The sequence below is a fragment of the Atractosteus spatula genome, chromosome 19 (assembly GCF_055471065.1).
Source record: "Atractosteus spatula isolate fAtrSpa1 chromosome 19, fAtrSpa1.hap1, whole genome shotgun sequence".
NCBI classification, from domain to species: Eukaryota; Metazoa; Chordata; class Actinopteri; order Semionotiformes; family Lepisosteidae; genus Atractosteus; species Atractosteus spatula.
Window position 1 is genome coordinate 4,519,046 of NC_142724.1, and position 121,245 is coordinate 4,640,290.

General features: G+C 38.1%; 2 protein-coding genes across 8 annotated transcripts; both read right to left on the reverse strand.

The window, feature by feature from the left end:
• Positions 1-2,293: 2,293 nt before the first annotated feature.
• Positions 2,294-80,863, reverse strand: xkr7b (XK, Kell blood group complex subunit-related family, member 7b). Of its 7 annotated transcripts, none has more exons than XM_088937500.1 (4): positions 80,548-80,863; positions 80,316-80,448; positions 13,180-13,379; positions 2,294-3,237 (listed from the first exon to the last, which is right to left on the reverse strand). In XM_088937500.1, the coding sequence occupies exons 1-4, from the start codon at positions 80,861-80,863 to the stop codon at positions 2,294-2,296; spliced, it is 1,593 nt and encodes a 530-aa protein (XP_088793626.1). The 7 variants fall into 7 exon arrangements, with proteins under 7 accessions (XP_088793626.1, XP_088793624.1, XP_088793629.1 ...); XM_088937498.1 differs by having other exon boundaries at positions 80,316-80,464; positions 80,519-80,863; XM_088937503.1 differs by having other exon boundaries at positions 80,316-80,386; positions 80,513-80,863.
• A 25,221-nt stretch (positions 80,864-106,084) lies between these two features.
• Positions 106,085-108,973, reverse strand: sox18 (SRY-box transcription factor 18). Its single transcript, XM_088937784.1, has 2 exons — positions 108,480-108,973; positions 106,085-108,075 (listed from the first exon to the last, which is right to left on the reverse strand). Exons 1-2 carry the CDS (start codon positions 108,820-108,822, stop codon positions 107,174-107,176), a joined length of 1,245 nt encoding a protein of 414 aa, XP_088793910.1. The 5' UTR covers positions 108,823-108,973; the 3' UTR covers positions 106,085-107,173.
• Positions 108,974-121,245: the final 12,272 nt, after the last annotated feature.

Genomic DNA, 121,245 nt, shown 5'->3' on the forward strand with positions numbered 1-121,245 from the left:
AAATGTGTGTGAAAGTCATTTCTTTTAAAATGTAGCTTGATTAATTAGTATACACCTGGTTTGGATGAAACCCAAGAGAATATAATGGTTCCCAGTTTGGTCTGTGAGCCTGTAGGGCACACAGCAGCTCTGCAGGCTTTGACGCAGTTGGGCATCTTTCTCTGCATCAGCACCAGGTTGTATTAGCACCCAGAAAGATTGACCACTTTGCCGTCTGACCTGGAATTTCTGTGCTGTCAGGTTGTGAGGCACATTTGCAAAGCATTCTGGGCAAATTGTAGAGAAGTATGCTCACCAACCCTGGATTTTAATCGTGGTTGGAACTTATGCTCTTCGAGTAATGGGTTCATGCTTTTCAAGGGAGTCTGATTATAATTACACTAAACCGTCTTAGAACCAATCCATAGTGGACCAACAATTATAGTCCATTTATTAGTTGTCCTGTATGTTAGTAGAGACTTTCACATGTTCAGCACCAGTGTAACATATATATATTTATGGAAACAGGTTTTCTTTTTTAAATAATCAAAACAGGGTTTTTCTCCTCCAGGTTGGTTAATGCTGCTCAGGCTTAATGAAACAATTGTGACTCCTATAATCAGATGTCTTTCATTCAGCAGCACACAGTGTTCAACAGAACAGTAATCAATCCAGATCCAACCAGGCCTGTAGTGAACCAACACTCAACTCACACTGTGGGATGCTGTCTCATACATGATCAGTTCTTTAAAAAATGTACCAGTTATCAGTATTATTCCATCATTATTAATAATATTAGAACTTTCATCATCAACACCATGATTATTATTTATGTCTTTGTTTCATTGTAATTATTTAGATTTACTGTACATATACTTTTTTGCAGTGAATAGCAACAGTCTGGCCATGACCAGCAATTGACAGAGTAAGGCTTGACTGTACTGTTGGCTTAAGTGGTGCTTTAACCAGACTCACAGTTAGCACCAATGTTAACTCATTGATACTGAGGACTCCCCTTCCCCCTCTCCCCTGTCTTGTTCCATAAAGCTACTGGCCTCTTCCTGCATGGGAGTTGGATTCACCATTGTGGATCTGCTGCAAAGTGACATTCCCCATTGCCTCACCAGCGACAAACACAGTATGACCCTTTCGCAATATGTTGAGAAGTCGGGGCAAATAATTGTAAGCTGGTTTCTCATATGGTAAAGACAGAGGAACCGAAATCTTGCGAGTCAAAAAAGAAAGCAAAATACGATGTCTTCCCCCTCTTTGTTTGAGCCTGATTTGGTCTCGGTTTGCTTCAGCTGATGCTACAGACAGGATTGATTGACAAGACTGTGTGTAAAAGATTCTACTTTTAAGTAGAGCAGCATCCCATTTTTATGCATTTCAAATTTGAAAGATTAAGTGATACAAAAACATTGCAGTCTTTCCACTCATTTCTAGCACCTACTGCTGTGAGACAAAAGTCTTCCCATGCTCTTATTGTCTTTTCATTAGTGTTGATAACCGGAGCTAAGGGAAGATTATATGTAGGGTCGACATTTATTATAGCAGGAAATGTCATAAAAGCGGTTCCAGACAATCTATCAATTCACTTTAAATAATCACAAATAAAAAAGATTTTCACAAGCTAGTCATTGTTTTTAAGGCTGTTATCCTCAGCCATTTTGCTACTGTATTTTAGCCATCTACACTTTGATCACAGCTTTTTGTTTTTGAATAAGGATATACCATTTATAATATGCTTTTTTCATTAACTGACATTACAATGGTTTGGCCAAAACTGTAAACTTTTAGTTAACAAACAATTGGATTGTATCAGTCACAAACTCTACAATAACCCGAAAGTAAGGCAGACATATAAACTTGGTTATAAAAAATAAGTTACAAGACATGGCCACTGAGAAAAAAAAAAAGACAAGTCTGCAAACCATTACCATATCGAAGCAAACCAACCTACAACCCTTTGCATATTAATAATGCAGTGCTACCAAGTCAACTCAATAAAGACGCGCGGGCTTCATGTCAAACGCTGCTGAACTGCAAAAGAATTCTTTTTCTGCTACAGCCAGTAAAGAAAAACATACAGTATACAAATCTGACTGGCACCCTCTTCTGCAGCAGTTTCTTCAGATTGCTTTTGCACACTCTCTGGCCTTATTGTTGTCTGCAAATGTGCCCAATGTGCCTGGATACGGTACGCTGGCGTTAAGCCTGTGAGGTCAACAGCCCCTGACCCTCGTCTGCGTATTAACTTCCTTGTAAAGGATGGGGTGCCTCTCATCAGGTCTTAGACCTCAGTGAAGACTGGTTACACTGTGGTCTCGTACTCCATCACTTCCTTGGGCGCACTGATACTTCTGTACTGCAATCGGGGCGTAACAGGAGAAGTGGATTCCAGTGCGAGGATAGTCTTGCGGAGCCTCCTGTCAATGAAATGGGCATCCCAGGCTGGGTACCGCTTTCTGGGCAAGTCTATCCTAATGACTGGCCCTTCTGTCCGGGGGGTGCGAGGAACTGGAGTAGGAGGCACACAAGGCCTCACTTGAAAAACGGGCAGACAGCTTTCTCTGTCTCCTGGTACCAGTTCCCTGTCCACACCCATAGTCCTCTGCAGGGGCCTGGGGGGGCTTGTGACAACATCAGGGGGTGCTGCACAAGGTTCTGGCCCTTCCTCTTCCACGCAGCCCCATTGCGACCCAAATATCGGTCCATTCGGGTGCAGGAGGCAGTAGTAGATGAACATAAAGAACATTCCAAGAGCGAAGCTGCAGACCACCACACAAACTATGATTAAGGCGCAGAAGTCTGTGGTCTGCGGACCCCGGTAGAGATACCAGAGCACCGTCAAGGCAGCGTTTTCAGAGAGGGTGATGAAGTAGTAGATGGACATACGGTAGCGGCTCCGCCCTTCCTTCACATTGAACCAGCAGAAGATGTAGATGATTCCCACCACCATGTTGTAGATGATCTCCTCCCATTTGGACATGCAGAAGTCTGTCTCACCCTGGATAATCCAGAAGGTCATGATGCACCAGTGGGTGACGATGAAGATGCCAAAGTAGAGCTGGAACACAGAGGCAAAGAGAGCGAAAGCGATGGTTCGGGCCCCGATGGTGAAAAGGTGCCACAGCATCTGAATGATGACGGCCTTATAGGACATGGCCATCTTGTCCTCACGGGAATCGCGGAGGACCTTCTGGTAGGAGGCAATCATCCATGCCAGCGAGACCAGAGAGGCCGAGGCTGACAGGCCTACATCAGGGAAGAAAAAAAAGTGTGAACTCCCCTGGGACTGCTGTTTCACATTCATACGACTATCATCTAGGTAGCTTAAATGCACTTCAGCTCGAAATGATACATTGGATAGAAAAATTGTTTTGTTTACTAGTTATTGTCAGCAAATACATGTGATTCCTGTGATTCCTTAGTCCTGGGTCAAAACATCAGTCTTTGTTTTAAGGTGTAAGCAGTACACACTACATTTTTAATACAAAAGGTTAATGTTAACAGCATATGCAATATTCCTGATTTAAAAAGACTTTTTGGCGCCGATACTGATATTATTCCCTTCAGCGGGACGAGCTTACTTGCAGTATTTAGCAGAATTAAAAACTGTTCATTACAAATGACTTTTCATTACAATTCTAAAAAGTATTTGTATTTCAGACACATCCTGCTGTGGATTTGGAGAAACATTTAATCATCATTTTATTTTTTCCTACAGAAAAAATACTGCAAAATAGTAAACATTTAATAGGAAAACTAGACTATTTCTCTTTTACATAATGTGATCTCTGTTGTTCTTCTTTGTTTGGAGGGACATTAATATCAAGAAAACTGTCCATTACAAATATATTTTATTGGACACAGTGATCAGGGCTAGGTTCACACTGTGCTTGAGACAACCCCATGGTGAGCTACAGTGACTGCTAGGCTCCATAATAGTTAAATATTCAAGAGGTTTTGAGGCTTAACATCTGTCCCTTTTACACAAAAATATTATCCTTTTAAAATCTACAGTGTTTTAAGTTGGTACTCTTTAGTGTCTTTATGCCTGAAGTAAATGCGATGGAAATACTGTATATTGTATTTTCCCAACTTCAGATGATGGCATGATGAACTTTAATCATTTTTGATTATTTCTGCTCAAATCTTGAATTATCTGAAACATTAAAAAATATCATTTATAATGCATGCATTTATATGTCAAAATACAGTATATTCTGCTACGTGCATGCAATATTTTATAATGTATATAGCGTGCAGGAATATTGTCTACACTAAGACAATGCACAATTAGCAAAACCCACACTGTAAGAGACCATTTATGGACATCTGAAGTTTTAAGCTCATGACTGTTCTTTCTGCACAGCAAACAGACAGATCTCACTAGTTTTACATTTGCGGCTAATGATGAGAGGGCTGGAGAGAGCTGAAAGCAGATGTCTTGAGGTCACATTTACAGCTGGTGCAGACATTGCAACAGAATGGCAGGTGGGGTTTTAGGTTTGGTTCCTCCATGGTTTCTAGATAACGGCCCAGTAGTAAAGAAGAAGCAGAGTAGACAATTGAGTCCACCTGAGTGCACAAGCATTTCAGTCCAGCAGAGGTCACCCAGGATTCTGTTTCCCATCTGCCTGATGTGATCATACCTGGCCCCCTTGTGATGGCTACCCAATACCCCTGCAGCATGGTGCAATATGTAAGTCAGCAGAACTTCATAAAAATGTTCAACATGAAAAAGCCAACATGCGGATCTGATAAAATAGCAACAGCACAGCGATACTGGAACTAGTGGCACTATTTCTCTGTTAAGGTTAAAGCGAGGAGCTCACTTAGTATACTAAGACCAATGGCACTATTTGTAAGAATAGGGGCGTTAACCCCCATGTCCTGGATAAATTCTGTTTTGGGCTTACACAACTTGTTGGTATAAATGATGCTGACACATCATTTACATCTTCTAGGCAAATTGAGGAAGCAATTAAATAGACAAAAAATGTTAGGATACATATTTGAAAGTGTAGAATGTAAATCAAGGGATGCTATGCAAAATTTTAGTAGGGGCAAGTGAGCTGTCATTTAGAATATTGTGTGCAATTTTGGACATTGTGTTATGGAAAAGATACTCCTGCTCAGCAAGCAGTCTAAGGAAGATCAACCAGACACATTCTGTGGTTTAAGATGTCCTACACTGACAGGCTGAAGGAAATGCATTTTTGAAATGAGCTCAAGAAATTTAATCTTGAAGAGAGAGGATTATGAGGGGTCCTAATACAAGTATTCAAAATCCTCAAAGGCACTGACAAAGTCAACTCAGCTGATTGTTTTCAAACACAAAGAAGAGGACATAAAAGGAAAGGGTGAGGGAATGCATTTAAGACAGAAAACAGGATTCCTTTCTTTGCACAAAGGTTTGTGGGAGTATGGAACAAGTCATCCAGCCATGTCATAGAATTTGGTACTTTGGCTTCTCTAAATAAATGGTTGGATGAAAGTTACAGTATGTAACCTAGCATCCCTAAAAGTTTCACCTTAATTTAATTGGAGAAGAAATTTCTCACCTCTCTACTTGATATACTGTGCAGTGGGGCTGCCAGCACACTGGTAGTGGATGAACCAGATTCAACATTTAAAGTATTTTTGGGATGAAAAGCACTACTGAAACACATTCAACCTATACTGTTACAACAATGATTATTTTTTTACTGCTAATACTCCTGTCTCCTTCTGTTATTAGCGTTAGTAATAATTTAAAATGAATAACACAAAGTTATTTAGTACCCTTCTACAAGGAAGTTTTAGTACATTTGATTTATTAAATTAAAAAAAATAATTAGGATCATTGATATATTAAGATGTATAATATGTTTCTTGTTGAGTTGAATGCATTTGTTACAGGACTATAAATATTACAAATTCAATAGAAAATATTTTCAGTGGGATCAAACATTAATCAAACTGCACTAACTGCACATAGACAAAAGCTAAATAAATTATTTGTGAATGCCACAGACTTAAACCAGACTGAAGTGCTAGATGTAAACTGTTGTCACTGCCTTGCTCCACTCTACAAGTCACATCAGAGATAGCTCTGCTTACAGGAGTGATGTACCTCACACAGGCAACACTGCATGGCAAGCTGTAGAGATCACTGTTGCATGACATGCTGAGGACATCATAGCTAATGACAGGGCTTAGGACATAACTTTCAAGTGAAGCCAATTCTTTTAACTAGTTGAGTGAATAGGGACTTAACATTGGTAAACAGTGACACTTTCAAGATTAATGCCGTGAAATCACACATTGTTACTAAGCATTTAGTGTTTGCCAACATTGTCTGTGAGAAGCCTTTTTTGTTTTCCAAAGCTGTTAAATTACTCTGCAGTAATTTCTGATCCAAACCTGATTGAGCTTGGTATCCCTAGCAAAAAAGAGCTAGGCAAAAAACTCTTCTTTCTAAAATTGACTGGTCAAACTGCTGAGTGTTTTACTGAATTTAAAGTCATCATAAATATTTTATCCAGTTCCTTTCTCCCATCCATTTGGAGGAAAGCCAGATTAAGGAACATCTTAATTAGCTGCCTGGCTGAAAGCATTAGTCAATACTTCAAACTCTTTGGCTACAGTTTCGACCGAAGTGTGTTCAAGCCACCGGGACAGTACGCATGACAATCTTAATTGAATCTAACATCAGAGGGAACAGATCACACTAGCATAAAAAAATACAGGAAATACAATCACCCACTAGGTTTAATCTGCAGCACAATTACTTTCTTACCTGCATTTAATGTTCAAACTCAGGATTTAACTGGTGGATAGAAGTGGGAGTTTGAAGAGGGAAGAGAAGGGTGATTTTTTAAAAATCTCTTACAGTAAAAGGAGAAATCTGGCATGCCATGCAGTCTGCTTACGTCTAGAAAAAAGTGGAGGTGTAACGTGCATGCATATTGACTTTTTCATGAATGAACCACTGGGAGGACGTACAAAAACAATCCAGCCAATTTTTTTTAATTTCAAAATGGATAATGTTCCTGGAATGGAGTGAAAAAAGTCTAGATGGATGAGACAAGAATTTAGTTGTCAGCACTTTCAGATGTGAATAGGAAACTGAAATAAAAAATAAAGAGAAACCGAAAAATACATCTTAAGGAGTCTCTGTTCTTTCAGCTACTCCTAAGGTCCTACACTGACCCATTAAGATCGAAGTAAGCTGTACACGAGTCTTCTAATGCATTGCAAAATATGAGTACAGAAATACAATTTTAAAAATCAGACATTCAGCCCTTACTAACCACAGAATTTAACTAGCATGTTGAAGTGGTACAGTTTATTCTAGAAGTGAATGTTCTGACCTCCAGTAACACTCACTTTTGCCCACTACTTTGTTCCATTTTTTGTATGTGGTTGCTTGGCGGTTCCTGTTTACTGGTGTGTGTTTAATAGTAATATCGATTTTATTTTTAACCCAATCTGAGCAATTTTCACCCCTTGTAGAAGACCATGACTTCAAAGAGAAGTCTATGAGCTCTATAGTTTGATAGCCTTGAGGGAAATTCAGCCTAAAAGCTGGAAAGTACTGAGTTAGCAATTGTCTAGGCTGCGGTCTTGTCACTTAAGGAAGATGCTTGTGGCAATGGTCAGTGTGTCAATCAAGACAAGCCCTGGGAATGGCAGTGTCTGCAGAAAATTACCGGCAAATCGAATCTGTGGATATGTGTAATTTGACAACCCGCAGATATTTGCAGGGGCCTAAATCAAAGAAAACTGCGAGAGAAACATTCCTCTCTGTGAGACGAGCTATTGAACAATGTCTCTGAAACAGGTCTTTAGGTACCTGAAAGCTGTACTATAAATGGGCTCTGGGTTTTATCTAACAGTTTTTTAGCTTTTTTACAAACTCGATCTAAATGTTTTTCTCCCAGAATTCATTGCACCCCTTCCTGCATCCCAAGATCACCCTTACAGCAGCTCCTTGACTCATTCCACCTCGTGAGTCTCTTGGTCCTGCAGCACAGAGGGGTTAAAGCTAAAATATGCTTCTCAAAGTATTCAGATGCTGAGACTCTTAATACTAGAGGTAGTTTGAAGCTGAATAATCCAAAATTTTCGGTTTGAAGTGCATTCTTTTAAGATGGTATCCCATAGCTTAGTGGTGATGTGGTTTGGGTTAGCAAGACAACTGCACAGCTACTGAAACAGAACTGACATCTTTTCCTTTCAGGAGAAATGGAGGTTAGATATGAGAATACAAACGGAGATGTGCACAAAGGCCATTCTAAACTCCCTGTCAGGTGTTCTTTATTGCATGTCTGTTCTGAAAGGGGAAAGGTTGGTTGAACCCAAGACTAGGGTTTCACGATACACAAACTGCAGAGCTCAAAGGGATAGGTAGAGGGAGCTGTCTGAACACTGGAGAGGGTAGAGAGAGTGGGCAGTGTGGCACTTCTTTTCATAAGTAAATGGGATCGACTTTGAAGCCATGACTTACCCCCTTCTGAACCTTATTTCCCTTTATTTAATATTCAGAACCTGTTACATGGTATCCCTGCCTGGGACCTGTTACATAATTAATACCCTAAGAATTAGTCTGTTGCTTTCAGAACAGAACATCCACCAACTCTTCAGACTATCTAAAAATGTGAATTACCAGAGCTTCTAAGTGTGGTGATTTCTTGTTGAGAGTTTCAATATTCTTTGCTTTTAAAGCCGAGGTTTGCCATCAATAAAGGTAGAATACATTTTGTACGCAGAGCCACAGCTTCCAAACCATGCATCTCTGCTTAGAAATGGGCAGCAGGGTTACAGGCATCAGTGTCTACCCTAATGAAGACTGACTGTGCATTTTTTTTTAGTTTAGGAGACCATTTCAGATTCTGAGCAGAGAAGGGGAGTAATATTTCATGAACTCATTATAGAGATGAAATGTGCTTTCATGGTATACAAAGGTTTCTGCCAGACCATCCTGATGGGTTCAGCTTTGTTTACAATTACAGCTGGGGTGAGCGGATTGCAGAAAGAAAGCGGATATACACCATTCAGCCTAAAAAAGGCGATAATTGCTAAACAAGACAAAAAATAAAATGACACAGAAAAGAACATCCTGTCAAAGCACTTGTCGATTCAATGCAGCTCCCTAAAATACTGTTAAGGTTAATGGGTTCTTAGCTGACATTTTAGATCATAACATAAAGCTTCCATGACTCTCAAGAAGCAGTAACATTGAAAGGATTTTTTCTTTCAATGGCACAGGCTTAAGACATGACAGGAAGCAATGTTCCACCTTAGCTGAACTGTCAGCTTGCATGTGGCTAGACTGATGTTACTTCTGTTGAAGTCAACAATGACTTAAATGCAGAAGATAATACATACAGTATATGCTATGATGGATGGCAGAACTGATTATAAGTGACATGCAATGAATTTAGACTTATAAAGTATCTAGGCACATAATTAAATTGTAAAGCGCCCAAAAAAAAAACAGGCAATAAAAACACATGGGCACAATCGTCGGCATTGCTGCCTCACAGTGATGCGGCCCTGGGTTCAGTTCTGGACCTGGAGTGTTATTTGCATGGAGTTTGTACTGTATGTAAGACATACTGGGAGATTAGCTGGCTTCCGGGAAAATATACATATACTGTACCATTACGTCTTTGCAATTCTTTTTATTCTTCACCCTCTTCTTGGCTTTTGGCAAGGAATCTCAGAGCAGAAAGCATTTGTCTCTGACTGTTTTTTTTTTGGTGTTAAAATGCCCATTACTAGTAAAACTCCTGTGTCCAGCTTACAGATGGTCAGTAGATCTTATCCTACTGCTGGAACACCAGCTGTGAGCCAAACTCCTCCACTCCAGGCCCATGTGTGCAGCAGCTCTACACACTGCAACAGGCTGCCTCTCCCATACTAGGGTTAAAAAGCAGTGCAGTGTGGAGTGTTCTTGGATAAAACAAGCTTTGTTAACACATTTGAGTATTGCAACTTGTTGTATAAAGTGCCATTGGCAACCACTAAACTGCAGTGTTTAGCCAGTTTTGAAAATCTCAAAAGGTATGTTTTGCAAACCATCCTCTCTGAAATGATACCATTCTCTGAAGATAAAGGAATTAAGTAAAGTAAACACTGTCGGGTGAACCTGTCTGAAAGCTCTATTTCTGCAATCCAGCTCTGTTTTTGGTTGATAGATGTATCCTTCCCAATTACTCATGCTGTATGCAAAATATGGAAATAGGGCATTTTATACAGTACGGTATACATTACCTGTCAGCATTGATTATTGTTGAATTGTCTGGATCTTAGAGACAATTGCCTTTGCATGAAATGGATAAGAGCACACACTGTTTACAGATGAGAGTATTAACTGGGTTGTAGGTGGTCAGATTGCTCCTGGACAGGGAGCAGTTTAAACATTTTGGTTTTTAAAATGGCCTTACTCCAGCTTTGTATCCACCAAACCAAGCCTGTCTTTCCTCTTCCACTATAGAGGAACATTTAACATCTTTTTAAACGGTGTCTAATTGCACAAATTCAGTGTGCTTATTAATTCTAATCAATATCTTTCATTTTCAGATTCAAGTTAAAACACGATTCTGAATGAAATTCAGCTTTTCCTATAGGATGATGCTGTATTGCAGAGTTGGTCTTTTCTTACCTTGCCCTAGCATTGCTTTTCTCTCAGTGATGAACAATGATAAATATCTTTGTGCAATCAGAGTACACATGGAGGAAAAAGGAACACAGCCATGTCAATACTTGATTTATTATTCTGCTTACACGGCACTGAATATTAAATAAAGGAGGGACATTTTTAGCCAAATTTCCTTTCTTTTGGTTTGCAAAGCAAATCTGCACCAAATCTTGTTGCATTTATTCAACAAAGCAAATGTTTGGTTTAACAACATTATTTTAGCTTCAAGTGTCTGATTTATGACTTCTTTTTATTTTGGAAGAAAAGTAGTTACTGCCCTTGTTCCATTTCTATTCATACTATAGAAGTGAGCAACATTGGTTAACAACTGGAAACACATTTGGCAGTGAATAACATGAATTAATCGATGACTCTTTTTTTAATCTGAAAACTGTAGCCAGAAGCTTAAATGCAGAGTCACACATTGCATGGAGAGGATGAAATGTATAAGAGAGAGGTTTCAGATGGAAGGACAAGACGGTTAAAAATGCTAAATTATGCTGTCTTACCATCCTAGTATTTTCCAATAATAGAGACCAATTACTTGCCTTCCCCATTATTTCCTTGTAGATATATCTATTGCAGCTCTATAATAATTAAAGTAACTTTGCATTGTAATTATAGAGCCGTTAATTTACTGTTAGCAGGAAAATTGCTATTTACTTGGCTCAATCTATCTAGCAAATAATGCTTCTGTTGTCAAATACTGGTCCATTAAGACCTTAGGAAAGTCCCTGCACTAATATTATCCTTAGAAATTAAAACTACCAGTACTGAACAACCTAATTTCAGCAATTTTAATCTTGGGCAGTTATTCTTTGAAGGTGTTCAAAAGATGCTTCAGTGCACTAATGCAAAATATAAACATAGTGCTGAATATTTTAGGGACTATATTTAGATTGTTAAAATTTATCATGTCTGGCCTCGCACCTTGTACCAGCAGTGACCCTCTAGGAATAAAGCAGTCACTAAAAAAAATAAGTGGAAGGATAATCTGAATGATTAAAAAACAAACCAACTGCATTGTAGCTATTGCCGACATACTAAGAAAACTCCCTCCACTCTATATAGAAAGTAGGATTAAGGATTGTGTATTAAGCAGCTGTTTTAGAAGAAATGTAAGGTACCTTTACTGAGCACTGAAAGAGGTTTCGGCATTAGATTGACATTGGTATTAGCAGGTCTCAAAACAAGCAAACCTCCAGTAGTTGTTACTTTGAAAAGTCCAGATTTAATGAGGGCTCTAAAGCAGTTGAACCAGTCAATTTTATTGTGTGGATCCCAAGGGATATTATGGGCCTGGTTAGATGGCTAAAACTGGGATTCCCCACAGAAGCATGAAAGCAGCACACAACTAGTCCTCTGCTTGAGGTGGCCAGGATGGACAATTGCTAACTCACAGTGCCAGTGTGACCGTCGCGGTTCCGCGCGGGCTCGTGCCGATTCGTCCCGCAACACCTGGACGCAAACCCAGGTCTCCAGCATAACGCAACAGGGAACCAGCCGAGTGAGCTAAAGGAGACCTCCCCCAGCCCAGGCGGCTGAGTAGGCCATGAAGTCACCAGGCCGAACTAGCTCCGGTACACCAGCAAGCTCGAGAACAGTCAATAGACAACACAGACCAGTGAAAACTTGCACAATCCACCTTATGGTGATTTAAGAAAGGGGCTTAAGAATGTAAGAACATAAGTTTACAAATGACAAGGAGGCCAGCTGGCCCACATAGCAGAGAGTCCAACTGAAAAAAAGTTTGTGACTCTGAACGGGTGGAGAATGGATTTTGAAACATTTATCAAACAAAACACAAACTCAAATGCAGAGCTAATTACAGTCAACCATAATCAAATGGATAGAAAAGCTAACCAACCTTATACCTGGTGCATAAGGTGTTGACAACAGTTACCCTGGTGCACAGCAATGCAGAACCATATGTTAAATACTATTATCTTGACATATTCTGGAGTATCTATTAGATTAGATTTTATTCCCACTGCTTTCTTTTAATAATATAAGTTCTTTCTTGTATACATTTTTAACTTCACGGCTTCTCGTTTCTTGCTTCAAGGATGGCTTGAGCTGAGCCTTTTGGAATTGTCGAGTGTTTTCATTATTAATCACCCATCCCCATGACTCTTCTGCTTTCTGGCAATGGCCCCTGTGCCAGCATGGGGAGCATAAGGACCTGCAGACACACCCACCTGTCAGAGGTTTCACATTTTGACATGCTGGAGGCTCCACCGTGCCTTACAGCAAAGTGAGTGCTCATCTTGATGAAGCTGCAAGTCTGCAATTTGTCAACAAGTCGGCTAACAGCCAGGAGGACCGGGCAGACTAATGCTCATCCCACCCTCGCAGTTCTCTGTGAATGGTGTATAGTGACACTGGTTCGAATCAATCATATCTCTGCCAGAGAGCTCTGCCTGCACTCAGAGTTTTCACTCTCTGAGATACCCCTCTCCTGAGAAGGGTGTTAAATGCACGGATGAAGAAACTCTCCCTGCTCTTACCCTGCAAGGGCTGGATCTCGTTGCCCTGAATCATGATGCTGAGCTGGAGAACCAGCTGGGGGGCGCTCTTCAGGAATGTCTCCAGCAGGCGCAGCATGTTGATGTCCGCGCTCTCGAACATCATCCGCCAGTAGAAGTGCTGCTGCTCATGCTGGCCACGCCAGCGGCTCAGGACTCCGAGGTACAGGGAGTGCAGATACCTAGAAAAGAAGGCATGCACTGTATTAGCCTTCCCCATAAACTCAACAGACATGAAAATGTAGATGCATTTCTCTTCCTTCATAAACTGTACAAAGTAGGTGTAACATAGCTCAGAACTGCAGATACCTCAATATACAATAAAGATAATTTTCAGCTATTTTTTTTCAGTTGCTACTTGACCATTAATCATTTCCTGAAGGAAGCCAGTGAACAATGTGGCTGGGCAGCTTGGTCCATATTCTCACATCCCTGAGAGTAAAGAAGTGCCCCTGTTCTCAATTCCGAATGCTCTTATTAGGCATGTACTGTCTGTGTAATTACACAATCAGTAATGGTCAGAGGGGAGAGAGGCATACACGCAAGTATTGAAGTAGGGAGCATATATTCCTTCCTCATGTGAGCCAGGGATGAGTGCATAGGGGACAGTTTAAATATAAGCTGTATGTCTTTGGGAAGTGTGATGAACCTGGAGCTGCTAACAAAAGCTCATGCAAACTAAGGCAGAACACACATATTCCACACAGACAGGTGCCTTTTGCTGGAATTGAGATCCTGGATCCATGAGGCAGCAATTCAAACTACCATGTCATCATGCCTCTAATTATACTTATCTTCCAAATCCTTTTAATGCCTGTGCCTTGATTGAATGCTTTCCCACAACGCAATTAAAGCCACCAGTAACTCCCTATCCTGCAGTCAGCAAGAATGACTTAACTCTGTCACGTTAACCAGCTTTAAAGTTTTCACGGATTTACATTAACTATAGCAACAGTATAATTCTTGGAAAATGAGGTCTTCATGAAAATTTCTACCAGCAGTGTTTGTCAAGCATGTCAAACAATGTTGCTATAGCAACAAAGAAGTTTGAGTCGCACGGGCAGCAGCAGAGTAATGACTGAGTAACAGATGAAGCCTTTGTTCTGTGCTTTGAATTGAATGATGCTGCTGTGTTGTGACCACACATTATCCAGGAGCACAATTAAAGAGCTGGTAAAGAGCAGGGAAGATTTTTCAGACATTCAGTGGAGCACCAGTGTCGGTTTTGCTTAAGCAAAAGGGTTTTGAGCCATTTCGGGTTACAGAATAATTCATACGAGGCACCTCACAACATAACTGTGAAAAACGAGAGCTGCATAGAGCCAATGCAAAACGGGAGGAAAAGATCCTGAAAAGAACTGTGCACAAAACTTCACCTATTCAACAGCTCTTGAGAGCTCCTGTAAGGAAACAAGTTTGTTCTTCACATGCTGCTTTGTGGGCAAACAATGATTCATTCTGCCTTAAAGAGCACACAGATTTTTTAACACTTTTCCAGCTTCAGGATGATTCTATTATTCGAAAGGCAGCAGTTGTTTTGCTAAGCATGAGGGGCACGTCGACACACTGGCAGCAGTGCAGACAGATCTCTAACAAAAACACATGCCAGGCGGTCTCTGTGACCACTGCAGAGCCCACTTCTAGGGACATTGCACACTCTAGACTCTAACTACTGTTTAACCATTCCCAGCTTATACTGTAAGTGCCACCTCAGCTCTCACACAGCTCATAAAGTCTAATGACTCCACTATCCACAGATGGCTATACTCACAACCACACGCTCTGGCTAATAAAATGCATGGACATTCTCTTGACTATGACTGAAGAAACATCAGCTGGAAATGGGACTGCATGCCCAGCTGAGGCTCCCTGTGAGAGCCCTGCTGTGTCATGATCCTTATGGTTTCACAAATTCACTGCCAGATTATTTATCCACCAAGGGATGGAAGTAGGAAAATAAAAGCTCACAGTCAGTCAATCAAACAGAGACTGAAAGCAAGCAAGGCTTAGAAGACTCACATTCTCAGACACAAATTTCAGAATTACAAAGAAGTGTGAAATGTCATGAAACACAGAACATGCTATAAGAGTATTTGCTCTCCTTCCTTGCTGGTGACGGACAGCACACTACATTTGTTTGGAGCTGCGTGCTTCTTGGTGGGTGGGAAAATGCAGAGGAAGTGCTGGCTGCTCTGCTGGGGCAAGACATCATCCTTTTCATGGGCCGAACACCTGTAGTCTCTGGCATCGGTCAACATGGGTCAATCGCTTTTGCTAGCTGAGCCGGTTTGGAGCCCCCCATCAGAAATTCAACGTGCAAGTCAACATCCTGTAGTTGTGACTTTCTTATTCGCAACATGCATGAATGTTGACTGAATGTGGTCAGGACATTAAATAATCATTCTGCACCACTATGGACGTGATAGAAACTTGAAGTATCTTTCATGCATATGTTAAGTGTCTCAGCAATTCCAAACCTTCTCTGTACTGAACCAATACTTAGCTTCCTTAAGAAAATCAGACGTTTTGTGAGTGGGAGCAGACCCTCTGATATATTGTGCCTGTCAGGTTGCTTGTACCTCACTGATCTGATGATCGCACCTCACTCTTTGTTGAAAGATTCCAAAGAATCAGCCTAATAACTGAACCTAGAAGTTAAATACAGATTTAAAACAGACAGGTGTTAAAAACAGAAAACATAAATGGGTTTCTACTTCCTTCAGGCACTCGGGGACCAGAGACAAGCTTGAGGGACTGAATCCAGGTTCAAGCATTCCTGTATATAGGTACATCTAATGACACATTCATCAGTGCAGGGGTGGACAATTAATAATTCATCTTTAACATTTAGTTCAACTGTAATAGTAACTTCCTGTTAGGGCCTACTGGGAGTATAAATCATTCCTGGCTGATGAATGCAGTCTGACTACTATATGCTTTCTGTCTTCTGATTAGTTTTATCACTGCCTTCAAGAGTGTCTTGCAATGACAGCCTACGGCACAAGTAATAACTGAGCCATTCACATACTTGTCATTTATTCTTTGGAGTAATTAGCACTTACTATCCCCAGAGGTGCCAGTTGTGAAGGACTGCGTCTGCTTCCTTCACTATCAAAGTGTTCCTTAGTTGCTCGTACTAAGAGATCCTCACATGACAGGGAGAATCAAAGCCCAGAGAGGCAAATCTATATCACCGTTTTTGAAAATCAATGTGCTCCTTGTCATAGCAAATGGCATAATTTATAGCTTACTGCCACCTGTGGGTAATATCATTCACCGAATAATCAAAAATAAGCTCTAAAACTGTCTCAACATTCGAGTGTACCAGCTGAGTGTAAGATGGTGATACAGTCCTGTGCTAAAATAATTAAAGCACAATTGGGTCAATTATTTTTTTCTCACTTTCAAAATAGTAAAATAATTAAATCAAATATCTCTTTCTGTTACGAATCTCTTACACCAGTCTGAGACCAGCCCACATGCACAAATATTCTCAGCTGAAGGTATTTGACCATCGTGCTGGAGAAACCTGTAAGTGCTACAAACCATTGGAATGAATTAGATTGGTTCTGACATGGTAGTGGACGCGATTATACTCCTCCTTGTCACAGCAGTTGGATGACCATGCTCTAGGTTTGACAATTTTATGGTTCAGACACCTTTTATTAGGTGAAAATCGTATTTCTATCTTCCTCTTCTTTTCGTACATGGAAGTTCTTAAGATCATATACCGTACCAGGAATGGATTAAACTCAGGATCACAGCGCTTGTTAAATTGCTAGTGATATGACTTGGCAAAGGTACTGAACATGTAGCTTGAACAATTATTCAGCAAGTCTGGTCTCACAGAATGTAACTTCGTTCTGAATTTCTTGTGAGCACAATTTCCAGTGACATACTGTGTAATCTTCTAAAGTCTAAGTGCTTTTGTAGCCTCAGCATAGTTTTCTTCACAACCTCCTCTGGTTTCTAAAAAAACACATCCAATGCAACATCCACCATCAAATATTATATTATAACAAGTACAGGTTGAAACTCCCTTCCAGAATCTTTTAACAGCTGTCAAAACAACCCTTTCAAACCAATCTTATTATATTTCATGTTGCCTTGAAATCTCATGAAAAACCATGGAGCCCCATCACTGTGAAGCACTATGCACTTAGAAATACTCTAAATGAATCCATCAGTTCTACAGTCTTTATTATTATCTTGATTTTAATTGTCAGAAAGTATACAATGTATCATCATGATTTGGGATCAGCAGATTGAGGATGAGAACTGAAGGTCACTCATAAGCTGAACACGTACTATTCAACACAAAATTCACAGTTTCATACAGTAGTTTGACTTATCTGCACAATAGCTGTTTTCTGAAAATAGGCTTTGTAGGGCTGAAGACCCCTTTACCCACTGAAGTAGTTGAATAATGTAGCTCCAGTAGATTTGATGTAGTGCATCAGAGTTGTGCAGTGGGTTGAGAAGTACCTCTTGTCATATAACTACAGGGATGGCTGAGGCACAGATTAAGGCATTTCATCCAAGAACGGTTTATTAGGACAAGCACACTTCAGTTTCTCAGGCTTATGTACAGGGATTCCAGCCTTCTGACTTCTGTTGCCAGACCCACAAAGCTAACCCCTGGAGGATCACCTTCTGCATAAGGTCAATCAGCTGTTGAAACCACAGAGACCATATTGGCAGGACTTTTATGGCAGCCCATGCTACCATATTTGTAAGATAAAAAACAATCTTGAAACACACCATGCCATATGTGCATAGTGTCTGCCTCTTTGCGGTCAGTGCTAATATGAATGCATGCCTGAACAATCAAAAATGACAAGATGAACAGCCACAAGCTCCCCCTCTGCGCAGCCCTGTCATATGACATCACACAACCTGCAATTACTTTCTCAACTACAGGCATGGTGTAAAAATAAATAGCAGGAACAATGCAGAAGTATTTTGCATTGAAGATTAGGTCAATCCTTATTAATAACATGTCATCAATGTTCTAGGGATTCGAATGTTCCAGAGCAAAAAGATTTGCATTTGGTTATCAGTGATGACAGCTGAAAACACAGCTGGTGTAGATCTATACAAGGACTGTGGCTGGATCACTTGTTCAGGCTGTTAAAAGACTGTTACATTCCTATATCTTTTTGGGTATTTATTTTGTAAAGTTGATACCCTGGGAATTCAGCCATTCAGTTTCATGGTTCACGTTTTACAACAGCTTGTAACAGCTTGTTTTTTTTCTAAAAGAAATATTAAAGTGCCTCTATTGGGATAATTTCTCACTAGAGAACTGAAAGATATTCCTGGCATTTCTTTAAGAAAGGTATCAGTCTGCAAGAAATCACAGCACAAAGACACACAGGTGCCAGGACCTTACCTCTGAGATCTGGGTACACAACTCACATTGCCCTTTGCCCTACAAACACTGCATTACTCAAGCCTTCTGACATATTATAGGTTATGTGCCTGAACTTTGTGAACTTTGGAAACTATCATACTCCTTACTTTAAAGGGTACAGCTATTGCACACTTTATGGATTAGCCTGGATCATCAGATGTCACCATTTTCCTGAGTCACAATCATCAATCTTTCCTGTTTGACTGGAACATCTTAACTGATGATGTCTACTTTGAAGAAAATACTTTCCAAACACAGAAAGGCAGAGTGAGGGGGTGGTGGTGGTTGACGTTTAGGGAGTAGGGAACATTAGTCAAGGGTTCTTTTGGAAACACAAGAGACATGACCACCCTGACTCAAATCTTGCTCAAGACTGAAATCAATTCAAAATATCAAATCAATTCAAATCAATTCCCTGTGTCCTTGAAGTCTGTATCCCAAATTGGTAAATGGGTGAGACAACTGTCAGTCTTAACAAGCACACTAAAAAATTAACAGGGGTGCACTAAGAAGTCCAGAAACAAGACATAATATATATGAAAAGGCTACAGTCTTATGGTCTGCTTGAGGAAACTGGTTACAGTGCATTCAGCGATGTTAAATGCAGAGCACTTTCAAGACAAAGTTAAATCCAGCTGCAATTTCTGCTCTGGCCTATGCAGATCAGTGAAAATGTGGTAGAATCCATTTTGCTCTGTGTTCTACTCCTTTTATCATGCCAATAAAGATATACTTTATAAGGATGTGAGAAACATAGTCAACACAAAGCGACTTATAAATAGTCAACATGCTGTTTTCATCACGGCTGATCAAAGGAAAATCTGTGCACTGCAGTTTCCCTGCATCCCACAACAGTGTGTTTTTGTGTATGAATACTGGGCCATAACTTTTAAATCAGATGAGTTTTAATTATGCATTGTAATTATATCTAAAACCATCAAAGAATTTGGGGGAGAGGAAAGTATCACTGTGTGAGGTGATGAAACTTTCTGTAAGATCAATGTTTGCCATGATCTGAAAGAAAGCATCTTTTACTGAAGTACCTTTTACTTACTTTTTAACTATCATTACTACTGTCAATGCATTTAGTTTACCCTATTATTTCAAAACATAATTTTCAAGAACTTTTTTCAAGCAGACCTTGAGATAATGCATTAATTAATTTCATTTAGGTTAATTGTGTACACTGTAACATTTTATACTGAACACTACATTATACATATGCAATGTACAGTATATACACATTCTTTATATACACTGTAACATAACAACGTAAGATTACAACATCATAATATTTTTATTATATTACATTATATCATAACAATAATACACAACTTTCAATGCAGATGGGAACTGATTGGGATCATTGGTCTCATGATCACCAGCTGTTCCAAAGGCTGTACCTGAGATGGACAGACAGGCCACAGACAATACGGACAGCAAAGCACAGTAATGGCTGAGCTAGAAAAGATATTTCTAACAAGAGGCAAGAAACAGAGCATAGCAAGGAACCAGAGACAGATGGAGAGAGAACAAAGCAGTTTCCTAAAAAAGAAAAAAAAAAGAAATCAGGAAAAAAGAACCCCCTCTTCGTTGTAATAATAAAGCAATACTTTCTTAAAAGAGAGATTCTGCTACCTGAGGGCTCTTCCTTCATGCTATTATTGAATAAGAGTATAAGTACTATATCACAGGAACTGACTGTTATGACAAGATAAAGCTACCATCTATTAAAGTGAAACGTAGCTTTAAAGAAGAATATTAGGGAAATATTTCAACACTGTGAAAAATGTAATGAAAGATTGGGGTTCACAAGATAAAAATATTTGGAAATAAAAAGCACGACTGTGGCGTCAGCTTTTTTGGAAAGTGAAATAGTACTGAGTCCTTCAACCCCACTGATCCCACTGGTAATGTATTTTTTGGAATGGCCTTCTGAGTGGTTGTAGCAATCACTCAGTGAATGCAGTTTTCCATAATTACAACTTGTCCTTATTTATGTCACTTGCTGAATTAGTGAAAAATGTCCTGTAACAAACTCTTGTATGGGATGATTTGAGGCCTGAATTATTGTAGTGCACTGAATTTGAATGAGAAAGGCTAAAGTAGATTCATTCCGAAGCTTTAGATTCTTACTGCAGTGAAGAGGGGATTTATACTATTCAATCACTGTTGCATAGTCTATAGGAAGGGCCAGAAAATACAACTAACTCCCATAACATCCCTTCATGAACATCAGGTTTAAAATTTTGATCCAGGCCATGGAACTACAGGAGGTACAGTAAGTAAAGAAAAGAGAAAAAAGTCGAGTTTGAGAAATCGATAACATTAATACAAAAGAGTGTGTGCAAAACAAGGAAGTTTTTTGTCTCTTTAAAAGTCATATTTAAAAAAAGAAAAAACATGCTGCCTTATGAAAATTCACAGCCCACCTACTGAGTTGAACTATATTAAGAGTTTTCCCTGAAGGGATTAATTTACATGGTAAAGCATTGCCTTACATCACTTTATAAGATTTAGGTTCTTTGGTGACATGTATAGTCCAATAGTCCAGAGAGCACTTTAATAGACTAAATCATTCCAACAGAGTCATCTGCTTCTAGTAAACCAACAAAGCTTTGTACTTCACATTACTTTGAAGCAATCAAGTAAGGAGGTTTATCATATAAAACATCAAAGACAATAAATTGGATATGTAATAACAAATAAAACTGGAATGTTTAAGTTAAACTATGTTAAACACGTACAAAACTTTGATTAAAAAGACTAGCAATTACTGGGAATTGGTCTATGACTTCAGCTGCAAAACCAATGAAGGAATATAGGAGAAGCTTGTACCACTTACAGAACATTTAATAAAAACATCCACAATTTACTAATGAGGAGATCAGAGGAAGGAAGGATCTAGCAGATGCAATGCAGGCTAAACACCATGCCGAGTTACGTCTAAGTACTGAAGCTTTAAACCCTGCCTACTGAAGCTTTAAAGGAAGACAAAAAATCCCTCAGGATTTGATGGAGGATGTGACAAGTGAATGCTTTTAAAAAATAAAGAACATGTTTAAGTGCGTGTTAAAACAACTCATGCTTCTCAGGACCATGTTGTGATGACTTTAGTTAATGTGGATTGTTTTCCTGTTTTTAAAGCATTAAAATGAGGGATATGTGGTTCCTGGTCTCATCACATAATGGCAATCTCTTGAATAGAATGAATTTCAGACTAGCCAGACTGAAGAGCACCACAATTATTAGACTAGGACAGGAATTAACAGTCTGTTTAATGCATACTGAGTAAGTGCACTGAAGAAAAAAACAAACCGAAAAATGATCAAGCCTCTGACATTTCTAATTAATATAAATAGCACTACTACTTTTAAACTGAAGGATGAAAATGTAAATCAATGTTTTCAGTCACTGGAACACCAAATTCAAACTGTGACTTCTATAGAGGAATTCTTTACTTGAAACACCATACTGTACCTCAACATGCAGCATTTTTGTTTTTTTTAAAGCAAAAACAACCTTCTTTCACTATTAATTCTAACAATCACCATGTGAGATTTTTTTATTTTAAAATCTGGCACATACTATATGATTAGAGCAATAGCAGTATTCCAAGCATGGCTTCTTTAAGCATTAGAGAAGATTTTTTCATGTCTAAGACGTCAAAACTGACACATGTGTCTGCTCTAGTCAAAATCACAGGTGTACTACAGCCAGAGTCAACTGACATACTTCAAAGCACCAAGATGACTGACGTGACCTTATTCTGGTATTATAAAATGATATTATTAGAAGAAAGCTATGAATTTTGATTACTATGAGTGATTTCATGAACCGGTGGCAGTAGATAAACAGCTTTACTTTCCCTTTTAGAGTAGTTTGCAAGACTTTTATTACAACTTCATGCAATCCCATATTCATATCTATATCTGTATACACTACTTGGGAGTTTAATGTCCTTAGAATGACTAGAAAGTTGGGTCTTAAAAAGACATCAAAATGGAACCATTGTGTTACTGAAGAGCTCTTTGGTAACAGTTTGAGGAACTTTTCTTCAAAGTAAATAAAAAAAAACATTTTGTTCAAATCCTGTTCACCCAAGTACATATGGGCAATAAAAAGGGCATAATTGATTATTTGTCTTTAATAATTAAGTGATTGAACATAATTTCACACTGCTAGGTTTTCATGAATTGACTAGCTTTGATGTAAGTCAGTAGTTAAGTTCTGTTAGACAGGCTGGAGAGAAATCATTGGTAACAAGGATCTACAGTATGCAGCATTCCTCTTACACAAAAGACTGATGGTGCACAGAACATGTGCACAGCAGACATTTTCATTCAGTTTATAGTAAAGAAACCATACTGGTACACACTCACCATAAAGCCTTTGAGTTCTAAAGAACTGAATATCAGAGAACCTACTTCTTTGTTCATGATGTGGCATGGTAAAATTACAGTATATATACATATCATTTTTGGGGTTTGAAAGACCAGTTTGATCTCCCAAACAAACTAGACTAAAAGGACAAATACCACAGTAAAATTCGCAGTGCCAGTATGTTCAGAGAAAATATTCCAAACAGTGCATATGAAAAAACAAACATACTTATAGGCCCAGGATGCCTCATAGCTAATTATCCAATTTAATTTCTGGTCCAAATAAAAGTTTACTAACACTGCCCTGATCAAAGAACATCTTTATGAAGATGAAGGACAGTGAGAGGAAGATGACACTTGTTCTGGAACTTCTGGAAGGAGTTTGTCCTTTATGGGTTTTTGTGTTTACTGGCTCTCATTGTTTCGGGTGATTGGAGGCCAATAGAGATTTCGTTTTAATTCACAGACTGTGATGAAACTCAAAGCTTTGCGAAAGTAAGGGGTTGGGCATGAGAGAATTAAGGGGAGTGGCCTTTTCGGTTTACTTAACAAGGAGGTTGCAGAAAAATACTGGAAATAATCCACTATTATATCTGTGCCATTGAATATCAAAAGCAGTGAAAAATTAGAGATCTTCAGAGATACACACTAAGTTTGAACATCTGAAATACAAGCTGTTTCAGCCATTATATCCCTGAAATCAATCCCTATACCACCTACTGTATAGTACATTGACTCACTGTGACAATATAGGTTTTATGCACCTAAAGGGCTTTTCTTTATGCTCAGTGCTAGTAGGTATTTAACACTACACTTCCAAGCACTTGTTTTGAATTAACTATGACCTAGGTTTTGGCAGGACCGGTAGCCTAAAGTAATACATCATATCACTGTTGCATCACTATTTCAGAACCTGGGGGGCTTTGACTGCATGCTGACTTCAGAGTCAGATTTCAGTGCATTTCCAGCTTTTTAATTTTACCAGAGCTAGTTTCCAAATGTTTGTTGCCCAGTATCTTTTCATGTGTGATAGATTTATTTGTGGTCCACAACTAATCAGTTTCAGTACTTACTGACAAAAAAAAAAATTCTTCGAGGAGTGCTGGGTTATTTATAACTAGGCTTATTTATGTAAATTGTAACAGCATGCATTCAATCACAAAAACTCTCAAAATTCCCAATGGGGACCGGTGCCTGCACTGAAGTTACTGAAATTCCAGGCAAAAAAGGACTGTTCTCACCCTCCCAAGTCCATTCACTCTTTCAAACACTCACCCAGGTTGTATTTGACAGCAGAGTCATGCAAACCTGATGAGTGCATGATAGATTTGTTGGAATCTAACCATCCTCCTTTGTGCTTTTTCATCTTTACCTTATATGACATGAATTTGCCTTGAGAACTGTTGCTAAGTGACTTCAAAAAGCCCTTGCAAATCTACACCAGTGCCAACTTTTGTCTGAAGTCCTGGAAATCAACACAAATATACAGAAGCTCTGTCCATTCATTTAAAAGGAGGAAAGTAAGGACCACAGGTCGAAAACTACTGATTCTGGGCAGACATGCAGGCCAGGGTGTATAATGGTTATACTATATACAAGAAGTCACTATAGATATGCTGCACACAGCTTGGTCACAAAATAGTCTGTCATTCTGCCTGATGTCTCTGCTTTTTCGAGTTTCATGTTTTTCTGTTTAATTTTTTTATTTTGTAGGAGTTCTTCGTAGCAAGCAGCTTTGCTGAGGGCTCATGCTGCTCATGTGTAATTACATATTGGAGCCCGCATGAGTGCCATCCTCCGGGCAGTCCTGCAGAATTTACAAACTGTTTTCTCATTCCTTGAATCCTAATCAAGGCCCTTAAGTGACAATCAGGAGCCCAGACACTTGATGATAGCGCGATAATCTCCACAGCCTGCATTGACAGGAGCAGATATTAAAGAAACGTTGATTAATGGAATGTCATTTACCCTCAATTATTTCATTATCTGAAGATAGCACGGGAAAAGCTTTTATTCAAATCACCCCCCCCCCCCCATCCCCCACTACGTGTTTAAGCTATTTAAAGTTTATAACTTTCAAGGTTGGCTGTGTGGCATTGTGCACAAGAACCCCCTCAGAAAATTGTTCCGTGCTCTTAAATTTTAAAGAGAAAGGCAAACTGTGCAGAATTTGAAGGAAACCTGCCACACTGCAACATCCCCTTGCCATCCAATTGCTATTTGTGCATTTTTCTGACAGTATTCAATGCCTCATTACACATGCATACCAGCCTATAGCAGGAACAAAGGAGACATCACCCCCTTGTCAAATATAAATGTCACTTGTTATTGTCTTCAGACTCTGCTGACACAAAAGACGTATCTTCACAGAAGTTATGCAGAGAGCCGTGTGCACACCCAGGTGGGGAAAAGAGAGCTCAAAATGTTTGTAGCCTACAATAATTACACCAATAAGGCACCATAACGGATGTCCTCTGTCACAAAGGATCAGGTTGGATTTTTGAAGTAAAAATGTCAGTATTAACTGGAGGCAGAATCGATACACATGTGGTCAGTTAAACAACGTCCATTCCTGTTTCTGCAACACTAACCCCTGGTTGCCTTTTTTTTCTCAGATCTTGCAATTGAACCAAATTGCTTCCTTAATACAACCCCCATCTTGCAGTAATTAGCACAGTGTATTGCACTTTGGAGTTCAATTACCAGAGCAGCAGGCAGGACTGAACCTGTGCTCCTTTTTTCACTGCTTCTCTCCTGTTTCCATGACTGCTCAACTGCTGCTCTCTGGTACACCCCTCTTGGTGGCCTTCAAAAGAGCAGTCTGCTTACTCATGTCCAAGGAATCCAGGCATTTGCTGGCATTCTTTAACCTTCGGTACACTAGCAAAAGAATATATCTACCAGGCTGCGAGCAAGCAAAGCTGTTCATCATTGTTTGTGTGTGACATTCACTTGGATACATGCTGGAATTTCATATGTCTCATTGTTTTGCAATGTACTGTAATTTCATTTAATGCCCTTGCTGCAGAGGTCACTTGAATAAGTCTCTCATTAGCTCGTTAGTTCTGGAATAGGCATGAACTGAGGCACATTCGGCAGATAGTGGCAAAGGGTAAGATTCTGTTTTCAAATGTCTATCTTCTTTTAAGAAGACGATCCATGTCTATTTTGTTGCCTTAACTAGACCACTGTAAATAAAATGTATTTAAGGGGAAGAGCATTTGTTAACAGGTAATACTGTACATAAATACTGAAAGATTGTTTCAGAAGGCCTTCTCTATTGGTTTCTCATAACTAAACTTGTATTATGTCAGTGTCGCAGTGCACATTCAGTGTGAGCTTGTTGTGGTGATGTAACCTTCCAGAGCTTGAAAGGTATTGTAAACCCATTGAAGGCATTGAAGTTTGATAAATGAATTGTTTTAATTATTTAAATGAACTGTGCTTCTTTTTCTCTTTACCTTTCATCACCATCACTGGAATCAATGTTGTTTTCAGCTACAAATGTTTAGAAGGAATCAGATGGATTCACAAATTGTGCAGCAGAGCTAAATCTAGAGCTTTAAAAGTCACTGCAGCAAACTGCGTAGAAAATCTTGTCAGATAATTGTGGGTTCTAGATTCTGCAATGAAAAAATACACTGGAGAAACATGTGAATTCCAGTAAATAAGGAAAATGCCTCCTTTTTGTGGAGTACTGATTTCATGAAAACCCTTAAGCTTATAATTTTTTTTGGAGAAATAAATGTTACTCAAAGACATGCTGTCTCACGTTATCCCCTACGCTGCATATTGGAAAATTTTTTAAGAATATGTATTTTAATATCTATTACCAGTGCTATTTTAAAACACATACAACTGTTTTTTTTTGCCTTTAAAGAAATGATTATAGCTGGTAATGTACTGTAATTAGAATATTATTCAGTCTGAATAATTTTTAGAATGAAAAATAAATGTATTTTCACATCTTCCTGAAGACATGAAATACTGATTGATAACTTACAGTATTTGTTTGGAGTTTATGAGTGTGAGAAGGGGGGGGGGTAAAATGGCCTGTTGGCGAAGCAGACAGACGGGATCCTGTTCGGACAGGCGGTCATCTTTCAGGCTGCCTCACTTTACCATAGCAACCGGAGAAGTAAATATACTGTATAGCAACCTGCAAACAGTTTTTCACAACTGGTGCGAGTCTGCTGTGGTCCATTACAGTGACAAACCAGGTGACAGTAACAGTAATGCAAATCAGAATATTCCCTTCCACCAACTAAAAACAGAAACTGGAATCCCATTAACAGAAGATATAAAGGTGTACGTGCTGACAAGTAACATTTATTCCTCCACTCGTGTATTCGCTTTGCAGGTTTTCATACGTTCCGTTTCTCATCCGATACGGTGACACAGACCGTTGGTTTAGAAATCGGTGCTGAAATGAAAGTGTCAGAAAGAGAAATAATCCCGCTTTGCGATTTGAAAAAAAAAATCGTGTTTTAAAATCAACTTCTAAGTGATTTAAAAAAAAAGGAACGTCTTTGTGTCCGTGTATCGTTATGCACGGGAAAAGATCAACGATGACAAAGTCAATTACAGACGAAAAATATTTGTCAAGAGTTTTTCAGGTACTGTATGTACAGAAGATACCGAACTGTATTATTCTTTAAATAAGTTTACACTTCGTAAGAGTTTTGGGTAAAAGAATTCTGAGACAAATACAAGTCAAGGTGTGGAGGCTGTGAACCGTGAAGGCTAAATATCTTCCTGAAATTCAGCCCTTATTTGCTCCGTTTGCATTATGTAATTTTCCAGTTAAACACTTGGAATATATTATGGACCCGAAGGAGCTCATTTAAAAGCACACATAAAACCCCAGGGACTCCAGAGCAATGTTCAGCATTGTTTCAAACAGTTTACTTTGCCCACTTTTAATAGTTTGTTCAATTGGGCTTGAATTTTAAGTAAATTAAGTTTATATTTTTGATTTCACAGCCAAGTGCAAACACTTTCAATTAGAAAGGTTGCCCATATGGAACAGCAAGATGTGCCTAAAATGTAAAAACGACTTTTCACTGTAGGTTTCCTTTCGAAATGCCTGTCACGAACAAGTGCCAGTACAGGCAAGTGACGAAGGCAGCTTTGGGCTCAATGCATAACCTATGGAGATAAAAATAAATCACTGTTATTGTGGGTTAATTTCCTTATATCTCCTTTAAATAATGCCAGCAAGCACACAAACACCAGTGTGAATTGGGATGCATGATGATGTGAGGTTCTTGGACAGGGATGTTTTCTCTCTTTGGACTGCAGCAAAGAATCCCAGTCCTATTTTAGGTCTACTGTAGCCAAGAGAAAACACTTTTTTGAAAGCCCTCTGTGTTAACATGACAGTTGGTGCAGCAACAATACAGTACCACCACCTCTTTAACTAGCATGCTGTCCTGGTACTCTCGCAGCTCAGAGCACTCTAAGCTGCAACAAGAAAGACCTGAATTGTCCCAGTGGTGAGAAAGTGGGCCGTTCCCCGATTCACAGAATGGAAAATTGTTCACTGGGGAAATTAGAAGCTCCAATATAAATCATAATAACTCCAAGTTTTAAAAAATATTGTGACCTAGTTTGGGCCGAAACTTGGCCTTTTACTTTGTCTTTTTGTAAAAAGGGCATAGAAACATAAGAACGTTAACTAAAATGAAGAAGCCATTTGTTTAATTTTTAGTAGCTTATCGAAATGGGCACCTAAAGGAATCAGTATGTTTTGTTCTAGACACCTTAAACCCAAATGACAAAACATGACTTGTTTTTGTACCTAGGAATACTCTCTCATAAAGTGACATTCAGTATTAGATTTTGCATTTGAATTCAGAGCCATAATTGTCCCTCATTACTAGAAGATATTTTATAATTAGCCAGTAGAGAGTGAGTTAATTTGTTTTATTACACCACTCTTATTTAAATGGTCTGATCCACATCTTAAGGTTAAGAATTAAAGATCAGTTTAGATGGCTAAGTCATGAACTTCTTAGTGCCCTTCTAGTAACATGAAAAGTAATGTAATCAGTTCACGTCTACTGAGTATGTGTAAAATGAGTCAAGAGTTATATAGAGTCCTAAGTGAAAAGAACTAGGGTACTCCATTAAAGAGTCATGTTATATTCAGCAGATACATAAAGAAAAGTACACATAATAGCAGTACTATTATGTTCTCAGGCCAGAACCAGTAGAACACTGAGATTTCGGGGTTGGTTGTATTGGTTGGGTTGTGACCTGTGGAAGACAACATGAGGGAAAGATGTCGATATAAGGAGTGCCTTTGATTGGACACTCACATAGGAGTAGGAGCATTTAAGCGTTGCCTCTGTCACTGTGCATATCTGCACAGGTGCTCTGTTTGCTACCCATCTTCTAACTCATAATGTCTCTATAAAATCGAGGGAGATAGCCTAAAATATCCTGAGAACATGCACAGCATTTATCTGTTTTCCTACAGTACTTCCTCTGTATACAATTTTAAATATTGTAGGTGGAAGACCAGCAACACCTCAATACAGTGTATGTGAGACTCTAGAAATAACACATTGGACCTTAATATAGCTGCATGAAACAACAACAAAGAAAATCAATTGAAGTAAATTATGAAAAAGCAGAAGTGATGAATTACAGAAAAATTGAATCATATTAACAAACACTCTTCCAAATCATTTCTCAACACTACATTGCCTAGAGCAATAAAACAAATACAGCAACATTTTCCTGCCAGCATGAGATTCAGCTTGAGACCCACACTGACAAACCTTGAATACAAGAAGTTTTTTTTTGCATCTTTTGAGTCATTTTTTCATCCTGATTTATTTTTCATTTGTTTGTATGTCTATGCTTTCCTATATCCATCCATGCATTTGTCTATTTATGTGTATGAAATCTGCTACTACTGCTTTTTGTATTTTTAATTTCATGTTTACTCATGCAGTTGGGAGGCAGTGTAATGGATGGTAATGGGAGGCAGTATCTTTGGATTACTGACAGGTTGTGGGTTCAAGTCTCTACTGCAGTCTCTACTGCAGATCCTGTTGTTGAGAGACAGATTTTACTCCAGCAGTGTATGTGGGGACCAGCATTGCTGGACTATAATCCCTTTGATGAACCAGTGTCACATCTAGGGGTAGTCATGTGCACTTAAGTCTGCCTAACACAACAGAAACTAGCATGGGCTCTGGCCTCATGAGCTCTGGCATCAATTTGTTCCCATTTTATATTCTCAGCTGGAATTTGGAATTTGCCAGTCATTTTTTCATGTATCGGCTCCTAGCAACAACTCCTGTACTACAGTGCCTTGCGAAAGTATTCGGCCCCCTTGAACTTTTCAACCTTTTGCCACATTTCAGGCTTCAAACATAAAGATATAATTTTTTTATTTTATGTGAAGAATCACCAACAAGTGGGACACAATTGTGAAGTGGAACGAAATCTATTGGATTTTTGAAACTTTTTTAACTAATAAAAAAATGAAAAGTGGGGCGTGCAAAATTATTCGGCCCCCTTGCGTTAATACTTTGTAGAGCCACCTTTTGCTGCGATTACAGCTGCAAGTCGCTTGGGGTATGTCTCTATCAGTTTTGCACATCGAGAGACTGAAATTCTTGCCCATTCTTCCTTGCAAAACAGCTCGAGCTCAGTGAGGTTGGATGGAGAGCGTTTGTGAACAGCAGTTTTCAGCTCTTTCCACAGATTCTCGATTGGATTCAGGTCTGGACTTTGACTTGGCCATTCAAACACCTGGATACATTTATTTGTGAACCATTCCTTTGTAGATTTTGCTGTATGTTTGGGATCATTGTCTTGTTGGAAGATAAATCTCCGTCCCAGTCTCAGGTCTTTTGCAGACTCCAACAGGTTTTCATCCAGAATGGTCCTGTATTTGGCTGCATCCATCTTCCCCTCAATTTTAACCATCTTCCCTGTCCCTGCTGAAGAAAAGCAGGCCCAAACCATGATGCTGCCACCACCATGTTGGACAGTGGGGATGGTGTGTTGAGGGTGATGAGCTGTGTTGCTTTTACGCCAAACATATCGTTTTGCATTGTGGCCAAAAAGTTCGATTTTGGTTTCATCTGACCAGAGCACCTTCTTCCACATGTTTGGGGTGTCTCCCAGGTGGCTTGTGGCAAACTTTAGACGAGACTTTTTATGGATATCTTTGAGAAATGGCTTTCTTCTTGCCACTCTTCCATAAAGGCCAGATTTGTGCAGTGTAAGACTGATTGTTGTCCTATGGACAGACTCTCCCACCTCAGCTGTAGTTCTCTGCAGTTCATCCAGAGTGATCATGGGCCTCTTGGCTGCATCTCTGATCAGTCTTCTCCTTGTCTGAGCTGAAAGTTTAGAGGGACGGCCAGGTCTTGGTAGATTTGCAGTGGTCTGATACTCCTTCCATTTCAAGATGATCGCTTGCACAGTGCTCCTTGGGATGTTTGAAGCTTGGGAAATCTTTTTGTATCCAAATCCGGCTTTAAACTTCTCCACAACAGTATTACGGACCTGCCTGGTGTGTTCCTTGGTCTTCATGATGCTCTCTGCGCTTTCAACAGAACCTTGAGACTATCACAGAGCAGGTGCATTTATACAGAGACTTGATTACACACAGGTGGATTCTATTTATCACCATCAGTCATTTAGGACAACATTGGATCATTCAGAGATCCTCGCTGAACTTCTGGAGTGAGTTTGCTGCACTGAAAGTAAAGGGGCCGAATAATTTTGCACGCCCCACTTTTCATTTTTTTATTCGTTAAAAAAGTTTCAAAAATCCAATAGATTTCGTTCCACTTCACAATTGTGTCACACTTGTTGGTGATTCTTCACATAAAATAAAAAATTTATATCTTTATGTTTGAAGCCTGAAATGTGGCAAAAGGTTGAAAAGTTCAAGGGGGCCGAATACTTTCGCAAGGCACTGTACATGGAGAGAATGAGGGAGGCACCATTTATCAGAGTCATTCATGTAAAGTAGGCTCTTGTCATCTGCGAATTTACTTATTTTTGATTCGGTCTGGCTGATGGTATCTTGGATGAAAGAAGAGCAGAGCAGACTGAAAATGAGCCAAAGATTGTTTAGCACAACTTTCAAATTAGTGGTGCAACAGACTGGGGATCATGAGATGGATTTTGCTAGTGAGTGAGCCTCTCCCTGCCACCTGCCCAAGTACCCTCAACCCAGCTTCTGCTTCTCAATGTGAGCTTGTTTTTATATGGTAACGAACGCTCCGGGTTCCGTGTCAGCAGCTTGGAGAATGACAAGCTAGAGACGACTTTACAGGTTCACTGATAGTTTTATTGCCCATTTCATTACAATGGCACATGTTAATCATGGAGGCAGAGAGAGTAAGTGCAGACATCCACTGAATGCAGAGGAGGGATTTTTATTGAATGTTATTTATGTTAACTGATTACTACTGTATATGTTTGTGATTACTGTTGTTTCTTTAAGAAGCTCTATGATATTTTAATTGACTAAAAGCCAAAGCACTAGTACCTTAATTATCACATAAAGGACGGTTTCTATTGTCTTTTAACCATACCCACTATAAACTGCAGTACATATGTGACGGTATGGGATGGACTTTGTTATATGTGAATTTGACTATTCACAACGGTTCTCTGCACTGAGCCCTCACAAATTTTAAGAATGTACAGAATCTCATTACCACTGATTGGAGGACTGACAAATTCCTTACTGTTGTTGCTGCAACCCCATAGGCACCAGGTATCCAGAGCTCTGACTAATTCCAAGCCTACTGCCCGCACTACTCCAACAACTGGGTCTTTCTTTTTTATGAAATGCTGGTTGTAGTGAACTAGTGAACTTTCCAATTTGCAACATCTGGGCCATAGCAGTCAACGTGTGCCCAGAGCAAGTGTCTTGACTGACTTGCTGAGCCATCTGGGAGACCCAGCTACTAGCCTTTTCTGCATGTTTTCTTCCAGTTAAAATGTGACACACAAGTGCAGAAGTCCTTGTATTTTCATATGCCAATTCTTTAATTGATGTTGTGGGACTTGTTTTCCCCTTATAAATAATGAGAAAATAAGCACGTGATTTCACTTAGACCACTTACTACAGAGGAGATTGTAACCTAAGCTCCATATCATCTCTGATTGGGTGAAACTACCCTGGTCATTCTGTGGAACTGATGTCCGACTGCCAGCTAAGTCAATATTTGACAGACGCTAAAACACATGCCATTTAATAGGCTCACCAAGGGCAGGCAGCCAAACCCTGTGCGGTACTGGATATCTGTCTTAAGCTCTATTGATATTTCCAGGATCTATGTACTTGGAGAGAAAACTCTGGAGAAACTATTTGATTTACAGCTGCCCAGTAAAGGATAGGCCCATATACGTGCAGCGGAAAAGAGGAAAATGTGATTCGTTGCCATAATTGATAAATTGCTCCATTTGGAGGCAGGTTTAATAAAGAAGAAACAAGCTCACACAACCATTATTTTCACCTGCCTCTGTCCTGTTGAGCACTGAAGGAGAAACATTATAGTATGACAGACCAAATGAAGGGAATGAAAGGCACTGTTGAATACTCTATGGGTTTTCTCTTTTCATGGTTTATTCAATCATCCTTTTTCTCTTTAATTTCTTTAATTGTGACTACCCCTAGCAAGCTGTATATTTTTAGCAGTTTTTAAAATCGTCCTCTGTGCTCCCTGTCCCTAGGCTGTGTAGAAGCATATTTGGCTCACCACGGACAGTAATAGTCTACTGCCTATCAGTGCTGCAAACCTGGTCTTTGGAGAACAGCACAATTGGAGTTAGAGCTGTGCGAGGACTAGGGTTCAGGCATCACTCTGAGACAGTGCACAGGTAACACAAAACGCCTTGGGGGAGCCTGTAGTTATCCTCTCCCTAAGTCTCCTAACATCATATTGGGTGGAGAGAGATCAACATAGATCACAAGAAGCATGAAAAATACACCTGTGAGTCACTAAAAGGACACGTCAAAATGACATGAAGGCACAAATAATTAATGCAGCAGTCGGCTGCAGTAAATACACATTCACAATGGGACAATCAGTACATTGGTAGGTTGTAAAAAACATACTGAAGGCACGCAGTCCAGTAAAAACTGCTCTACAAGACACATAAAAGACACATAATGTGTTACTGGTCTGAGAGGGCTGAGTATTTGCAGTCTTATAAAAATATTGCATAACATAAACCATTAAAACACTAAAACATGAGTTTAGATTACAGATATATAACTCAGATGAGCGGACGAATACAGTATGTGCTTTGTTAAATAAAGCTCTTTTACACAAAGGATGAAGAAAGAGGTACACTTGATTATGCTAGCTCTGTAGACTGTAATTCTCTGATTTATGATGCTGCATTGAGATGAAAAATGGCCTGTCTATAAGATGTCTTTATTCCTGTTGTCCCATTGCCATTGAGACAAAATCCAATAAAAAATGCTTTACAATTCTAAATTGTAAGGCTAAGCTTACTTCCACTTCTGTCACTACAGTAATCTGGTAGGCAACACCTGGTTAACAGTAGTTGGGTGATTTAAATGCAAAGTAAAATTATATTCCTCTCTCAAATAGTGATCATATGTTAACTTCACATTTAAAAATAACAGGAATAAGCAATTACATGTTCTTTGTAAACACACAGTCTAGAACCCCCAGCTGAGCATCAACTCCACTTACATGCAAAACAGGAAGGAAAATGGAGTTCATGCATTTCTTTATAGCATGTACCTTCGAGCCTCCCATCTTTTCCATGCTTTGAGACTGTGCCCCAGCACCTACAGTAGAGCCAGCACTGAACAGAAGATGGAGACTGCTCTCAATTACCATAGTGATTACCATAGATCTCATTTACCCAGCAAACCACAGGATATCCTTCCTTATTCAAGACTTATTCCCAACCTCAAAAAGGTCGTCTAATGACATAGCCCAAACTTGTAGCAGCAATGTGCTATATTGGGTAAATGTTTTACAGGTTCTGCCACTTGGGAGTCACCCTCCAACATGTTGACCTGATTTTCAGTTGTTTTACCCCTATGTTTATAAGTCTAAGTCAGAGCAAGGTTTGATTTTCTCAGCCAGTACATCTACGCAAAAGCCACAGCCATTCATTATGAATATGTGCTTATTTTCTGTCATGATCTGATCTTTTCCCACTTCAGCTTTCCCAAATTCCCAAATCTAAAGATGGCAGCTTGCTAACTTAATGCATTGTCCCATTGTTGGATTGCTCGGTTTAGAAAGTAGGAAGAGAAGAACAAAATCACCTTAGCAAAGAGAGAAAAGGAAGACTAATATGTCTCAGCTCAGCAGTTGGGGATAATTATCACAGTATGGTGGCTCTGTGTGAAGCCAGACAAAGTTACCTTCATGAATTAGCCATTACCACAGAGCTTGTTGTTTCCATGGAGACCTCTATCAAGTACAATGCTTTTTTAGTGCTGGGGTTTAACAATTTCACTCTTTCTTAAAAATCGCCAGGGCGCTATTCTGGACACAGTCGTTTTCGCTGTGATCCGATAAATCAGCTAACAGTTGATCACTTAATGGCATTGCATGTACTCTTTTCAGACATATTTGTAATACAGTATATCACTAAATGTAGAGTTGAGTAGTTTTAAACCAACTTCTTGCTGATCTTTACCTTCTGATTGACATCCAACCACTTTTTTCAAGTTAATTACTCTTGTGTCTGATACAAGCACCCTTAATCAAATGAAAAACATCCCATTGGCTGCATCATCAACTGGCCTGTTCATTTTTAATGTATAAAAACTGAAATGCACACAACTAGGCTTAACCATGAGTAATCAGTTATACTTTTATCTTGGAGGAGCATGAAGCCACAACAAGAAGGAAAATGAAATGAATGACAATGCTGTGTTTTAAATGATAACAACTAACAAAATGTTCACATACAGATTAAAATATTCTAAATGTGCAGATGTCCTAACTTCAGTAATTTTATGCAATCACAGGTCCATTTTCTGCAGCTCTGGTAACAAGCAGGGAGATAGACAGGTTTGCACCAGTCTCTTTATTACAAAATAAAAGTGCTATTGCAGTGATGGAGAAGAGCAGTAAAAAGCAGCAAGCAATTGCAAAGATGTATCAAGGTAGGTCGTACAAGGGCAAAGGATCAAAAACCTTGTGCTGCTTACACTTGACAGCTCCATACAGGATCATTACATGCCTTTCTACAGAACCACCGGGTCCGTGCACCATTCCCCAGCGATTCCACAAGATACACACTTTATTTACTGTACTGCTAGACTTAAAATGCTTAAAGCTAGACCTTCAACATTTCAAAATTCCCACTAGACAGGTCAAAGGGAGACAGGTAAAAGGGAAACAGATGTTATGTGGCTTTTATACCATTCTTTTAAATCAGCCTTTGATGTCTTGTGAATGTTTTGTTTCAAGGATAACATAAAGTAGTCTCTTTTTCCACGAAGCTGCCATTTTTTTGGGGGGAGGACATGACATGACATGAGTATTAACAGGTTATAAACTTGGGTTTTCTCGGCTCTTTAAAGTGTCTCAACCAGGAAGATTGTTCAGAGAGAAGTAGAGAATCCCCATGCTCAGGTGTTGCCAGTTCAAGTCATATCATTAAGAGTAACTGGGATTTTTCACAAAGCAGCGGGCAGCTGGCTGATTCTTGGCTCTGAAAGCTGGAATTGCTACCCCTACAAACCCCACCCGCAGAGCCATTTATCATCTGTCACAGTGTAAGATCCACAATACCTTGGAGTTAGGGCCAAGTGGAGAATAGACACATCTCTCACTGATAATCCCAGCCAAGACAGCTCTGACTAACCAATTCCTCTCTGACCATGGCAGGACTTGGCCACTTGTGTACCCATGCTTGTGGAATCCTAGTCATGGTCAATTAGTCACATGGCCTGAAAACACTAATAACTTTATCGATATTGTGCAGCCAAGGTATAACCAATCGAGACATACAGTACTGTAGCAACAGGGTCTAAAAAACAAAAACATCAGGTTTCATACATCAAAATAATAGAGTGCAATGCATCTATTCCAGAAATGACTCATGCGACACAAGGAGTTTTCATGTTCAGGGCATATGTACAAGGATATTTTTTCTATTTATATAGTGACCTTAGCCAGCACACAAGAACAGGCATAGGACATTTTCACTTGAATACATGAGTGTGGAAACTTACAAATAATCAGTACAGTCACTCAAGCTTGGATAACATCTTATTGTCAGAATGAGCCTAGATGTGATTTTATCCAAAATAACCTTTATAATTATCGTATATAATCAGAATAAATTAGTGCATTTGAAAACCAGTGATAGAAATCGTAGTCAAATTAAGTTTAAGATCTTATCTGAAGCTCCAGCAGGAGTGGCTCTCTGAACACATTCCATTTTCCCTTTTGGAAAGTGCTTGTCAGTGTTTTTCTAATTTTAGCTGTCATTGTAGTTAAAGGCTACAGAGCTCAGAAATACCCAGAGGTCGTCCACAGACTGCCTTTTAATCAATTGTAATTTGTGAAATTGTCCTGCAATAGTGCCAGACTCAGAACAGGCCAGGATTTGAGGTACTGTAGATAACAGAGTAGGCACAAAAGACCACGCTGCTGAGAAAATACGAAAAAGTTAAGAAAAAAGAAACCACACAAATCTGCTTTACCCTTGGAGAGTAGTTGAGAATTGACTTGATGTTCTGGAATCCTGACTGGCAGGTGACAATGGAGATACACATGTGTGCACTAATAGTCTCACAGGAAGTAACCATGGAGACAGACAAGTTCAGAGCATATGACAACTACAAAGGAGCTCTCACAGTGACAGTCATACCCTGAACCTTTAGCAAGCATTAAGCCGACACAATAACTGTTCTGCAGTTCATATGGCCACAGGTTTCCTCACAGCAGTTCTGTTCTTATAAACTCATTAGTGGCAGATAATTTGTCTACATTTGCCTTGCAAATTACATCCCAAAGCAATTAAAGGTCTAGTGTGCTGTGCTTTCATTTCATTTTACTTTTGTATGACTCACATCTTTCAAATGTCTACTGTTATACTTGTATGAAAATGTCATGGTTGTCTAAAGGATGAGCCATCTCTTTTGTTGGAGTTTGCATTGTTATTGATTTAGATGGTATTCATAAATTCCTTTTGTGGCAGAGTGACATGAGGGTTAGTTCTGCAGCCTCACAGCTCGATTCTCAGTTCTAGTCTATGGATCCTTCTGCCAGAAGTGTTCATGGTTGCCTGATGTTTGCTCTGCTTTCCCTCCCAGAGACATGCTGGCTAGGGTTGACTGGCCATTTTACAGTACATGGCCCTGTTTAGGGTGAGAGCAGTTTTTTGTTGACAGTGCCTCCTTGTGCCCTTGGCTTTGTGTTACTGCATTCCTCATCAGGACAAGGGGCTTTTTGGTAGTAAATGGATCGACTCAGCAGTTTTCTATTATACGATAAGTGTTCCGACAAAGGCCACTTAACCCATCGTGACACGGATCAAAGCTGGTGGCCCTGGATGTTTGAGAGCAGCATTTACTACACTGTTTAGAAAGATTTCTAAGTCACCCAACTCCCACACGATATGTGTAATGGGAAATTACTCCACACCCTCTAAAACTGGCTTGCAATTATTTCTGGCTAAACATTACTTACTTAAGTTTCAGCACTGATGAACTACCTTGTAGTCAACAAGATTTCCACCACCTTTTGATTATAATCCCAGCTGTGATTGTGTAGGCTGGAATGCTGTTGATTGTGTTTGAGACAACCACTGCATTTTAATCTTATCAATTTATACAACTTGGGCACTGTCCCTGACATTTTTGGTGGTTACAACCAATGCTGATACTGCAACTTCTGAATGGGTTTCTAATTTCAGATTTCTGAATCTTCCTGTTCCTGGGAAGCTTGAAATGATAAAACTCTTATATATAGAATTCATACATACTGTAAATCTTTAATGCCTTTTCAAACAGAAAAATATCATATCCAATTAATTTGCAATGGAGGGAACTGAGGACAAGACAGAGTGTCAGTCACAAGCCTTCTTTTACTTCATGCTCTGCAAGCTAGACTGAATGGTAATTAAAAGCTGAGAGACAGGTGTAAGCCTACAGTATGTGTTAAAATCAATCCACAAAATGTGAATGTTCACTATCCTAATCCTTACATTCCCTTTTACGACTAGGGTTCTCTGATTTATAGTTACGCATAATTCATTACATTTGCATTGTATGAATTGTCACTGTAAATTTCACTTGGACTTTTAAGTTTTATTAATATTTTTGTGCTGCTGGAGGTAGTATTTGGATTGTAAACAATAACTGTATCTTAGTTTAAACAATGTTGCAATGTTTATGAACCTGCAAAACATTTCTAAATCTTTTGAAAATATAAGCAAAAAAATGGCAACAGTAACCTTTGTACTGTTTCCAGTACATTTCACATAAGTTGCTTAAAAATGATTAACGATGGTGAACAACCATTCAATTTAATATTTGTTTTTGTCTAGCAAGCCTTACATGATTGTCTGCTGTGCGTTCAAAGAGTATCCACTGTCTGTTCGTTTCATCAGTCTTGTATAGAATGACCCTACTTGAAATAGTTGGCCTTTTTACTGAGTCTTTGGTTTAGAACTTATAACTTATAAAAAGCATGGTATTTATAAAAGAGACTTACAATGTGAGTCATGTGAGATGTGATAGGCAGCACATTGTCCAAAGGATTATAATGTCTTTTCTAAAAGACATAATTTAATATGATTGTTAAGTGCTTGGTATTTTAATGAGTTCTCTTTTAGCATTACAGAATACATGGTTCTACTCTTTTTCTAAAATAACAGTTTGGCATCCCCACCTGTTTTCTTTTTCTCTATTCTTTCTTTTTGGAATCACCTGTTGTTAATTAACTTGACTCAATGCTACCAACCCTGTAGCAGTATGGAAGGAATAAGGAGATTGCATGCTTTCCTCCTGAACACGCTTGGGTCAGAGCAATCTGTCATCTTGCAGACGGCATGGGCCAGACTCAAGCCAACAATGTGTAGATGATAGGGCTCAGCCTGCATTTTAAATGAGCGTCTGTGCCGGGTGAGTCATTTGGGAGCCCTCATAAAGTATAATTGTTGGCTTCTGAGCAAGAAACCAATCCTGAGTCTCCACAACTTCAGGTAAACCTTTCTGTAGCAAGGGTGTGCAACTCCAGTTCCTGAGGGCTAGAGCTATACAAGTTTTTGAACAAATCTTTGATTAGAAACTGATCAGCTCCTAAAAAAATATGCTATTACGTTCATTCAAATTTGGAAATAAAAGCCAGAGAATCCTCAGGACAGTGATGACTGAAATTGTTCATCCCTAATCTACAGTGTAACTAAGCAGGTTTTCTGAATTTTTTGCCTATACACCAACTGAATAAAATAACTGTTTATTTTAACTTCTTGGAACGGTTTCTTTCTTTACGTGTTTTTTGTGTTCAAATTATATTGAAATGTACTGCTAAATGTGTCTATCTGATGGTCATCTTTAAATTGTTTTTGATTTTGATATTTTTTTTAGCAGGCCAAAAAATGAAGACAGCATTTAGAGTGTTTACCTATTAGCTCAAGCAATGACTCTGGAGAAAAAAGGAGGTGTTGATAACAATAAAAAATGTTTTCCCCCAAAGAGTCAAACTGTTAAATGCGAAAAGTATACTGCTATTATAACAACATTAATTAACTAGCCTAATTAGAGGATATTGCATTTTGAATAATTCACACAGACTTGTTAAATACTCATTTACTACTGCTAATCTATCCTCTGGAAGTGCCTTACTTTGACATACTGTATAATTTTTACTTTCCAAACAAATACAACCTTCTTATGGGGCAAAGGTGAAGTAGACTCTGTAATGTACTGACTATTTCACTGCTATCAAACATTGTGTTCTTTTAGTCACTTTTCTTACTTGATTGAACTCCACTACAATATAATTACAGTTTCTGCCTTGAAACACCTGAAGTCGGTAGATTACCCTATATTGGGCTGAAGCATAATCAGAGGTCACACTGCAACTATATTGCAGTTACAGGTATAGACCAATGCAAAATATTCACTACCATTTTGAATGATGCTCACAGTTGCAGAGGAGGTACACCTGTATAACTAATATAATTAATCCATGTTCTGCAGTTCTTCTTTTTGAATTCAGACATTGAAATGTAATTTGCTATTCCCCCAAGCTCTGGAACTCTTTGCCCAAGGATATTAGAGAGTCATCTTCTCTAAACTCCTTCAAATCCAGACTCAAAACCTTCTTCTTCAGAAAAGCCTTTACTTAACTGGTTCCATTCTTCACCCCTCTGCTCTTCTTAATACCACCTTCCACAGTCTCCTCTATTGTTATTGTTGAATTGTTGTTATTATAATTGTGTCCTATCTTGTGAAATCTTCTTATTTATTGTTGTAGTCTTCTTATTTATTGTTATTGTCATCCTGTAAAGCGCTTTGAGAAGCCACCTTTAAAGGCGCTATATAAAATAAAGTTTATTATTATTATTATAATTTCTTCTGATGTGAAATGTGCAGTTATGACAAAAAACAGCAATGATCAGAACACAGTTGAGAATTATGCATGATACTGCATTTGTATGTTATTCCTATACTGTACAGTCAGAATTGATTGTAAATTTGTGCACATTACTGTATTTGAAAGTGTTATCAAATATTCTGTAGAATACATAAAATACATTTTCTGTTGAAACTCACAGATATGAAAATCCTTAGAAAGTCTGTGACTTTATTTCAGCATCACTGACCACTCCAAAAACATTAACATCCTGTAGCTGAAGTCAAACTACAGTGTTGACTAAATGCTACAGCATCTGAGTAGCCCAGACAAGTAAGAGGATAAACCTTTCAAAAGAGTTTTTATATCAGTGACAAATAACGTAATCCTTCTGAGTGGAATAGTCGTACTTCGCTGAACTACATCAGTAAGTACATCAAAGCGAAAGATCGAAGCCCACAAAACAATCTTCAGGGTCAACTGTGCTAGTTGATACACCATTTAAATGGAAGAACTCACTTCATGAAAAGTTTAGTCTGAATTTGCAACATTTCCAAGTGCTTTCAATTGCTAATGGATGTTTGAATCACCATAGATTATCAAAACACACACAGTTGTAAATACATAAATAGTTCTCATATTAATATAATAATCATTTTAGTTGTGCTTAAAAAGTATGTTGTTTTTCAACATGTAGATGTATCTGCAAGTAATAATGGATATCAGAGTTACATTACAGTGCATGAGATTAGTGCTTTCTCCTCCCCACTGAGAAATATTACTCCTTACGCCCTTTCCTACTGTTGATTCTGGTACAGCCACTCCCACCCAAGCTTCATCTGCCTTTGAGTAGCCTCTGGTCACAGCATTCAGGGGCGATATGTAAATACACTGCTTAATTAAAAAATCTGTGAGCGGAGCAGAGCAAATCACATTGATCAAATCTCAGCTTGAGAACATTTGCTTTGATGTCAAACAAAGTGAGTCTCTGAGAAAGTTGGTAGGGGTCTTGCTACAGAAACACCGATTTACTGGGGGAGCTGTAGAATGTTAATGCTGGGTTTTTTTTTGTCTTTTATTCGGGATCCTAGTTTTGAGGCATTTAGAACAATTGAGGTCCTGGTGTGTCATCATCCCTGCATGGCTGAGGGAGTGAAGCATGAGGCTATTGGAATGAGACAAGGAGCCGCTTGATAGAGTATCTGCTGAAGGGGTAGAGGGATGAAAAGCAATGAACGCAGTGAAAGGGGGGTTTGCTACTTTCATTTTTACATCACTGGCATACTGTTACTCTTTGTTTCCAAAGTTTTGTTATAAATTCCAGTTTTTAAAAGCACAGCGACAGAAGAGAAGAAAAGCTTTAAATATTTGACACAAGTGCAGCAAATTTATTGAGAATGGTAGCCTGTAGCAGATGATTATTTAAGCATTTCATATCATGGTTTGTGAAGTTTTAATACCAGGACAAAGAACAAACGGGATTATTTACTGTATTTACTACATGGCTTCTATGGGATTTTTTGTAATATTCCAAATATTACAGCTGTGACTATTGGCACATATTGTTTTTCTTAGCATTGCTCGGATTAAAGATTTATGCTTGTAATGCAATACAGGGTATTTAGAAAGTACAAACTGAGTATATACAGAAGCAATATATGATACACCCAGAACCTATTCAAAAAATGAAATATACTATATACCATGTATATTAAATAGTGTATACTCTATATACAGTTCATACTCAAATACAGTATGTACTGTATTCACTTTATAGTAATGTGGAACAGCAGAAGTGATTTTCTATAAATAGATTTCTGGAGCACCACTCATTATGAATCAGCTGTCTCTCCTTAAGCACTCCACATGCCCAGTGAACTGAGTACTAAGCACTGTTTCTCCACTCATACCCTAGAAACTGTCCCTGGGATTACTTAAAGCGCGGATGAATGGCTTGCTGGCTTCAGCTTGCCAGATGAGAATGATTTGATTAATTAAATGGCACAGTTCACCATCCATTTTTCCTTCCACAGGCTTTACTGAACACTGACTGAAAGGGAAGTAGAAGCCAAAGACCACAAAAAGTTAGCAAAATCTGTGGTATCTATGCTGTATATATGTATAACCTGCAATGTTGATTTTCCCTTATATTTGATCTCATCTGGTCTCACAGTTTAACATATAACAGTACAATGGTTCTTGTCATCATTTATCATAATCGTAATAATAGGATTAATCAGTTAATACTTTTGTAAACATAAAAATAATCCATGATGTGGAACTATTGCTTAAATAGCTTTGTGTGTATTTTACTAGTTTGATCTTCTACCATCAAGAAAGTAATACAAAACGGAAATCCATTTTTATGATATGGCACAGATTTCTGCCTATTCTGCAATCTTTCCAGATTGATTTTTATGTTGGTGCTGCTGTTCTCTGTCAGATCTCCCACTGGACATAAGATCTGTGAAGACAGAAAATACCACACTAACATTCAAATACTTCAGTATCTCAGCAGGGAACACTTCAGACAAAATGCCTATGTCATGCCAAAATTAACTCAAAGTTAAATCTGAAAGTATGAATGAAATATTCAAAACATGTAGACTCATACATTCTTACTTTGGATAAGCTTGCAGTGAAAACATTAAAAATGTTTCCTTCAGGTGTTACTGAGATTGAAATTACAATCAACACAAGCAATTATCTTCCAACATTCTGCACTTGGTCTGCAGTGTTTTGAAAAGCATATAGTAACAAGCACTAATCAAAATTCGCCTGTTAATATATTATGGAAACCTTACTAAATTCATATCAGTAAAATACTGCAAAAATGCATACTTATACAGAGGGAAAAACCTAACCAAATGGAGTATTTTCTGATTATCTCATATATAATGAACTGCACTTCAAATGTAGTTTTAATGTACATTATGAATCATAGCAACTTAAAAATAATATTGCTTTGATAATATTGTTTTCAGAACCGAATGCTTAACAAAGATACTTCATTTGCATGGATGGACTGGATTACATGGGTTGTATCTGAATGTGTGACAAGAAACATTTGCTCTTCTGAATGAAACTGCTCATGAACTAGATTGCTACATATTGTACAGCATACTGTATGATCCCAAAGCTATAAACACTGCTTTGACCCTTTATCTGTGTAATGCATTCAAGCATGTTGTTAGATCTGGTGGAGCTACATCAGTTTATGTCAAGAGCTGAAATGTCTTTGTTCCAGAGTGTTTTTTTTAGATTTGATTGTGTTTAGACGCTGCTTGCTGTGAAAGAACGAGGGGTAATGCAACTCTGAATAATTCATTCAGAGGCAATTACTCTCCCAGCTATGGCTGCCACAGAATTCACCGTGCCTGTGGGCCCAGTTCCTGTGTTTAATAGATAAGTAGCTAAACAGAACAGGGCAATGTCATTCAAGCAGCTGAGGTAAGAACTGTACTATCATCCCCAGTTATCTTGTCTTGCTCTCCGAACTACGTTCTCTTATCTTCCAAAAGTTGGTTATACAGTATATCCTGCCAAAATGATATGGAAACATTGCCATTGCTTCTCTGTGGTTCATGTGTTCATGTACTTGTTATTGTTTTAGCCAGAAGCCAATTGGCAACTGTTAAGAATCATCATAGAAAAATGTGTATCCAAAAAGCCGATGGATCTGGCTAAAGGATAGAGATCTGAATAGTTTACAGAATCAAAATGCTTGTTGACTCAGTAGTTTTCAGAAGTGTGAAAAAGTAATGCTGACACCCCATATTGTACTTCAAGCTTTCCACTCCAAAGCACTTTTTAAAGGGGAAAATGTTGCCATTATCATTTCTTTAGGCCTTTACAGCAAGTTTGAATAGGATATGTTAGAAATGTGCTCTAAACAAGATGACTACAAGGAATTATATTTTATTCACATTCAGTCTGTGCTTTGAACGATATTTCGCAGCATTGCAAGGAACATACAGAAGCAGTCAGCATAACTGTACAGATTAATGACAGCAAATGTCTGAAAGTTATTTTTACATCTTGCAGAAATGGAAGTGGAAATATGACATATGCATACATTGAACACCAAGGGACTCTGATAGCATTTTTCAAGGTCATTTAAATTCTTAACGTGCCTTTCCCATCAAAGATAGTCAAACGGAGATTCTATCAGACTGAAAAAAGCCAAAAAAAAAGAACACAGCCACCACAGTGAAGGGAAATGAATACAAAGGAAAAGGAACAGAATGCAAAGCAGATGCGCTTGCAAGTACAGTAGCACAGCAAAGTGGCTCTTTTCCTTTCATTAATTTCCGGGTGCTTCAGGGAGGTTTTGGTGTAGACAAGGAACACAGCTGCTTTAATATACAATGGGACAAAAACTGTTCCCTCTCGAGGATCTGCTCCTCTCCTGTCTCAATGAATAAATGAATGAGCCCCTGCTGGACCCACAGCTGTTTTGCCCCAGAAAATGGCAGAACCAGGGAAGGCACACGTACATTCTTTGCTGTGATGCCAAAGATTGGCTGTCCTCCAGAGTAAGCTTTCAAAGCTTTCAACTGGTGGTCAGTTTTTTGCTTTCTCTGAGGGCTGTCACCTTTATTGCTTTTCTGTTCTCCCAAAAGCCCTTGCAGCAATTTCACTTTCTGGGAAGGCTGGTAGCCTGTATGGGTGCTTGTTTTCTCATGTGTCAACTTATGCCAAATACTGTACTTCTTTCTTTCCATCCTTGGCAAAAGGTTGTATGAAATGAAATTGAATTCTGTTTCCCTTTTATTCCCCAAAAGTTTTTATAATCTTGCTATGTGGTGATTTCAAGAAAGGTTTTAACAGACGTGCGATGACCAAAGGGCATATTCAGACTTGGAGTAAAATGCTTGCATTGGACAAAAAGCACAGCAAGAAAGTGCACTGGCTGGTAATGACATTATCTATGGAAAATTAATTGATCAAGGCACATGCATGAAGCTGAAATCAGCAGTGACAGCACAACAGAGAAAAGAACTCTTAATCAAGAAATAAGGAGCACTTAAACAGGTGAGTGTCTTGTACAATGTCCACTTTGCGAAGCAACACAGAGGATCTCTGGCCATAGAAACTTCTTCAGTTGAAAAAATAATTGGACATTTTAGGTATACTAGAATAAGTAGTAAATTAGAGCATTAGAGAATTCTAATAAGAAATCTATAGCAAAGGTCAATGGGACACCAGTGTTATTTCCCAAACAGAAAAGATCCTATTCCCTCCAGATTTTTATATACCAAGAAAATCGCATAAGATGTTTCAAAATGCCAACAATCAAAGTGTACAAAGAAGGTGAATTAAAAGTATTGGCAAGTGTGATGAATGGAGCTGGAGCTCAAATGAAAACAATTGTGCATATTAATGCTAAATTCATCCATTATTCAGTGCCACAATAGGAGGGGGGACAAACTAAAATTTCACTGACCCCTCTGTTTTGAGTGCACTATTGATTTAGTCATTCTCCACTCCCTTAAGCTGATCTGGGCATAGTTACAGCTTTGTTTCTGGATGCGACAGTATCTGTGAAAACAGGAGTTACATTATTTCATCCTGATTGGATAGGTTGCATTTCTAATATGTGAGGAGATGTTTTGAATGAGTCTTGCACCGAATACACCTTATACAACAGAGCTCATTTGTCTAGATTCAGATGAAAATGTAGAATTAACGCTCTGGAATGGACTGGCATCTCATCCAGGATGTAGTCCCAGCTTGCACACTATAGTTTTGAAATAGTGTCCAGCCCACCAGGATCCTTAGCAGGAATGAGCAGCTTTCTGATAATGGGTACACTACACTACAATTAAGAGACAAATATACGAGCTGAGATTGTACTTCAGAAAGACAATTTACCACATCTGTACTCCCACAGCTACTTTGCTTTGAGCTGATGCCACCAGGGAAGGTGTGCATGGCATAATATTGTACTGCTACTAGCAGTCTTCTTTTTAAAGGCTGGTGACCTGTACCAGGTAAGTTATGAAAAATAAATAGTGTTATGCAACATTCAACATTCAACTTTTTATATAAGAAAACAACCATACAAATCTGAAAGTATGTGTGACTCAGAAACAGCAATAAATGAAAAGTATTTGAAGTTCTCCTGCCAAAATGATACTCATTTGAAGTAATATTACGCATTTATATAGAATGTTTACAACTGCAATAATTATTACTAGAGTTGATATTTATAATCAGTTGCTTATTATCTTAATAGCCCACTTTATATTGATGTTTGTATTTCAATTTTACTTGAAATACAGTGACAAGCTGACAATGGATCATTGGATCAGCAGATGAAGACATTAGAGAAACCATACAGTAGCTTGTCAGCTTCCGGGGATACTCAATTCAGCCATGGTACTGAACTGAATTTATGCAAGTAGCAGCTGTTGACTGTCAGTTTTATTTATCCATTACTGCTATGCAAAAATGCTGTTTTTCTACTCTTTTAATTAACCCTTAGTGGTACCCAGGTAAAACCCTGCTAAAATATGGATTTTATAAACCCAGCTCGTCTTCTTCAGTCCTTCCATTAATTTACCCCCATCCCATTTGAAAACAACAACTTTATTGTTAGGCATTGACAGCAATGACCTTCCAATACTAAACAATAATTATTTGAAATAACTACAATCATGTAGTTAATCTAATTGCTTGCCACTTCAGTGTGGAATTAACAACAAAAGATGTGAAAATGAACAAAACTGGTGGCATTTGCAAAACAGCTATCTAAAGTCATAATTACTAAAAGTAAACATGTAAACATAACAGACCTGATTTTTTCCCACTTGGTAGTATTTTTCCGTTCACAAGATACTAGCAATTTATTAGATTTTAGCTTAATTATAAAAATGGTTTAGTATTATATGACTATGCATTTCCCTTATGCCTTTTCTTCTAAGAAAGTTTTAAAAAAACCTTTCTCTGAGATACAACAAAAATCTGTTTCCTTGTACTCAAAGCTTCCATGGAGTTATTACTCCTTGTCAAATAAGATTAATAATTGACAAGCATTTTAATGTGCGAGCATACTGTGCAATGGTTCTGGAAAAAGCCCTTTGTGAAAAAAGCAATAGTCAGCGTTGCCTCATCGCTCATGTAGGTTGTGAAAGCTATCATGTCACGAATAGGGCATGAATGACTACCGCTCAACAGTAGTAGTGGACAGACCAGAAGTGGCTGTAGCACAATGATGTTAGCCTTGACACATCAATAAAAATATCAGATGGTGCCAGTTGCACACATTGCTGTCTCAGCACAAAGCATTCTGGGAGCACATCTGGAAGGATGTCCTTCAGGCTACTGATCCTACCATATGATCCAATACAATCATAACTGGATTCACATTAGACTTCAGTTTGTGCAGTTATACAAAATAAATTGCTTTTACACTCCACCTTGTTGTGCATCATCAAGTTCCACATATTGCTTCATTATAATTCTGGATTTTTAAGTATTACATGTTTTTGTAAAGGACTTCAAACACTCCCCAAACAGATCATTTTTTTATCAGTTAGAACATTGTTCAAAGAGTACAATGAAAAAACATCCAGCTTCCTACTCAACATGAATAAAGAGACATTATTCTCATTGCAAATTCATCACAAGTGAGTGAAGACTGAGATGTTTCAGAAACATCCAGAATGATGAATTCAGCCAGACAGCTGTTACCAGGTCATCGTGATAGAGGAAGCTTGAATTAATGGTTCACGAGTGGCAGCCTCATTCCTCCTTGTGACAGCATTTAAGTGCTTCTACGTATTTAAAGTAGAAAACAATTAGTAATCCATGTACATTGGTTAATGGAATTAGGTACTGTACGTTTTAAACAAAACAACTAGAGAAAAAGACAAACATTTGTCAAAAAGGATGCTGATCTAAAAACATTTTGTTTGGGAAGTTCAAAATATCAACGCAAGTATAATATGCTTCAACATAAGCAGCTGTATGTATGTAAAATAAAAAATTAAATAAAATGAGACCTCCATTTAGCTTTTGTCCTCTATCCATATTCTGTATCATGATATGAGCCACAAGTACAAGTTATTCAATTAGTGTATCAAACATCAATGTGTCACTAATTCAGCAAAGCAACTGTAACATGATAACTGATACTGACTAATAAATAAGGGAAGGGGCTATTTTGTTTCCTGTGTATACTGCCCTGGCCACACATTAGTGAGAAATTACTGAGAAGTCAAGATATTTCTAAAGCTAGCAAGCATTTTTTACTAGAAAAAAGTCATAACTGTGCTGATCTACAACACCTAAAGAAGTAAGCAAAGTGGATTATGTGCAAGAGAAAGAGTGCAGGCAGTAGTTCAAAGATGGAAGAGGCAAACAGCAGTGAAGGTCCTCAATAAATCCCTATCACTGAAGGAACGCGCTCCTGTTATGGCTTTAAATCAGCTCCTGAACAAGGCACATCAATAGATTCCATTAGCTGGCGAGGAACATTTGAGAAAGGTTTAAGCTTGCACTTTCAAGCCATTCATCAACGTAACAGAAGTCAGGAAGATTACAAGACTTCCTTATAGAGGAGAGCATGACTTAATCTCCACCACAGTACTCCCTTATATTAACGGATTTAAATCGCTCTTGATTTCTTTTAGTGTCTGCTGTAATTTCTCTTGTGCATGGTGGGACAATCATTTTGTCTGCTGAGTGTAGCCCTCCCCTTTTTTTCTGCCTGCACCATAAAATTTAAAGGCCACTTGGGAGAAACATTGTGCTGAATAATGCTTCCAACTACAACGGGGGTGACGTGCAGTTTTGATTTATTTGCCAGGTATGATCGAGTATGGCCTGAGCGGATTATACATTTCATCATTTTGCAAAATGGTCAATTACTACACAGTGGCAAATTGACACCAGAGAAAATGCTTACAGTTTAGTCTGACATTATAAGTAACCACAGTGGTCCTTCATTCCAGTCATGTGGTTGGCATCCATTGTCTAGGAGTGGGGCAAACATCCATCCATCATCAGAAAGTTGCATCTCCTAGTAAGGGTTGCAGTAACCTGGAGCTTATAGTGCAAACATAAGATTCAAGGAGGGACTGAGAGCACTGGACTAGACTTGCCCTGGACTAGACAGCAGTCCACAATTTTCTGTAACCAGCATGTGTTTTGAAGTATGAGGAAAATGGTGTACCCAAAGAAAACCCAAGCAAATACAATAGACCACGCAAACTGTCTACAGTGTTTGATAAAGGGTAGAAATCTTGCACATAGAGTATACAGTATATACATAATAGAACTTAAATTATTTTTTATTATCAAAATTAAGAAAAAAGTTTTGGCTGACCATTTTATTAAATAGAACACCATATACAGTAATCGTTTATCTATGGTTTAAGTCTACTGTTAAAATATGCATATACAAGCAGACATTCTGTAAGTATCTTATACATAACTAGGGAAATCTTGATTTCCTTTTATAGTTATTTAGTCTTAAGAAAATGCTATAGACACTGAAAGCAAACAAAAATATATGACGAAAGAACAACATTTGGGAATGCTTTTATGCAGACAGCTAACTGTTTTCTGTAAAAAAAAAACCCATCACAAGCAATCTGTGCGAGCATGAGATTTTGAATAATCAAGATCAGCAGCTGCTCTGTACTATTAAAGAATGTTGGTACTCGCAGGTTCCTTAATCTCGCTGTCTGTCTTCCTGCCTACACACAAAGCTGCTGGTCATCTCCAATGATTTTTTTAATCAGGGCTCAGCAGTAACCAAGGCACACGAGTCTGGGAAGTGCCTGTCATGCTGTTGTTGCAACAGTAGTAGCTGAGAAATGATTAAGCTAGTCACCATCTCTGAAATTCAAAGAGACATGATCTCCATTTACTCAGAAGAGTCTTTTCCTTCCACAAATGTATTCTGTTTATTTTTGGCCTTTTAAGTAATACAAATAGTAATAGTAGATAGTATATATTTTCGTGGCCATTTGTTGAAAATGACAGCAAAGATGGCTCTAGTTATAGTCGGACTTGTCACTAGCTGACTGTGACTAGGATTCCACAGGTAGTGGTGTGAAGAGCAAAGCTGTGGGTTAGGTCTGAGATCAGCTGGCCAGGGCTCTCTTCTTCCTGGAGAACAATTACTATGATTTACCAGGTACCTGCAGGGTTTCAGTGGTGCCACTCATCCATTTCACTCCAGTTTTCTTGTCAGGCACTGTGGAGCTTGCAGTGTTTCAAACAGTGAATGGTTGTGCAGATGGGCTTGTCAGAGGAGCACATTTATGTCATTTTCTCCTTAATGGGCAAGGAAGCGGCTGCCAGAGAGCCAGCTCTTTAAATGCTTGGCATTTTGAAATTGAATGGGGATTTAAAAGAATTCTAAGACTTCACAGGAAAGCCATACTATGGTCTACATTTATTTGCCTGATAAGCAGCAATACAAAAAAGAAATGTACAAAGATTTTTGAGAGTACTCATCAAGTAAATAACCAGTAAATAACAAAATAATTAAGTCACTGAAATATGACCATCTTACTGAGTGGGTAATGGGAGGGAGGATGCAAAAGTTGTGGAGCAGCTGTTGTCTTTTTATTTTAGTAAAATAATTTTTATGAAAGCATTTTACCAAGGCCATAGTTCACAAACAGTATATTGAAGCCCAACCATGCACAGATCTTAAAAATACTTTTTTTAGACCACAAGATACTTTAGCTTTGATCCATTATTCAATGTCTTTGACATACTGTCAGTCCTTCAAAGGAAGCTCCCAAGCACACAACTACAAAAAATAAAGGCTGCCCACAAAAGAAAAATGAAGGATCAGGTTGTGATCACAGGGCAACCCACTGACCCTAGGGCAAAGGTGTTAAAGTCCAATTTTGAAGCTCAAAGTTGGGGTTTTCAGCATAAAATAAAGACAGTGGGCAGTAATCGGGGATCATTAACACTCCTTGTGAAGTAATATTCATGATGGCACTAAGTGTGTTTGTGTCTTGTGTTAAAATTAAATCTCAGCAGATACCTCAGTGTACAGTAAATCCTGGTTAAAGGTATCCAAATAAGATGGCGTCCTCTCATTTGGAACCCTTACATTCTCAGCAGAAGAATGCCTTAGTTGAGAATTGAAAACTTGCTGGCCAGCAGTACTGTACATTCACAAAGCCAACAGTTTTTCCTCTTCCTTCAAGATAATCTGCAAATCTCGGTTAACTTATTTATAGTAGCAAGCTAAATCAAAGCAACACAGTGCAAGAATTACAATGGCATGGCTTCAGGAATATGATGTAGAGGATCTGTAGGACCAACACGTGCAACAAAAGCATCTTAAGCACATGGCTGGAGCTAGACAGGAATAGTGGTGGAACATGCCACAGCAACCTGTTCAAAGGGTGATCTGATGAGTGCAGAAATGCCAGCAAGAGGTAGATCACACCTGACCAGCCTACTCGCTGTATGAAGTTTTCACGTTGACAGTCTACCCTGTTTCATTCTGAAAAACTGTTCACGTTTTCTACGGTTTGTTTGAGACTTAATTTTTAAACATAATTTTGATTACATCCACTAAACCTTAGAGTTGCATTTCTTTTATGTATCAGTATTTATACAGGGATATAACTGGATTTAAGAAATACATATACAGTATATAAAATAAGAGTTAATTGATTTTAAAAGAAAAATGCATACATTGAAAGAACAGGGATATGAAATATATATAGTTTTTTTTCAACACAGTAAATAAGGAAATCACCCATGACTTAATGAAAGTTCACAATAGCACCAAACATAAATACTAAAGATAAGATCTCATTGCAAGCCATATTAAATCATAAAAGCATACGATGTATGTTGTCAGTACCACTGCTGGTAGTTTTTTAAAGGTTATGGAGCTTTACTGAATTATTTGGTTTGCTTTAACACATTCCATATTGATAATAATAAATGTGTACTGTAATTGTATGTTGTTTTATTTATGAGTCGACTTGTTTGTTTTCCCTAAACCTCTATCTTAGCTGCATTATTAATAAGATTTTATGTGTGTGGTTTTTAATCTTTTCCCCAGTTCCTCCTTTTGAGGTGCCTTTAAGACAGCCCAGTTTATTTCCTCATGTTTGTTGTTTTACAGGCATTTAATTGCCAAATAAGTTTACACAATGACTCTTCTTAAATGCTCTGCCATCAATAGCTGGTGATGAAATGCTGAGGATTAGCTGGCCAAGTTCATTGTCAACAGAATAAAACTGGGAAGAATCCCAAAGACCTAAACCAGGAAAGATGTTCACTTGGAATGCATGTTGATTTGAGTTTTATGGTTCAGATTTCACTGATTTGAGACAGGACAGGATTTTCAAATTGCTCTTGAATCAAAAAGACATTAACGTATAATTTCAACATTGTGCCTTTGCCGAGATAAAAAATGGTGCTTAATACCCTGTGAACATTAAATGTGTAACACTAATCAACCGTTCACTATTTCTTTCATTAATCAGACTATGTGAACAGCTGGTCAATGTTACAGATTTGCTGGTAAAAGGGATTTGGAATTAAATTTTATTTTAACAAAAGCTAAACAGTCACTTGAATAGGTTGTCTCACAACAGCATCCCATATGACTTCCAACACAACTTGCCTGTGAGAAGCCCATTGGTTCAGAGTAGACACTGTCGCAGACAGCTGTGATGCATGTGTGTTCTGATGGACAGTATGCAATACACTGTCTTCAAATGGAGTGGTGGCACTGTGGCTAAGGATCTGCGCCTGTGACTGGAAAGCTGCTGGTTCAAATCCCATGGCCGGCAGAGGAATCTACTCTGTTGGGCCCCTGAGCAAGGCCCTTAACCCAGCTGTTCCAGGGGTGCCGTATAAATGGCTGGCCCTGTGCTCTGACCCCAAGCTTCTCTCTCCCTGCCTGTGTGTCTCATGCAGAGCAAGCTGGGGTATGTGAAAAGACAAATTCCTAATGCAAGAAATTGTACATGGCTAATAAAGTGATCTTATCTCAAACTCTTGTAGATATAAAGAGCTCATCAATGACTGGTGATTCTAAATCAGAGATGATAAAATACAAAATAATCAGAGATTAGGACTTAAAAACAACACAAATGAGAACTTGAATTCTTTTACTGTGGCAGCTGCATGTTTAGTTTGAGCGGATCAGCAGCAACTACTTTTAACATTTGCATTTCTGCCACATGGTGCTAATCACTGAAATTCACTCAAATAAAACCGAGCTGCTAATGTATTCTAGTCCATACTAGCAAATGGATAATAAATGTTAAATAAATACATGGTGCAGGCCCTGTGGTGAATTCTCTGTATCTACAGTATGTAGAGTATTTAAAGAGTGTGATGAGAAGACTCCAATGAGCATTATCTACTCTAAGAGTTAGGAGGAAAACACATTCCTATTTAGATCCTTCCATTTTCTGTATGTGATTTTAAAAAATCAGCCTTCTTTTTACGTTACTGTGGTGATTAAAATACATTTTAATTTGCACTAAAATACCAATGAATAGAATTAAAAAGTATATAAATGATCAATATGTATATCATGAAGTCCTGTGCTAGATGGTTGATCCGACACAATTACATTAGTGAGTGTGTTGATTTTTTTCAGACTTGAACGACTATTTAAAACTGGTTGGATCGATGTAATTAAGGCAATCACTGGAATTTAGAGTGTATAGCGAGGCAGGGTGACTCATGATTATGGTTTGGGCAAGGCCAGTTGGTTTGATCTGTTCCACTGAGAAAGGGAACTAATCATTATAATGATTCGATTTCATTCCACGGACAAGAGGGTAGTGGCTCTGATTTCTCTCCGTAATGATAAAAGGAGGTTAAAACAAAAACTCTGGAGGAGGTCAAACCCTAATCTCAACCATTTCTGACAATCAATGTATTGTATAAATATTGCATTTCTTGCTTGTTTGCTTTTTGCACATCCCTCCATCCCATCTTGACCCTTGCAGCATGTACTGGCTCATCATTCTTTAAGGAGACTGAATACGACAGCCTTCTTAGTCAGATGAGTTACCCCAGTAAAGCTCACTATATAAATCTTGCCTCTTCTCCACCTTAGGAGAGTTAAGTTTTATTCAAACTACTGAAATATCGGTTATGGACTATAGGACTGAATATGAACGTGAACAGACTTCAGAGTTTGGCACAAGTAAGATACAGACAATAAAACAGAAGATCCAGTCTTTACACAGAAAAGAGTTAAATTCCAAAACTAGTCAGGCACAACTTCATAAGTGTTGTTCCTTCATGTGGATGATCGCTTGATAGAGATGACAGTTATACTGCATTCCATAAGATCATTTTTATTCCTCTCCCTTTTTCTGAATAGTATGTCAGATAAATGTCATTCACACTGTGAGCCAAGTGAGTTATAGGCGAAATGCTCAGCAGCATGTCTTATGCTAAATGTCCACTATCAATGATCCTATCTGGAAACTAACCAGACTGATAATCAATTCCACGTAAATCAACCAGGAGGCAACTTTAAAGCAAAAGCGACAAAAAATGCACTTATGTTAATTGCTTTTCTGTAATCCTAAATAGTTATGAAGCCTAAATTCAGAATAAAGCTTTGTTCTTTTTTTTTGCTTATCGTATATATATAAAAGAGACACACTCATTAAGAATGCGTAACTAAGCATTGATACTTAGAAATAAGGAACAATTCAGAAATAGTCTGTACTGGTTTATTGACTGTAGGCCAGCACCACATGATTTAAAAAATGTAAAGGTATTTGGTTCTTAAAAGTAGTAAAGAATTTTTCTAGTGCTTTATTTCTTGTTCTCCACTTTCAACATGGCTGAATACCCCCTGAAAAGTACGAGTGCTTTTCCTTTTGCTCTCTGCAAGGAAGATTATGTTAAAAATCAAACATTTGGATTTTAGAGGTCAAAGGAGCAAGGGACACAATGGGAAGAAGACATCCCAGAAGAAAAAAAATGGACATTGCATCTTTGTAGGATTCTAGAGACAAGTGCTTCACCACACTGTTGAAACAATCTCCATGACATAAAAGTTAAGAAGCAGCTGGATAAAATTCTATCATTAGAACTACAAGCATCCAAACCTGAAAGGATTGAACAACCTTCTATTGTTTGTAACCTTTTTCAGGTTCTTACACTAGCATTAAGAACTAGTTTACATTCCATTGCATACTAAATTAAATTGACCTGAAACAAAGTTACAAACTGATCTTTATGTAAAAGGACTAGTAAACTACGGTGTTAGAGTGCAGCTTAAGTAGTACAGCTTTCAATTTACAAGACCTTTACATAGGTTTACACAGCTGAGCTATTCAGCCAGATAAAAAGAAAACTAGTTGGAAACTCATTGGTGGATCTTCATAACACCAGTCTCACCTGTTCAGAGTAGTAAAGTACATAGGTCTAGCTCTTGAGCTGGTCTTTTTTAAAACCACATGTAATTAATTAAAGCAAGCAACCTGTCAGTTGTGTGTTAGTGAATTCGATTGTACTTTGTAGATTCACAATGAGAACCATCACAATGGAACTCTGGTAAAACATCCAGGACTGGGAGAGTTTCTCATTGCAACTATGGAAAAGTTTACAGAGACAGGGCTCAATGGTGAGCAAGACTTTCTAAGCCTGACAGATTAAGCCTTTAAGTATGAAGCTCAATACCCGACGAGAAGATCTATTCCAATAGAGTTGGAAAGATTTAGAATGTCTGTCTGTGTCATCCTGGTTTTGATAGTTTCACCACTAATTTAAACTTAGTGCTTTCGTTCATTCTCACAACGTTTTATATGAGAATGCTGTTCCTGGAAATTGTATAGAACATAATTAAACATTTCTAGCTTCTGTGTTTTTCACACACTTTCTCCACTGCTGAGTGCATGTTCCAGATAGAAGGAGTCTACAGTCTGGCCATCTGCAGAGGGAGGTAGACAATGAATTAAGCAATGTCTAACTTTATTACCATTAATACATTGCTTTACAAAAACTGGTGCATCAATTAATCAGCTTGATGAAAGGATAAAACAGCACTAATGTCTAAAACTGTGGAAAAAACACATGGATTGCTACGAAAAAATGTAGCCAATAACTAAAATCAATTAATTGATTAAATTACACTAGTTCACCTATGCAGTGTCACAAATAATAGATTTAACATCTATCACTTTATCAAGTGTAATGTGAGTTAATTGGGGTGGGGGTAGTTAGAGAATGGACTGATTACAAAATGAAGTGTTTGAGTTTGTAATAGCTTTAACTAGTAGTTGTGAACAAAACACTACTAATTTATCACTGTCTTAAGCAGCTAAGGAACTATTGTTTATGTCTTGTTTTTTATATTGGTTATTGAACAGGTCTTAAGGGCAGGCTTAATTAAGGTACGTGACTTTTTGTGGTTATCAAAGGAAATAATTCTAACAATAGTTTTTCAATAGAAATGAAAGTGAAGAGATCTTGGGCTGGAAGAGTTGGTTATCTTCTGTTATCTGATGAGATCAGGCTAAAACTGCTGTCATTAAGACCTTACTAAGAAAACGTCTTTAAAAAGGCTATAGAAAAAAAATAAAGGAGTTTTTCTGAAATGTCTGTTCTCTATATTTTTTTGTACATTTCCAATATGCTCCCAAAGCAGATCACATGCAAACATGTGAAGGCATTAGACCAAACTTTTCCAGTAATCCCACTGCAAAGAAAGACAGATTAAAAACCCTTGTTCACTTTCGTTGAATTTATACATATTTTCTACATGAAATCTCACCGTAAGAAATAAACAAATAGAATGCACAGCAAATACAAAAATTCTAGAACGTAGAATCGTAATCTGTAAATCTAAGATGTGAAAGGGAAGAATAAACACTTTAAGATGCCGTCTATTTCAAAGCTTGTTTTGACTTAATGATTTAATTAACATTTCTGAGCTTTGATATTTGATGAAAGCCGTTAAGCGCTGTCCGCCTGCATAGCACTTGTGCCATTGTGCTGTAGAAGTTTACACAAATAATCTCAACTAATATAATGGCTATGTGTTGATGTAGTGCAGTTGCTGTGGCTCTTCTTCAACTTGCTCAAGTGAGGACTGTCTGCTGTGGATTTTACAGTATCTCCTTTTGTCTCCCATGCCTTTGTTCTGCTGCACTGTCAGCTTACCTATGGCTCTTGGGCAGACTCTGACATTTCCCTCTTCAGAGCAGGATGGAGCTGTAGCCTGAGGGATTCAGCACCCTTTAAACCAACACTAATACCCGCAAGAAAGGCAAATATTTATTAGATGACTAATTCGCTTCACTCAGAGGACATCAGAGTGTTCTCACGTTTTCCTACCTTTGGTTTTTAAATTAATCCTCGAGCAGGATAAACCAAGTTAAGCTATATCTATTTCTCCAGGTAAGACTGTTATATATGGGCTGTTTTCGGTGTGCTCAACTTTCCAGAACACTATAGATTTCAAAGTGTACTAGATCTGTCTTTCAGGATACAGTCAGCTATGGCTTGGAACCCTTGAGAGACACAATAAACGTGTCCGGTATTTAAGATATTAGATGATTTGGTCCAGTTGATGGGTGAATAAAGTTAATGGAGGTAATATTTGATCTGCAGAATATGCTTCTAGAGTGACAACAGACCATGTTAAAGTTCCACAATTACACAATGTGCAGCTAAATGGACAAGGTTTGATTTATAAAAATGTCAAAGCTTTTTTAAGCAGAATCCTGTTATTGCATTGCTTTCTAAAGTGTCCCCTTTAGAGACGTCTGGAGTGCAGTTCTGGAGTGGCTGAACCATGTACCATGTAGTTATGCAATGAAAATTATAATACAGTCACATACAAATAAACTGATGCATTGTGCACACACTACCTTATTATTGTAGCTAAACTGCATCCCCAGGCAGTACACACCACATAACAGCTTTTTAAACATCTCCAGGAGGGCATGATTACAGAGCTTTTCAGACAAGCTGGAGCTCCTGTATGACAGATCTGCCAGGGGGAGTCAGGAGAGAAGTGATGTCATGAGCATTTTCTGTTGGACGCAAAAGCCTACAACAGCTGAAGTGACAAACTGGCCAGGCAACTCCTGTCGCGGCAGAGTCCCAGGAACAGTTCTCACAGCCGGCAGCAGTGAGGTGTGCATCTAGCTGTGGGTTTCTCAGTCCTAGCACGTCAGTCACTGCCAGGGCCTAAGTCATCACACAGGTCATTTTCCTACACCTTATGAAAGGTTTTCAAAAACCCTTCCTTTCTTGTCAGCTCTGTAATTTTCTGCACTTTTCTATGCACCATTCCCCCATGGCAAATGACTCCTGACTAAATAAGCACTAAAGCTGTCTCCAGCAAAACCGTCAGAATGGGCACCAGTGGAATTTTATTCAGCTCTACAGAGGAATACCAGAACAAGAGCACATTTCCTTTTCTAAGCAATAGGAATTCACCCTCTTTCTCTGAATAGAACACAAGCAAATGACACGTCTGATTTCCAGGCGAACTACACAACTGCATGTTACATTCTTGATGTTCTGACCACAGGCAACTGCCACACAGAGCACCCTAGACAAACATCCTCTTTGCACTGCTGAGAAAATACGAATGAAACACATTCCTATTCATGGAGTAAAAAAGCATTTTTACTCTGTGAGCAGGGCTGCAGTGGGATTTGGAGTATTATTCTTCAAAGATCACATATCTTTTTCTCTCACAGAACATTTTGCCCAAAAGAGTGAACATGATTCCCATTCTCCATGACAGTATTGCTTACTGAAAATCCTGGGATCAGAGATTTAATCAGAAAAACTGTGGCTTTTCTAAGACTATGAAATCAACCCCACATCCATGAATGTATACAGAACTATGAACAGTCCCAGATTTTCCTCTCCACAGAGAGGTACTCTACCACTAATTGGTGCAAAAAGTGCACATAAAATTAATCGAGTGATGGATTTCGCCATCAAAATCTATGCTTACACAACACCAGCAAAGATGATGTGATGCTTTTGAGTACTGAAGTGTAACAGATTAGAATAAATTTATCTCATGTATAAAAGTGCTTTTTTTCTTCCCCACTTAGTCTGTGCTGAGAAAGCTTGGGAGGTTAATCCTGACACATTCTGTTTTCATGCCTCATTCTTTCCAGTGCCAGTGTCACAGAGGAAAGAAAGTTATATGCACATCTGTGCACTTAATACTGTATATGTGCTGAAAACCTGAACCTACAAGTTAGATATTGCTTTTTCTGTATGTGCAAAATCATGATAGCCTGTCTGCTTACCTCTGCAAAGGCTAAGAACTATAAAACAAAAATAGTCATGAGAGCTGGCACAAAATATAAAAATCACAGTACCTCTGTAGGAGATTCAGTTGCGTTTGGCTCTGAGTTGTCCTTTCAAATACTAAATGTGAGTTCTTTATATAATTAGATTAGATCAAGTTAATTATCGGTGGCACGAAAAATACTTGGCTGAGTGATAACCTTCTTAATTAAAAGTCCACTTGGTACAAATTTAATGATTATTTCCCTAAGTACGAAGTTTAGAAGTGTTAATCTAATCCATAAAACTAAAGAAAGTAAAGAATATGCCTAGCTACAGTATGTATGCCATCCTATGAATAGTTAATCATAAACTGACACCTGCCGATGCTTTTTTTTTGCAACACATTACATAATCACAGGCCTGTTTCATTCTTTTTTTACAAAAGGGTGAAGGGACTGCATTTTCATTTTTACTCACAAGACTCGATTCTGAATGAAAAGGGAAGCTAGTGGCAGCTTCTATAGCTACGTAAGGTACAGCATGTGATTTACTAGGTTTGTCCAATTCAACAGTACCAGCTGGCAGCAACCATGAGCAATTGTAACATGCAGCACCACTTTAAGAGAGACATCTAACAACAGAACCAGGAGTCTGGATTCCATTAAGTGTACTTCATTGTTCTTGAAAACAAACTAGGCTTGACACTGTAATTGAATTCTCCCATGGTGCAGCAAAAAGAGAAGCAAACAAAAAACAACCTCAGAAACCACACACCAACCTGATTTCTTCTACCCTACCAAACACACATACAGCAGGTAAGTGTAGCTTGTCCAAGACAAGAACTTGAATGGTACTTCAGGCATGAGGAATTCCTGTTGTAGTTCACATTTTCAGTTTTTACTCTTTTGCCTCACTCATGGGACAGCTCCAAGTCCTGCTGATCTCCATTGCCTTGCTTTTACTAGGCTGTGATGTCACTATAGGACTTTGATGTTATCTGCACAAGAGGCATGAATGGTTCAAGCCAAATGAAGGAAAATGTAGTCCATTCTGGAAACACTCTCTTTCAGAAAGCATGTCGAGAGCTACAGTACTGTGTGTAACAGACATAGTCAATCTTAGCTTACACTATGTTATTATCCAGATCTGACTGGTGTTACCCAAGGGAAAACTCAAACAGAATGTCCTGTTCTTACACAAAAGAACAGACAGGTAGGACCTGTTTAAATTTCACTATTGCCGAGAAAAGATGTATCAGCCTTTTGTAACAGGTTTTCTTCTGGTGTAATAGAAATGCAGCAGTTGACATCCACTCACAGCCTGCCTGACCTCTGTCAGGATATCAGTCCATCTATTTTCCTGCTGTTCCTGCCCTCCACCTCTTCTGCACCCCTCCAACCTGGACTGATAGAACAAGATGCCAACTGAACAATGAGTGGTGGGTAAAAGTGGCTCAGTTAGGCTCAGCAGCATTGTGAGAATTGTGAGGGATTCCTGAGCAGAAGTCCAGTCAGGCATCACTGGGCCTCTGACAGTCGATGACGAATGTTAGTTCTGCTCCTGTGCACTTTGTCTCACGATCATGAAATTTTAGACAGCCTGCATTTCAGAATGATCCCATCATAACCCCTTATTGTTATGGAAAAATAAAAATATACTTAGTCAAAAACTAAAAGCTGCATGGACTTACAAAATCTTACTTGTGGTGAAATATTTGGATATTTTTCCTAGGCAAAGAAAGGTAGTACTTCCATTTTGTGGTGAAAAAAATCTTTTAACAAAAAACGCTAATGACAAACACCTGTCATACTAATTCTTTACTGAAAAATGTTATTGATTTGAGTAATTATCTTTGGGCAGCATAGAGATTAGAATCACTGCTTAATAGCTCTAGGGTCCTGGGTTTGGAGGATTTGTGTGGAGTATGCATGTTTGCAGAAATCTTCCTCTGGGAATTCAGGGTTCTCCCAAAGACATACTGGTAGGTTAATTGACTACACTAAATCGGCCATTCCACTCTGTCAGGGGTAATTCTGTGAAAATGCTGACTTAATAATAGCTGGGATAAAGTTCAACTGAAAAAGAGGCATTAGTTAATTATCTGTTAATTACCTTGGTGAACACATACAGAGGTGCTTTGTAATTTGCTATTACATGAATTCTTCCTACCTTTAGTTGGATGGGAGGGGAAGGTTTCAAAGCAACCTTTAAATTTAGCCAATGTTTATAGCAAATTCTCTGATGTACAATATAATGAAGGCGTCATCAGTTCATCAAGCTTCCATGTGTTTCATTATATCTTCTTCACATTGCTAGGTGTTTGAAATGGTGAATGTTATTGCAAACCAGTAGGACAACTGTTCTGCTATTCTGATTTTTATTACCATACTATAGTATTCTCACTCAAAGACAGGGAAAAAGAATTGCCTAAACCAAATCAGTGCTTCTTTTGTCCTGTAATACATTTCAGAGTAAGGATGTTCTGTTAGACCTAAAATGTATCAAAAGCCATAATAAAACTCCTGCAGAGTTCTTGCAGCTAGATCAAACTCAGAGGGCCTCAATAAATCAGAACACTTGTGGCTACTGATTTCTGACAAGGGAGCACATAAATTTAAGGAAGCTGAAGGTCTTAGCAAGGGGAGCTGTGTTTGTTCTCCATTAAATTATCAACATGTGTCAGAGCCAATGACAAAAGCTTTGTATTTTGTACTATATGCAAGTGCCAGAAACCAAGAGTAAATGACCTATTCCAGAGCTCATATTTCCATTCTACAGGTATATTAGTACCGTTAGGATGAATAGAGCAAGTACCATCAAGCAGATCAAAGAGGGTACTTTTAGACGTCTGGGACTAAAGGCATATTAAAGTTTTAAATTGAAAATTGCTTGAAGTTACAATTGTTTTCAGCTCAGGGCAACCAAAACAATTCAGGTTTAAGAAGAAACTGCATGAATTTGAGCCCTAACTCAAGAAAGCAGTATTTAATCTGATATTGAATACTGTTAAGGTAATATTTCACAAACATTTAATGTAACTGCATGACATTTACCAGGCTAATGTTTAAAATCCAATGGGTAATTACTATGGGTGGTTTTAAGAGGACACTAAAGTCACATTTCATAGCCATGAAATACACGCATTAACAAATAAAATTCATACAATCATAACACACATGTTCAAAAGCCTTGTAATGAATGGGTTATGTTGGGTTGACAGCAAAGAGATCAAAATGCTTTGCATGCCTTAAATCAATTAAGAGCATAAAAAGTTCAGATTAACTAATGGTTAGAGAATAGAAAAATGTAGGGAGATTTGGTAGGAATGTCTAAGGACAGATAATTAACAAATAGGAAGGCCTTGAAGTCTTCTCTTACACTGCACATAAAGATGCAATGGATTTCAGGAGTGCACAAAAATATTCCGATTTTGAAGTATAATCATGGCTGGTAGTTTTAATAAATAATGAAGGTGAAGATACATTTCTTATAAAACACATGTTAAAGCAACATTTTCTCTTCATTAGGCATTTACTTGTAGGAATGTGTGGTATAATTGATGATGCTTGAATTGTTCTTGGCTTGAAAGTCATTTGTTTGTTATACAGTAGGTGTCTAGGAGCTCACCATTAAGAGGCTGGGCCCAGCTTTTACTAGTGTCCTGTGCACAATGTTTTCTACTTCTGCCTACATATACCTATATGTTACATCTTGATTTGCTCTGTGCTCATCATTGATTCCCTAACAGCAGTGGAACTGGGAGTAGTTATTGCCTAAGTGGTGTAAATTAGTTGGTCCCACTATATTTTGTATTATGTAGCAAGTTAACCTCTCTGAAGATGCTACATATAATGATATAAAAATGATTTAGAGCAATGAGAATTATAAATATTAGTAAATAACTACTCATTAAAAATATTTTTTACTTATATACTCATTTTAACTTTAAACACTAGAATTGCTATATACGAAACAGTTAGATATTACATTTGTTTAATTTTTAAAACACTGTTACTGTCTGTAATTTTTACCACTTATATGTTAGCTGAAGTACTGCAGCTCTCGTGCCTTTGCTTCGAGATTCTACCTGTAAGGTTTTAAGTAAGAGATAGATGCTTTGTTTTCAGGTAGTGCAAACTAATACCTGCAGCCATTGTCTTTGGCTAATATCAACAGATTCAAACCATGTGTATCTCTCGAGAAAGACAGTCTATGTGAAGAACCACAAGACCATAAGAAAGCTTCAAATGAGTGGAGGCCATCCACACTTCCAGCCTGACCTCCTCATTTATGACTGTTCCCATGATCTTATAATCATATTTCCTCACTGAATGGAACAGCAAAGCATGAGATGGAGAGTTCTCTCCAGTAGTATGTTGACACCATACATGCCTGAAAATAGGCATTCCTGCCCCATCGTTGAAGACCCATCAAGAGTAATTAGCAAAAAACAAATTTGGGTGCTTTGAAAAAAAAAGCCTTGAGCTGATTCTCTCCCAAGGGAAACTGCATTATCAGTTTCATGTGCCATCTGTAATTTTCACTACCAACCTCTTCTTAAATGCATTTACTGATTAATTATGTATATCTCTGTTCGCCTGCCAGCCATCTGCTGACCTCCCTATAATAATCCCCCACTCTAGCAAAACAAAATATCAGCAAGGCTACACATCCGTAAAGTGCTTTTTTTTATTATTATTTTTGGATTGCTGAGCCATAAGGTTCAGGCTTTTTGACTGACTCTCACCAGGTCCCCCTTCCTGCGGTTAAGCTCTAGGCCCCGTTTGTTTTTTTCAGCCATGCCGCTGTTATCAAGGGCTAAAGGACTGCAGGCACCATGCAGCGAAAGTGAAAGAAAAGAGTGCATAGAAATAGATGTAACGCAGAGTCAGAAGTTTAAGCCACGAACTTGGAAAGGCTGCAAAGATCAGAGCAGTAAATCATCATAATAAAATAGACAGTACTCCAGCCCAGTATGGCCAGACAGTCTAATTTACCTGGCTCTAATTTTACTCTGCTAATGGAGCAGGCTCCTTTTTAACATGCATAGATTCTACCTTTCTCTTGATTTAGAGTAATACAAAATGTGTAGCATTGCTTACTGCCAAGGCTTTACACTGCTAAAACACTGGGGTCATTTAAGAAACAATTAGTTGAAGCCCCAAGGCCATTAATAGCAGTACATAGCCTTTCATTGGCTAGAGCGCATCATTTCATTCCTAATGTTTCATGTGTCCCTCTGAATGTCTCCCATCTCTTACTTAATTCAATCAGTGCTCTTCTGAGGACCGTCTGCCAGCTGTGGCACATGGATGATTTTTTTTTAGTTTGCACATAAGACACGCTCATGTTCACTCAGACACACAATCCCTCTCTCATACACAAGGGTATTCCGAGCCTGAATTCCATCCTCCCCTGGGAGTCTCCGCAGAAATCCAACCAGAATGATTTTATGTCACTTTGATCTTTCCTGAACTACGAAATCAGGAGGTGAAAGGCCAGTGCATTAGTGTTGTACATTAACCCACGGCAACTCCCTCCACCCATAATTATCCCCTTCTCTCGCCATGCTGGAGCAGGTGTCTCATCAGGCTACTCCTTAAATATTGTTCTGAAGAAAGCCACAGGATATCTATCTGTGCAGCAATTCATGTTTTCTGTGTTCATTTTTCACCCTGCACTGTGCTAAACTTTCTTAGTAAAAATTATTGAAGATCACTGGTATTCTGAACCAGATTTTGCTTTATTCATCTTTATTCATCATATTCAATTCATTTGATTGATACAAAGGTTTCATCTGTCAGTAATTTAAGCGACAGAGAATAGTGCTTGACATGTTGTAATATTTTCATAACAGCTTGGAATGTTTTTAAAGTAACCCATCATACTACTGTATGTCTGGTACTGCTTTTATTTCACAATAGTAGAAGAGACTTCTTGCTTTTTTATTTTGATTATGCAGCTTTTACACATGTGGGTCTTTTTTTCAAAGGTCTGCTCTGAATTTGCAAGGGACAGGATATAATTGAATGATACTCCTTTGATAATAAAGCCTTAACAAAGCGTATTCTGAATACGAATGCCATGTGCTTTTTGATGTTCTTGGAAGCAACATCATTTTTGTGTTCTGAAAGATAATTCTAAACGCTTATTATGCTGAGTAAGTTAAAGGGATATAAAAGAGCTTCACTCCATGATGAGACAAGACTATCTGCATATGATTCCTTTATCCTTTGATTCCACCTTAAAGTGAATCCTTAAGGGAACAGGCATACTAGGTTGTACATCTGAACATCCTCCTTAAAAAAGTCGGGAGAACAGGATCTATGTTTTTATTGCTGCATCGACAGTATGTTCAGTGCCCCATTAATGTCATGTCCTATAGCAAACATCCCCAAGTCTTCCTTTGTTATGCAATTTTATTACAGGCTGTCAAACATTTAGTTAATGCATCTCTGGCTTCTCCATTGAATTGAGTTGTACATGCTCTCCTTCATTGCATGTAATATCATAAAGTCTATTTTACAATGCATGAGCTAAAGTGAGATTTTGCATTAGAACACTGAAGCACATCTTGGTAAAATCAGGATTCAGAGTAGGAAGTGTGTATTTTGCAAAGGATGGTGGGTGTCTGGAGCAAGCTGTCTAGCCATGTTGTCAAAGCTGATTCCAGCAGATCTTTCCATAAATAATAAGGTGGATGAGATCCTCAGATCAATGAGCTACGGGTTCCAAGCAAGTAAGATAGGATTAACGGACTCCTCTTCTTTGCAACATTTTGTACTATGTGTATTTATAAGTCATAAAAGTTGGAAAACAAGATTGCTTGTTCTATAACACAATATTACAAACTCATTTACAAGTGGCACAACTGAAAACAAAGATTTAATAAATTGCAAACATTAAGTTGTTTTTTTTAAATGTTCATTTCTTAATTGTGTAAGTCACTTAAACAGACCCCTCCATGTTAAATTTATTATCTGGTTAAGATTGGGATTATAATCTATTTTACATATTTTATTGGAGATTTTTATTATCAGTTATTTAATGGAAATGTTATTCACATTAGTCTTCTAGGGTGTTTTATATTGACAGAATGCTCCATCTGCTGAAAAAGGAGTTTTATACTTATTTTCCACATTTTTGTGAAAATACTTCAAAATAATCTTCAAATTCACCTGAATATGTGCAGGCTAACAATTATTAGAAGGTCTTTGGATACTGAAATAACATGAATTGTTTATAAAGTAGCTTTTACGCAGCATGTAATTAATCTAACCAAGTCCTGCAAAGCACAATAAAATAAATTAGCAAGAATTCAGATAAGACACTGTACTTAACAGGCAGTCTGGGCACAGTGCAAGGGTTGCAAAACAAAAGAGTATTTCTGGGCATTTGAAAATGAATATATATTTTTAAAGGAATTCTATGAGTTAATGGACTGCATAGCTGGTTTCATTTGCCTAAAGCAATACTTTGCAGGCTTTGTTTCATATCAGAATATTTATGTTCAATCCATCTTTGCCAGATCTCTTTTTTTATTGCAAATAGAAAATGTATTTATTTCAAAGAGTACGGGACGTTGTGAATCAATAAACACGTTTTAAAAATAAGGCGATGTAGTTACGTATTTTGCAAATAAGAAAAGCATTCTAAAAATAGATTCTCATTCTCAGTAAACAAGCCGATCCACCTGGCGCTGCAAGCTTAAACAGCTCTCTGACCCGTGATTGGCTAAACCCCCCGAACAGTTCGGGCCGCGATTGGGTGAAGAGTGAGAATCGACACTCTGATTTGGTAAGTTCTGTGTGTACCGTGTGTGCTGTATGAGCACGCTGGATATACAGTAATTGGAAACATCCATTGGTTTCCAATTACTGATCAATCTAAGAGAAGTCGCACTGAGGTCAAAACTGGATAGCAGACAAAGAATGTCATGGCATCCACAGCGCGTTCATGACTCGATAGCATGTCACGATAGGATCATGATCACATCGCGACTGGCGCCATCACTCTCATGGCGACACTATCGCAACATTCCATATATCGCGATATGGCGTACCCCCGACAAAACGCCCACCCCGTGTCGTGACACGGAGTCCACATATCGAGATATGACAAACGCCCCTCCTTGCCACGCGCCCATGTCGCGACAGGAAGCCCGCATATCGTGATATGACATACCCCAGCAAAAGTGCCCCACCCCCATGTCGTGACATGGAAGCTCCTATATTGCCATATGACATGCCCAGACAAAACGCCCACCTCCCACGTCGCAACATGGAGTCCATATGTTACAATAGGACATACCCTGACAGGATATGCTGACCCCATGTTGCAACACAAAGTCCATATATCGTGACAGGTCCTGTCTGGGTATATCAGATCTCTTTTTTAATGTTTTTTTTGCTGGTCTTGATGTACTGCAAAATGTATATAATATAGCACAATCTCTCACAAATCAAGTATGATACAGAGTAAATAGTTTTATTAAGATCTTAAAAGAAAGAATAACAACCTTCCAGAGTTGATGAGGCACTGTACAACGGAAGTCAATGCCCGCACCGATCTCTATTATAATTAAATAAATTTTGTTCACATTTCACCACCAAAAAGCCTCAATCAGGACTTGAGTATAGATCTTTCACACCTACGCATTAATTGAGAATTTTATTTGTGCATTTCTTAGGACTGTGCATGAAAATATTAAATTTATTAATATTATTACATTAAAATTTCACAACAACTCTTTCCTGATATGTGTTGCAGTAGTCAAAACATAGCCCCACCACAAATAAAATGCTGTTTATTTAAGATGGCAGGCATGGATGCAATTACAAATGAAAGTCATCCCTGATGGACAACTTCAGCTTTAACAAGAGCCTGAAGGCTGGAAATTGAGGAAGTACAATTGGGTTTGAGAATGTGAGACACTTCATTACTCAAGCAGTAGAGGTTATCTGGGTCTTTCAAAAAGGATTCCCTGTCATCACTAAGCTACTAACTACTGAAAAAGGGAGATGTGCAGCCTCCTCTCTATCTCTGTTCGCAATGGTCTTGTCTTGTCACCTTTAAGAAATGCTGGTATAACAGGATAATTTTTAGAATAGAGAATATTAGAGGTTAGGGTCCTGGGCACTAGACTGAAAAGTTGTAGATTCACGTCCTTCTTGCAGGCACTGCTGTTGTACCTTTGTGTAGGTTACTTTATCACAACTGATTCAGTTCACCTGGGTGCTTTCAGTGGAACTGCTGATGATGTGGGGTCTATCTTTCAATGCAGGAGGGAGTTATGCATTTTCAGGCAACTAACCACAGCAGAAACTGGCAAAAACTCCAGTCTGATGGGTCTTACAAGGCTGGGATGCTAAATCTGTGCAAATGGACTTGAATCACAATTTTCACAGGAAATATTGTGTGATACTCTGATAACAGATAGCTTAACAACATTTATTCACTTAGCTACATACAGTAAGTTGGACATTTATTCACTTAGCTTCATAAGTCTGAACAGCACCTACAAAACGTACAAAATGCGTTGTTGAGCTTTACAGTTTTTGCTACTAAAAATGTGTCAATCGAGTATATGAGGTCAGAGATGCAAAACGCAGAAGCCCCTCTCTGTTGTTTAAAGAATGGGCCCACGTCTTACGAGCTTTCAGCTTGACACAGACACTGGTGGTCTTGATTGTGTTTCCAAGGCTGCCAGCGCCTGCCAACCAGTTCTAATGCCATCCCTGGAGAAAGGATGTTTCCCTTTTCGTCTTGTTTACCGAAATGCTATTGTGAATTGAGCAGAAAAGCTTGCAACTCCTGTGCTCCTTGCACACTACTAATGTAATCCGAGACTTCGAACACAAGACAGCATTTGTAACCCTACAGTTTGTGTTAATTCATAAAAACAGGATCCAAATCTGCTCCGGATCTAGTAGCCTTCAGCATCTATTTTTAGCAGGTTAATGGCTTTTTCCTTTTTATTCTAATCAGTACGGAGGCTTCCGCTCTCCTGTTCCCGGCTCGGGAGCAAGACTATGAATTGGAAAGCAGAAGGTTTTGGAGGAGACAATCGTTCAGCTTGTCCTCGTGCCAGAGCCGGGGGCAGCAGAGCGAGACTGACTTGACCATTCATCCCAGCGTGCAAACAAATGGCCACCGCAAAGGCAAGGGAGATCGAGAAAATAAACGCCATGGAATACTCAAAATCCCATTTTCTTTTTCTCTCCAGCACCCTGCCATCGCATGTGGTGGGCAGGAAAAATACCTTTCCACCTCTCTGACGTAAACTCGATCTAACATTGGCATGTGCCCATCAGTTTGCTCTTCCTTATTACCTCTCATAGGAATCAGCACAAATACTGCTGTGCAATTTCAAAACACACACACACACTCACACTCACACACACACACGCAGACTCACTGATGGAAGCCCAGCTTGCACGTATGCATCCGCATTAGAAACAACGATTTTTAATGCACAGTTTTAATTCTCCAAAGACACATTCAGCAAAATGACATGCGAGCTGAGAGCTCGTAGACATTTACAGTGCATCTCCAAGACCTAGTTGCTCTCCCTCATAAAAAAATCAGAACAAATTACATCAAAGTATCTTTTAAATGCATTTTCTACTCCAATGCCCACTATCAAACCTTTTTTAAAATGTATTCTCATTGTCATTTTTTTCATTGAAAAGAAGCAGATTGGCATTCAAACTGCGTCTCCTGTCTAAGCAGGCGGTGCTCACCTTAAATAACCAGGTGTTTTTCCTGTGGCATGTATTTTCCCTCAGATCTTCTGAGCTAGACGCAGATTCAGTGACCTCATCAGTGAAGACAAGTACACTAAGTGGTTCTGTTGTTCATAAGCATGTGTGGAGTAGTCATTTCATAAACTATGAAAAATGTATAAGACGTAATAAAACACCTGTGTAAAATCTGAATAGTGGTGATTTCACAGACAGCTTCTACTAGACAAATGTTACATATTTGTACAAATTGTAGAATGGTTAAATGTTGTGTTCAAAGATTTTCCACAGCAATACAATTATAGGAATACTCTGCAAATGGAACATAATCCTTTGCTTAGCCTCAGAGCAGGAAAATCTCAAGCATTAGCAAGTACATAAAACACACATATCACATACAGTATATGTGTGTAGAATAAATCTTCTACAGCTTTTTTCGTACTCACAATGAACAAAACCATGATGAACCATGATGAACAGTTTTAACAAAAGTTGAAATGCATAGTCTTACATGCGAGACTGGCGTCTTGTCCAGGTTGTATCCTGCCTTGTGCCTGTTGCTTGCCAGGATATGCTCTGGCTCCCCCTCAGCTCCAAATTGGTTTAGGAAGTTAGGATATAGGATATATACAGTATATCCTATACATATCCTATGTAAATAGGATATGGGATATAGAAGTTAGGATGGATAAAATGTTTATGATAAAGGGACATGATAAAAAATCTGTACACACGTTGATTGTGTCACCAAAACTCACATAATTCATAGGCTTTGTTAAGAGCTAAAGGTTTAACTTAGGTAGGACTACCCTTTCAACATGCTGTGGAACAGGCACTGAGACATAAAACTGAAGAAAACCCTCTTGTTGCACAGCAAAGCCACAGGGAAACTACATGATTCTAGTGATCGTATTGGCTGCAGCAGGTAGACACTTGCTAAAATGCTCTCAGCAGACTGCTCTTCCTGCATCGCACTAAATTCATGATGCTAAATTTCAAAGCACAGATGGAAAAGTAGTACTTTGTACTCCATAACCTCAGGAAAAAAACAACAGATAACATAATCATACTTATCTAATGTGCCAGTAAACAGCGTCGTTAGAAGCAGAAAGCACCCTTCCATTCTCATCAACACATAAAAAACATTTCCAAAATCACAGGTAATCTCTTAACTAGCTTTCACTGTTGTGCAGTTGAGCCTTATAGCATTGCTGTAATTCCAATCAGTCATTACCGGCATTTCCTTTGATGACTCCCAGTTAATAGAAAGTGGTTGCACAGTCATTCAAGGGGTCGTACTGTAGGTTTAACTTGCCAGTCAAAGGTCACTTTAACTTCTTTTGCATGGAAGCTTTTCACTGTCCACTGCGTGGGCTGTTTGAGTATCAGTGAGTGTCATTCTCTGTAAAGAAATGCTTTGACTGCAAATATTTGGATGAAAACAAAGCCATACAGTGTGCACATATACACACACTTAAGATCATATATAAAAATCTATTTTTAATAGTTTTTCTATTGACATTTAGAAATTGCAATAAAATGGCAACTCTTAAATACATAAATGTATTATAAAATATTATATCTATAAAAATGACTTCATGAATCTGCGTAATTGACTATTTTCTGTGCTACATTGCCTAAGTTTCTTTATAGAATTTCTTCAAAATCAAGAATCCTACAGTGTATAAAGAACTGAGAATGGTTAAAGTAGTTTATGTCTGCTATAAAACAATAAAGTGTCAGGCGCATCAGTTGTATCTCAGCTTGTTAACGAAGGAGTTATTATCTTGTCAAATTTCATCTCTAGGGCTCTTTTTTCAAAAAAGCCTTCCTTCTTTGATTTAGAAGTTACTTTACTAAGTGACTTTATGCATTAATTAAAGCTAGATTCTTGGACACTTGGGTACTAAGTAGGTGCAGATTGTGCCTAAAATCAATCAAGGCACTTCTTCTGCACTCAAACAATAGTGGGCGTTTCTAACAAGGCATCAGAGCATGATGTAACTGCATGCTGTTCAGTGATCCTTCAAGAGCCTGTAACATGAAATCTCTGGATCGATAGACTGCTAGGAATCAGGCTCACATCATTTGACTGAAGGGCTTCCTCTCATACTTTAGCTTTCTCGGATTCAAAGTTAAACCTATGGTATAGCTTTCACTATGCTATTTTTGTGAGAATGCAACATTAACATTTTATCCCATCCTTATACTTTACTCTCCTTTTCTTTGCTATAAAATATCACAAGATTCAAAGCCTATGAAACATTACAAATGGTTGCTTAATTGACTTAGGTTATGTAAAATTAAATACAAGAGGAGTACACAGGAAAACCAAAGATTTTGTGTATGGCTCATTAGTACTTCCCTAGTTTTACAAAAGGGAGGAATTTTTCACACAGCTCAGCTGCACATGGGCAAGCACGTGAGACAGCAGACACTTGCATTAAAGTACTCGAGCTGCTCCAGTTCCTTTGTGGCACAGTCATGTGCTACCTGCGCTAATCATCTAATTATGCCTTGAAAGAGTGATTTTGGCAATTCTTAATATAGCTCTCTCAAACCCACAGCTAATAAGGAAGAATAAATGTGATTTTAATAGATCATTTATAGATCATTTGCTTCACTTTTCAGCAAATGATGGAGCTGCAGCAGATGTAATGAGGTTTTCCTGTGAGCAACCAGAGACCCTCAGGACTCAGTGAGTATGTTTTCATGGACTTTCTTGTTTACTTCACAGGAAGAGGAGTACAAATAAATGAGTGTAAGACAGCTAAAGAAGAAGGATGACAGCCAGGCAGCATATGGTTGTTAAAAAGAGCAATAGATTTGATAGAGAAATTGTTCCTGAGAGTTCTGGATTAGGTCAGATGTCTTTCTGGTACTCCAACACTTTCATGCAACATCTCCCATCTGTCCTTTGTAGTTTTTTTTACTATTGGAGTCTGCACTGTTATTTGCCATTGCAATTACAACTTTTAGCCGGTATCACATCTTAAAAAGATTCACTTGGCCTGGCTGTAAGAAATCCATTGGGAAGCATTTCTGTGTTCTGTGCTTGAAGGTCTACCAACCAGGTTTATGGACATAAGCTTCCTCCACATCACCTTCTTAGAATAAAAATGTACATATTTTGTTACAAAGATGTGTCTGCTGGATTATTTCAGCAATATGTCAAATAATTGAACCAGAAGTAGCAAAAAGTCAATCACATGCAACACACAAACATTCCCCTTTTTTAATATGGCTATGCTCTTAAATTCTCCATACATTTATGTGAGTCACTTTGAAACCCCTGAACTGCTGTAAGAGCAGACAGACTACTTCAGCTAAACCACAGCTTTCCTTTGCATTCTGAACACAGACAGGAGATCGAACAACATCTGACTTCCTGATACCTAATATACCAATACCATCAGGCAGTTTTACCCTGTTGCCAAAAAAGTACAAGAAAAACAAAACATCAGTGCTTTCAAAATAAATTAAATTATCAACTTTATAGTTTAAATGTCTTGTGTGGGCTGTTCGTCAGCCAGAGATATCCTGTATATATCGTATACAATACATAATGTGTCTGATGGTTAGATAGACAGGCCTTGATGAATGTCAGTAAAAGTGTCCATGACAGATTCTTGCTGATCTAGTCTTTACAGTGTGGATTTTCATATTAATAAAAAACACAAATGACCAACAGCACGCTTGTGGAAAATTTCAGGAGGGTGTAGTTTACACGTAACAAAATTTTCTGCACAGCAACACACCCCAGGGCACATGTTTATGATAGTAACGTTAAAATTTTCCCAGAAAAAACAACAACCGAAAAGCACCTAAACAGACTAACATGAATACTAATATATATCTGATCAAATGAACGTGTTGAGTTTTTGGAAGAAACCACATCTAAATCTGTCATAGAAATCCCATTTTTAATGTGATACATTCAGCAATTCTGTAACTGAAACCGCACATTAATAATGGAAGGAACTATTACTTCAAAAGAGTCTGCCCCACTTCAGTGATTCAATAACAGAGGCAACAACTGTTGTGAACCATCCAGCATGTGCCTGTCCTACTTGACAACACCTTCCTTCTGCTTTTTTATTTCTCAGTAAAAACAGTAGTCAACAAAATAAACCTGTCTCACAGAAACAGCGCCAGCTTTTATTGCCTTGCGATAGCCTGAAGGAAAATGATTGGCAAAATGTCTTTGAGTAAGGAAGGCTCTAATCTCAAAGTAACCACAGTATTAACAAACACAACTTTAACTTAGCCTTATCCACAGCACGTCCTACCAAGCTGGCAAAATGGGTGAGGTGTTAAATGTCGGAAAGCAGTCAAAAAAATAACTAACTTTCAATGATTAAAAAGCCCAGGTCAATATTTGATTGGAAGCCCATTTTTGTGCTTCTACATCCAGTTAAACCTGAATCGGCATTTCTCATCCTCAAAAAGTATCATCTAACTGAGTCGGGAGACAGCAGTAGTTGTTTGCCCTACAGTGCTAAGAGCGACAGATGCCAGAGGTCAGTATAGGGTGCACCTTCCAATATGGTCCTGTGGAAATAAATCTGGAAAAGCCAAATAGGCAGTTTTAATCCCTTTGCACTCCATCTTGTATACAGTACATGAGTAATAGCGGCATTCCATTTAAATATAAAATAGCAGAAAGGAGAGCAAAGGGCCAGCATTAGCCACAACTTACACAATGTCCTAGTTGTTTGTGTTTGTGTGTCGCACGACATGTACAGTTAAATAAAAATGAGACATAACAATTAAAATCTACAGTTTCTAATATACAGTATCCTGATACACTATGATATTTAAACAAAACAATAGTTCTGCAAAAATTAACCAGAATTGAAAAATGTGTTTTACAAAAAACAAAGGAGCAAACTTCAGACAACAATCTAGCTCTCGTCTAGGTCAAAATGAATCTGAATTTGAAGTTATGGCATGATTTGTTTCGGAGTGTTAACATTTCTATGGATTTATTTTGTTGATACCTTATCAAGTGCAATCAAAGAGGTGATGCAGGTGGGAAAAAATGAGTCACAATTTCCTGCAGCATAAAAAATGGATCGGAAACATTCATATAAAACGTTGCAATTTTTTTCTTAAAGGAGCAAACAGAGCTCTTTTTTATTTTCTGTCCTCAATAATAAAAATGAGTCATTTATATTCAAGGACTATTTGACATTTCATAATGGGTTGGTTCTAGCTTTGTGACATTTAAAGGCGTTTTCCTGTTTTGAGTGAGGAAAAAAAATCTAGTTTTAGGTTTACTAGCTTGGTGAATTATGTAGACCTGCTTCATACAGTATTTCTCCAAACACACAGAATTCACTTACAAAGACTAAAATCCTGTTTTTCCCATACAACATTCTCAAGGCAAACATTCTGCAATGGATGTGTCATGTTTTCCTTTATCTCAGGCAACAGTTCTTAGCAGGTTAAAGACGCTTATGTTCATATCATTGTTTAACTTCCTCTAAAGCTTGTTTCTTCTTACAAAACATTCTGTTCAAAAATTTCTTTTGAGAAGAAAGACGGGTCTTTCAGAATCTGCCCTTATTTAAATATTCCAAACAAATTTACTGTTAATCAAAGAACAAATTGAATAGCCACTAGTATTTACAACAAAATGATGTCTGAATGTTTGATGCTGACAGATGTGATTTCTAAAATTCACTTGCATTACATCTCCTAAGCTTAGGGTTAAACATTATTAAAGACCCATGTACAGTATACATCTGCACAATAACATAGCTAATGCACTTTTTGGAATTCTTACAATAAAATAGTATATAATGTCAACAGAAAGTCACTTGGCTTTCTGAATTTCAGAAATCTAAAAACAACTGTGTGTAACACTGTGAAACAGGAAAATTTCTTTAGAAATGTTCTATGGTGATACAGACTGAGTAGTGTGAAACAGCCTCATTCATCTCATTTTAAGTTTTAAACGGGAAAAGAAAAACAGAAATCACATTACAGATATAGGGGAAGCAGTGTTGTAGTATTCTTCCCAGCTGGAAGGATGTGAATTCTGTACTTTCTACAGTTGCTCCAGTAAACAGGTAAACGCATTGCTGGAGGTAACCCTGTGATTGAACAGAATCTCAGCCAGGGGGGGTCACGTCCTCCCTGTGTTTGCTTAACACTACAGACCCTGGGAGAGGCTCTAGTTTGATGAGCCTCAGGGCTGAAATGTGGACTTTGCCTACTGCTCATTACAAGTATTCTGACATGTTGCCAGTCAGAAAGAAAGAGTATATTCACAGCTGAACAGAAATGTGTAACATAAAAACATGCATGAGTGTCCTGCCATCCTACTTCAGCTCTCGATCATACTTCTTACTTCAGTGCATTTCGTGACAAATCTCTGTGGTACTGATCAGTCAGATTGTATATTACACTACAAAGGGATGAAGCTAATTTTGATAATTCTAATAAATTAACTTGGGTACTACTTATGAAGGCACCATACTCCCCTCCCCTGACAAGAATGAACCTTTATGATGCGGGATTTTACAAGAAAGAAATATTTAAAACTGCTAAGCTTCAGTTGGCTTTATTTGTCCTCCATATTTTCAGTACATTTAAAAATGTAGTCTACAGATAGCCCTGTGCTGTAAAGGCTTTTAATCATACTTTAATCTGAGTTTTAAGGTTTTTATATCCTAAGATGCAACTGTAATCATTTAGAAGCTTCTTCATTTACATAGGGGTTCTTACCATTTTATAAAATACTCTGGCAAACTAGTGTATACCAAAGATGTCATAAAACATCTGTCTTCAGTTTGTAATTTGTCTGCATTTAGTATTTATTTTTCCGGCTTGCTTTGACCTCAGGAACAGATATTTGAAGCACTTAACATCTTTTAAAAATGTTAACATTTCAAAAAACTGTTTTGTTCCCTTATTTTCAGAACTTTCTTATAATAAACTTAGCAAACAAAATGTCTGTTTTGTTTTTCAAAATTCAGCTACTGAAATAATAAACCATGTGGTCTTGTTTGTATAGAAATAAGATCATATTAAAGAAATTATAAAAATACAGAAGACATGTGACCTCTTTCTGGGTCCATAAGGAACACAACCACAGTGAGAAAAAGTCACTTTGATGCAATTAATGACATTATGGCAGGAAATATCACACCCCCTCCTACTTAAGAGGAGGATGCCAGATTCTTAGAGGCTTTGTATAAATAATTAAAAAGGCAATAAGGACCAAAAATACTTAAATACATCCAATGTAACAATAGCTGTTTTTCAATACGTCTGAGGGATTTCCAGACTCACTTTGCCAACAAAATAAATAGGAATTTGATATCATTTCTCAATATGGATTATAGTCTGCCATTTCTTATCTGACATTCTTTCTTCCTGGGGGAGGGAAGGCTAAGCTAATAGAATTATAAGTAAACTGTGCAAAAATATAGACAATGACAAGTTCCTCAACATTAAAAATTCCATTACTAACATTTGTAGATGACAATGGATTATATGATTTATTAGAAAAAAATATATAATATATTTTGTATAAAGAAGATCCTGATCACTTCCATTGACATAAATCTTATAGATTTTTTTAAAAAAGCTCCTGAATTATTATAACTTAAACCAGGCATATTCATTTAACTGCTTAACATACTGTAGGAGCAGTGGCAAATAAGATTTTAAAACACAAATGCCATGTGAGTTTGACTGTGGGCCAAAGCATGCATCTCTATTTGCAGGCTGATTCACTTTTTTCACACTTCGCCATACAAAACACATACTTTCCAATCGCTGCCTACTCCCCATTTGAAAACTAGAGATGTACTGTATAGTTTTGGAAAATAAAGTTGTAGTTAACACCTTCAGCAGTCACTCAAAATATAATTTCATGCTCATTAAAAAGACAAAGTGGGTGAAAAACTAACAAAGAAGACAGAATTAATGAGTGGGTCAATTAATTTGAAGAAGTTTAAAAAAACATTGAAACCAAAAAAATGGCGATGTATTTACAGTAACTGTCCCACTGCCTCGTTTTCCCTGATGATATTTCTTTCACTTTATGTCAAACTAGAACCACAAATCTTTGTATAAATACAAGGCTGTCGGTTCTGAAGATGAGTTGACGATTCCTTGATTAGGACTACTGCCCAAAGATTCGTGTTCGAGTTCAGGATTCCTGTTCTCAGCAATGATGCACTGCCTTGGGAAGCTTAGGTTTTTATTCGCGTTTTTAATCTCGTACACTGTAACTCTGCATTAAACATTCATAGGCTGGCTGGCAGCGCAAGAACAACATCGCGTAAATCCCCTACAAGGTGCTTTATTGTTTTTTAAATGTATTAAACACGCGTTACGTCTGCGATTCCCAGACCGGTTAGAATTTTCCCAGACCATAAGAAAGCCGCCTCACGTCAAAAGTCCCCTTTTCGACATACAAATGTCTAACACACAGCTGTCGGCGCTCAGAAGAAATGTGAGGAACAGATGCAGGGGGAGGCACTTGTGGGCGATAACTTTAAGTATCTGTGCACTGACAACAGGGCGTAAAAGCCCGGCTACCACTTTTCTGAGCAAGTGGTTCTCCACGTCAACAAAATAAGCGACAACTGGTGAAATAAACGACAATACCGATCCCAAGAAGTGAAACCATCCCTCGGATGGAGTTGCATTCCCGTTTATGATATCTATACTGCACAGTACATCTACAATCACTCGCAAGTAATAGAAGATGTTGTTTGCTTCATTATGTATGTTTCAACAATGCTTCTCGTCCTACCTCCAGACTTGTCCCAGTTGCAGGATGTGGATGATGGACTGAAAGAGCCACATACAGATCCTGCAGCACCTCTGGGTACCGCTCCGGCTGCCGGATGAGGGAAGTGCCCTCGCTCCGGTAGCGCAGCCGGCGCCTCGCTGGTCGCTGCCCTTGGTGCTGAAATTAAAATCTCCGCCCGATGCCGATGCGGCGGCGGCGGCTGCGCTCACGGCAGCTGCTCCGCTGCTATTGCTGTTATCCGAGTAATCGTAGACGAACCACCTGAAACTTAACACCTGAACCACCACGGAAGGCACCACCACGAAAACGAGCGTCAGCCCGAACCACCAGTAGTCCCGCTTCAGGTAGTAGTCCACCGCCAGCCACAGGTCGGTGGCCCCGTCCGAGAAGAAGACCAAGAGGGCACAGAGAACCCAGCAGCAGTCCAGCAGGGAGTAGCTCTTCCCGGCATGGCGGTATAGGTGTGGACGGTGCTCCGGGCTCGCCAGAGTCCGAGATGGATTTTCATTCTGCACAGACACGGCTGCTCCATCAGATTTAGCGGCCATGTTTGTTGTAGAGAAAAAAAAAAGAGCGAGAGAGAGCAAGAGGGAGAGCGAGAGAGGGAGAGACTTCCGGATTAGACTGGGAGTTTTTTGAATAAAAATATTGTTTTATTCATTTATTTAATCTGCACATGTCGCGTGAATAACAAAAGGTGATATCTGTCCAGACTCGAGGCTTCCGGATTGATATGAACCGTGCTTCCTTTCTCAGCGCGAGTCGACTCGCTGCCGCTGCTGCTGGCTCGTGTAACCTGTGCTGGTTGTCATGGAAAGGGATGGTTTCGCTCATTAGCATAGAGACCAAACCTCTAGTAATATGATATTGATTAGGAAATTCATCCATTTATTCATGCTGCTTCGCTGGTACTTGTTTGGTCTGTGGCGATTGGAGCATTTGCTTTCGGCTCTGCAAAAAATTGACTTTTCTCCGTATACGGAGTGTTAACATCGCGTGTTTAAAACGTTTCATTTTTGCATTAAAGATCTATATGGCAATGCATTATGATAATATGCAATGATGCAAAGTCTTCATTTTGGTGGGTTTTTGTTTTTCTTGCACACCAGTTTAATCCCTGGATGTATTTCTTAAAATGTTTGGCACTAATACAGTATATGTTTTTGACAAATAAAACGATGTAATTTTGCGTTCATGTGCATTGCATATACACACCTATTGCTAAGGAGAGGTTGCACTATGCTTTTACTCTTTGCTAAGGCTTGAAATCTCCTCAACTTCTTTGCTACTAATGCCTTGTGTTGATTGTTAAATGGTTTCATAAAATAAGTGCAGATCCCAACTCCAGTAATATCATATTGATTAAAGGCAGCTGCATCTCATGTCGCCCATGATGTCCTTTACGCTTAATAATCTCTCTGAAACTCCTCTTCAAACGCATCATTGAGAAGTAATCCAATTGTCATGGTATGAGCTGTAAAGTGAACCATGTGGGCTAAGACCCACCCTTGATATTGTCATAAAAGAGGATTCATGGCAGTATTTAGAACCCTTTGTCTCCGTGATCAGGTTTTTGGGATAAGGACCAACATTTCTAGATCATAATATTACCATATGAGAATTTTTAAAAAAGTATACAAAAACAAGCTTATCAACTTATTTTTTAAATAGTAATATGAATTTAAAAAGGATTGCATTGTTGTTTTGATTGCCAGTTTCTTAATTGCTTAATATACAATTATCTTAAATGTTCAAAATCCCCAATTAGATTTTAATTGAATTTCTTTTTAATTTGGACAAAGAAAAGCCTTTTGTTAATTCTTCAAAGGTCAAATTCTAGCTTCTTAAAATTGGCATATGCATAAGCTACAGTATAAGCTCTTCAAATCTAGTTTAAATAAACCCTAATATATGTTGCTTTAGAAATTTGTCTAAGATGAATAGCTTTACTAAAATAGTAAATAGTACTTGTTAGTCGGAGATTTAGATGAATCACTTTATCATACCAAGGTTTACTACTATTAGAATTCTAATCATTATTGAAATCATTATTGACAACAAATGATGTGACTGAATTATTTTCCAGATAAGTTGGTCATGCACAACAATAAGTGTACCAAGAACATATAAAAAAAACCCCAATTAAAAAAACAATCTATCACAAAGGCAGGAACAGTTGTGGAGTTTAACTGGGTCACCCATGTCCTTAAACATAAAACAGTATTCAAATCTGTTAGAAATGAAAGTAAATGAAATCTGATAAAAGCCCTCTTACTGACTTTATTTTATATGTAACCTTACAGATGTGGAGTACTGCTGTACAGCACAGACTCAGCTAGTCTTTTTTTCCAAAAGAGCAGACATCACTCAATGTTACTCCACCGCAACTCAGCTGTTTTTTTATTTTCTAACACTGTAAAATCACAGATGAAGGGCTTTTTTCCCTTAGTCTCCCACTTCTGGGTTCTTGTTTTCTATGTTTCATGGTTGCTGCTGTTCTTTTGAGGCACCTATCAAGCAGTCATCACTTAGTGTCTCCTACAAAAAAAGTGTTCCTGTGTTTCATTTGTCTCACATTCCTTAGCTGGTTTCTTTTCTTACTGTTCTTCTTCTAGCTCCACCAAAAGACCCTCCTCCCCTACCGGAGTCTGCTTTTTTACATCACTTTGACAGTTGATCTCCTAAGAACATGAGGTAAGGGATGAATTTCCATGACTGTTTAAGTGATTCTCAGCAGTGTTCCTACAATGCATCGGGCTTGATTCAGCTTCTGGGGTTTCAGCTCCTTTTCTGAGCTCTGATTTCCTTATATTAATATCAAATTGTCATTATTTCAGAAGGTTCCACATCAGCCTGGACAACTGCAAAGCACTTTAAATTTTGTCTCCATGATTATCTTCTCCTCCAGCTGCTCCACTAAAATGTACAACAATGACATAACAAACAGTGAATAACAAACCACACTTGGAGGATATAATAGATCACTTAACTCTGAATTGAGATGCTTTGTTTTATGATGCATTTTCGATTCAAGTGTTAAAATGTCTTTGCTTTTTTGCTGCACGTTTGTCATGCAAGTCTTAAAATCTAATTTTGTTTAGATTTGAATAAAAGAACAAAACTGTTTGAAGCTATAGTCTAGTGTATATGTACAGTTTGTGTGTGTCTGTGGGTATACTGTATATTCATGTCTATGTGGGATGTGCTTTCAAACTAACAAAACAAGTAATGTATTCTTAAATATTCAGAACCTCAGAACTTACAAATGTCCCTTGTAACTAAAGAATAACGACTGTGGATTGAAATCCTTCCCTTCTTCTAGATGTGTTTCTCTTTGATCTGCTAGGATAAAATAGACAGGAGCATGTAACTGTTAATACCAAGGGCATTGTCAATGTGCATGTTAGCATAAGGAGTCTAGCACAATGCTGCAGATGGTATTACTTTTTGTTCATAATCTCAGCTATCACCTGGAATGCCTGACAATATTGCAATATCTACAGCATGAATGTTTCATATATACAGTATATACACAAGAAATCACATAATGAAAGGTGGAGGTTAGACCACCTTTTATTAAAAATAATAACACCCCTGCTTCAAATGATTTACTGCAGAGTTAAAATTTGCACTTTTAGAGGCTTGCTTAAAAGGTAGTAATGGTGAGTTTTAATTCAACTCTAGTTAAAACTGGTCAGCTAGCACCGTGTTGGCAGATCCTGCCAATGATTAAAATCTCCTTTTAATCTCAGATTGAATTGATGGATTTTTGATTTTTTGCCAGTCCTAGCAAACAAAGAATAAAACCATTATTCAGCTAGTATATCTCCTTTTGAGATATACTCAAAAAGATATAGTCTTAAGGGACTAATGAAGATATACAACTATAAAAATCACTTTCTGTTCAGAATAATGTACAAGTACAGTCAACATCAATAAATTTAGGGATATTTAAAAATATATAAAGGCTTCTGGCTATGATTGAATGTTTATCTATTAAAATTAAAAACACCCATTACCATAATATGAAACATAGAAAAAACTGGGATAGGGTTTCTCACAGTTCAGAAACAAGCGAAATAAACAGAAAACGGTTGTGTTGTGAGATCAGACTTGTATAACCTAAAAAGCAATTACTCTCTCTCACAGTATGCTTAAAGAGGCCATTCTACAGTGTCTGTAAATTTGCCTTAGTCATATTCCATTTTCTTGTGTCTCAGGCTCAGGAGCAATCCTCAAGTGAAAGCTTTTTTTCCAGAAGCATTCTGTTCACTGGGAATGTTACCGAACAGATTCACAATATTTCCCCGGGAATTTAAGATGAATAGTCAGAGTAACATTATACAGTATGTGCCACTTGTTTGAATTATTGAATTGTAAAACAAACTACACTAGACTATCAGGTAAAAAACTAAGACATAGCCCTCCCCTTTTCAAGAACCGAGTTCAGGCTTAAAAGCATTGCAATACCATCCAATTCATTGTAAGATTCCAGCATGGCAGCCTTGTACTGCATTGTCAGCAAAATAAAAGGCACTTATGCTTTATTGAACTGATCCTAAAACAAGGGCTTCTGCCCAATAAGCTAAGCTTTATTTCTAAGAATCTCTTAGAAACAGTGAATGCACTGATGTGATATAATGAACTTATTAAAAATATTACAGTGCATGGACTAGAATAGCAGACACCCCGGTCCTGTGAAGTAGACATAAAAGATGTTGACATCTCCCTAGGATATTCCGCGATGTAATGTTAGATAAAAAAGTTTGAGTTACTTTTTGTAATTGACTGAGTAATCGTATAATCTGTATAAAATATACACACATTTCTTAGCAGCCTATGTTTAGAACTTTGACAGAATGTGTGCATCAACAAATGTCTATAGTATACAAAAATGTCTCTTCAATATAAATTACATTACTTTTTAACATTGGGGGTCATCTTTAAAAATAAATTCTGCATAACCTGTGTTTGTCTTTAATGAAATTTAACAACCATACAAAGAGTTTCCATTTTTTTTTTAAGATGATCATGGCTCACTTTATTTACACGACATAGTTATAATAAAATCTAGAATAAGTCTGCTGAAGAATAAAACACTCCAAAAAGAGAAGTGATACAAGAAAGAAAATCCTGATGCTATTGCCTGACATTATGACAGTATGAAGAATGTACTCCATATTTTCTACCTCTCCGTAATACAATGCCAGTAAACTGAAACTGGCAAACAAATTTATGCAAATAATCTCTAGAATACACATGTAGGAGTAAAGTGGGATGAAATATTGACTTTATAGATTACAAGTGGGAACAAGTCATTGAAGCACTGTGTACTAAATCTTTGATAGGGGGTAGTGGTTAGGGCTTTGGACTTATATGTAGAGCTAAAAGGCTCTGTGTTCAAATCCCATATGGGGCACTGCTATTGTATGCACCTTTGAGCAAGGTACTTCACTCAAAGTGCTTCAGTAAAATGCCAGGCTATACAAATGGGCACAGCTGTAAGTGGCTTAGGATAAAGGCATCAGCCAAATTAATCATTTACAGTAACACCCCAGACCACTGGTATGTAAAATTCTTTGATGATGTTCTCCATTTTACATTTAGGCATAAAAGGAATTAAAGATATTTCATCTAATGTATGTGTAAATACCATACACTGTATTTAATTCAAAGGGCATTTAAAAACCATATGTTTTATAGAAACAAAGTATATGCAAAGTTACTGCACTTTTAAGGTAACAAAGCACATTTTCTTCCATTGGTCAAATGCAAGATGGCAGCTTGTAATAGCTAGATTAAATTAATGTTGGGCTGGATTTTTGTGTTCTCATTGATTTATTATTCTGAAAAATTGAAGATGTGCTGCCTGAGCCATGTCACTACCTATTTGTAATCGGACTGTTACAGTAAGGATTAGCCTAGCTAGTGCTCCTTTGGCTTTCTGCTAACTACTCATTTGTTTACCTGACATTTTTATCCAAAGCAACCCGTTATACCGTACCATATATTGTACTCATTTATACTGTACAGCTGGGGTTTTTATTGAATACATTTGAGTAAAGCATCTTGCTCAAAACAGACAACAGTCAGACCAGGAATGTGAGTTCAAGCCTCTCAGGTTCCCCCTTTTCCAGTCGGGAACCCTACCCACTGCCCCACAGTGTTGCCAGCTGAGGCGTGGCCCCTCACTTGCCACGGGCATGCAGGTATGCAAATGACGAACATCTCTGCAGGGGGGTACGCCAGGGGACCATGTCCAGATATCTCGGTCTCTCCAAAGTAGGGACAGGAGTTGTTTCTGGAGAACTGAGCCTTACAAAACTGGCCAATCCCCAATTCACTGGGAACATAATAAAGGAAATTGATGATTTCTCATTTTATAAAAGAAAAATATATTAAAAAAAAAACAAGCAGGCTGAAAAGAGTGTTGTTTTGATTAACATGGGCATAAGAATAACCCACGGAGAAGACAAGCACCTTGAATGTCAAGGTTGACCTTATAATAGAGTTAAAACTGTGCAAGTCACTCCTTTGTGGCATGACTAATGATTATTACTTTATTTTACACACCAGTTCAACCAGTCATGTGCAGTAAGGCAGGGATTTCTCATCTTAATTCAATTAAATCTTTATGTCACTAGCTGGCTTAATGTCTTCTTTGAACCCTGTTACAAAGTTAATAAATTAAATATCTCCCACAGACTAATAAAGTATTACGTTGAATATACAGTATGCTACATCGAAGGGAGAATGTTAGATTCATTAGAATTGCTAGAGGAGAGAGAATTGAATGTTGTATTTCTTTTTATGCACCTGCTAACTAACCATGCCTGCACATAACAATTTTTTTTAAGTTGTTTACAAAAGCACTCTCCTGCAATTTAGAATTCAATATAAAAATTCTCAAGGTTAAATTTTACCTTAATATCTCACAAACCTAAACTATATATAACTTAAATCTCCGTGATATTCCGTCAATATTAATGTTTTCTCTCTTTATCAAGATTGAATCCTCTAGACCCTTAATCTTCAGGATGTGATATCACTTTATAATTTAAGAATTTGTCTTAATATGTAATACAGCCTGCTTGGGCTACCTCCTCCTCATGAAAAATAAAATGAGTAAAGCAAAGTATTACCAAAGATCAGGTCATAGAAAATAGTTATAAATGAAGACGAAACTGAGAGACACGTTTTTGTATGATGAATAAAAAAGTGTGTTGGGGGATAGTCATTGTTTGAAGTGCAGAGCATTAGTTCTTCTGGATTTACTGGAACATTACAAAGTTACAGTCAGCACTTCACATTTAGGCAATATCTTAATTAACTTCGTCTTTGGAGTTTAAGTGCCAAATGCCCGCTATAAGATCTGACTATATATTTGATTGAACTGGTTTGGATCAATTCATTTAAGTTTTTTTTTCTGTTCATTTAATTATTTAATGCTGCAACTTGCTGGTTCATCGGAAGTGTCATCCATTCCACTTGATAATCTCAGCACTTTCAAATCCACACAGACGAGAAAACAAAATCAAGCAAACCTTTTCATGCAAGATGCCAAAGCACCATCAGGCACGGCTTTCACAAAAAATGTATAATAAAAAATACAGACAGACCTTTCTCTCACCAGGTGGCTCATGAGGCCTGAGCACATGGAGATTAATGGAAAGCCAAGATATTTGTGCTATGAGAATTTCACTAATGCTTTTTAAATAGGTACCAAAAATACATCAAACCAACACTAAACACCCCATTTACCACCATGAAGCTCTTTATATACCAGACTATTCTAAATTACACCTGATTGAGTATGTGGCTCTCTGCTCTTAACAAATAAACTAATTAATCAATTAATGCACCTCATGTGAACCTATTTACACACAATAGAACCCTAAATGACCTCTAGTGGCAACTCAGCTGAAACAACTACCATAATTACTGCTGGCCTGCCTCAGTTCTGTATGTATTCTTGCAGAATTCTCTTCATTCCACCATTCAAAATTACATTGCAAATGGAAGTTTAGAATCAAAGTGATATTTCAGTCAGATAACCTTTAATAATACAATACATTGCATGGAACACTGCAATGTTCAAAGCAAGGTTTTAAACCAGACTCCAATATTTTAGAGGTCTCAAATCACTGGCCAATCATTTGCTGTAAGCCTGGTGAAATAAAAAGAGCCCGTCTAGTTTCCTTGGCTTCCAAAAGGCCTTTCCTTCATGCCAGACTTCACTTTATTCTTTGGGTACGTTCAACACACCATGTCTGCCTGCCTCCTCTGTCTCTGCTGTTATCATTGCTGTATTTAAAATATGTTTAGGCATTCAATTAAAAAACACTCAATAAATAGTGCATAGAAGGAGAAGGTATTACTGGCACATAATATTATGTCTACTCTAAGCAGCAAGAAACTACAATAGGAGGGAAACTGTATTGTGTTATAATGTTAAAGGCACTTCAGTTTAAAATCACCCAGTGTCTATATGGGCAATGAGAAGACTTAATTTGCACCAGGGTCATCTAAGGCAATTCAGAAGAAACATCTTTCGCCTTAGTGGATTTCAAAGACAGTAAAAGTGTCTTGAGGCATGGAAATGGGAGCTGTCAATCCTGACCTGAGATGGGGGTCATGTTGTTATCCTAAGCCATGTATTACCAATGTAATACAATGTAAAACACACTAATATTTTATAAATACTCTGCAATTCAACAAGGCGGAATCCCAGAGTTTTGACCAAGATGGAGACTAAATAAAATGGTTATGATAGAAGAAGATCGCCTAATAGTATGCAAAATAAAAATGATTATAAGAGTACTCTTCAAGGCTTTGCAGTCTCAATAGGACAAAGTTTAAATATGCGTTAACTACACGTGCACCCACGGTAGCATGGTGGAACAGTGGTTAGAATTGCTGCCTCACAGTGCTCTGGCTCTGAGTTCAGTTCCTGGGCTTCTATCTGTGTGGAGTTTGTATGTCCTATATGTGTTAATGTGGGTTTCCTCCCGCAGTCCGAAGACATACTAGTAGGTTAATTGGCTTCTGGGAAAGTTTGTTTGTCTGTCTGCCCTGCAATGGATTGGCGTCCTGTCCAGGGTGTATCCAGCCTTGTGCCTATTGCTTGTCTGGATAGGCTCCAGCTCCCCTGTGACCCTGCACCGTACTCAATAAACGATCTATGGATGGATGGACTAATACAATATAGGGTAAATAACCTTTTACGAGATTCCAATGGCAGTAGTTATGAGTAGAAATTCAGAAGAACAGTGAAGAAGACAACTGCCATTTCAAATCAGCTTCATGAAAAAGAACTTGTGAACCTGTTGCTCTGAGTAGCTACAGAGGAATTTGATAACATAGGCTTGAAGAACTTGCTTGGGATGCAACTGTTTAATTGGGCTGTTTAATGAGAATTTGTCTGTTGCGTATTGCATCCTACATTTAGAGTTACTGACTGCATGAGAGAATCAGCAGGGTAAGAGTCGCTTAATACTGGTTTCTTTTCCGAATAGTCTGTCTGAATGTCCTGAAAGATAAAACTGCATGGAGTTTTTTTATTTTATTTTAGTTCTCCAGCTCCAAATCTATTGCCAAGGACAATGCTTCTCCCACCTGGCTCCTCTGCTTCTGGTGCTGTTGGCTGCTCATCTTATCACTTAACGATTTCTGGGCCATATTTGCCAATGGCTAATGTAATCTGCGGTTTGTAAATGCAGTCAGATTGCATCGCAGCTAGAACACCTGAGGTACTGCCTTTATGAGAGATTAAATTTTAGTGAAACAAATACAATTGCATTCATTTTTATAATCTTCCATGGACCGACATCTCTGAGACACATCCAAAATGATTTCTTGGCCAAGGAACATACCAATGTTTATGAGAAAATGTATAAAATAATGAAAAGGCATTTTCCCCTAAACATTTATTTTTATTATGCAGTATGCAATTTGATTGTGTACACTGACCCTTAGACTGTACATGCTATACTATTTTAACAGGCCCCATTGACCTAATTAATGTACTATATGTAGACTTAAAGGTAATTTCTGAGATAAATTTGCTTTGATAATTACAGTATATCACATTACTTCATTTCTCAGTGAACTTTCAGTTCAAGAGTCTTAATGCCCCAGAGAAACTCCGCAGAAGGCAAGTCTGCCAAGTCAAATATGCGTCTCCAAATTCCTTATTCATTTGGACAAAAATCATCTTATTTCCTCACTGTCACTGCCAGTTTACATTATTTTGCATTTTCACCTGTCACTGTCTGTTTCAAATAATTTGGGGAGTAATTTTTTTAGCTGTTGTTAATAACACACTATAACAAACAAGCATCCTTCATTGGCGAAGTGAATAAATAACATACTCGCACGTACCGAACACACATTAAAAATACATGCATCAGAAAAGAAAACAAAACACATTCCCTTAGGTGGCTCCTGAGCTGAGTTTCCGCATGCCTTCAGAATTCTAATGCGCTAACTGTAGCACTTCATTTATTGACAAACAGCCAAACATCTACGTCTTGTTGAAAACGTACACATTGTAGGACGTGACATGTACAGCACGGGTAGACGAAAATCTGTATTTTAAACTGAGAGGCCGTGAAAGATTTGTTGTCTGGCGTGACCTTTTAAATAGACAGAGAGAGCACTTTTGATTAATCATACTTCACCCCAGTCCTCATAGTGGTCCATCTGAAGCTAAGCAACTCATTATCGGATAGCGTAGGCTTGTCAAACAGAACGCAAGGTGATATACAGCAGCACGCAAAAATCCAGACACAGACCCCCTCAGAATAAGCAAGACGTTTTTTACCTGGTGTCGCAAGCCTGCCCTCTAGTGCTGTAAATTGAAAAAAGCACTTCAGCTGTGTTAGTGTGTCTGAGGGGAAGTCCTTTCCTATTGATGCGATTTCTTCTTTATTCACGTTTATTTTTTTTAACTTGTTTACTTTGTGTGTGCCTTGCCAAGTATTCGATTAGCCACCACAAATTAATTAGCCAACAAGAATCTGTAATATTTTAGCACTTTTTGTCATGTGTCACAAACGAATCCCGCTACCTTTGGAAAACAGATTATTCCTGGTCAGGGGTTGTAGCAACCTGAAGTCTGACAGGAAAGCAAGGGGCACCACACCCTCCTGGACACGATACCATTTAATCACACAAAAACACAGCAGACCGGCATATAGAGACAATTCAGAGGCATCAATTAATATTAATAATTATTTGCATCGATATAGTGCGTTTCATCCCAAAGGCTTTCAAAGTTCTTTACATATAAGTGGGCACCATTTCATCCGCCACTGAAGTTCAGCAACCACATGGGTGATACTCGGCACCTATTATGCACCAGCAGCAACAGTCCACAGTTGCTCACACAACACCTGTCAAACAACAGGACCGAAGAGGTGTGGAGCAGGAGCACCGGCCTCCATGCCAGCACTTGTACAAACCACACCTAATTTGCAGACAGTGGTAATAAAACAACTATGATTTTTTTTTTTGTCAGAATACACTTCAAGTAGATCAATGGGCATTCATGCAGAATCTGAAATGAAAATAAACAGCAGTTATTTAAACTCCTCTGTTTACAGTACATAATAACTGAGAGTTTAGCTCACAATGTCCAGTACAGAAGGAATACAACTAATTGATTAGGAATTATTAACATGAAAAAATATATTAAGTTATATATTAAGAAATATATTATCAATTATTAAGCAAGCTAACACCTTGGTTAGCCTGTGAGAGATCAGATGAAAAAAAAGCTGCATGTCTGTGAACTGCTCTTGCCTTTATCAGTGCATTTACTCTGGGAATTTGTCTAGTTTATCTATGACTGCTTGAGTTCACAAAACCATTAAATCTACAGGCAACAAAGATGACTTTCCTCTTCTTCCCAGGTGTCTTGTGGCTGTTGACATTTCTTTGTACTTGTCAGAGCCTTTGATCCTGCTTAAAACAAGGAGACCAAAAGAGAGACAGAAGCTGATTTAATCTATTTTTAAATCTGAAAATAAATAAAGAATGAAAAAAAAATCAAATTTCAAGTGAAGCTGATCTGTGTAGCTCCAGCAGGCAACGGATCTGAACCCCCGAAACACTGCATTGTCAAGGCAGCCCCTTTTAGGAAAGTAACTTCGGCTACTTTAAGGTGGGGTCTGCTCCCAGTGGTTCTCTACTGCTGAATTTAAGGTCCTGCTGTAGCCGGACAAACAGGGGTTAACCTCGCAGGCCACTTTTTCTTGTGTAATGGTGAAGGAAGTGCTATGATTAGCTTCTGACAGGAATGGTTCATCTGCCAAGGTCAACTCTAGCCAATCCATCTTATCAGCAGCAGAGCAGCTGGCGGGCTTGGTGCCGCAAGTAAACAGACGGAGGTACGGCCACCACTTCTGTCTCAGCTGATAAGACACAACAAAGCTTCAGAAAAGTCGCTCGCCGTAGCGAAGACAGAGCACTTACCCTTTACTGGTCTCAGAGCAGCACGTACTTTGCAGTACTCGAGAACAGGGCAGACCCCCTTTCTGCATTTATCCAGATCCTCGGCATCTCACTTTCAAGCGCTGGGCTAATGTTTTGAAAACAGTTGTATTTTTAAAGAGTTGTGATTGAGTTGTAACAGAATAATTAACCTTTTTTAAGGCATATTTAATTGGCCTGGATAGCACTAATTGCTATATTTTATTTTTACTTCTTTGTGCGGATAAACCTGTTGCTTACTTAGAGTCTTATGCAGAAATTTGTATTAAAAAATATAACACAAGACAAATACGCCTACACCGATTTTAGGAAACCACATATTTCCTGAACTAAAGGTGGAAAACTTAGACGTGTAACAGACTACAAGGCATTTTGTTCTCTTAGTTCTCAGATGTTCCAAAGTGCATTATTTTTTATGTTTAAAAAATAATTTACTTTTGTAAGACCTCACACAAAGAAAAAAATATTTTATATATAAAGAAAATTCCCCTTTTTAAACAGTTACAGTCTTTACAAAGTGCAAAATAGATTGAAGGAAAGACCTCCACTAAGGTGAAGTTCACTTTGTAATGCATTTCCTGAACATGTTTAAACATCTTGTACTTGATAAAGTGGGAGTGTAAAGGGTGACATACTATGAGCAAAGAAAACACATTTAAAGGGAGATGAAGAAACGCCTCCATTTGAATGGCCCAGAATAGGCTTTTTTCTGTACATTTATTTTCCTCTCTGCTGATCTTACATTTGATATTGTCATCTCTATGCCTAAACTTAAGAGCTCAGACTTTGTAAAATGCTTTCACCAGGTGCTAATCTACAGTGTACAATGCAGTAATAATTCAGAAAAAAATATATCCCTGTAAATGAAATCACAGGCTGTTGCTCATTGTTTTCTCTGTTTCTCAGACCATATTTATCCTGCATCCTGTCAATAAAATTCCCATCCGAGGCTCCAGGAAAAAGCTGGGGGTTGAAATGAGATGGAGGGATTGAGCCACCTGCTGGAGGAAGAGATTTTTCACACAAGCAGGAAACAACAGTTTAAATTAAACATTTTGTAAGCCAGCTGGTACATGAGAGGCCAAGTCCATATGTCTCCTAACACAAAGACGACATGACCCTTACATTATAGAAGAAAAGCAGTAGGTTTTGCGGAGGGCTGACCTTAGATGTCTGGTGACAAATGAATGAGTTAAAGTGCGGGGTCCTGTTGGAATACAAGGGCACCTGTTGACATTAATAACCGAGGTATAGCACTAATATACCCTGCTGTGCTTCAAGATATTTCATAAAAAAATTATAATAAGACACAGGCTAGCATGAAATGCTTGTTAAAAGGGTGTCAGCATGGATGCTGGATGAAAATATGCCAGCAGACCATTTTCATTTGAGATTTTTCCTCATCCTTGCTAACTGTACTGTTTCCAGTCTACCCAACCCCTATTGCTCAGACCAGACAGGCTTGATCAATCTGAAATCAGTCCAGTCTGACATACAGTAGGTATGATAGATTTGAAATAGTTTTATTCACATGTAAAAGAAAATGAAGTGAGGTGGGAGAAGAGTTTCAGACTCTTAAATCATTATTTCTCTAACATGACTGCAGTAACACACAGCATATACCCTCTGGCTCAGTTCTGCCCAAAGTTGGTACAACTGTTTTCAGTTTGCCACTGGCAATGAGTGGGACAATCTGCAGAGTAAGCATACACTTATTTCAGGATATTTAAATATTTTCTGTCTGACACCTATAATTTCCAACACTGGCAATTCCTGTGGTGCTATTTACATCATATTGATTGTTCTGTTCTTGCTTTCACAGCTTTAATGCTTCTACAGTGCAATAAACGTGTTGGTCATATCATCTTTATATCATTATAAAGAAGAGTTTCTTCTCAATTGACTTATCTGGTTCGAGAATTATTAATATTCTCAATATTAATAATTGATTATCAATATTATTAATGGTTATTATCATTATAATTATAATTGTTAATGATTATTAATAAATTACTACTACCATCACAAAGATGCAAAAAACAGACATTTCCAGTCCGGTAATTCAGATATTTAGTCAGTGTTTGCAGTGTTTACAAAACTAGCAATTGAAGTGGATTCCCTGGACCTGACTGCTTTTCCCCCTCCATTATACTATATTATTATAGTATTATATAGTATAGTATTATACTATAAAAATGTGGTGTTGAAAATGTTTTAAGTTTAGGCATTGGATATGTTTTTTCTGCTGCAATTCCTTTGTCTCAATAGTGAACACGGAGCAGGGTGAGAACAGCACTGATAATAGCTGTCAGAGCAAACAAAAACTTATCTATCGCCCACTGTAATCTGAACTTTACTCCTGTCTTAGATGACTGTTGGCCACACATGTTATTTATAAAGAATAATAATAATAACCTGGAATAGCTGGACTAGGACTCGTGTTTGATATTGAAGTCTGATGTCGCTCTCCAGGGGTGCTGACTGTGGCATCCTGCAGGTTTGCTTAGGTCATCTTGGAGTCGTGGCTGTCATTGCCCTTAAATAACACTATTGGCTACCAAGCAAGCTGTTTCTGTTTATGCTGGATCTGATTGCTGAACTTAGAGTTGATCTCCTTTGTGCTGTGTGGTGAACAAATACTGGCAAACCTTAATTAATACAGGTTGCTTGGAATTTGAAAGGTGAGGGGATTGTAGCTCAATGAACTTGGACTGCTTTAAGATGTTGTCTACTCAGCTCATTCCAAGGTAGACAGACTGTCATTGTCAGTGCTCTGATGTTCCAAAGGGGAAGCTTTTTTTGTGCAAACCTGAGTTGGTGATTGTACTGTATCTAATTTTTATTATCTATTTCTCATTATGACATGAACTCAATGGTGTCCTAATTACTCAATTAGAGAGGCGGGCTGTAGCCAGGATATGTAAAAGAATGTCCAAGCATCCTGATAGAAGGCCGCCACATTATAAATCAAAGTCAGATTTGATGCCATTTCGGTACATTTCTTCATACACTGCTATCTCTTCACAGCTGAGGCCATCTTCCATAACCGGGCAATTTCCAGCGTCTGTATCAACATAGATCCCTGCTTTTTTAAGAAAATGGTTTTCCTTTCGTCAGCTGGAGTGCTTTAAGGAATATTCTTAGGTGCTGTCTCTGTGAGATAAACACAGATTCGCAATCCCAGTTTCCAAATATCCTGTCAGCGTCCTTGTTCTTCCTCATTATGGCAGCTCACTCGCTTGTGTCTCTTCCGCAGTATCATGCTGCTCATAGCTTCCTGTTTTTCCTCCAGGCTCTCAGGAGTCTCAGAGTGCCGTGAGAGCTCTTGTTCAAAGAAGGTGAAAAAACCCCCCCAGCTTTTCAGGCTCTATTGACAACTGTATGGCAAACACCAAATAACAACAGCCAAATCGTAGGTGTGAAAACAGGCTGGGACTTACTCAGGCCTTTCCATTTTCCTGCTTTTCCTTGATATTAGCATGCACACCCCAACAAAAAGAGAATATTGTAAAGAAGTGACCACACTTCAAGGGAGAAAGATCCTCACACTCCTAGAAGACTGACTTCATTATGTTTCAGTGATCTGTCTGCTGGATAATCCTGAGGAATAACAACACCCAATAAGAAAACACATTTGAGATGTTAGACATACAAAGCTTCACTTGAACCTGTTAGACTGAGGGTCAACCACTTGGCTGTAGGAGTAGGAAGTTAGGACCCCCTCCAGAGCATGACGTTGACCAAGGTTAACTGTGAAGGTGAAGATGGGATAAAGGAGGCATGCAGAAAGACAAACGCAAGGCAGAGAGAAGGTCTTACAATGATATTTATAGTTTTTCAGGAAGTGAAGTCATGGAGGATTACGAGTTAGAGCAGCAAAGGTGAAGGAAAACTCGATTGCTGTCATTCCTCCCGAACGTTTGTTAAGCTCATTTAAACTGTGTCATCTGTCATGTGGTACACAATGATTGCATGGCACACCCAGAATGTTCCAAAATGTACTAGCAGAGACGGATGTTCCCTTGTTGCACTGGAAAGTGCTTTGGTAACATTTTACCATAAGCATCCATATTTTTAATTTAATTACACATGAAGCAATGACTTATTTCACTTGGAGTTAATACATGCTTTGAATGCTTTGGAGTTAAAATACAGTTTAAGTCATGACGTATTCATGAGCTTTTCATACGAAGTACTGTACCACAGCTCAATGTTTCTTAGTGCATAGTGTCACCATTGCTTTCTTTTTAGGCTGTAGCAATTCTTTTTTGTTTGACTTTCTTGCATAATGGTGCTCTATGCTGGAAAGGAGTGAATATTCATTCTGTTGAATTACTACAGATTAACTGTTAATCAAACGTTTGGTTTGTAAAATTAGCATATGAAACACAAGCAACTTGCAGGTCCCATCATGACCAATTCAGTTCAGATCTTGGTTTAAAGCTCATGAAACTGGTTTGAATTGCTCTGGAAAGAATATGACATTATGGTACCAACTGTACAGTATATTACTTACATTTACTATTTCATTTCAGTTAGGAATGTTTCATCCAGATTATAGGAAACATAAAACATACTGTAGGTCATGTATTTTGCAAATATTTATTTGTGTCCAGTCCTCCTCACCTTTTAAAGCATAAATGTTATTTAATGCGGGCATTAAAATATGAACCCTGCAAACCTTTATATTACTGGAAACAAAAAAGCAAGAAAAAGCATTATGCAAGCTTCTTTAATCAGTCCAGGAGCCAAAATTCCATGATAAATCTGTATGTATTTCTTCCAAGTTCTTTTTTTCTATGCGCGTTTTTTGACATGGAAGGGTCAATTCTTGCAGGGCAGGAAACTGAAAGGCAACTGAAATAACAGGAGAGAGGAAGCAGCACTGACATTCGTAAATTAAATAAATCAAGCACACCACAGGTGATCACTGCCAGTAGGACACAGCCAAGACCTAGGAGCTGAAAAAGATTTAGGGAAAATGCAAGGGAATAGAGGGGTTCATGCCAAAATCGCACATGGACGTGTCAGGGGGCCCCGCCACCAAAAAAAAAAATCTTTTATAGAGGCGTATTTTCAAGGAAAGTCTGCTTGATTTTGAAAAGTGAAACTACAGAACTGACAGAAAACTAGGATGCTTTCTGTTTGTTTTCTTCTCTCAAGGAAAGAACTGGCTGCTGACATTTGTTAGCAGGAAAGGGTTGTTAGCCAAAGACATCCCTCGGATTTCTTGGATAATAAGAGCAGTTCTATTTTCTTAATAGTAGTTCATAAAAAATGAATGGTACTGTACATATACTGTGTGTTATAACAACAGCTGTTGTGAAACGTGTCAATGCTTTTACTTAGTAAAACAATTTAATACAGACAGGTACTGGAAGTTACTTATGCCCTGTGGAACTTTTTATATATCATTCTAAGTTCACCCCCATTTTCTGAAATGCCCCCAATCACACAGATTCACAGTGTTTTACCATACTGTATATTGCAAAAGGTCAAATAGGATTTATTATACTCTCTATATAAAACATATTCATCAATGTCAAAGTCATGTCTGAAAAATGAGAGAGTAATTGTTCTGAGAGTGTTACAACCATGCTGAAAAAGGTTTAAAACAACACAATTATCCTGTCCAAGTTAAAACTCATGTTGTAAAATACACAAGATCAAATTTGTTCAAAAGGCTCAGATTATAATGGAAACTGCTGCTAAATGCAATATATACTGTAAATATATATTTCTACCCTATTTCTGCTGAGTGAATCAAGGAACATTTCCTTTCCTGATTCTTGAATGTATGTTAATTATACACACTGTGAATACGGGCATATTAAAAAAAAGAACAGCATATTAAAAAAAAGAACAGAATCCTTTATTGTAAGATGGAAATAAATAATCTACACTAGATATCTAACTACAACAATACATCAGATAGCATTTTTACTTTAAAAAGTACATAAGCAGCTCCCGATTTTGGAAGCCATTTTCTTAGTTGATTTTTTTAACAGAACAAATCAGAATTAAATGCTATGGAGAACCCCCCCCCCCCCCACTTCCTCTTCCATCCCAGAACCCCTAGGCGAGATATAGACAGCTACAATAGAGGCACTGTACAATAAGGATATGGCAGAGTCAGCTGGGGCACTCCAAGCCTACACCCTCCCTACCAGCCCCACGGCACTGTGGATCCGAGAGAGCTCCAAATAAATAACATAAAGAGACAGGATCCATTGGTATCACTGGAGGGAATGTGGACAGGATCCAGTGATGTCATGGGACAGAATGTGGACGGGATCCAGTGATGTCATAGGAGGGAATGCAGATAGGATCCAGTGATGTCATAAAAAGGGAATGTACTGTAGATGCTCCCAATTAAGCACCAGCATCTTTTTAGCTGCAGTGAGACTAGACAAACAGGTCTGTATCTGCTGTTGCAAGAGGCCAAAACAGCAATATTCATTTAGTAAAATTACTCTGGGAGAGCAAGGAATCTCCTTGTGTAGAAAAGTTAAAAATCTCTCGAGAAAATGAGCTGAAAAGTTACAGAATCAACAAAACAGCAGCCTTTGTTTATCCTGTCAGTACATTTGAATGCCATCTGAAAGTTTTCACCAATGTGGTGTACAGTAAGTACAGAGAAACACAGAGTATTAGTCAAACAATTTCACCTAATGAGGTCATAGTCAAGTTAATACTGTAAAGATCCTGTGTTTGAAACTCAGTAATTTACATAACATATCTCAAAATTCATTCCCATCCAAAAGCTCTTCTGATAAATTACAATGTATCTTCATTTAATTTAATTAAATTTGACCACTATTTCATTGAATACCATTTTGTCCTGTAATATACAGTACCGTATAACATTGCAGAGGTTATGTCTGGAAGAAACTAAGACAAGCAGCATTACGTTAGCTTTGTGAAGTGCTTGTGTAAAAGCATAATAAGATCAATGTCCTTGAAGACGATACAGCTAATAGAGCTAATGATCTTGTTTATTCTGTCAGTTAGATAATAACCACAGCACAACAATGAAACAAATCAGAAGGATCCAAACAATGCAAACTATTTTCTGTTCACTGACACATATTACAAAGCAAATTCTGACAACCAAGTGGAGCTGTGCAGCCATGTTGAGTGTCACATCATTCTTTTACAGTAATTGCTTTCCCTTGTGCGTCCTCTGAAACTCTGATCGCCCTGTGATGTTGTGCGCACACACTCCTTTAGCAGAAGACAATGCAAAGTGTTATTTTGCTGTGCAAGGTTGCTTTTAATTGAACCACTGCTGGCAGTTTACGAAGAAATATCCCCTTGTGTAGATCCAACAAATATTGCAGAAAAGCAGATTAAAGAAAAAATGTATAGGAATTTTTTGAAGTCATCAATAATAATAATGAACTAGGTTTACAGATGTTGCTGTTCATTACTGTCAGAAATGGCATTTCAATTGATTGTGTAGCATCTGAAATGCAAAACAACACATCCTTGATTATACTGCATCTGTCATTCAGATTTCAAAGTAGCAACCTACTGTATGTCTAGAGCTCCCTATCCATTTAATCATGAAAGCATGTTCAGCCAGAAGGGGCTGTTGCTTCATCGGGAGAGACCTAAGCTGTTTAGGATTGATTTCTCCAAGTGCTCCATCAACACATTTTGCAAACAGTGCGAGCATGGCAGAAAAATAAAGAGAAGCAAATCAGATCAAATTAGTCACAACATTTTTAACTACAGCATTGTTCTACTGCATGCATTTTATTACAAGATGCAAAATAAAGACGCACGATATTCTTATGTTATTAATCAAAGAAAGCTGCATAGAAAGAAAGGCTAGCTTTTAATCAGAAATAGTTTTTTTGATGGAGATGTTAGTGGATGGGAGTTTGTGTGGGTGGATGAGCCAGCAAAGACTCGGAAGTGACTTTGTTTTGTGAGGACTTTCCATTATTCTGCTTGAAAATGCTGTAAGTGGCTGCTACCACTCTGATGAACATATTACCAACCAGTCAGGAAAATCATAACCAGAGCTCTCTGGGTTTGTGTTAGGGATGTCATTACTCGGTCATTAACAAGAGAAAAAAAGTTAGGAAAAAGCTGTAAACTGTGGGAATCGGTAAAGATGAATGGTAGATTTAATAGAGGCCCTACCCACAATTCCTCTGAGAGTCAGCTTTTTAAAGTCCTGTAATATACTTTAATCCTTTCCTATGCTTCATCTGGCGTTGATCCACTCACCACTGTCCCGTGGTTTCTACTTTTCTTTCAGAGGAAAACCACTAAATGCAAACAAAAAAGATTTTGTTTTCAGTTTCAAAGTGGCATTAATCATAGCAAAGCAGGAACATTCAAATGCAACAAGGAACAAAAATGATCAATTACGTAAAACAGATGATTCAGTGTTCCTTCAGGTAAAAGTGTAAGGAAACAGAAAAAAACTATTTTGACCAACCATGATAAAATAAGTTTATGCAGTTCTGCAGCCTATTGTTAAATATTCTTTTTTATCCTTTTATCTGGTATGATGTGTGATAAGCAATGGAAAGGAAATTTAAACAATTTCACACATTGAATAGTCTTTCTACCTTGCTAGCCAGAAATGGTTCTTCACCTAAAAGTCATGATAAACCATTGTACATAATATTTTTGACAGCTGTACATGCAGAACTTAACCCTCCAGGGTTAGTTCTCTGTTTTCTGTGGCATTGTTTCTATGAATACTTAGAATAAGTTGCAAGATTCTTCTTGCCAGATTGTGTCAATACACTATCTGCTGTCTTTTTTCATACACAAGCAGAAAGTCCACTTCCTACACGTTATTTTTGATCAGCGCATCCAAAGAAATCCACCATCTTGTTTTCTTTGTAGTGCTGTACAACTGGAAATGCTTCACACTGCAGTTGAAGGTGAAACATCATTTAACTCAGAGGGACTGAAAAATGTCTTACCTCTCATGACATGAGTAATCATATTCTTTGTGTCACTTTCTGCTTGAGCATGATGGAGTCAGGGTGTCCTGCTTTGGAACAACCTGCATTTCAGATAGCCAACAAATTGATCTAAGTGCAAACTGGAAAGAAGCTATTCAGCTCCGTCACCACTACTGTAGGATCTTTCCCTGAAAAACATAAGTATTTATTCCAAACCTTCATTGGGTGAGTGCACTAAGATTTCATGTTCCACTAGCAGTCAATATACAGTACTCCTTTATGTCAAAACAGAATATGCAATCGTGTGCTTTAAACTGACACACAATGCCATATTGGTATACATACTTTCAGAATAGAGCAAAGAAACATAAGTTCAATGGCTTTGTTGTGGAGTGCAAAAAACCCCCAAACTGACAGTTGTTTGGAACTCTTCCTCTGGCAGCTGATTCCTTGAAGTCTGACCACATTGGCTTTGACAAAGGGCAAACAGGGTCAGGCAGTCCCACAAACCTGACCCATAATTTCAGAAACCTACTCTTTCGCATGAACAGGAGAGGAAATGCCATGAACAGAAATTTGCTGTGCCTGTTAACAGAGTGAAGTTACGGTCACCTTCTCTCTGGAGCTGGCTGGGTGTAAAGAACAATGAGGCAAACCTCAGTGTAACCCATAAGATAGGATTCATTCCCTTTAAACTGGGTCTGGGTCTCTTGAACAGAAAAGGTCGGGACTGTTGTCTGAAGTGCAGGTTGCGCCCTACAGGCTGGCTGGAGCTGGATCAGGTGTGGGCTATACTGGGGAGCAGAGAAGCACTGGAGCTGGGTGGGCCGGGCACTCAGCTTCAGTATGTGGAGTTCTGTCATGCACAGTGGGAATTGTGCAATGCCTGTGTTGACAGAGCTGCACAGCTCTTTCAATAAGAGCTGATTTTCTTGTACACACTGTGGAATTCACAGCCTGGAAGGAGGTGGATGACTCTGATGAGGCACTCCCCCTTCTATGCAGAGATATTGGTAGTGAAGAAGAGCAGATTGGCAGCTGATGCCTCCAAACCTGGGGAAGGAGGGTGTCTGCAAAAAGAGAAACTGTCATTAAGAAGGTGCACTGACCTCATCGGTTTGAAAATCCAAGAATTCTAATTTCTTTAGAAAATTAGGCCGATGTAATACTACATTGTTATCTTTCAATACTCATGTAACAAATTCAGTTTATCAAGACAGACTAAAAATCAAATATTCTGTATACAGGTATACGCATTTCTGTTTAGGACTCTTACTTCCTTTTATTTTCCCAGATGGGAAATGTGCTTTGCAGGCAGATAAGAAACACAACACAATACACCAGACATTTAACACAACATGAACCCATTAACAAATAAGAGAAACACATATAATAAGAAAAAAATAAATATATAAAAAAAGTAAAATTTACAATCAATTGCCCAAATTAAGCAGGTTAGTGTCTTTGGCAATAAAAGATAACTTAGATCTATTGCATGTGAATCCTGGCAGTCTCAGTTAATGCATATCAATAACACATAGAGCTATTGTGATTCCCAGTGAGGAGCTGGCATTCAGTGGTCAATAAACAGCTTGGCTGTAATGTACCTTGACATTCTAATTAAAGGCCACACTGGCAAGAAAAAAAGAACTATTATACCAGGGTCGGGAAAAGGGATGGAATTCTTTGGCTATTGATTGAGTGCACACAAATGCCCGGTATGATCTTTCATTTTATCTTATTACTCAGTTAGTGAGTTTGGCAACTCAGTTATAAGAGTTCATCAGCGAAGCACTACACCTGTTATTATTTACATAGCTGGCCACCCTTTACCCTCCTCCAAATGACCACAGCAAAAATATCATAACGTAATTTAAAACCTCTGAATTTCTTGAGAAGTAACTGAATGTAGATTCTAAGGGTTAGCCTGTGTTTATTCTAAAGAGGTTCACTGGGACATCTGTTCTCAGTAATGCTGCTGCTTCAACTAATAATATCTCAATCACCAGGCAGCTGCAAAAACCAGCTATATCAGAGATGGATTGTCACTTTACCTTGGATTTGTAATTATCAATAAAGAAAAAGATCTTTTCAGGATTGCATTGTGTTATTAGAATGTTCACCAGGACATGTATGATATAACAATTGTTAGTGCCATTCCATTTTACCCCAATCAGTCATTTTCTGTGACATTATTGTGATTCAACAGCGGCCATGCCTTAAAGTAATTCCATTCAATGTGAGACGCCTGCAAGCTTGCACAGGATACCCATTGCCATATACTGCTTTGTATGGGACAAAGATGAGGAAGGAGCCAGATATCCTGTATTGTTATGCACAATGACATCATCCAATCACCCTCACATTGTCTAAAATTAGCAGCAGAATCTTGTTAATTGTCATCTATAGAAATGTAATTTCAATCTGAAACATTAAGGTCTTGGGAGATATCAACAACCTCAGGCTGTTTCAGAAGACAGTCATTTATTCATCATGATCACTCTGGCAGTTGAGATTAGACTCTTTTATTCTGTTTCTCTGGCATTGCAGCATTTTCCTAAAAGCTGAGCTGTTGAATCAAATGTGTAGGCATGTATCAAACCTGCAGATGTGCAACACGCTGTGACATGAAAGTGTGATACAAGGCCAAATTATACATCCTACACACTGTGGAGACTAGCAGGCCGGTCCTTGTTTGTCTGACCTCTCAAGGTATTTCTGCTTTGGCAAAGGAACTATGATATGGCTTGCCTTGATTAAATCAGAGACCATATTTGAGTATTACAGCAAGAGGTTCTTTTCCTGTCATAAACTGACACATTACAGCTACTTATTTCTGCTTTCAATGGACTTTGTTGCTGATGTGTCCTTAAATCTAATACAGTAATTATAGCTATGTTTTAGTGTATGATACTGTGTTTGTTTCTTTTTCTCATCAAAACAAATCCCTGGGGATCTAAGCAATATAAAATTGGAATACTTTATCCACTTTTACATGGATTATGACCACTCACTACAGTATATCTGAATGCTGGATAAGGATACAGTATTAACATATTTCAACTTTAGCTAGAAAAGAATGTAACTGAGGAGGCAGATCATGTTGTGTTTACTATATCTTGGTGTGATTTGTAGCTATATTTTAAAGGTGCTTTTCATTAAACATGTGAAACCTCGTTTTCAAGTCAAGAAAAACTACAACGTAACCACAGTCTGCATGGTAATATACCGTAGTTGTAGGATAAAAATAGAGCAGAGAACTAATTAAGATTCGAGAAGAATTAATCACTCACCATTATCTTACCATCTTATCAAAGTGAGGATGTATCTTCAGTCGAAAATATTAGCATCCACAAGTCATGGAAAGGCTAATGAGCTCTCTACACATATTAACGTGTTGGATTTTTTCCACTTGAGAGAAGCCTCATCAGAAGACAGTGAGGTAAGGTATTTAGACAGAAAAAGGATATGTTGCCTCCAGCATCCTTCCTAGTCAGAAAGCAGCTCTCAACACCTTAGGGATTTAACAGGATTTTCCTCTGTTTTGACATTTCTGCTAATTTTATCATTAACTAATTGGCTGTCTGAAATTTAACGGCTCACGCCTGACCTTTACTTCCTTGTAGGACATTTGGCAAAGCCTAGATCAACAGGCCCTTCCAGCAATATCCTGTGGTGGATGTTCATTGCTGTTTGTACAGTCACAAGGCAAAAAGCACATGTGCCCTTCATAAATAAACATGACAAGGTATGTTCATTTAAAAAAACAACGAATGATTATTTCAGTTTAGTAATGTTTATTTCTGTTCATTTTAAGTGATTGTCTTCATTTCCTATTTGCAAAAGGTGTAAGAATGCTTTTAAATGTTTTGTATTAGGTTTTTGCGACTTCACTAAAGTATGAGAAAACAATGCTCTAGTCTATATAATTTGATCTGGCCTAAGACCAGGGCAAAAGAATGCTTTCTTAAAAAATACTTTCTTTGATCCTTGGACATATTTTTCTTAATTTAAAAGAAAGAAAAAGAACTACTTATTTCTTATTTTTTTCCCTGTTTATTTTTGTGTAAGTGGTTTAGGAAGAATTGCTTCATGAGCCAAACTCATTTTGTGGTCTATCAAAAATCCAGGAAAATGAAATCAGACAGCACTATAAACTAAGACTGAAACATTGTGGCTTTTAAAAAAAAGTTCTCAGACTCATCATGTTTGTCCTGTCTTAAACTGAAATAAATAAATAAATATAGGAACAAGTAAGACTTGGTCAATAATTACAAAACTTGCAAGTACAGTATATTGAAGACATGTCAGTGACACTGAATTGCAATACTTTCACCCAAAACATGATATCACCATTCAGATTTTATTTTGCACAACAATTTTAAGCAATTTTAAAATATATATATAAATTGACAATATTTACAGACAGAATAATACAAAAGTTACCATGAAATCAACAATTTTAATAGATATTGTGTTATGACCAGTGCTGTTATTTTCTTTTTTATAAATAAAACAAATTTAGCATTTTTGGAGCTTGCTGTCTGTGTCCAGGAAATTTAAAATGAGGGAACATGTGAGTGACTGCAGCAATTTTACTCTGATGATCAAAAACACTGAGGGAATATACCATTTTCCTTTGTTTTATCTGTGATAGTTAATCTTTTCTGAAAATCTTCTATCATGGAGGACACGTAATAATATCAAATATTAGAACCAATTCAATCAATTAGAAAATGGACAAGGAATAATTTCATACTGGTTTTAACATATTTATACCAACTATATTCAACAGTTATCAGCAGGGCCTGAATAGTGAATTTGGTCCATTTTGGATTTTTCTTTCTGTAAGCTTTTCGTGCAGTTTGTGGCTGAGATCCTGCTCAGATTAAACAAAATTCTTTGTCTACAATCAAAATGCTTAAAAAACAAAAAAAAAAAAACAACCACAGCTTACAGACTAGGTTTGAGGAGCGACAAAACAGTACATTCTTTGTAACTAGTTCATTATCGTTGCTTCTCAGATTCCATTTTCATAATAAATGTCCTCATTTTATTATACTGTTGCCATGCACCCTAGAACATTTTATCAAAGCAATTTCGTTAAGTGGGGAAATACCTATAGTTTTAGAAAGTATGCTCTTTAACATAGTTTAATATTATCATAGCTTTTGTGTATCAGGCTATTTTATACAAATAGAAAACAAATTCCCAAATGCATGCACTTTGGAACCAGTGCAGATTTTGCCCCACTTAATCACAAGTATACTGAAAATCAGTGGTAAAAATAAGGTGCACATAATGGAATGATTTTCCCATTATCATGCGTTAATGGTTGTGAGAAAAAACGACGCTTCAGTATGACTCGATGAGAACAATGGTGCAAAGTTTGCTCTGAAACAAAAGTGTCAATTTCCACACCAGCTCACTGACAGTCTACCCCGTGATGCAGGCACTGTAGTACACAGCACTGCTGGCATCTGACAAGGCTGATATCAAGGGGCTGTCCTCACAAGATATATGTCTGGGAGGCACCTTGGACATGGAGGCTGTGTAGTGCTGTCCCGGGCCCTCGAGACGAGTCCTGCTCATGTTCAGATACTGGTCAAACTCGTTGCGGTCAACTTCTGTCCAGAACTCGGAGTGATTAAGCTGCTCCACATTGTCCAGAGTGGGAGCTTCAGGCGGAGGTGAGAGCTGGCCCAGATGAGCTGTGAAGCCCCCCTGTGGGCCTGAGTAGACCTGGTTGTAATAAACACTGCTGGTGTGGGAGCCCTTCACCGCCTCAGCAACGCCCACGGGGTTCTGGGAGAAGGACATGTGTGTCCCCTCAGGCCCAGGGATGTGCCGCTTCTCCTGGTGGCTCTCTGGGGACTTCTGGGGGGGTGGGGGGTGGTGGTGGTGGTGGTGGTGCGGATTGTGGTGGTAGTTAATCCAGGGCACCAAGTTCACGTCGTCATGCATGTGGGGTGGGAAGAAGACCGGATCGCCTTCTTCCAGCACATCCAGAGGAGACATCTCAGGCGTTGGCAGCCCATAGCTCTCGAACTCCGAGCCCACGGAGTGCAGGTCTCTGAAGTGGTTTAGCGGAGGCAGCTGGTGGTGACCCGGCTGGCTCCCATTCTGGTGATTCATGCTGTAGTTTTCACCACCACAAGTCTGGGAAAGGCCGTGAAGAAGGAGGCTTGGCTCCATCCGCTTGATTTTCTTGGCTTGCTTCTTTCTCCTTGGGCGGTATTTGTAATTGGGGTGATCCTGGAGGTGCTGGAGCCTGAGTCTCTCAGCTTCTTCTACAAATGGACGCTTCTCGACCGTGCTCAGAGCTTTCCAGGACTGGCCTGCAAGAGGTTAATAAGCATTTCAATACCACAGCCGTGAAAATGGAGTCAATACAAATGATTGTGATTGCAGACTTCAAGAATTTATTATTAGGAACACTAGTACTTGGCCATGCTGTGTATTGTGATGTTGACCAAAAATTAAAAACACACTGAAAAATACCAACAAAACCAAAAAACACAAACAAAAATATCATATGAATGGTTGGAGGTAAAAAGGATATTTCTCTTTGCACAGTAATTATAGTATGATTATAAGTATAATATAATTACAGCATGAGAAACAGCTCTGTAGTTCATACAGTACATCTGCAGTGTATTTCAATCTGTTTAGAGAAAGATCACACATTAAAAACATGCACATTTTTTGAAAGATGCATTACATATTTTAAAAAGTGCCTTACCCAACATTTTGCTCAGGACTGCATTGTGCAGATCGGGGTTTTGCTGAGCCAGACGTTTTCTTTCATCTTTTGCCCACACCATGAAAGCGTTCATGGGCCGGCGAATCCTAGACTCTGCTCCAGATTTCCCTTCTGAGATTCCCGAGGCCGGACCCAATCCACACCCAGATTCGGGGCTGGCAGTCCGGCCCTCAGCTCCTACCACAGATCCTGGATCTCCTATTAGGGTCTGGTTGAACCCCAGCCCGCGATCAGAGCTGGGGCTGTGGGCTGCGACCCATGAACAATCGCCCCTTGGCTGAGAAGTCTCCTCTCTACAATAATTAGACTCAGATATATTCATTCCAGCAAGAAAACCTTGTTTTTGTGAAAAATGTATTGTTAATTTAAAAAAAAATGACAACTGCACACTAACTTTTACCTTTTCCTTTACCTCTCAAAGGCTTGCCAAACTTTCTCTAGACCTTTTTTCCCAGAGATTTGGAACTAGTGGTGTGTGTTGATAAGCTCACGGTGTAAATATATAAACTCTACACCAATCAGAGCACAGGGAAGGAGGAGGGACGTTCTGTGGGACAGCTAGAGGAGGAGTTCCTCTTCCCACCAACCCAATGGGATGGTGAAATTCGAGAGGGGTATTGTTCCCAAGACCAATAGAGGACACAGGACAAGAAAATTAAGTGAATTTAGGTTAACAGCTTGGGTCTATGCTGTATTCTGTTCCTCTGCTTGGTTGCAAGTTCTCTATCCACTCCAAAGGCACGACTGCGGTCACAGATGACCAAAATCAAAGTCAAAGTCATTAGCAGCCTATTTTCAGAAGAAATGCAAAGTGCTGAAAAACTATAGGAATCCTCAAAGCATTTTTTCCCCTTTTCTTTTTCCATCTAAAAAATCTCAATAAATTCACAAATGTGAAAACAGACATTAACATAACCCTGTAAACAGGCTGTTTTTTTAAAACAAAATTCTTATTGGCTCTTCTTGCACCTTTTTTTAACAGTAAAAATGACTCAAGTGTCTACCTAAAAAGGAACGTTTCAGGTTTTTAGTGTGTTTTAATGGCATTTATTTGCTTTGAATTAATTCCCATAATATTTCCCAAAAATAATTTGCATGTGATAATAAATGTAAAACCATGACTACTAACAGTATATTTATAAGTACGTATAAAAGTACTGAGTGATTAAGAAAATAGTAAAATAATAATTATAGGAGTTCCAATAATTTATGGGATACTGAAGTTGGTATGATATTGACCACTATAAATATCCTTGAAAATAATAAATCCTTAAATCAGGACAGAGAACAGTTCCACCATGATAGTAAGTACTTAAATTTGTCTTGAAACTCAGGAAAAGACCACATAAAGCCCTTGTGAGCAAGTTATTTTCATTATAAAGTGCTGCCTGTTGCTGCAGCGTGGCTATTTTTAAGAGCATTGCAGTACACTGTCCTTTTGTCCAGCAAAAGAGAACGTTGATGTTGGAGACTCAATAACCCTTTGTCCTTTATAACACAAAAGAACATACTAAAATATAATACAATAGGAACCAACTTCTGTATGTTGCTTCCTTCCAGGCAAATACTACAGGGCCTCATTAGTGACCTATTTAACTCCAGATTTTTGGAAAAGACATTTAAAAAATAATCCAAAAATGTAAAAAATAAATAAATCAAGGACCGAAAGAATCCCTTGTGTCTCAACCTGTGAAAGTCTGAACTTGGTGAAGAGAAGAGAATGCCTTCGGTTACTGCTTATTAAAATTAATTTTCAAATGAGAGAAGACTATTTAGTTCTTTTAGATCCTAATAGCTAATTGATCCAAGGATCTTGTCCAGCCATTTCACAAAAGAAACCATCACATCAGCTCTAACACTATGACTGTGCAGTATGTTCCAAACTCCCACATCCCTTTGTGTAAAGACGTGCCTCTTAAACATGCTTTGCTTCTGACTGATTTCCAGGCTTACCAGCTAGGGGAGCTGGGGTTGATGCACAACATCTATTGGTAGCGGTGTCTGTCCCTTTCAAAGCTGTGTCTGTGGTTACTGCACACAAAACATCCCATCCTTGTGCATTATCAGTGTTACAGTCATGAAAGAGGACAAAAGAGGCAGCAATTCTATAGTGTCATTTTTATGTTTGTTAGTGTTCCATTAAGTTTAGTCTTACACCAACTAAACTGGCTCATAATAAAAATTCTTCTACTACTACAGTTCAGCTCTGCGACATTAATGGAAAAGGATTATAATTTCTTTGTTTTTTAGCAGACTTTGCATTAGTTTTGCTAGCAGTTTCATATACCCCAGGAGCTCTATTAATGCAACTTGCAAAATAGTAACTAAATAATTAAGGCTTGTGTAGCATACCTCAAGTGATCTTTGAGTGGGTTAAGAGTGGTTGTGCCTTCTTTGTAGTAATGTGTGTGGGAAAATGTGGTTTGCATTATACTTTTGCACCACACGCCCCAGAATCAATACACAGGAAAGGTTGTAGCCGAGAATTTCATCTTGTTCTGAAACGGAGACAGCCACACCACTATCTATAGAGGATCTTGAGCGCTGGAGAAATTTCTCAGTCTTTGATTGTAGCTTGGTTAGAGCGTTATCATTTATGCTCTGTGTTTATTATTTTATGGCAAGAAAACAAATGCACCGCATTCTCCTAGTAAGTGCGGATAAATAAATACATATGAGCCCACTGGAACTTTACTGGAAGGGGGCGAGGGGTGGGAGAGGGACTGCAGCGAGCTTTGAATTCTCACAATTTGTGTTTCTGTCGCACCGATGGACAGGAAGCTGGGGATGTTCCTGCTGCCTGCGGTGGCTGCGTCTGATAAGATCAGCCGCAGAGAGCCAGCGAGGTGACCTCTCCCACCGCCCTCCTTGCCAGGCCTGGCGTCTGACGATCTGGCCTGCCGCCCAGCAACTGGCGCTCTCTGCTCTCTCTCCACACCCCTCCGCCAACCCCCCCCGCCCCTCTGTCTCCTATTGCCAGAGCTGGGGCACCACACCTACACCACAGAGGAAATTTGGCTGCAGCTCCAGACTCCGCGTCTTACTGCTTAGTTTAAACACACACTTTCTTAATACGCGGAGTAAGAGAGGTCATGTTCACACAGAGCTATTTTAAATTCCTGCAGGAGAGAAGCACATTGATGGATGAACAGGTTTCTTGGGAATCCCTCCCCTGTGTCTCCCGGCAATCATCCTCATTTCTCTGGCCTCAGCTCCACCTCTGCTGTTTCAAGCGGTGTGCTCACTGTGTTCTGCACTGATGTCGTTTGAAAAAAGAAGCACACACACACAGACATTCCTAACCATGACAAAGCTTTTCATTTATTCTTCCATGTCGAGTGGTTTAGCTGTTAGGCATTTACAATATATACAACTCTGCTTAAATCAAACTGCAGCCAAGGATGTTTTCTTTTAAAGTCTGCTCTGTAAAAGTTAGCTCAGCCATTGGAAATCACTGTTCCTTCAGGATCCATATGTTTCTATCACAGAAGCAGTTGTTAGTGGGAAAGAAGAAACGATACCAAGCTTTACATAATGATGGAGAGTCTTCATCTTTTTCTGAAGAGAATTGAGACCTGCTGACGTTTGAGAACTACTGCTCATGACAACCATTTGAAAATAAGAATTACAGTATCAACTAAACCTGGAGTCATATCTGTTGCAGGATTAAATTACTTCTAGAATTCTTCTACAGGTGAATGAATAAAATGTTAACATTTCTAATAGAAAATTGCAATTTTAATCAAATTGTTTTCTTATTGTGGTTTCATTCTAATAGAAAAGGAACAGCAGCAAAATGACAGCTTCAGGAAATCTATATATAAACCGAGTTCATAGTCTCTGCCTAGCTCCTCAGATATAAGTCTGTAAGACTGAGCAGTCACTGGGTGTGGTGTAGGTCATACTATTTAAATAACACTTTCTCAGGATATGACCCCTTTTTTATCTGCTGTCAAAGGTTATACATTTATTTTAATTTAAAGGTTCACTTTTTCATATACAGAAACAAAGGAAGCCAGTTGCATTTTTAGTGTGCTGTCATTCCTCAAAATCAGTTTCCAGAGGGTTACTGTACACTTCTTGCTGATTAAATGGTAATTCTATAAATAATTTTAAGAATACATTTGTCTGCTGTCAAATTACTGGTCTGTTACTACTTTGTGAAACTAGGACACTTTGCATTTAAAAGTGCTATTATTACTTACTCTTATATTACATTTTTCACAAATGTTGTTTTTCTACCTACCTCCCAGAGAAAGCTAACACTTATTTGTGTTATTTAGCTTGAAACAAAATTTTTTTTTCAGAAATCATAAGGCAAACAGTGCAAAAAAGCTGCAGTATCTTACTAGAAATTATAAAAAACAGCTATATCCAGTGTCCATGCAATGATAGTGTCAACTACTTGTAACATGATGATGTGAGTGTCTTCACTTTGATCAGAGAGGTCTGAGAGAAACATCTCCAAGTTTCCTTTTGTTGAAAATTACTCCATGTCCAAGGGTATAAACAATCCTTCAGCATTAGTATAGCTGAATGAATCAAACCACCTGCCATCCCATCCTTATGAGGGGTTAGAGTTAAAAAGCAATGACTACACTGCCATTGCAAGTCTAAAAGTACTTGCCAACATCTATCCATTTTCAAACTGCTTCTTCCAATTCAGGGTGGCAGGGGAGATGGAACCTATCCCACCAAGCAATGGGCGCAGGGTAGGGTACATCCTGGAGAGGACGTCAGTCCATCACAGATTATATGTAGTTACACAAAAAAAATTAAAAGTAGAAAATGTAGTTACATGATGGAATTGATCTAATTATATAATTAAAATGTAAGAACTCTATCACAGGGCAGACACAAACACAGACACACACACAGTCAGGGCCAATTTTCCCAGGAGTCAATTAACTTGCCAGTATGTCCCTGGTATACCTACCCACACAAAGCTGGGGAGAACACACAAACTTCACATAGAAAGCACCACAGGTCCAGAATTGAACCCTGGGTCCCTGTGCTTTGAGACAGCTCTGTGCCACTGGGCCACCCCAGTTTAATTATGGTGACAAATGTTTGCTTGCTGACTGTCGCTTGAAGTGATAATTGCTGCTTCACATTCTAATTTGTCTTTCCAAAAACAGTCTGCAATTTATTGATTCTTTAGGAGGATTGACTCCATTAATCTGAAGATTTTATTTGAAGTAGTCCTGATTTTCCGGCCGGCAGGTTCTCTGTTTAGTACTGTTTTCGCTAAAGCATCAGCATAGAAGAAAGCACTCCCTTTTCTTTGGAAGCGCCCACTTTTCTAAAGGCTTTCTTTGCCCTGTGTAAATTTCCGAAACAAATCTTGTTCACCACTGATTGCTAACAAAATAAACTAGGCTTTCAATAGGAAAGAGGAATTGTATAATTGGCGTTAACAGCTGAATGAAGGTATCCCATTCCTGTGTCACTTTCTGTGGAAATGCAGATCTGATTAGGTGATCTCAAGGCCAGCCAAAGTCAATGCTATCAGCACTGGACACACTTTGAGTTGGCACAAATTCATGGAGGGAAGATAATGAGACTTTTTTGTAACTCAATGAAAAGCTACAATGCAGGCTCTGACCTTTAGAGATGCAGTGCATTTCTTTCCCATCTTGATTATTATTGATTAGAAGGTGCATTTTATTAAGTCTTTTTTTATTCAGGTATGTCAGTGGAGAACAAACTCTCATTTACAATGGCAACTAATTCATACAGAAGAGTAAACAGTCTGAATGAGGGACTGTGCAGTACAACAGCAGCATCTCACCTGGGATTCAACGTCACAGCCCTCTGATCTGGCTGTTTTTAAAACTGTGCTTTCTAGGTATGTAGAAACTGAATAAAATGCATTTTAAAAAAAGTAGAACCCAGATCCTCAGCATGTTGTACTTTTTCCATTACATTTTTAATGTACTATATTTTGATTTTGTCTGAAACAAATTTGATATCAGGTCTTTGCATTCAAGATACAGTACTTCAAGATAAATCTAAACCAATGGACAGTATGTTTAAAATAACACAATTATTTTTAAAATATTTGCTGGCAGACAACACTCCTTTTTAAATATTGTAGTGTCAGCATAGTTGTGAGTCTCAAGGCATAGGGGAAAGGTTTTGTTTCATAGCAATCTTGGTAGCCATTTTGAAAGAGAGTTTTAAAGAATTCCATTCACCACAAAAAACAGGAAAACTATTTTGTGGTTTCCACAGCTATTTGGAAAATGTGAAATAGAAGAGGGGATTTTAAATACAATGTGTGCAAAAGGGCTGAGTGTTGTTAAGATGAGAAAACGGGTGTGTGTGTTGTCTGCAATAATGCTAACATTTATGTATAGCAACTTAGGCTACAAACAGAAGAAAGGCATGTAACCTACAGTATCTTTGTGAAGAAGTGCAGCCCATCCTCAGACCCAAATGTACTGTACTTCAATTTGTGTCCCGGGGACCTTGTTTCAGCTCTTGAGTAGATGAGCTGTTGGAATATCTTTGTCAGTATCTTTTAGGATTCTAAAAACTGAAAGGTCCCCAGGAAATCTCCTTCGTTCAAGCAAGAAGATTATTTTTTTTATAGTGTCTGTGCATGGAATGTTTTTTTGGACCTAACCTAACAGTCAGGGTCACACTTCTTTGAATATATTTCTGACTAGGGTGCACCTCACCATATCCATGTGCCTCAGAAGGTTTCACAACAGTGACACGAAGGTGCTACTCCAGCTCTTACTGTGAAGCCCCTTGAGAATTAGAACACAGATGCCATTTGCAACAGCTCTCCAGGCAAGAGAACATACGAATTGCTGGTGTGCCTGTCAGCAGGTAGCGTCGTGTCTATTCTTCAGTGTGCAGACACGGCGACTGGCATGGCTGTCCCTGGGGAGGGTGCAGTGTGAAGCCAAGAGTTTCTGGGAATTGTGCTGCTCTGAAGAGGACTGTATTGTTCAGACAAGAAGTGCTGCTTTTATCGATGAGATCAGATTGTACTGCAGCCGGTCCACACTAGTTCACCTCTCTGCACCCTGAATGTGGAGCGAGGCAAAAAATCCTCCCAAATCTGCACTTACATAAAATAAAGACTATGCACATTCTTGTCAGCTGTGTTTGTCTTTCTTCTAGGTTCTTCAAGGGTATGGTGTAATATGTTGATCATCTCAATAAAATGTGTATGAATTTGCCTTCAACACTCCAAATTCACTCTGATGAGTGAAAGATGGACCACATACAAAAATAATTTTGTTTTAACTTATGTTTAAGAAAACAAAACTGACTCAACACAGTCTTTTTTTTGTATCTGTCAACAGTCTGTGGTCGTAAAAGAAAACCAATTTGAAAACAAGTTATTATTTTCCACTTAAATAATAACAAAATGCACATGTATATATTTTGTAACTTAAAAATTGGATAGTATGCATACCCCTTTTTTGTGCTGCAGATTCACCAGTGAGTGTTAATACAGCTACTGAACCTTAGAATTAGGTGTATTGAACAATGTACAAGTCTGATGTGTTTTTTAGAAATATCTGTAAGATCAGTTGTATTTCAGAACAATATCCTGACATAAGCTTTAACATTTGGCATCTTAAAAAGCATAATTTACTATCTGCATTTTTTACTTAGCTAATTATGAGCTGAATCCGAAGTTTAAAACTAACATGAGAAATTATATCTTCAAAAGCTGACATCCCACATACAGTGCAACAGCTGTTTTTTCAAGTAACAAGCACTACAGCGTTCACTACAAAGAATTATCATCAGAGCCGCACTGCTTTTGTGACCGTGCAAAAAACGTTTGGGATGACCTAGTACTGTCGGCATGAATTGTCTGACAATGTGCAGTTTTTTCAAACAGGCTCCATCATGTCCACAGGTGAGGACTGGTGTAGCTACCCATACCACATGAGCTGAATCCATATGATTTCTACAAGATACCTGTAAGCTCGAGTAATTGTGCTGTACAGAGGATTTAAAGATAAAACTGGACCAAATATTCACATGACAGTTTTGAATGTATTGCAAAATTTAACTGTATGCTTGCAGCATGTAACTACTGTAAATACAGAGCAGCAGATATTGAAGATTGCGGAATACAGTATGAACTTATATACAAAATCGCGGGATAGTTTACTTGAGAATATGGAGCACAGAACTTAAATTTGAAAAATATCCATTTACATTCGTCAACCTTTTATGTCGACAGAACGTATTTAGTATTGGTTTATACAGTTTTGTGTATAAATGAAAAATCTTTGTAAAGTACAAGAAAATAAATGAAGGAAGAGTCTTTAACACTTACAGACATGTATGGTCTTGATAGCTTCTTGGAAATAACCAAAAATATTATAAAAACACAGATTGTTAATTTAATAGCAAAGAGCATAATGGAAAATTAATTCTGATCTTTTCAATATAACAAACTTAGTGGGGCTTCATGCACAAATGTATTTAATACTTTAAGGGCACATTCGGCTATTTGTGAGTCTGAAAACAATAAAAGTGCAAAGCAAACACTTGGATTCTTTGACACACTAGAAACACTTCATGGGGAAAACCCCTGGATGAAATAAGGTGAAATAACAGGTATTGTACATAAGAATTTGAAAGCCTTACTTAGCGATCCTCAACAGAGGAAACAAGTCCACCTTGCATTTCAGGCAGTTCTATTCTTATGAATCCCCACTGGACGCTACCTTTGCAAATCTATCTGGTTAGCGGGCGATGAAGGAAGTGTTAAATTGGAAAACACTGTGTGAGAGTTCAGGAGCTCAAACCTTCCCACAGCAGGATTTATCAGGCTGCAGTCTGCAATCCTGCTTTTACCAGCCAAGGGGAAATGTAATAATACCAGACTGAGGCAGGTCAAGGTTGCTGGGGAGAGGGGGTGCCGTGTTGAGGGGGATGGGGAAGACGCTCAGCAAACGAACTAGAACTTTATATTACAATACGCAGCATGACTGCATTTCCTCTTCTGCTCGAATAAACCCGGTGTGTCGAATCTCATTCAGATCAGAATGATGTAATCTTATCTCTGGCTTGATATGAAAAGACACATGGTCACCATACGTGAACGCCTTTTGCGGAGTTATGGAAAAGTTTTTCCGTTCTGGACAGGAAAAGTTAATGCTGACTCTTGCACTGGTAATAAGAATTACAATACATTAAGGAAAAATTGTTTGTTGCCAAATTACAACTATGGAGTGTTGGATATGCATCTGTAACTATGCCAGTGTTGGGTTTGATTGCATCATACAATTCTAATAAATATGAATAAATCATGATGATCCTGAAAATAATTATCCTAATCCATAAGTAGCACAAGAAGTGCCACTAGAAGAATGTGATGAACGTCTGTAGAAGCCCCATTACAGTACAGTACTGAACTATTTACTGGACCATACTGTATTCTCTATTCCAAACTCAAAAATAGTAGAAATAAATGATGGTCCAATAGCGCTGGAGCCTAAAACAAACTACTGCACATATAACTACAACAGGTTAATAACTGGACTGTGAGCTATTTGTGCTGAGAAGGAGAAAAGGCAAATCTGAGATAGTCTTTTGGACTCCAGTGATGTCTAAAAGAAAGTGTTTTATGTGCTTTTGTACATATGTTTAAAATTTAGACCATGTACTTTCGTCAGACAGAAAGACCCTTGACAGAAGAAGATAATGCTTCATTGTTTTGAAATAAACTTGGATGTTGTTCAGTCTTCTTTTATTCATTAGCCGAAATTCTATATATGTCAGACAGTTTCTCTGACCATGTTTCCATCATTTCTCCTGGAAAGGCTGTAAAAGACACAAGGCTGCGTTAATGACGGGAAATACTAATTTTCTTTTAGGGTTTTTTCCATAAAAATCACGGATATCATGACATGTACTTCCCTGTGGAAAGAATACTATAGCCCACGCTGTATCATTTTTTTAGATCAGAAAAGGCAAAAAAGACTTGGTTGTAGACTATTTTCTCATCACAACAATTCCTCTTTTAATTTCAACTTTTCCACTGTATAAATGTATACTGTAGCATTGTGTACGCAGATATTTATACCATGTACTCAAATCGCTTTGCTTCATTTTCCCTCTGTTGGCTCCAGGATTTGCCCCCCAAAAACCCTGAGATGTTATTAATGAAAAAAAAACAACAATTCTCCTTAAATTCATTCAGTCATTTTACTGAGTTCAAGAGCATGATTGCAATTATTATTATTCAATCTATACACTACATTTTTTATTTAGAAGTTTTAAAAATGAAAAATCCAATGAAAAAGGATTAAGATAAGCTATTTGCAATATAACTCCTGTTATAATTTTAGAATGACATAAAGCAACAGAATTCAGCTCACTCCCCTTAGTAACTGGTTTATCAGCTCTTCTTGACAAGTATGAAAGAACGGGAACATCAGATTGATAGAGGTGCAGCATGTTGTCACAAGATAAAAGGAAGCTGGGGGGATTTAAAATGCACTGCAGACCAAAGTGCATTCATCAGCAGCTCTTTAATAAATTTTATAGCAGTAAAGGTCACTGTAATTGTTGAAGAACATTATTTTATTCCATTCATATTTCATTGAAACATTCAAGTGAAGTGAACTAGCACAAGCTTTCCACTCAATCAAACTGAAACCAGAACTAAAAAATACTAAAGGTCATACTTGTTAGCCCACAATGTTATACCTGACACAACACATGCTGTACTTGTACCATATTGTAACTCTACAGTATGTCAAAGTGTTCCACATTTCAAGAGTAACTTGTAGCTACTGCTGGTGGCACTGTGGTTAGCATTGCTCCCTTGGAGTGCTGGATCCCAGGGTTTAATTCCTGGGCTTCTATCTGTGTTGAGCTTGTATGTTCTCTCTGTGTTTGTGTGGGTTTTTACCAGAAGCTCTGGGTTCCTCCCACAGCCCAAGTATATGCTAGTAAGTTAATTTGCTTCTGAGAAAATTGGCCCAGGAATCAACGTGGATGCTTTTCTTTCAGTGCTTTGTCATGTGTATTACTGTTGTAGCGTTAATAACTGTTCTGTTTAAAAAACTGGCATCAATTCTATTTTTTCAAATATTTTTCAATGATATTTCTTCAGGACCATAATCTTCATCTTCCTTTTAGAAGTATATTTCTCTGAAAAGGGGGAAATTGCTATTATGAAATTGTGGACTGAAAACTAATGAGACTATTCTACCAGAAACACTGGGGTAACTGCCAAGACCTGCAAAGTACAGAAGTATATTTGAAATCCCGTAAATAAATCAGGAAAAAACATCTTTCTTATGTGCAGTGTGGGGACCCTCAAGACCATTTTAAAATGAATTCTGTCCATTGGATTGGTTTCTTGACTGAATTAATGGTGCTAGTTGATACCTGTAAATTTAAATCATATTAGTAATTCTACCTTCTTCTTTGGACTATAGTGCTTGAGGAAATTTATGAGTTTTCTCTTCCCGTACTAAAAAGATTGGAGCACTGGGAATTTCCAGTAAGGCAGGTTGGCTCCTTCGAAGGTGGGGTTTCCTTAGAAAGCATACTGTACCACCCTAGTAACAGAACAGTAATGTGAGCTCTGTCTGTTGAGTCCCCGAAAGGGATATCCCCTATTGTGTCAACCATGATCTACACACAATCCCACTCCTGCTGTATGCTGTCATTAGGTTTTTGGTCTATTATGCCTAAACAGACACTCAGTAACACTATAACTCTTTATTTATTTATAATGCTTTGCTGTCTTACATACGTGCATGTAATCCAATCCACGTACAAATCCACTGATCTCTATATGCACACTGTTCGCAATATGTACAGTATATCTAGGTTATTTAGAAAGTGCAGTGACATATTCATATGATTTTAATCTAAGAACTATGTGTTGTAATCACATAGAATGTGATTCTATGTACAAATCTCTTGAAATTATCTGTACAATGTGCAGAATAAATGTTCATACAAATTGACACTACAGATGTAAAGGTACAGAGTCTGGACATATTTAGTAACAAAAGGTTAGCAAAGAGCCTTTGCCTCTGATAAATTATTTTGCATGGTGATATGTACCCCTGTCAAGTCAATACTGTATGTACAACATGCACCAAACAGGTGTGTGATTAAAAATATAAAACGTTTTACATTTAAAAATTAATTTGTATAATCTTTGATACTATAGTTATTATCGCTTATCTCAAAGAATTGTATTACATGCGCTTGTTTTTGATTTCACTGTCTAATATATATATATTAAAGTTTCCAGTTCACTTACTGATTAGGAAATGTGCCTTAAAACTTAACAACTAATCTACACTAATGACAAAAACTGAAATATTATTATACAGAAAGCAAAAAAGATTTTTGTACTGCAACAAATAGGGCCAGTTAATAAGGAAAATTAATTCACTAAAGGTAGATATGTGAAAATTCGCATAAAAATCCACTAATAAGAGTCGCATGTTCTGCATGTTCTATTACGATCAAGCGCAGGTTCTTCTGAATGAAGCAACAGCGACATCTGTTGGTTTTTCTGGTGGTAGCTTTCAGTTCTAACCAGAGCGTAAAAGGCTCAACTTTTGGGCACAGATGGAGGTTCAACAATACTCTGTTGAACTTTACATCAGCAAAGCAAAGGGTAGAAATGAAAATGTTGCTTATTTCATTGTTGCAAAGTTGCAAAGTATGTTGCAAAGTTTAATACTTTGCAAAGACAATACAGTACCTACAATATCTTTCAAGTCTTTACTGT

Coding starts and splice junctions, on each gene's coding strand:
- xkr7b (XM_088937497.1), bottom strand. CDS start 80,863: ATGGCCGCTAAATCTGATGGAGCAGCCGTGTCTGTGCAGAATGAAAAT. Junction 13,380..80,315: donor CAACTGGGACAAGTCTGGAG/GTAGGACGAGAA, acceptor CTTCTTTTCTAG/GTATCTGCACTCCCTGTACC. Junction 3,238..13,179: donor CGAGATCCAGCCCTTGCAGG/GTAAGAGCAGGG, acceptor TCCCTGATGTAG/GCCTGTCAGCCTCGGCCTCT.
- sox18 (XM_088937784.1), bottom strand. CDS start 108,822: ATGAATATATCTGAGTCTAATTATTGTAGAGAGGAGACTTCTCAGCCA. Junction 108,076..108,479: donor AGTCCTGAGCAAAATGTTGG/GTAAGGCACTTT, acceptor AACCTCTTGCAG/GCCAGTCCTGGAAAGCTCTG.